Source organism: Globicephala melas, chromosome 19 (genome assembly GCF_963455315.2).
Source record: "Globicephala melas chromosome 19, mGloMel1.2, whole genome shotgun sequence".
Taxonomy (NCBI): Eukaryota; Metazoa; Chordata; class Mammalia; order Artiodactyla; family Delphinidae; genus Globicephala; species Globicephala melas.
This window is the reverse complement of record NC_083332.1, coordinates 3,296,801-3,408,681: the sequence shown is the minus strand read 5'-3', so window position 1 is coordinate 3,408,681 and position 111,881 is coordinate 3,296,801. Positions and strand designations below refer to the sequence as shown.

At 50.6% G+C, this 111,881-nt stretch overlaps 4 protein-coding genes and 1 long non-coding RNA gene across 20 annotated transcripts; 1 reads left to right on the top strand and 4 right to left on the bottom strand.

Annotated features, from left to right (window-relative positions):
• Positions 1 to 10,003: 10,003 nt before the first annotated feature.
• GP6 (glycoprotein VI platelet) lies at positions 10,004 to 37,495 on the bottom strand. The gene is made up of 11 exons (XM_030851359.2): positions 37,222 to 37,495; positions 31,869 to 32,006; positions 31,346 to 31,774; positions 24,274 to 24,362; positions 20,542 to 20,577; positions 20,169 to 20,426; positions 16,465 to 16,749; positions 13,430 to 13,483; positions 12,255 to 12,314; positions 11,038 to 11,088; positions 10,004 to 10,170 (listed from the first exon to the last, which is right to left on the bottom strand). The coding sequence occupies exons 3-11, from the start codon at positions 31,459 to 31,461 to the stop codon at positions 10,004 to 10,006; spliced, it is 1,116 nt and encodes a 371-aa protein (XP_030707219.2). The 5' UTR covers positions 31,462 to 31,774; positions 31,869 to 32,006; positions 37,222 to 37,495.
• A 19-nt stretch (positions 37,496 to 37,514) lies between these two features.
• On the bottom strand, positions 37,515 to 64,319 carry RDH13 (retinol dehydrogenase 13). Of its 6 annotated transcripts, none has more exons than XM_060289657.1 (7): positions 64,120 to 64,319; positions 61,234 to 61,352; positions 58,026 to 58,181; positions 55,000 to 55,176; positions 53,754 to 53,966; positions 52,892 to 52,993; positions 37,515 to 37,673 (listed from the first exon to the last, which is right to left on the bottom strand). In XM_060289657.1, the coding sequence occupies exons 1-7, from the start codon at positions 64,182 to 64,184 to the stop codon at positions 37,642 to 37,644; spliced, it is 864 nt and encodes a 287-aa protein (XP_060145640.1). In that variant the 5' UTR covers positions 64,185 to 64,319; the 3' UTR covers positions 37,515 to 37,641. The 6 variants fall into 6 exon arrangements, with proteins under 6 accessions (XP_060145640.1, XP_060145637.1, XP_030707208.1 ...); XM_060289654.2 differs by lacking the exon at positions 37,515 to 37,673 and adding an exon at positions 41,395 to 47,839; XM_030851348.3 differs by lacking the exon at positions 37,515 to 37,673 and adding an exon at positions 41,395 to 47,839 and having other exon boundaries at positions 55,072 to 55,176.
• Positions 64,320 to 67,309: 2,990 nt separating this feature from the next.
• On the bottom strand, positions 67,310 to 80,901 carry LOC132593911 (uncharacterized). Of its 6 annotated transcripts, none has more exons than XR_009559971.1 (4): positions 78,378 to 80,901; positions 77,274 to 77,535; positions 73,265 to 74,769; positions 67,310 to 70,064 (listed from the first exon to the last, which is right to left on the bottom strand). It is a non-coding gene; the product is annotated as an uncharacterized lncRNA (long non-coding RNA). The 6 variants fall into 6 exon arrangements; XR_009559974.1 differs by lacking the exon at positions 67,310 to 70,064 and adding an exon at positions 72,413 to 72,754; XR_009559973.1 differs by lacking the exon at positions 67,310 to 70,064 and having other exon boundaries at positions 72,413 to 74,769; positions 78,378 to 79,184; positions 80,532 to 80,901.
• EPS8L1 (EPS8 signaling adaptor L1) lies at positions 74,798 to 86,226 on the top strand. The gene is made up of 20 exons (XM_070044152.1): positions 74,798 to 74,827; positions 75,446 to 75,498; positions 76,958 to 76,998; positions 77,252 to 77,310; positions 77,869 to 78,030; positions 78,360 to 78,509; positions 79,081 to 79,163; positions 79,540 to 79,801; positions 80,062 to 80,188; positions 80,393 to 80,481; positions 80,577 to 80,651; positions 80,743 to 80,891; positions 81,933 to 82,074; positions 82,182 to 82,210; positions 84,128 to 84,257; positions 84,352 to 84,465; positions 84,672 to 84,981; positions 85,166 to 85,355; positions 85,772 to 85,904; positions 85,999 to 86,226. Exons 2-20 carry the CDS (start codon positions 75,482 to 75,484, stop codon positions 86,083 to 86,085), a joined length of 2,349 nt encoding a protein of 782 aa, XP_069900253.1. The 5' UTR covers positions 74,798 to 74,827; positions 75,446 to 75,481; the 3' UTR covers positions 86,086 to 86,226.
• A 2,599-nt stretch (positions 86,227 to 88,825) lies between these two features.
• On the bottom strand, positions 88,826 to 110,266 carry PPP1R12C (protein phosphatase 1 regulatory subunit 12C). 6 transcript variants are annotated; one of them, XM_060289003.2, is made up of 22 exons: positions 110,207 to 110,266; positions 105,222 to 105,352; positions 105,028 to 105,146; positions 98,790 to 98,949; positions 94,931 to 95,075; positions 94,767 to 94,841; positions 93,398 to 93,471; positions 93,190 to 93,317; positions 93,018 to 93,091; positions 92,597 to 92,755; positions 92,453 to 92,520; positions 91,698 to 91,835; positions 91,421 to 91,511; positions 91,218 to 91,301; positions 91,079 to 91,139; positions 90,839 to 90,924; positions 90,694 to 90,740; positions 90,519 to 90,612; positions 90,125 to 90,301; positions 89,795 to 89,845; positions 89,554 to 89,604; positions 88,826 to 89,461 (listed from the first exon to the last, which is right to left on the bottom strand). In XM_060289003.2, exons 3-22 carry the CDS (start codon positions 105,062 to 105,064, stop codon positions 89,375 to 89,377), a joined length of 1,887 nt encoding a protein of 628 aa, XP_060144986.1. In that variant the 5' UTR covers positions 105,065 to 105,146; positions 105,222 to 105,352; positions 110,207 to 110,266; the 3' UTR covers positions 88,826 to 89,374. The 6 variants fall into 6 exon arrangements, with proteins under 6 accessions (XP_060144986.1, XP_060144984.1, XP_030707196.1 ...); XM_060289001.1 differs by lacking the exon at positions 110,207 to 110,266 and adding an exon at positions 109,195 to 109,637; XM_030851336.2 differs by lacking the exon at positions 110,207 to 110,266 and adding an exon at positions 109,195 to 109,637 and having other exon boundaries at positions 90,197 to 90,301.
• Between the last annotated feature and the right edge of the window lie 1,615 nt (positions 110,267 to 111,881).

Genomic DNA, 111,881 nt, shown 5'->3' with positions numbered 1-111,881 from the left:
CTTAAGGTAAGGGTTTGGGCCGTTATGGCCAGTTATGCAGTCTCCCTGACTCTCTCCCATTTATACATATGGTGCTAAACAACTGTCAGATTTTTTTCTTGTTTATCAGTCCCAGGTCAATTCTTAGGCCAGCCAGAAGAACCTAGAAGGGTGGAGCAACAGTTCTTCCTCCCTGACATATTAAAACAAGATAAAACTCAATGGAAAGAAATCAAAAGATGTGGAAAAGGCACTTCAAAAAGGAACGGCCAAATAGCCAATAAGCATATTGAGACCTTCAACCTCGTTAGACTTCAGAGAAATGCAAATTAAGAACCTGATGAACAGAAAAAACGACACCCCCATCAGAATGGTTAAAATTAAAGACGGGCACAAGCACGTCACACAATGAAGGACAACACTTACATGCTGGCACGAGTTAAACGGAGAAAACAGGGACTTCCCTGGTGGCCCAGTGGTTGAGAATCCGCCTGCCAATGCAGGGGGCACGGGTTCGAGCCCTGGTCCGGGAAGACCCCACGTGCTGCGGAGCAACTGGGCCCGCGCGTCACAACTACTGAGCCTGCGCTCTACAGCCCGCGAGCCACAACTACTGACCCTGCACTCTAGGGTGCCCAAGCTCTGCAACGAGAGAGAAGCCTGCGCACCACAACGAAGAGTGGACCCCGCTCGCCGCAACTAGAGAAAGCCCACGCGCAGCAACGAAGACCCAACGCAGCCAAAAATAAATAAGTAGGTAAATTTAAATTGAGAAAACACCACTGCCAAACTTGCGGGTGGTTTTCGCTACAGTTAACTAAGCACATGTGCTCTATGACACAGCAATTTTACCTCCAGTTAGAAACCCCGCGATAATCAGTGCTTAGGTCTGCAAAAGACGCACGCACGTCTGTTCACAGAACCTTTATTCTTCATGTCCCCAAACTGTAGTTGTAAAAGAAACCATACAACGAGAACTCTGAGTTGATTCAATGTATATGAAGTTTACAACAAGCAAAACGAACGTGTGGTGGCAGTAGTCAGAAGAGAGGTTGCCTTTCCCAAACAGCTCAGAGAGAAGAGTAAACCTCCCCTGGAAAAGTGGTCTATTGACCTGGTAAGTGATTACATGGGAGTGTGACTATATACATGAACATACACTGATGTAATCGCTCATCAAGTATGATTAGCTAATTAAGTATGATAGTAAATATGTACAACCAGAGATTATATTTATACATCCACAAATGCACACACGAAAAAATGTTTCAAAAACTCAAGAGGAAGTTAGCATAGCTTTTTAACTGAGAAGTGACAGGATAAAAGACAAAATATGCCTACATACGATGTTCACTTTATAAACATACCCCCTTTATCTGGATAATCTCCTCTACGTTTTCTGTAATCCCTGTCTTTCTAAGGAGCCACTATGATAGTCAACATCTGAGTATTTACCATGTACAGGAACTATTATAAGCTCTTCTACAGATGATATTTTTTTCTTCCAACCATCTTACTAGGTAAATTCTATTATCTACGCTTCATATGAGGAATCTGAGGCTTAGGGAAGTGGTTCTCAAAGTATGGCCCGCAGACCACAGCATCATCTGGGAACTCATGAAAATGCTGATTCTTAAGCCCTATCCCCAGCCCTACAAAATCAAAAACTCTGGAGGTGGGCCCAGAAAACCGTGTTTTAACAAAGCTTCCAGGTGATTATGATAAATGCTAGTTTTAGAATCACGGGCATAGGGAAACAAAGGCCCAAGTACTCACATTTGCTCAAGTTGAAGCCAAGATTATACCCAGGAGTTTAACTCAAGAACCTGTGCTCTCAACCACTGACACTTCCTCAATGGAACAAAAAGCAAATAAATAAACAAAAATCCTTACATCCTCGGGCATTAAATGGGCAACACTGGGGAAGACTCACAAGAAGAAAAACACTGTTAAGTAAGCACGTGGGGGGAATTACACCCAATTAGAAGATTTACTGTGAAAAATGTTTCAAATCACAACATATAAGAGCTCACAAGTGTTATATTTAATATAAAAATGCTCATGCTAAAATGCTAAGTCATGGGCTTCCCTGGTGGCGCAGTGTTTGAGAGTCCGCCTGCCGATGCAGGGGACACGGGTTCGTGCCCCGGTCCGGGAAGATCCCACGTGCCACGGAGCGGCTGGGCCCGTGAGCCATGGTCGCTGAGCCTGCGCGTCCAGAGCCTGTGCTCCGCAACGGGAGAGGCCACAACAGTGAGAGGCCGGCGTACCGCAAAAAATAAAATAAAATAATTAACATAACTTAACATAAAATACAATAAAATAAAATAAAATGCTAAGTCAGAAGAGCACAATAACCAAAAAGCATCATCACACCTGTAACATGCCAACTGAAGCAAGACAACCACCTCCTCAGACAGAAAAGTGCTGGAAGCATATACACCCCCAAAACCCAAGGACTGTGTTTGAGTTTCCATGCCATGGATGATTTTATCCAGATATTTTCCCTTTTTTCAATGCTGCCTCTGGTGAACACGCATTTGGTTTGGGGAAGAAAAAATGTGAAAGGGAAATGAGTCACCCAGGTCACAGAAAGTCAAAGGGTAAACACGCCGCCTGTCATGTTTTCCAGTTGAGATGAGGAGGAAGAAGTTCCAGGAAGGTGGCGGGTGATGAGGTTAGAAGCCAGACTGAGTAGACGGGGACACACAGGAGTGATGGCGACTTGGAGCCACACAGAGCTCTTCTTAGAAACCTGACAGGGAGAGTGAAAACCTACATTTCGGGTTTAAGAGCCCACAGGTGAAGGGAGGGGTGAAGGTCCTCGACAAGCATAGGGAGGGGGACACGAAAGCTGCTGGAATTTTGGATCAGACAGTGACGAGGACAAAGGCTTGCATCCGAAGACGGAGCACACAGCAGCACAGCGTGAATGAAGCGGACCATTAAAGTAGGCAGAAAGTCACCATCTCGTTCCAGCCTGGGCGCTGCTTACACGTCAATAATGTGGTTCTCACGTAACTGAAGGACGACCAGTTAGGATTGCAGGTAACACCACGAACCGCTCGTTGACTAAAGGAGGTAGCCCAGTACAGCAAAACCGCATTAGAGCCACGTGGGAAAACAAGGAAGGTACATGCCCAAGACTAAAGGGTGCACAGAGGTAGTTAGCTCTCTGGACCCCCAGGAGACGGAGCATAATTCCTTGAAGGAGATATTGGGGGGAAACCCGAATGAAGTCAGAGAAGGAAACAAAAGTGGAATTTCTGGTTCCGTACGCATGGGTAAGGATGAACATGTACATGTGAGAACCCCCGGAGTGGAGAGTGACATAACCTCTGGCTTCCTACCCTAACCCTGCTCAAGTAGCTGGATAAGTCATTTAATTTCCAGTTCCCACTGCTAAGCCTGTTTGGCCAAGAGCCACACCTGAAACCATGCGATGCCAGGAATATAGAGGCTCCTTCCCTGAGTGAAGATGCCTTGTAATTACAGCAGCAGAGACACTCCCGCTTAGGTCATTCTCTCTGCTCTTGCCATCATGAAAGCGGATTGTTCCCACCCAGAATGAATGGGTGACGGGAAAAGGGGGGAGTCCGTGACTTGGGTATATTCATAGGCAGATAAAAGCAGGACCTGAGAGGTAGCCTTGAAAAATGAATAACAAAATGAGTTGATGGAGTCAAATAGACTACAGGTGAATAGCTTTACCCTTAGCGGAAAGCAGTTCTTTGTTTTGGTGGGTTTTTTTTTTTTTTTTGGCCGTGCCACGGGGCACGTGGGATCTTAGCTCGCAAACCAGGGATGGAAGCCGTGCCCCCTGCAGTGGAAGCTCAGAACCCTAACCACTGGAAGCCAGGGAAGTCCCAAGCAGTTCTTTACTTTAAATAGGTATGAGCAACTTAAGGGTGAAGACCAGTGCTGAGAAACTTAGGACCTGAGCTGGAACAAGCCTGAAAGACTCCGCTGTGACAGCAAGATAAAAGCAAAGACACTTGCTGAAAAGGAAGCGATATGCTGCCGCCTGGAACTACAAAATTGCTCAGGGCTCTGCATCTAATTAGCAGCAGTAGTTCCCCTTGATGCTCTGTCACCACAAGCATTTGGGGGGAAAAAAACACAAATTTATAAATTCATGACCACGTCGCTGTCCCCCACCCTTCATGACAGTGACACTTCCATCGGTCTTTTGAGATCAAGGAGTGATACCATCCCGAATTATAGATGCAAAACTGAGGCTCTGACACAGTAGTCCTCTGCTCGAAATTACAGTGGGAATGCAAAGATACCGCAGGTGGGCCTGAGGGATCTCTTTGGGGTGATGGAAACGTCCTGAAATTGGGTTATAGTTACGGTTGCACAACTCTGTTGTAAGTCTGCTAAAAGTCACTGTACACTTAAAATGGGTGGACTTTGCAAGATGGAAATCATACCTTAAAGAAACACTTAAAAATAGCATTGGGGGCTTCCCTGGTGGCGCAGTGGTTGAGAGTCCGCCAGCCGATGCAGGGGACACGGGTTCGTGCCCCGGTCCGGAAGGATCCCACATGCCGCGGAGCGGCTGGGCCCGTGAGCCATGGCCGCTGGGCCTGCGCGTCCGGAGCCTGTGCTCCGTGGCGGGAGAGGCCACGACAGTGAGAGGCCCGCGTGCCGCAAAAAAAAAAAAAAAAAATAGCATTGGAAGAAAAAAGTTACACATGAGGGGCTTCCCTGTGGCACAGTGGTTGAGAGTCCGCCTGCCGATGCAGGGGACACGGATTCATGCCCCGGTCCGGGAGGATCCCACATGCCGCGGAGCGGCTGGGCCCGTGAGCCATGGCCGCTGGGCCTGCGCGTCCGGAGCCTGTGCTCCGCGGCGGGAGAGGCCACAGCAGGGAGAGGCCCGCGTACCGCAAAAAAAAAAAAAAAAAGTTACACATGAAATCATTGGCAGCTGTCCCCCCCTCCACATCTCATCTCCTCCTTATAAAGAGAGAACTCACCTTGAGGCCTGCAAAAACCTTCTCGAAGTCTCACGCCGCCATTCAAGCTCGCAACATTCTGTGCAAAGGCTCCACCAATAATTGCCACTGAGTTAAGAGATCAGACAGAGAAACAGGTACAAGAGTAGGTACTCACCTCCCTTCGGCTACGACTCAGTTGCAACCTGTGGGTTACCTCACGCAAAGCAAAGCCTCCACCAAGAGAAAGTCTTCTACCAGCCCGCACTCTGTGATTGGCCCATGGGACCTGGCGGGAGGGCAGGACTTCCGGCGCAGGGTGAAATGGCTCTCCTTATAATGGTCAACCGGTGGTTCTCAATCTTTAAAGTGAGACTCACATTGAAATTACCCGGGTCCAATCCTTGGTCATCCTACTCGAATTGGTCTGGGGTGGGCTTTAAGAAGCCAGAAGCCTTCAAAAGCCCCCCAGGTGATTCTGCTACTGACCAGGGTTCTTGACCTTCCCCAATCAATAGAAATTGATCAGAGGCCAGACAAGAAATTCGTGCAAGGTTTTATTGGGGCACTCGCTGCAGCTGGGGGGAGAGAGAACAAACTTCAGGTTCCCTTGCTGGCTTGCTCCCCAAGGCAGGGGGAGGGGGGTGAGCTCTCTCCATATATGGGGAGAGAGTAGGGGTGTGTCCAGGGGGTCGGGCTGGAGGGGGGGCTTAGGTGGTTTGCCCACCCATGAGGTGGTGTTTTGTGCAGGGGGCATGCTCAGTACCCTGCTTTTGCTCCCAACCCCCCGCCCCCCCCCCCCCCCCCCGCTTTTGCTCCGGGCTCTTCAAAATTGTCAGTTGAGTTTTCTGGTCTCTTTGTATCTCTTGTCCAGAATTTGCCCCACCTGTAGGTAGGCACGCAGTTATTTTTAGTCCCATGTAGTTTCTTTGTATTTTGTTGCTCGAGGAGTCCAGGTGCAAGCATTGCAGCAAAGGGTCCCAGGTCCCAGCCCGTCTCAATTCTTGTATTTTTTTTAATTTTTAAAAATTGCTGTTTACTATATTTTATTTATTTATTTTTAATTTTTGGCCACACCACACAGCATGAGAGATCTTAGTTCCCCGACCAGGGATCGAATCCACGAATCCAATGCCCCCTGCATTGGAAGGCGGATTCTTAACCACTGTACCACCAGAGGATTCCCCAGCCTGTCTCAATTCTAATGTGCAATCTCTCTCCCAGACCAACTAGGTCAGGTTTTTCAACCTTGGCCCCTAGCAATATTTTGAGATGGATGATTCTTTGTTATGGGGAGCCGCCCTGTGCATGGTAGGATGTTTAGCAACATCCCTGGTCTCTACCCACTAGATGCCGGTAGCACCATCCAGTTCTGACAACCAAAAATGTCTCCGAACTTTGTCAAATGTCCGCTGGGGAACAAAAATCACCCCAGGTTGAGAACCACTGACACAGGTGCAATTAGCTGACTCCATCATACCAAGGGTATTGAAATGCATCCATATTCCATGTTAACTAAAATGTATCTATCACAATGGTCAAGTGCATTTGTTCTACAGTTGATGGTATTAGTTACTGTTGACATTTAAGTGTGCATCCATGTCACTTATTTTGTATCAATTCTTATAGGTATTAATTTTTAACTCATTTTGCCTCTTTGAGAGCCAATGTTTTTCAAGGAAAAAAAATTGAAAACCTGAGGACTCTCCAGGCTCTATGACTGGAAAATAGCCTGTGGCTTAATAACAATATTCAATATCTTGTAAGAACCTATAATGGAATATAATCAGAAAAAAATAACTGAATCACTATGCTGTACACCGGAAACTAACAATATTTTAAATCAACTCTACTTCAATTTTTTTTTTTTTTTTTTTTTTTTGCGGTACCTGGGCCTCTCACTGTTGTGGCCTCTCCCGTTGCGGAGCACAGGCTTCAGACGCGCAGGCTCAGTGGCCATGGCTCACGGGACCAGCCGCTCCGCGGCATGTGGGATCTTCCCGGACCGGGGCACGAACCCATGTCCCCTGCAACGGCAGGCAGACTCTCAACCACTGCGCCACCAGGGAAGCCCCTACTTCAGTTTTTTAAAACCATAAAATTTAGTGATAACATGTCACGTACATTCTAAGCCCATTGCATATATTATCTCATTCAATCCTCAAACAATGAGGCAGGTATTACTATTATCATAACTGTTTTGTACACCTGAGACAGAGAGTGTGAAAGGCAGTCAAAATCTAGAGCACATACTCTTTTTTTTTTCTTTTAATAAATTTATTTATTTATTTATTTTTGGCTGCGTTGGGTCTTTGCTGCTGCACACGGACTTTCTCTACTTGCCGCGAGTGGGGGCTACTCTTTGTTGAGGTGCGCGGGCTTCTTACTGCGGTGGCTTCTCTTGTTGCAGAGCATGGGCTCTAGGCACGTGGGCTTCGGTAGTTGCAGCACCTGGGCTCAGTAGTTGTGGCTCACGGGCTCTAGAGCTCAGGCTCAGTAGTTGTAGAGCACAGGGCTTAGTTGCTCTGCAGCATATGGGATCCTCCCGGACCAGGGATCCAATCTGTGTCCCCTGTATTGGCAGGCAGATTCTCAACCACTGCGCCACCAGGGAAGCCCTAGAGCACATACTCTTAACCAGGGGTCAGCAAACTTTTTCTGCAGAGCCAGATAGTAAATACTTTCAATTTTGCAGGAAATATATTATCTGTAGCAACTACTCAATTCTGCCATTGCAGAAAGAAAGCAGCCACAGACAATATATAGTGAATGGGCTGTGTTCCAATAAAACTTTATTGACAAAAACAAGTGGTGGGCCAGATTCAGCCACTGGCCACAGGTTGCTGGTCCTTGCTGTTGTCTGTTATTCTCAACTTTCTATTTTAAATTGGAGAAATAGAGGGAAAGGGTGAGGGAGAGAGATGGGGAGAGGAAAGGAGTTAAAGGAATAAAGAAGACAGAAATGAGAATTAACTAATGTCAAGGACATTCTCCAGGTCACAGTAGGTTCTCTACATAATTAAACATGTGAAATCTCCACCACACATATCTGTGAAAAGGACAGTATTTCAACTATACTATTGAGAATTGAAGTTCAAAGACATTGCAGAGCTTGACAAAAGTCTCAGAACTATCAGGGCAGATAAACCCAGAGCAGAAAGATATTAAAACCTCTCTCCAATAAAATTCTTCTCTAACAGTAGAAGGAGGTCATATCCTCCAATGCTGCACACCAGGATTCATCAGACATTAGGGGGATCTTGTAGCCTTGGCTGATATATAAGTGACAGATATAGCTGTGTGATTTTAATCCAATGTTTATTATAGTTATTCTCAGTGAGACATTTGGTCTGATACACCTGCGATAGCTAGAAGTGGGAGTTACTGAGGGAGATTTTAAATTTCTGATTTTATTTCTTTGGTTTCCCTAGAAATATTTACATTTTGCTTTATTACATGAGTCTTTTTTTCCGGCTTTATTGTGATATAATTGACAAAGAGAAATTTTATATATTTAAGGTGTACAGTGTGATATTTTGTTATACATTTACATTGTGAAATGACCACCGCCACCAAGCTAACACATCCATCACCTCACACAGTGTGTGTGTGTGTGTGTGTGTGTGTGTGTAAGAAGTGTTTTCTATTTTGCCCTGATTTGCTGAAACTGAAAGATCTTTGGCCAGAGACGTTCTGGATATTTTTACTCAAAACACAGGAGAAAAACCTTGATAACTGTCATCAACTTTTCTTTCTGTCTCCCTTGAAAATAAATTAAACTGTGTAATATTATGTTCGCCCTTATCAATCAGCCTAAGCCAGTGGCAACTGAAATCGCATCCTGCTATGTGTCAACTTACTGTTTATAAAAAGCATCCGGCACTTTGATGCTTCTATAAACACACGCACAACACAAACCCTGAAAATACACTTCTCCTTCACTGTGTAAAAAGTCACATCTCATCCTCTTTTCAAAACTCACACTTAGGGCTTCCCTGGTGGCGCAGTGGTTGAGAGTCCGCCTGCCGATGCCAGGGGACGCGGGTTCGTGCCCCGTCCGGGAAGATCCCACATGCCGCGGAGCGGCTGGTCCCGTGAGCCATGGCCGCTGAGCCTGCGCGTCCGGAGCCTGTGCTCCGCAACGGGAGAGGCCACAGCAGTGAGAGGCCCGCGTACCGCAGAAAAAAAAAAAAATACTGATTATGTAATTACTCCCATTCCTTTCTCCCCTCAACCCCTGTCAACCAACCACTGTTTTCTGTCTCTGTGGATTTACATATTCTAGCCTTCAGCACAAACTTAGTGAGGACTTTGGACTTTTTTTCTAATATAAAGGCGAGCCACTGGCATGTTGGTTATAATTATTATTATATTCTAAGGGGAAAGAACAGAATGCCCCAAAGCCTGAAAGAACCAGGCACATTTCGAGAAACAAAAGGAGATTTTCAGACTACAGCTTAAGATAGGGCTAGAGCAAGGGTTAGGTTTGGGGATAATCAGGAAAAAAAGCACAGAACTGATTCACTTTGCTGTACACCAGAAACTAACCCAACATTGTACATCAACTATACTCCAGTTAAAAAAAAAGAAAAGAAAAAAAAGCACGGGGTGTGCACGGGGGAAACGTGGGAGAGTTTTGTGCAAAGGATAGAACAGGTCAGCTGTGAGAGGTGGGAATATGAGAAGTCAATCTGGAACTCGTATTAGGGAAGGTTGGAGAAAGAGATAAGTGTGATGGCCCAAGTGAGGTGCCACAAGGTCCACAATGAGCAAGACATCAGTGAGGAGACTACGGCATCCACTAGATTCCTTCCATCCCAAACAAAGAGAGTCCTGGGACATACAGCCAAATAGACACTGACTCAACTCCCTGATGGGGCCCCAAGAAGAACACCCCCCTCCGCCGCCCTCCTTTTCCACAGCTGTAGGCTCTATCCTTTCACTCTCACACTCCACACCAAGTCCCCTCCCCACTCCCATGACCTATCTCTTAGATACAACCAAGCCTTGGGATTCTAACGATGGGATCCTCAGTTATGATCATCTGGTTGACCCCCAGCCTGACAACCGTGTGACTTCTGGGTCTAAGGGAGGGGTGGGAGTGGCCTGTGGACAGCTCTGACCCGGTGCATCAGGGGTTTCTTTCGGCTGTGCCAATCTTCTGCCAGAAGCCCCACCAGGAGTATCAGAATCACAGCCCCAAGGCATATCCGGACCAGATTGCTCCTAGTGTAATACTGGAAGGCAAGACCTGGAGGAACAAGAGAGACAGGAGCAGATGATAAACGCCCATCTCCACAGGGGGCCCAAGTTCCATCTCCAGTCAGGGAACTAAGATCCCACATGCCGTGGGGCAACTAAGCCCACGTGTCACGACTACAGAGCCCACACGCCCTGGAGCCCGAGTGACACAACTAGAGAGAGAAACCCCGCACGCCACAACTAGAGAGAAGCCCTCGCACCACAGTGAAAGAACCCGCATGCCTCAACAAAGACCCCGCGTGCCGCAGCTAAGACCTGACGCAACCAAAAAAAAAAAGAAAGAAAATAAATAAGTAAATAATCAATTTTTTAAAAAAGATCTCACATGCAGCACGGTGCAGCAAAACAAAAAAGCCCTTCTCCAAGACCCACATGCATATTGGGTTTCTCACAGCCGTATCCCTCATCTGAGACTCTGTCACTCCTGGCTAGCTAGGATGCCAGTCTCCTTTCTGGAAGGCTCCTCTCCTCCTCACCAAGGGTTAGGATTAGATAAGCCCAATTGTCTAAGTATCACCTCTTCCATACACCCCCTCGCAGGCCTCTGATACAGCCTCACCCCACACACAGACACTACCTGGTTATTCGGCTAATCGTGGATCAGGAGACGGTTGTAACGGGTGGGGAGAGAGATGAAACTTATCTTTCTTTCTCTGACCTTTGAGAAGGTCACCTTCACACCTGATCCCTGCCCAGTTCGGAGCTCCACACACTAACAGTCCCCCTCCACTTCATACTTTACACACCAGAACCCAACATCACAGAGCTGCAGCTCCTGTGTAGGGAAAGCAGCCAGCTTTGGGTAAAGACATGGGACGGGGAAAGGAAGTTGGTCCAGAGAAGGACACTTGCTCACCAGTTGGAGGGTCTGACTCCTTTGGAAGGATGGTGATATTCCTAGAAGTTTCTGGGAAACAAAAAGGATAAGTGTAAAGGGGTGGAACCATCTCTTCTCCTACCCCTGCTTCTACCGCTAACCTGAACACATGCACTTGGGAGCTGGAATTCCAGGGTTATAAGAAGAGCATGAACTGTAGAGTCAGCGTGTTCCAATGTGAACCCCAGACCCATCACTTATCAGATGCAGCGTCTCGGGCAAATGACTTCACATGTATGAGTCAGTTTTCCTATCTGTCCTGAGAGTGACTGGGAACCCAGAAAGGTTTTGAACAGAGGGTGAAGAGGAATCTCATCAGGGTCTTAGAAAGACCCTGCTGGCATCAGGAACCTAAAAAAAGCTAGAGCTGTGTGGACGCAGTGGAGATATCTAACCTGTTCTCTGGGGATCTGTCAAAGGTTTTCCATCTTGGGGGAAATGGAGACTTTTTTCTGGGGAAGCCAAGGGCAAAGAGAATGGCAACATAAAGGAAGCATATTTGCATTGGACTGGAGGAATAAGAAAAATGTACTGTGTCCAGGTAACTATGATCTATTTGGGGCTGAAGCATGGGCTCTGCCTGGAAGCAGTGGGAACGAGATTACACACATGGATCAGAGCCAAGTCAGAAGAGCAATGTGTAGGGACGAGCAATGGCCTTCCCATGATAGCCTTGGTGCCGCCATCTTGGAAAGAGCCACATTACCCAGAACACTCTGCTGCCCCCAAGCTCACAGCCCATCTCCATCCCATCCTCATCTTCAAACCCAGGACTTTCCTGGGAAGAATCAGGTGGTTTGAGAAGCAGATTAAAAGCCTACAGCCTGACACAGACGTAGAGAACAAATGTATGGACGCCAAGGTGGGAAGCGGGGGTGGGGTGCGATGAATTGGGAGAGGGGGATTGACATCTATATACTACTGATACTATGTATAAAATAGATCACTAATGAGAACCTACTGTAGAGCACAGGGAACTCTACTCAGTGCTCTGTGGTGACCTAAATGGGAAGGAAATCCAAAAAAGAGGGGATTATACGTATATGTATAGCTGATTCACTTTTCTGTACAGTAGAAACACAACATGGTAAAATTTTTAAAAATTTAAAAAAAAAAAAGCCTACAGCCTGAGCTGATGGAAGAGAGCCCAATCCTCCAACTCCTTTCTGCTGAGCAGTGAGCGCCTGGCTACTCACCAGTGGTGGCAACTTCGTTCACGAGCGAGTGGTTCAGTTTCTTGGAGGCTTCTGAGAATTCTAGGCAAGAAGATTATAAGGAACTGGGCAATGCCAGGTTTGCCCAGTAAGTCCCTACTCTCCATACCCCTTCTCAGATACCCAGTCTCCCTGGAACCCATTTCTCTAACACACACTGCCCAGACACAGAGGAAAGACAAACTCAAAAAGCCCAAAATGGCTTAATAAGAAATGAGGTGTCAGGGGTCATTTCGAGATGTCACAGCCTAGCGTACTATTTCTTTCTTTCTTTTTTTTAAATTTATTTTATGTATTTATTTTTGGCTGCACTGGGTCTTTGTTGCTATGGGCGGGCTCTCTCTAGCTGCGGCGAGCGGGGACTACCCTTCGTTGCTGTGCGCGGGCTTCTCATTGCGGGGGCTTCTCTTGTTGTGGAGCACGAGCTCTAGAGCGCAGGCTCAGCAGTTGTGGCGCACGGGCTTAGTTGCTCCGCGGCATGTGAGATCTTCCCGGACCAGGGCTCGAACCCATGTTCCCTGCATTGGCAGGTGGATTCTTAACCACTGCGCCACCAGGGAAGACCTAGCGTACTATTTCTTAAGACACAGGCTGACATCCGATACCGCCGGAAGCAGCTGAGATGCCATGAAAATTGGGAAGACCATGGCTCACACAAAAGATAGTGCAGTGGTTCTCAAAGGAGCATCCCCAGACCAGCAGCAGCAGCATCCCCTGGGAACTTGAAAATTATTGGACCCCACCCCAGACCCTCTGAATCAGAAACTCTACGGGTCTAGGAATCTGTCCTGTATAAGCTCTCTAGGTGATTCTCAAGCCCACTACAGTTTGAGAACCACTGATCAATGGAATCAGAGACTCAGAACTGGAGCCCAGGAATCTACAATTTTACAAGCCACCCTGCTTATTCTTCTACAGGTTAGACATCATAAACCATCCCCGAAAGGCTGGAGAGAGGTGGGGATGTGGCACAGGACAGTCATATCTATACATTTATTATACCTTCTTTACAAGCAGAAATAAGGAATTTTTAAAATAAAGCAAATCTGTGAAAGAGGCAAATGAAATAAACTGAGAAATCTAGACAAAGAGGAGAAAGAAAAGGGGGTCCATGTGCCTTATACCACGGAAACCAGGGTGAATCCTCCGGAACTTACCTGTCACAGAGGAAGGTGGTTCTGTAGGCAACCAGCTGGGGGTAAAAGAGGTCCCTGAGAAATCAGAAAAAGAAAAGAGAGAGAATTCTGTGCTCTGTTAGGTATGGAGCCTGAGCAAACCCAGTTTCCTCACCTGGAAAATAAAAATAAAGACGCTTCCATCATTGGACTGTTGTGGGTGTTAAATAGCATTTGAAAGGCACACCTAGCACATTCTGGGGCTGATTAATGACACTCCCTGCAGCTGCCTTCCCTGCTTTTCGAAGCTCAGTGCTTTCCTTTCTTCTGGATCTCTGTGACCTGCCGTCTTACTTATCTGCCTTCCCTGGGAACAAACCGGGCTCTTGCCTCCTGGGAAGCAGATGAGGAGACAGAAACTATGGGATACATCTGGGGAAGACAGGCATCCCATGTGGGGAGAAAAGGGAACTGCCTACGGAATAAAACACAGCCCCGCTTTCCCCTCCCACCACCCTCGCTGCTTGCTTCTGGGTTTTTTTTTTTTTTTTTACCTAGACAAGTCACAAGGCATTATTCATAGTATTAAAAGTTCTTTTTTTTACATCTTTATTGGAGTATAATTGCTTTACAATGGTGTGCTAGTTTCTGCTTTATAACAAAGTGAATCAGTTATACATATACATATGTTCCCATATCTTTTCCCTCTTGCGTCTCCCTCCCTCCCACCCTCCCTATCCCCTCTAGGTGGTCACAAAGCACAGAGCTGATCTCCCTGTGCTATGCGGCTGCTTCCCACTAGCTATCTATTTTACGTTTGGTAGTGTATATATGTCCATGCCACTCTCTCACTTTATCCCAGCTTACCCTTCCCCCTCCCATATCCTCAAGTCCATTCTCTAGTAGGTCTGTGTCTTTATTCCTGTCTTACCCCTAGGTTTTTCATGACATTTCTTTCCCTTAAATTCCATATATATGTGTTAGCATACGGTATTTGTCTTTCTCTTTCTGACTTACTTCACTCTGTATGACAGATTCTAGGTCCATCCACCTCATTACAAATACCTCAATTTCGTTTCTTTTTATGGCTGAGTAATATTCCATTGTATATATGTGCCACATCTTCTTTATCCATTCATCTGTCGATGGACACTTAAGTTGTTTCCATCTCCTGGCTATTGTAAATATAGCTGCAATGAACATTTTTTTCTTGGGAATTCCCTGGCGGTCCAGAGGTTAGGACTCCATGCTTTCACTGCTGAGGGCATGGGTTCAATCCCTGGTTGGGGAACTAAGATCCCACAAGCTGCACAGAATGACCAAAAAATTTTAAAAAATAAAATTTAGGGCTTCCCTGGTGGCGCAGTGGTTAGGAGTCCGCCTGCCGATGCAGGGGACGCGGGTTCGTGTCCCGGTCCGGGAAGATCCCACATGCCACGGAGCGGCTGGGCCCGTGAGCCATGGCCGCTGAGCCTGCGCGTCTGGAGCCTGTGCTCCGCAACGGGAGAGGCCACAACAGTGAGAGGCCCGTGTACCGCAAAAATAAATAAATAACTAAAATTTATTTTTCTTAGTGTGTATACCCAGAATAATGGCCTCCCAAATATGACAGTATCCTAATCCCCAGAACCGGTGACTATGGTACCTTCCATGGCAAAAGGGACTTTGCAGATATGATTCAGAATCTTGGGCTGATTCGCAGCAACATGGATGGATCTAGAGATTGTCATACTGAGCGAAGTAAGCAGGACAGAGAAAGACAAACATCACAAGATATCGCTCATATGTGGAATCTTAAAAAAAGGGTACAAAAGAACTTATTTACAAAACAGAAATAGAGTCACAGACATAGAACACAAACTTATGGTTACCGGGGGAAAGCGGGGGAGGGACAAATTGGGAGACTGGGATCGATGCCTACACCCTACTATGTAGAAAACAGACAACTAATAAGGACCTACTGTATAGCACAGGGAACTCTGCTCAATACTCTGTAATGTATGGGAAAAGAATCTTAAAAAGAGTGGATATACGTATATGTATACCTGAATCTCTTTGTCATACACCTGAAACAAACACAACATTGTTAATCAACTATACTCCAATATAAAATATAAAAAAAAATTTTAAATAAAAATAAGGGACCTCCCTGGTGGTCCAGTGGTTAAGACTCCACACTCCCAATGCAGGGGGCGCAGATTCGATCCCTGCTCGGAGAACTAAGATCCCACACGCTGCATGGCCCGGCCTAAAAATAAATAAATTAATTAATAAAATAAAGTAGGGAATTCCCTGGTGGTCCAGGGGTCCGTGTATCCACTGCAGGGGGCACAGGTTTGATCCCTGGTCGGGGAATTAAAGCTCCCGCATGCCACGCGGTACGGCCAAAAAAAAAAAAAAGGAAAAAGGAAGAAACAAAATTTTAAAAAATAAAAATAAAATAAATGAAAAGACTGCATATATGTATATGTATAACTGATTCACTTTGCCGTACACCTGAAACTAACACAACATTGTAAATCAACTATACTTCAATAAAATATTTTTTAAAAAGAATCTTGGGCTGGGGAGATTACCCTGGACTACCTGGGTGGGGCCAATCACAAGGGTCCTTAAAAGCATAAGAGAGAGGCAGGAAGGAGGAAGAGTCAGAGATAGATTAGAAGATGCTATGATGCTGACTTTGATGATGGAGCAATGGACCATGGAAGCCAAGAGATGTAGGCACCTCTAGAAGCTGGAAGAGGCACCAGAAACCTCCCCTTGAGCCTCCAGAAAGAAGGCTGGCTGACACCTTTGTTTTATCCCCGCAGGACCCCTTTTTTTTCTTTTTCCCCCCCCCGCAGGACCCCTTTTTGACCTCTGACCTCCAGAACTGTAAGGTAATAAAGTTGTGATATTTTAAACCAGTGAATCCATGGTGATTTGTTACAGCAGCACTCAGACACTCATACACCCTCCAAAGCCTCTGTCTTCTCCTGCCCTCCCACTTTCTTCATGCCTATTGCTCCCTCCCCTTGGAGCTTCCACCAGGGCCTGTGAAGGCTGGGGGAAAAGGTTTGGTCTGCACCCCTAACCTGTGACCACGAGCTCCAGGGGGTCGCTGGGGGCCGACCACAGGTATGGAGATCTGCTGGAAAAGCTGTAGCACTGGTAGGTCCCACTGTGGGCAGCAGTCACCGTGGTGATGGGAAAATCAGCCTGGTACCACCTTTCAGGTGTCTTGTAGGGCCCAGTGTCCCCCTCCTTGTACAGAGCAAATTGGTCAAAACCATACTGGCTGTGACACCGTAGAGTTACGTCCGCTCCTGGGGCCACTGCCGTGCTGGGCTGGGCTGAGAGCGAGGGCTTGGTGAAAACTCCTGGGAGAGAAGAAAACTCTGGTATTAAAGATGGTGGCCCCTGTGGAAAACAGTATGGAGGTTCCTTAGAAAACTAAAACTAGAATTACTATATGATCCATCAATCCCACGCCTGGGCATATAGCCGGACAAAACTCTAATTCAAAAAGATACATGCACCCCTATGTTCATAGCAGCATTACTCACAATAGCCAAAGCATGGAAACAACCTAAATGTCCATCAACAGATGAATGGATAAAGAAGATGTGGTACATATATACAATGGAGTACTACTCAGCCATAAAAAGCGATGAAATAATGCCATTTGCAGCAACCTGGATGTAACTAGAGATTATCATACTAAGTGAAGTAAGTCAGAAAGAGAAAGACAAATACCATATGATATCACTTATATGTGGAATCTAAAATATGACACAAATGAACATATCTATGAAACAAAAACAGACTCACAGACATAGAGAACAGACTGGTGGTTGCCAAGGGGGAAGGGGCTAGGGGAGGGATGGAGTAGGAGGTTGAGGTGAGCAGATGTAAGCTTTTATATACAGAATGGATAAACAACAAGGTCCTACTGTATAGCACAGGGAACTGTATTCAATATCCTATGATAAACCATAATGGAAAAGAATATTTTAAAAAATAGAATATATATATATATAACCAAATCACTTTGCTGTACAGTAGAAATTAACACACCATTGTAAACCAACTATACTTCCATTAAAAAAATATTAAAACTGAAAATAAATAAATAAATAAAGATGGTGGCCAGTGTCTCAGCTGTGGGGATGGGAAGGTTCCCCCACCTCTTTACAGGCTAGGGAACTTTCCAGCTGTATCCAGCCTAGAGAAGCTACTCTTCCCACCACCAGCTCACAAAGTGGTTAAGGGAGCACGACAGGAGTGACATGACGGTACCCAGGCTCAAATCCTGGTTTTGCAGCTTAGGGGCTGGACGAATCTCCCCCTATATCTGTGCCTCCGTGCTCTCTACTATAAAACGGGAATGACTGGATGAAACAATATGTGTTAAGCATTTAACAGAATACGGAGTGCATAGCAAGCACCCAAAATATAATGGTAGTAACAAGCTAGCTTAACCTGATACTATACCGTAAGCTTGTATTACAGTATACAATAGTTATATTGTAAACGTATTAGAGTGCCAGATTCCAGGTGCTGTTCCGAGACCATGCCATTTATCAATTCACTGAACCCTCACAAAGACCTATGCATTCACTCCTATAAATATCCCCACTTTATACATGAAACTAAAGTCCACAATGCTGAATCACTTGTCCGAGGTCACAAGATAGCATAAGTGGTGGAGCTGAAATTTGCAATCACGGAGGTTGGCTCCAGGCTGTCTGCTCCTAGAGGCGAACCTATCCTACTATGTAAGTTGATATTATTATTATCATCATGGAGCGTCACAAGCCACGCCTAGAAAGCCATACTCACAACAGCCAAAGTTGCCTGATAATTATGGCTCATTCTTTCATTCAACAATTTTTTCCTCTGAGCAACTATTATGTATTAGTCTCTAGAAATAAAAATCCCGTCAGGAAGAAAGAATAGCCAACAGCTAATAGATGAGTAGGGCTTCCCCGGTGGCGCAGTGGTTAAGAATCTGCCTGCCAATGCAGGAGACACGGGTTCCAGCCCTGGTCCGGGAAGATCCCACGTGCCACAGAGCAACTAAGCCTGTGCACCACAACTACTGAGCCTGTGCTCTAGAGCCCACGAGCCACAGCTACTGAGCCCACGTGCCACAACTACTGAAGCCCGCACGCCTAGAGCCCAGGCTCCGCAACAAGAGAACCCAGCGCACCAAGAAGCCCAGGCACCACAATGAAGAGTAGCCCCTGCTCGCGGCAACTCGAGAGCCCGTGCGCAGCAACGGTAGACCCAACACCGCCAAAAATAAATAAATAAAAATAAGTTAAGAAAAAAATAGATAAGTAAATGTGTGGCATACCAGATAACGATGAGTGCCATTTTAAATCGAGATGGAATTTTAAGTAGGGTGGTGAGGGAAATAATGAGAAGATAGTATTTGATGGGGGACTTCCCTAGCGGTGCAGGGGTTGAGACTCTGCACTTCCAGTGCAAGGGCACAGGTTTGATCCCTGGTGGGGGAGCTCAGATCCCCCATGCTGCGTGGTGAGGCCAATAAATAAACAAATAAATAAGCTATCTTCTTTTAAAAATAAAATTAAAAAAAGATAGTATTTGAGTCAGCCCCCAAGGCACACTGGTGGACCACTGTACCTCAAGTAGTCAGGAGTTAGGGTGAGGCAAGCTAGGCACTCTCTTCGGATGAAAAAAAAAAAAAAAACTTCAGTAATCAAGATAAATATTATTTTAATGCAAATTTTAAAATAAAAATGAATGCAAACACGTTTACAGGAAACAAAATATCAAGATTTTAAAAAAAGACAGAATCCACCTGTGCCCAGGGGAGCCATGTTGAAGTCTGAAACATGAACCTACCCTGCTATATAACTTGCTATTATTATCATCACAGAGGCTCCCAATCCACGCCTGGCACACAGTACTCACAACAGTGAAAGCTGCCTGATAATTGGAGGCAAAAGGCTCAAAACGTTCTTATGGCTTTTTACGGTTCATTTGTTCCACGTTATGAACATAGCTGCAAAAAGACTGAAAAGTTTAAAAGTAGGTTACTAAAACTTACATTATTTTAAGTTTAAATATTTTATTTATACAAAAAATAAACAGAATTCATTTTCATTTTACTCTCCTGGCTTTGATGGAAGCAAACTCAGTATTTTTTGAAGCCACTTCAGAAAATAATCATTTAAAAATGCATTAGCCAGAAAAGGATATGCTGAGAACATTTTATTCCATCGAAAAATAAATAAAAAGGCATAAACGTGGGACTTCCCTGGCGGTCCGGTGGTTAGGACTCCGTGCTCCCACTGCAGGGGGCACGGGCTGGCTCCCTAGTCAGGAAACTAAGCTCCCGCGTGCCGCACAGTGCAGCCAATAAAGAAACAAATTTATTTTTTCAATGCATAAATGTGGCTAGAGGGGTACGCATTTTTCCTCTTGTGTCAGGTCTGGATGTGGCTTGGAACGGCATTCCCGGAACTTGTCTTTACTTAAAATTGCGGTATTGTGTACATCGTGGATGTTTTTGCATTGATTTGGGTTTTGGGTTTTTTTTAAGATATTGCATTAACGTATTACTTATGTTGATTACTGAGTTTTTTGGCACCTAAATTTAGCACTTAAAGCCAATGCCTCGCTTGCCCCACCCTAAGCCCAACCCCTCTGGGACTCTGGATTGGGACTTCGGATTTACGGTCACCATAACCCCCACTGTCTGAGCCCAGAACTGAGGACCACAGCAGCCCTGCGGCTACAAATCCAGCCGCACCCCACGCCCAGTTACCAGTAGCAACCAGCTCCAGTTGGTTGCTGGGGGGAGACCAGCTGGTCCCGCTCTGATAGGAGCAGCGGTAGCGTCCGACGAAGCGTTGTTCCATGGCCGAGATGGAGAGCTCCGCCTGGTCCAAATACTTCCGGGATATCAGTTCCTCCAGGCGGTACAAGTCCGCGCCTGGAGGGCCCTGACAGCTGATGGTCACCGGCTTCCCCAGGGGCACAAGGGAGCCGGGCCGGGCCTGGAGGGAGGGCTTGGGCAGCAGGCCTGGAAGGGAAGCAGAGTCTAGCAGAGGTCAGCTTCCAACAGAGCCTCCTCCTGGGCTCTCCCACCCGCTTCTGCCCTCTCGCTGGCTGCACCCAGAAGAGGGATCTGGACTCACCTTTCTGAGCCTGTATCACCTGGCCCAGACACAGCCCTGAGGAAAGAAGCAAAGGGTCAGTCACCAGGACCTCAGCATGAATCCACACTTCCTGCGTGCTGGGCACCGGGATGAGAAACTTGCATGCACTGGCTTTCTTTTTTTAAAATTTTTATTTTATGTTGGGGTATAGTTGATTAACAACGTGTTAGTTTCAGGTGTTCGCTTTCTTTTGTCATAATTTTTTTTCAAAGACACACATGCACGTAATTGAAGTGAAAGAAGCCAGCCAGAAAAGGCCATGATTGTATGATTCCATTTCTATGAAACATCCAGAATGGATCAATCCGTCCAGAGACAGTAGATGGGGGAGGGGGGTGGCGGGTACCGGGAGGAGCGGGGATTGGGGAGTGATTGTAACGGGTATGAGGTTTCCTTTTGGAGTGGTGAAAAGGCCTTGGAACTAGAGAGACGTGTTGGTTGCACAACATTGTGCGTGGACTGCATGTCATCAATGGTAAATTTTATGTGAAGTGTATTATTTTACCACAATTTTAAAAAAGCTGAACAGGGATTCCTTGCCGCAACCCCCAGCTCCCTGCAGTACACTTCCCCATTCACACGGCTGGAAAGAGAAGGGAGCTGTGTGCTGGAAGGGGCTCTCACTTTTTTCCAGTTTCACAGAGATGTAATTGACATGTAACATGGTGTACCTGTAACAGTGTTGATTTGAGACATTTTTCTGTTGCAGGATGGTTACCACCATAGTACTAGCTGACACCTCTAGCCGGACACATAGTTGCTATTTCTTTTTAGTGGTGAGAACACTGAAGATCTAGTCTCTTAGCAACTTTCAAGTATATATTACAGTATTATTAGCTATAATCACCATGCCATATATTAGATCCCGATGTGGTGTCTTGCATTAAATCATTTGTCAAGAGCTCTCAGGGTGCATTGATACTGGATTCCTCCCTATTTTATGCTTTTGGGTTAAATCAATATTCTCCCTATTTTGTGCTTTTGGGTTAAGTCATTATTATGACTGTGCAAATATTATTCACACCTGAGCACTATAATGTACCTACATACTATTTTTCTATTTATTTTCCCTAGGATCAATAATTGTATGTTTTATTTCCATCCACATAGTGTTCCTTGAACCTATATCTAATGCTTTTCACAATTTTCAATAGCCTTTCCATGTAACTTTACACATCTATCAAACTGCATCATCTATACATTCCACTTTTATCCTTGGAGGTGCCTTCCCCCCATTTTCTCTTCTAACTGAACTAATTCTTCTCTAGGTTGAAAAACTGCCCTTTTTCTCTCAAACTAAGACTCTTTTTTTTTTTTTAACCGTTTTGCTGAGTTAGTAGCATTAACAATTTAAGTCTCCCTAGGGTTGCCAGATTTAGCAAATAAAAACATGGGACTCCCAGTGAAATTTGAATTTCAGGTAAACAACAATTAATATACAGCATATATTGCAGAGTAGGTCCCGTGAGGCCCACGACCAGGTAGATTCAAACACTAGCAGCATATTTTCATGGTAAAGAATGTGGATTTGGTGCAAACATTCCTTAGTTTGTATTCGAGCCATAGCTGTGTGACCTTAGACAAGTTACTTCATCCTTCCGGGCCTCAGTTTTCTCACCTGTAAAATGGGAATAATCGTAGGCCCTACTTCATCAGGCTGTTATGGGGATTAAATGAGTGAGTGTCCGTTCAAAAACACAGAATAATGTATCTGTAAGTGCTACATGAGTGTCTTTAAAGAACGAATAAGTGAATGAGAGGCAGTTTGTGTTCATAGTATACACGCTTATCCCCAGTAACACCAACTCTGTTTCCTTCCTTCTTAGCCGCTTGGAGCCTCTGTCCTTTTAGCGATAAAGTGCTTCTGAAGAAATAAGGAAATAATGCACACACGTGCCCAGAATAAAGCTTGATACGGAGAAGGCAGTAAAAACGCATCTGAGCCCACCCCCAGTCCTGTTAAGGGGGACTCTTACTAGAGCCTTAGTGAGGTTAATTGACAAACAGAAATCTTATGTATCTAAGGTTTACAGCATGATGACTTGTGAAATAATTACCACAATCAAGCTAATTAACACATCCATCACCTCACGTAATTATCTTTTTTTTTTGGTGAGAAATTTAAATGTACTCTCTTAGCAAATTTCGAGTATATGCTACAGTATTATTAGCTATGATTATCATTCTATAATTTGGATCTCCAGAAGTTCTTCATCTTATAGCTGGAAGTTTGTACCCTTTGACCAACATCTACCTCCCCATTTCCCCCACCCCCATGCCCCGGCCCCTGGCATCTACCAACCTACTCTCCGCTTTTGTGGGTTTTTGAGATTCCATGTATAAGTAAGATCCTGCAGTATTTGTTTTTCTCTATCTGGATTATATCACTCAGCATAGTACCCTCAAGGTCCGTCCACGTTGTCACAAATGGCAGAATTGTTTGCACCAGTACCATGAGGGATACTGACAAGCTAAATCTGTAATCTAGCCCTGATACCAAATCCACATTAAACAAAATTAAAAATTAAAACATAACAAGGACCAATTGTATAGCACAGGGAACTCTCCTCAATACTCCATACTGGCCTGTATGTGGAAAGAATCTTAAAAAAGGTGGATATATTCATATGTATAGCTGATTCACTTTGCTGTACGTCTGAAACTAACACAACATTGTAAATCAACTATACTCCAATAAAAATTAACAACAGGGCTTCCCTGGTGGCGCAGTGGTTGAGAGTCCGCCTGCCGATGCAGGGGACGCGGGTTCGTGCCCCGGTCCGGGAAGATCCCACATGCCGCGGAGCGGCTGGGCCCGTGAGCCATGGCCGCCGAGCCTGTGCGTCCGGAGCCTGTGCTCCGCAACAGGAGAGGCCGCGACGGTGAGAGGTCCGCGTACCGCAAAAAAAAAAAAAAATTAACAACAAAAAAAAGCGAAGAGCCAAGGAAATGTTTAAATACTGTGGAATAATATTCAGCTATTTAAAAGAATAAATTAAAAATTATACATGTCTACTGCTATGTGTCAAAAAGTAAGCTGCAGAACGTGTACCATATGTTCTTATTTTTATAAGAAAAAACTCTATGTACGTATGTGTACACATTTGTACTAAAAAATTAAGATAAATGTAGAAGGATAAACAAGTATTGGCTACTGTTGGTGACTTAAGGGGGGCTTAGAACAGAATTTATTGTTTTCTTATATGTTCTCTTACAACTTGTAAAAAGAAGCATAAACTTTTATAAAGAATCTAATAACAGTTTAATAAAAAAACACACAACAAGGACCTACTCTATAGCACAGGGAACTATACTCAATATTTTGTAATAACCTATAAGAAAAAGAATCTGAATAAGAACATATATATGTATATATCTCAGTCACTGTGCTGTACACCTGAAACTAACACCACATTGTGAATCAACTATATTTTAATTAATTAATTAAAATTAAAACAGCATGGAGTAGTGGGAACGTTGCAGTCAACACTGGGAAACCTGTATTTATTTTTTAACTCAGCCATGAATAAACTAGAGTAATTCAGACAAACACCATCTCCCAGTTTTCCCACCCAAAAAATAAATGCGGTGACCCTTGGTCACCTCCTGCCCTGAAAATTTTCTCTTGCCTCTTGTACTGATGCAATTTTTAAAAAATTCTTTGTCTCATAGCCCACTGCCTATCCCTCAGCATTTTGCAGATTGACTCACCAAGACAGAAGAAAGCAGCCATGGTTGGGGACATGGTTCCTCGGCCGGTCCTGAGCTGTATAGCCCGGGAGGGAAGCCCTGGGTGCGGGCTGGAGCAGAGATACAGGATGTGATGGGAATGAAGAATGCTCTCCTCCCTTCCCCCATCGGCCTGGCTTTTCCTAATTGAGAATCATCAAGCTGGAGGCGTCCCCTCAGTAGAATGACTTGCACACAAGCTCCAAGGAGCCTGGCTTATCTCCCGTCACCAGCCCAGTGTCCCAGCAGGTCTGCCTAGTGAGGCATCGTCTGCGTTCTGATACTCCCAGAAGCTCCCTGGCATTCATTAGGGACATGCAAGTCAAAACCACAATGAGATATCACTTCACACCCATGAGGATGGCTCTATCAAAAAGACAGATATTAACAAATGTTGGTGAGGAAATGGAGAAGTTGGAGTCCTCATGCTTTGCTGGTAGGTGTATAAAATGGTGCCTCCGCTGTGGACATTTCCTCAAAACGTCCAGCAGTGAATGCTTCAGCAACTCCACTTCCGGGTATACACCCAAAAGAACTGACAGCAGGAACCTGAACAGATATTTGTATACCTGTGTTCACAGCAGCATTATTCACAATCGCCAAAACATGGAAACAATGCAAATGTCCATTGATGGAAGGATCAATAAACTGTGGTGTACACATACCACAGTGGAACATTGTTCAGCCTTTAAAAGGAACGAAATTCTGACACAGGCTACGACCTGGATGAACCTTTATTAGGCTAAGTGAAATAATCCAGACCCAAAAGACCACACATTATACGATCCCATTTATATGAAATATCCGGAACAGGCAAATTCATAGAGACAGAAAGGGCTCTGACGTTATCAGGGGCTGCGGGAAGGGAGAATGGGAAGTTACAGCACCATTTTAGACCTCTACCGGGGTAAAATGCATGGAAACTTTGGTAAGTGTTTTGAGCAAGGTGCTGACACAGAATACTAGCTGACGGGTCTCTGTGATAGCGTGGTTTCAGGGAACTTCTCTTTGGAGCGGTGATGTTTTGAGGGCATGCCTGATGGTAAGAAATATTCATAGAGGAAAGGCAGCACGTTCAGCCTGCCCTAAAGTCTTGATGACATAAAGAGCTTGGCATTTTCATGTAAGCAGAAAATGAGTGGTGTAGCTGGACTTAAGTGAGCAGAAAACTAAGACTGAAGCGATTAAAAGGGTCAGATCAGGATGGCCCAACTTTCGCAGGTGATTCTTTTCCTTTTAATTATCTTTTATTTCTCTTAGTTGAAGGATAGTTAATTTACAATGTTGTATTAGCTTCACTTGTACACACAGCAATTGTTATACATACATACATATACACGTGTATTCTTACATGTATAAATACATGTATGTATGTATATATATGTAGGTATGTATATTCCTTTTCATATTCTTTTCCCTTATAGGTTATTACAAGATATTGAGTATAGTTCCCTGTGCTGTACAGTAGATCCTACCTATTTTATATATAAGTAGTGTGTATCTATTAACCCCAAACTCTTATCTCCCACCACCACCCGCTACTCCCTTTGGTAACCATGAGTTTTGTTTTCTCTGAGTCTATTTCTGTTTTGTTAATGAGTTCATTTGGACCAGGTGACTCTGCTGGAGTAGGGGAGGTCTGTCCTGTGTATTAATAGGGCTAGCAGCATCCCTGGTCTCCATCCACTAGATGTCACTAGCGCTATGCCCCCTCCAGCTGTGACAAGCGAAAACGTCTCCAGACATTGCCGGATGTCCCCTGGGGGGTGCAGAATCACCCCCAGTTGAGAACCGTTGGGTTACATCATTCAGGGACTTAGAGGGCAAGATAAATTTGGATGCACAGATATCCCTTTATAATACTCCTCACTTTTCAAGCATTCCGTCATTTGATCCTCATGCAAGCCTGAGAAACGGGTTCTGCTTTAGTCCCATTCTGGTGAGAAAACTTGAGCTTAGAAGAAAATGTGCTTTTTTAGGTGAAGCTTGGGTGCTGGGAGCCAAATAAATCATTTTCCTCTGGTTTAGCACATGTTCACATGGATCTAGGCAGAGTCTCTCCCTTGTTCACTTTACGTATGCCCTTTAGTTCTCATTTCTTTTCTCCATCTCCAAGGAACAACTCTACAATATCTCATGTGAATTAGTTCATTTCTGCAAACCGTGATTTCGTACCGTGCAAAATGTATACTGTATTGTAAATTGTGCAATGCCGTGGAAGTCATTCGTCTTTCCATTGCCCACAGAGATTTCATAGATCTGTAGAATACTGATTTGCTTCCGACACATTTATCCCTCCACTGTCCCAGTAACAGACAGCCACATCATATCCAAATATCTCCAAGATAAACAATTCTGAGCTAAATATCATTCTACATGTGCCTCTGTGGACATACGTGAAATGTCCTTGAAACATGCACCCAACAGCAAACGCCAGCTCTTAAGTGTATCTTTCATTTACTTACTGCCAAACTGAACTCTGCATTCGCCGCACCAGTTTCCTCCCCCCAACAGTGCAACAGGACCCCCATACCTCCCCAATACCCCCAACATGTGGGGCTACCCAGTTTGGGACTGACAGGTACCCACTGCTGTATTTAAAATGGATAACCAACAAGGACCTATGTACCGCACAGGGAACTCTGCTCAGTACTCTGTAACAACCTAAATAGGAAAAGAATTTGAAAAAGAATAGATACATGTCTGTGTATAACCGAATCACTTTGCTGTACGCCTGAAACTAACACAACATCGTTAATCAACTGTACTCCAATATAAAATAAAAAGTTTTTAAAAATGTGGGATTACCCAGCCTTCTAATCTTTGCCAGTCCGATGGTATATTAGCTTCCTAGGGCTGCCATAACAAAGTATCACAAACTGAGTTGCTTAAACAATAGAAATTTATTGTGCCATGGTTCTGGAATGTAGAAGTCTGAGATCAAGATACTGGCAGATTTCCTTCTGAGAACTGCGGAGTAGAGGTCGGGGCAGAGTGGGGGGACTTGGTGCGTGCCTCTCTCCTAGCTTCTAGCGACTTGCTGGCAATCTTTGGTGTCCCTTGTCTTATATTTTTTAATTTTTATCTTTTTATTAATTTTTAATGGAAGTATAGTTGATTGAAGATGTGTTAGTTTCTGGTGTACAGCAAAATGACTCTGTTATACATTCTTTTTTTTATATATTATTTTATTTATTTTTGGCTGTGTTGGGTCTTCGTTGCTGCGCGCAGGCTTTCTCTAGTTGCGGTGCGTGTTTCTCACTGTGGTGGTTTTTGTTGCAGAGCACAGGCTCTAGGCGCACGGGCTTCAGTAGTTGTGGCTCTCAGGCTCTGGAGCGCAGGCTCAGTAGTTGTGGTGCACAGGCTTAGTTGCTCTGCGGTATGTGGGACCTTCCTGGACCAGGGATCGAACCTATGTCCCCTGCCCTGGCGGGTGGATTCTAAACTACTGTGCCACCAGGGAAGTGCCTCGTACATATATTCTTTTTCATGTTCTTTTCCATTATGGATTATTACAGGATATTGAAGAGAATAATTTTTAAATGTGTACACGATCATTCAGCTAGTGGGTGCAGAAGAGAATGTGAACCCTAATTAGCCCATCTATTCTAGACTCTGAGCTCTTACTACTATGCTCTCCCACCAAATGTCACTCCCCAACATCGTCCACATTATTTTTCTCCCTGGGTCTACTTCCATCAATCAACACACATTCTCAATTCCCGTCTATTTCTTCTACTCTCCACTCCAAACCACTTGGCTGTATTTCACTGACCCTACCATTAACTTTCTTCTCTACTTCCTCTCATCAAAACTTATTGAACTATTATTATTATTATTTATTTATTTATTTTGCAGTATGTGGGCCTCTCACCGCTGTGGACTCTCCCGTCGCGGAGCACAGGCTCCAGATGCACAGGCCCAGCAGCCATGGCTCATGGGCCCAGCCGCCCCGCGACATGTGGGATCCTCCCGGACCGGGGCACGAACCCGTGTCCCCTGCATCGGCAGGCGGACTCTCAACCACTGCGCCACCAGGGAAGCCCCCTTATTGAATTATTTTTAATACCAACTCCAATTCCTCTCCTGTCATTCACATCTCTTTTTGATTTTGTTCTATTTTTTTTAACATCTTTATTGGAGTATAATCGCTTTACAATGGTTAGTTTCTGCTTTACAACAAAGTGAATCAGCTATACATGCATCCCCATATCTCCTCCCTCTTGCGTCTCCCTCCCACCCTCCCTATCCCACCCTTCTAGGTGATCACAAAGCACTGAGCTGATCTCCCTGTGCTATGTGGCTGCTTCCCTCTAGCTATCTATTTTACATTTGTTAGTGTATATATGTCCATGCCACTCTCTCACTTCGTCCCAGCTTACCCTTCCCCCTCCGCATGTCCTCAAGTCCATTCTCTACGTCTGCATCTTTATTCCTGTCCTGCCCCTGGGTTCTTCAGAACCTTTTTTTGTTGTTGTTAGATTCCATATATATGTGTTAGCATACGGTATTTGTTTTTCTCTTTCTGACTTACTTCACTCTGTATGACAGACTCCAGGTCCATCCACCTCATTACAAATAACTCAATTTCATTTCTTTTTATGGCTGAGTAATATTCCATTGTATATATGTGCCACATCTTCTTTATCCAGTCATCTGTCGATGGACACTTTGGTTGCTTCCACGTCCTGGCTATTGTAAATAGAGCTGCAATCAACATTGTGGTACATGACTCTTTGAATTATAGTTTTCTCAGGGTATATGCCCAGTAGTGGGATTGCTGGGTTGTATGGTAGTTCTATTTTTAGTTTTTTAAGGAACCTCCATACTGTTCTGTATAGTGGCTGTATCAATTTACATTCCCACCAACAGTGCAAGAGGGTTCCCTATTCTCCACACCCTCTCCACCATTTACTGTTTGTAGTTTTTTGAGTTTTTTTTGCAGTACGCGGGCCTCTCACTGTTGTGGCCTCTCCCGTTGTGGAGCACAGGCTCTGGACGCGCAGGTTCAGTGGCCATGGCTCACAGGCCCAGCCGCCCCGCGGCATGTGGGATCCTCCCGGACCAGGGCACGAACCCGTGTCCCCTGCATCGGCAGGCGGACTCTCAACCACTGCGCCACCAGGGAAGCCCTGTTTGTAGATTTTTTGATGATGGCCATTCTGAACAGTGTGAGGTGATATCTCATTGTAGTTTTGATTTGCATTTCTCTAATGATTAGTGATGTTGAGCATCCTTTCATGTGTTTGTTGGCAGTCTGTATATCTTCTTTGGAGAAATGTCTATTTAGTTCTTCTGTCCATTTTTGGATGGGGTTGTTTGTTTTTTTGATATTGAGCTGCATGAGCTGCTTGTAAATTTTGGAGATTAATCCTTTGTCAGTTGCTTCACTTGCAAATATTTTCTGCCATTCTGAGGGCTGTCTTTTTGTCTTGTTTACGTTTTCCTTTGCTGTGCAAAAGCTTTTAAGTTTGTGTTCTATTTATTTTAATTGCATAACTAAAGGGGGAAGTTCACCAAAACTAGGGAAAAACCGTAAATCCCCAGCCTAAACACCCTCTGCATCATTCCCTTCCCCAAGAGTAACCCTTCTGTAGTTGAATTATTGCAATTTGGTTCCTTTACAAAGAACATTTCCTTGTTTATTTTTTGCTGCTCCGAAGGCTTCAGCTCTCAGAAACTCCTAGAACGTTAGACTGAAACGCCATTAGGAACTGCCTCCTTGCCCAATTTTTTTGTCATGTGGCATGCAGGATCTTAGTTCCCCGACCAGGGATCCAACGCGTGCCCCCTGCAGTGGAAGTGCCAAGTCTTAACCACTGGACGCCAGGAAAGGCCCTCCTCCTTGCCCGATTTGACTTACTTCTTTTTATAAATTTATTTTATTTATTTATTTATTTTTGGCTGCGTTGGGTCTTTGTTTCTGCACACAAGCTTTCTCTAGTTGTGGCGAGTAGGGGGGCTACCCTTCCTTGCAGTGTGTGTGCTTCTCATTGCACTGGCTTCTCTTGTTGCAGAGCACGGGCTCTAGGCACGTGGGCTTCAGTAGTTATGGCACGTGGGCTCAGTAGTTGCAGCTCACAGGCTCTAGAGCGCAGGCTCAGTAGTTGTAGTGCACGGGTTTAGATGCTCCGTGGTATGTGGGCTCTTCCCTGACCAGGGCTCGAACCCAAGTCCCCTGCACTGGCAGGCGGATTCTTAACCACTGCGCCACCAGGGAAGCCCGACTCTTACTTCTTGGCTTCTCCTTGTATTTTGGTACCAGTGAGTTCTCCTTAAACATGCTTGGACAATTGTTCCTGCTCAGTGACCCAACTCATCCTTAATGCCTGCTCCCTCTTTGCTTTCTAAGGGCCAGATCATGTGATTTGCCTCTCTCAGTAGACCATGAGTTCCTTAAGACCAGAAGCTATGCCAAGTGAAGGGGAACTTGGAGTTTTTGTCCTATTTTTGCCATTGTTCTCTCTGACATTGATTTGAAATAAAAACCAATATGAAAAATAGAAGGAAAAAAAAAAAGACCAGAAGCTATATCTTACTAATATGTATATCATCAGCACAGGTCCAAAGAAAGAGTCAACTTCTGTGAACATTTGTTAAATAAGCAAATGAGTGGGTAACTACACAAGGAACCAGGAATCCGTTGAGAGATATGTGATGCGTCCCAGAATTTCTTTATGGTTGACAAGGCTTCTCTATTCTTGAGCCTTTGCGGGGGCTCCAAGATGATGAGTGGCGTGGGTACATGAGTAGGACAACTCACGAAGCCCCATTTTCCTTAAGGGGCACTTGAACCCTGGAGTCCACACAGCCAGTTCTGGCTCTGCTCTCTGGACAAGGTGAAGGTGGCATACACACAGGGCTATTTTATGGAATTCTCAGTGGTACAGGACGGAAGTGAATCCCCGCTCCCTGTAAGGGGGTCCTGGCGTAGCTGAGCAGGAGACTCAGAAGACTCCGGTGGGCCTTCCTCTGTGTGGACCTGCCCGCATGAAGATACACAGTGAGGGGAGAACACCTGGGGGAGGGAGCAGGGGAAGGAGGAAAGACTCACATGCATGTCCATTTGTCTGTTCTCCTTAGGCAGGATATCCACTGAGACATCATCTGCAAGAAAAGAGGAGAGGACAGGCTTCCAGGAAGAGCCTTCAGATTATCCAGTCTTGCCATCTATATTTCAGAGATGGATGACTGAAATCGGGGAAGGGCAGTGACATCACACCCAGTGAGGTTTGCCCCCAACCTTCTCGGCTTCTTCTAGGATGCCTTCTATCTTCCCCACCCTGGCTACCCCTACTTCTCACTCCTCTTACATTGATTTTCTTCCTGGAAGTCCATGTCTGGGCTGGAGCTAAGGGAAAGGAGATAGACGCATTCAGGTAGGTCTGAGAAATGAGACAGACACAGCATTCTCTATTGAGAGAGTCCAAATGTTCCTACCTGTTATCATTCACTTGGCCCTTGGTGTCATCCTCAGTGGCTCCTACAGAGAGTCAGTGATCAGAGTCCTGGTAGGGGACCCACAAAGCCCCTCCCCACACTCCTCCCAGGTTAACCCTTCCCCCTCCAGGACGTACTGTTTTTGGCTCGACACCAGCACAAGCAGAGGAGAAGGATAAGGAGGAAGAGGAAAGGTAGAATGCTGATGACTGAGGTCACAGTCACAGTGGGAAGGTAGTCATCTCCAGGAGGATTTAGGTAGACTTCAGGTAGATCTAGGAATTAGTAAACAGTGAAGATCTGTTATTGATCTCCTCTTGGATTAATTCATCCATTCAATAAATATTTATTGTGTGTCTTCCATATATGAGGCAAGTTATTGGATGTTTTGGAAACTGTAGTGAACCTACCCAATAACAGAGTCTAGACATGTGAACCAATACACAGAAGTTGCTACTCTTATTATATGATAAAACTATCTACCCTGCATTATAAGAGAGATTTCTTTGGGAGATGATCCCCGAAGGATAAGAAACACATAGATCTCCGAAGTGCAAGAAGAACTGCCTTCCAGGAAGAGGAAACAACATATGCAAACTCAGAGGTGAGAAGGAGTTTTGCGTGACCCACACACAGAAAGGACAAATGGTACATAATGTGAAAAATGGCTCTTGGTAAAGATAGAAACGTCAGGAGATATCAGCAAAGGTCCAAAACACTGGAAGCTGAGGAGAAGAGTCTGGATTTAAGTTTAAATGTAATAATGACCCACAAAGGGATTAACAAGCAGTGAGCTTGGAATTTTTTAAATTACTACATTTCTGGTGTGATAAATGGATTTAAGGGGCCAGGTGGAAAGTGGAGGGACAATTAGGGAACATGCTACAGGCAGCTACATGACAAATGATCATGTAATGACAATGTGGTGGTGATGAAAGAAAAAAGGGAATGGATTTGAGGAGTTTTTGAGGATAGAAATGATGAGCTTTGAGATTTAGAGATGCAGCAGATGGGCACTGAGAGCAAAAGAGGGGCATCATATATCATTCTCGATGAATTGATCATTGGAGAGGATGCATGGCATCTATTGAGATGGGAAGACCAATACAAGGAGGAGGTTCTGAGATGTGTTGGGAGTTCTGCCGAGATTCTCATTAGGTGTCTGAGCAGATGTCAAAGATTCCATTGGGTAAGAAATTCACGGGAGCATTTTTGACTGGAGTGAGTGATGAGTTTGATAGCCATCAGCAGATACTGGACAACTGAAGCAGATCATCTTTAATCTACCCATTTTAATCCAATGTTAGTCTTCCCTGTCAACTTAAGAACAAATATCATTGCTTGGCATGATAAAAACTCTCAGCAAAGTGGGCATAGAGGGAACATGTATACTTCAACATACAGACCATATAAGACAAACCTACAGCCAACATCATACTCAACAGTGAAAAGCCAAAAGCATTTCCTCTGAAGTCAGAAATAAAGACCCGGATGTCCATTCTCACCACCTTTATTCACATAGTATTGGAAGTCCTAGACACAGCAATCAGACAAGAAAAATAAGCAAAAGTCATTTGAATTGTAAAGGAGAAGTGAAGCTCCCTGTTTGCGGTTGACATGACACTATATATAAAAAAATATCCTAGACACCACCAAACTAATACTAGAGCTCATCAATGAACTTGGTAAAGTTGTAGGATATAAAATTAATATACAGAAATCTGCTGCATTTCTATACACTAACAACAAAACATCAGAAAGAGAAATTAAGGAAACAATCCCATTTACCATTACATCAAGAAGAATGAAATACCTAGGAATAAACCTACCTAAGGAGATAAAAGACCTGTACTCAGAAAACTATAAAACATTGATGAAAGAAATTGAAGATGACACAGAGACAAAGATACATCATGTCTATGGATTGGAAAAATTAACACTGTTAAAATAGCCATACTACCTGAGGCAATCCACAGATTCAATGCAATCCCTATTAAAATGCCAATGGCATTTTTCACAGAAATAGAACAAATAATTTAAAAATTCTTATGAAAACACAAAAGACCTCAAATAGTCAAAACAATCTTGAGAAAGAAGAATAGAGCTGGATTTATCACACGCCCCACTTCAGTCTATACTACAAAGCTACAATAATCAAAACAGTATGGTACTGGCATAAAAACAGACATATAGATCAATGGAACAGGACAGAAAGCCCAGAAATAAACCCACTTAATCTGCAACAAAGAAGGCAAGAACATACAATGAAGAAAAGACAGTCTTTTCAATAAGTGATGCTGGGAAAACCAGGCAGCTACATGTAAAAGAATGAAGTTACAACATTCTCTAACACCATATACAAAAATAAACTCAAAATGGATTAAAGACCTACATGTAAGCTTGGAAACCATAAAATTCCAAGAATAAAATATAGGCAGAACACTCTTTGACATAAATTGTAGCAATATTTTTTTAATCTATCTCCCTAAAGCAAAGGGAAAAAAACCAAAAATAAACAAATGGGACTTAATTAAACATAAAAGCTTTTGCACAGCAAAAGAAAACACTGACAAAATGAAAAGACAGGGATTTCCCTGGTGGTCCAGTGGTTAAGAATCTGCCTTCCAATGCAGGGGACTTGGGTTCGATCCCTGGTCGGGGAATTAAGATCCCGCATGCCGCGGGGCAACTAAGCCCTCATATCGCAACTACTGAGTCCGCGCACCACAACTAGAGAGCCCGCATGCCACAACTACAGAGCCCATGCGCTCTGGAGCCTGTGCACCACAACTGCACAGTCCACGTGTTCTGAAGCTTATGCACCACAACTAGAGAGAAGTCTGCATGCCACATCGAAGAGCCTGTGGGCCACAACAAGAGATCCTACGTGCCGCAACTAAGACCCGATGCAGCCAAAAATAAATAAATAAATAAAGATTTTTAAAAAATGAAAACACAACCTACTGAATAGGAGAAAATATATGCAAATGATACGACCAACAAGGAGTTAGTACCCAAAATATGTGAACAGCTTATACAAAGCACCAGCAAAAAACCCCAAACAACCTGATTTAAAATGAGCAGAAGAACTGAATAGACATTTTTCCAAAGAAGACACACAGATGGCCAACAGGCACATGAAAAGATGCTCAATATCATTAATCATCAGAGAAATGCAAATTAAAACCACAACGAGGGACTTCCCTGGTGGCGCAGTGGTTAAGAATCCGCCTGCTAATGCAGGGGACACTGGTTCGAGCCCTGGTCCGGGAAGATCCTACATGCCACGGAGCAACTAAGCCTGTGCACCACAACTACTGAGCCTGCGCTCTAGAACCCGTGAGCCACAGCTACTGAAGCCCACGTGCCTAGAGCCTGTGCTCCGCAACAAGGGAAGCCACTGCAGTGAGAAGCCCATGCACAGCAACAAAGAGAAGCCCTCGCTTGCCGCAAGTAGAGAAAGCCCACACACAGCAATGAAGACCCAACGCAGCCAAAAATAAATTAATTAATTAAAAAAAAAACACACACACACAACGAGACATTCTCTCACACCAGTCGGTATGGCTATCATCAAGAAGACCACAAATAACAAGTGTTGGCAAGGATGTGGAGAAAAGGGAACCCTCATACACTGCTGGTGGGAATGTAAACTGGAGCAGGCACTATGGAGAACAGTATGGAGACTTCTCAAAAAACTAAAAATAGAACTACCACTACTGGGTATACATTCGAAAAAAATGAAAACACAAATTCTAAAAGATACATGCACCCCAATGTTCACAGCAGTACTATTTACAATAGCCAAGACAGAATCAATCCTAATTGTCCATCAGTAAATGAATAGATAAAGAAGATGTGATATACAGGTATATACAATGGCATATTAATCATTAAAAAAAATCTTGCCGGTTTCCCTGGTGGCGCAGTGGTTGAGAGTCTGCCTGCCGATGCAGGGGACATGGGTTCGTGCCCTGGTCCGCGAGGATCCCACATGCCGCGGAGCGGCCGGGCCCGTGAGCCATGGCCGCTGAGCCTGCGCGTCCGGAGCCTGTGCTCCGCAACGGGAGAGGCCACAGCAGTGAGAGGCCCGCGTACCGGAAAAAAAAAAAAAAATCTTGCCATTTGTGACAACATGGGTGGATCTAGAGGGTATTCTGCTACGTGAAATAAGTCAGAGAAAAGACAAATACTATACGCTCTCACTTATATGCGGAATCTAAAGAACAAAACAAACAAAACAAACAAAACAAACAAAACGAAAAGAGAGTCACAGAACCAGAGAGAAATAAAAGGGTGGCTGCCAAAATAAGTGAAGGGGCTTAAGAAGTACAAACCTTAAGTCATCTAATGAATAAGTGACAGGGACGAAATATACAGCACAGGGACTGTGGTCAATAATAATGTGCCCTCGGCAATGGGAAAACCTCAATAAATGTTATCTAGCAATTGTTAACATTACACATTGACCCCTAATCTGAGCAAAATGTTGTTGTCTGAGCTTGACATGCATTGTATCTTAACTGACGCAACACCATTCTTCTTTTTTTTTTTTTTTTTGGCCATGCCCCCCGTGGCTTGTGGGATCTTAGTTCCCCAACCAGGGATTGAACCTGGGCCATGGCGGTGAAATCGCCAAGTCCTAACCACTGGACTCCCAGGGAACTCCCGTTATTTCATTTTAGAAAGAAGGAACTTGGGACCCAAATGCAGGAAACTGCTTGCAAAATGTCCCAGAACCAGTAAATGTTGAGGTTTTCATTTTAAATAACTTTTTTTTTTTTTTTAGTGGTACGCGGACCTCTCACTGCTGTGGCCTCTCCCGTTGCGGAGCACAGGCTCCAGACGCGCAGGCTCAGCGGCCATGGCTCACGGGCCCAGCCGCTCCGCGGCATGTGGGATCTTCCCGGACCGGGGCACGAACCCGCGTCCCCTGCATCGGCAGGCGGACTCTCAACCACTGCGCCACCAGGGAAGCCCGAGGTCTTCATTTTACTGCAAGTCTGCCTCCTGAGTAAGAGTACCTTCCTGTGAACAAACCTTCCATAGATGAGGGAGATGGAAGCAGTTGAGGTGATAGCAAATGGAAAGGACACACAACACACCCAATGGGTGATGGTCCCATACCCACAGGGGGGTCTGGTGCCCGTACAAATGTCCCCAGTTCTCTGTGTCTGCGTTGTGAATGTCGACCTCAACTGTGTTCCCTTTCTGCATTATTTGAAAACCTGGGCATTCCCTTCTTGACTCATCTGTGCTGATGGGGAATAGCAGGGGATCAGGAAGCTTTCCAGAGAAGGGGAGAGGTTTTCCACCAGAGATTGGCATAATGGTGAAGAATTAAAACATTAAAAACAAATAACACGACGAGTGGATGAAGAGATGGTGCAGGTTAAAGGCTGGGATGCTTTCAAGGCTACTCAAGCTCATCCCTCAGTCCACTCGGCCCATTTCAGAGTTCTCTAGGCAGAAAAGGGAGAAAACACTCACCCGTTTGTGCCCGAACCCTTTGATCCCAGCAAGACACTGAAACAGAGAAAGACTTGGTAAGAGATGTCTCCCGATAATACAGTGAGTGATTCCCAAACACCTGAGCTCAGGGCATCACGTCTAGACCAAACTGAAGAAAAGTGGCCCTATGGGTGATCTCTCTATAAGTCACTGACCCCAGGACTTCATAAAGGAAGAGTCCCACAAGAGGAACCCAGGTTATAAACCTCTTATCTACATCCTCTTCCCTCACCAGCCTCCCACACAATTTCCCTTGCCCCACTCACCAAGTCCGAGAAGAAAAATGACCCCCAGGGACATGGCAGCGCCTAAGTCCACAGCTCCGCACCAGGCAGCACAGCCAACTGGGCAGCAGATCTTCGCAGCAGGACACGCCCGTGGAGGGGACAGCCTGGGGCTTTAAACCCCTTGCCGAGGAGTGACAACATCCCCTGCTCAACATAAAGGGGAACCGCTCCTTGTGCAAGACTAGGGCTTTGCCTCTCAGCCCTCCACCATATCACCCCGCTGGGCATGAGTTACTCTGTGGGTTTCCTGCTGTGATCTTACAGCCACAGAGACGTGGGAGATTTGTGCCACGCTCTCCACAATGATTTGTTTATCTACCATCGAAGAACTGAAGGCAGCTTTACCCACCCGAAAAAAATGAGGTGAAATGTAGTTCGAAAAGACGGAATCTAATATATGAAACTACTAGGGATGGTGTTGCAGACCTAAAGCGAACTAGAGAATGTGGTGGAGAGCAACGTGGGCCCAGGGAAGGTGCCTGGAAGACCAGTTCTTTTGTTAGGATTTGGATTCTCTGTAGTAACAGTGGGTATGAAAAGGTTCAGCTAAGAGTAAATTTTTCCTGAATGGCTGCATTCCAAGGTTTATGTCCTGACCAAGAATCTCTGATGGGGGCATTAATATCAACTCACTAGAAATGAGTGTTTTAGTTTGCTTGGGATGATCAATGACCCTCCTTTAATCTGAGAAACATGTAAATCCCTGAGTATCTGATGTCTTATATAGGCTTTTTTTTAAAAAAATTAATTTATTTCTTTATTTTTGGCTGTGTTGGGTTGCTGCACGCAGGCTTTCTCTAGTTGCGGTGAGTGGGGGCTACTCTTCATTGCGGTGCGCGGGCTTCTCTTGTTGCGGAGCATGGGCTCTAGGTACACGGGCTTCAGTAGTTGTGGCACGCAGACTCAGCAGTTGTGGTGCACGGGCTTAGATGCTCCACGGCATGTGGGATCTTGCCGGACCGGGGCTCAAACCCATGTCCCCTGCTTTGGCAGGCGGATTCTTAACCACTGCGCCACCAGGGAAGTCCGGAACATCTTTTCTTACCCCTAGCATAGCAAGTAATTTTTCAAGCTTTATTGAGGTGTAATTGCTATGCAAATAAATTTTTACATATTTAATGTATACATCTTGATGGATTTAGACATATAGCAGGTAATTTTTTGAATGAATCCTGGACATCATGTATGAAAATGTGAGTATCTTATGACCTTCTTCCTCCATAAAATATATCATTTTCATTTGTCAGGAAATTATAGTAGGAGCATATTCCTGTTATTACATGTAACACTGAAATGAATTGCTTTGAGCATTTAGATATATAGATTCTATCAAATATTTGAGAGTTGTTGATGGCTTATGGTAAATGCCAGTTCCTCCTTATTTTCAGATGTGTACCCAGGTGCACTGTCACTCTTTGCCCAGCCATACCCTGTGGTGACTTTAGGAGAAACTGTAATTCAGGATCTACGTATGGTCTTTTAGATTCCACATCTCCCCAGTGACAGCAGCCCACAGTGGGATCTGCAGGTGTATGGCTCGTACAAGACTTTCCCCTATAAATGGAAAAGCTCCAGTAAACCACTGAAGCTCATAGTCACAGGTAAGGAATCTACGGCTCGGACACCCTCTCCATCCCTGTGAACTCCCTGGGCCCCTAAACGGACTCGCTCAGGCTATGGGAGAAGAAAAGGCAGCTCCCTGCAGAGGGATGTGTTATCCGCCTATGATCTTCCCAGTCCCTTTCCCAGACTGGGTCACCTCCATGTTGGTGTGTGATATAAAAGGGCAAGTGGAAGTCCAGATTCACTGCCTGTATCCAGTAAAAATTTCCTGAAGCCCTTAGGTGCCTGACCTGGGCCTGGGCAACCCTGGGGGCGCAGGGATGCCTTTGAGAAGATGGCAACACACAGGGGGATGCAGGCAGATTATTTTTCCACAAGTTTTTTTTTTTTTGGGGGGGCTGCATTGGGTCTTCGTTGCTGCACACGGGCTTTCTCTAGTTGAGGCGAGCGGGGGCTACCCTTCATTGCGGTGCGTGGGCTTCTCATTGCAGTGACTTCTCTTGTTGCAGAGCACGGGCTCTAGGCGCTCGGGCTTCAGTAGTTGTGGCATGCGGGCTCAATAGTTGTGGCTGTAGAGCGCCGGCTCAGTAGTTGTGGCGCATGGGCTTAGTTACTCCGCGGCATGTGGGATCTTCCCGGACCAGGGCTCGAACCCGTGTCCCCTGCATTGTCAGGCGGATTCTTAACCCACTGTGCCATCAGGGAAGCCCCCCTGTAGGACCTTTTGAGTCACAGTAAGGACTCCTGGGTGAGAGGAACAGTAATGGAGACTGAATGAATCAGGGAGAAAAAGAGACACAGAGGAAACAAGGACAGAATTGGAGAGGCCTCAAGCTCCTGACAGGTGTAGCAAGACAGGAAGCATGCTTTCTGGGCGTTAGGAAGATGTGCTCAGGTTAAATCGGGAGGGAGCGGGGGGCGGCGCCCGCCCACTCACCACCTTGCCTCTCTTCCTTCCCAGGTGTGGACAGAAAACCCTCCCTCTCGACTCACTGAGGCTCCTCCTCCAAGAAGACCCCCTCTAAGAAGCTCAGTCTGCGGTATCACTCAGAGACCTGGTGTGACACACTCGTTCTTTCCAGGAATGGAAGAGTAGAATTTGCCCAGAACCTAAGCTCCAAGTACAGAGCTGGGGCTTTTGAGGCCGACTTTCCTGTGAATGCCATATTCCTGATGCACCCGGGGACCTACGGATGCTACCACGGTCTACACAAGAACTTCCCCTACCTCTGGTCAGAACCCAGTGATGTCCTGATGCTCCCAGAGAGAGGTGAGGGGTCCCCACGCTTCCCACCTGCTCCCGGGACTCCCAGACTATGGCAGCAGCTAGCTAGAGGCAGTTCTTTTGCTTTCAGTTAATGAAAATTAAATAAAACTTAAAATTCACTTCCTCAGTTGCAATAGGCACGTGATGTGCCCTGCAGCCACTGAGTGCCTAACGGCTCCCATATGGGACAGCACAGCCCTAGAGAATCAGTAGTAAAACTCAAATGATAAAGGACATTTCCATCATTGTATGAGGGTCTGTGGGGCAGACCATTTTCAAATGTCAGCTTGTTGACCTGTGACCAAAGAGTCCCTGATGGGGATTGCAGACCCAGTGCTACTGGGGTTGAAAACATGGGGCAGAGATGGAGGGGATCTTAGCCCTGAAAGAGCAACAGTGAGGGACTTCCCTGGCTGTCCAGTGGTTAGGACTCCAAGCTTCCACTGCAGGGGACACAGGTTCCATCCCTGGTCAGGAAACTAAGATCCCACAAGTTTCAGCCAAAAAAAAGGTATTAAACCAAAAAACAAAAAACTTCATAAAACCCAAAACTAACCGAAAGCTGGCTTTTAAAAAATTAATTCCATTAATTAAAGCTTCCACCTTTAGGGACTTCCCTGGTGGTCCAGTGGTTAAGACTTCGCCTTCCAATGCAGGGGGTGCAGGGTCGATCCCTGGTCCAGGAGCTAAGATTCCCACATGCCTGACAGGAATGTGGCCTTCGCTGGTGGTGCAGTGGTTAAGAATCCACCTGCCAATGCAGGGGACACGGGTTCAAGCCCTGGTCTGGGAAGATCTCACATGCCATGGAGCAACTAAGCCCATGTGCCACAACTACTGAGCCTGCGAACTACTGAGCTCACGTGCCACGACCACTGAACCCCGCGCGCCTAGAGCCCATGCCCCGCAACAAGAGAAGCCACCAAAACGAGAAGCCCGCGCACTGCAATGAAGAGTAGCCCCCGCTCACCGCAACTAGAGAAAGCCTGCGCGCAGCAACGAAGACCCAACGCAGCCATAAATAAATAAGTTTATTTTAAAAAAGAAGCAACATTGTAACCGATTCAGTAAAGACTTTAAAAATGGTCCACATCAAAAAAAAATCTTAAAAAAAAATTCCACCTTAAAAAAAAAAAGAAATAAAAGCAACAGTGAGTAATATTGTTGGGGCATCCCCTGCTCCAGGTGAAGTTAGTCTGAGGTGAGGGAAATCGGGGCAGCCCCAGCTGTTGATCATAATTCTCATAATCCTTTTAGACCTTCACCTCCATACAGTATTGATAAGTTACTTGAAGAGCCCTGTAGTAGTTTCCTAGTGCTGTCCTACAAATTACCACAAAGTTGGTTGCTTGAAAGAACAGGAAATTGACATTATGCTAAGTGAAATAAGCCAGCCACAGAAAGATAAACACTGTATAATTCCACTTCTATGAGTGGTCAGAATCACAGAGACACAAAATAGAATGGTGGGTGCTGGGGCCTGAGGGGATGGGGACAAAGGAATGAGGAAATATTTAATGGATACAGGGTTTCAGTTTTGCAAGATGCAAAGAGTTCTGGAGATAGATGGTGGTGAGGGTCGCGCAACAGTGTGCCTGTCTTTAATACCACTGACCTGTACGTTAAAAAGGATTAAGATGGTAGATGTATGTTATGTGTATTTTATCCCAATAAAAAATTGGAATATTTTAAATAAATAAAAATTTTTAATTGTAAAAATGTACAATAAAAAAAACTATTCTCTCACAGTTCTGGAGGCCAAGTCCAAAATCAAGGGTCATCAGGGTTGGTTCCTTCTGGAGGCTTTGAAGGAAAATCCACTCCATGCCTCTATCCCCGCTGCTGGTGGACGCAACTCTTGGCCTCCCTTGGCTTATAGCTCCATCGCTGCAATCTCTGCCCTCCATTTTCTCCTTTTCTGCCTCTAATAAGCACGCTCATCACTGGATTTAGGACTCACCCTAATCCAGGACTGGAGGACTCAAGATCCTTCCCTTAATTACATCTTCAAGACCCTTATCTGTAATACCAAATAAGGTCGCATTCTGAGGCTCTGGACAGACACATCTTGGGAGGGGAGAGGGGCACTGTTCAACCCACTACAAGTCATTATCCCCTAAAATGTTGCTTCATTACTTGGAAGAAAAAAATCAGTCCTAAGGAATTCCTTGGCTGTCCAGTGGTTAGGACTCTGTACTCTCACTGCTGAGGGCCCAGGTTCGATCCCTGGTCGGGGAACTAAGATCCCACAAGCCGTGCAGCGTGGCCCAAAAAAAAATCAGTCCTAGAAGCAACCATTGCCTTCAGCTAGGGCTTGTGATCTGGCGAGAGAAGAGCAGAATAGTTATACTCCTATCCACCCACTGACCAACTGCTCTTATGCAGTTAACAACCTGAACAACGCCATGCCATGATTCTGGTACTCGGGAGTTCTCAGTTCAAACAGGGCTACCTGGCTGAGAATGATCAAACCGAGTGGATGAGAAAACAATTGTGATACTAGGCAGAGTAATTGTGCCCCAGAGATGTCCACACCCTCCTCCCCAGAACCTGGGAATCCGGTACCACAGAGAGGAATTATGGTTGATTTAAGGTTGCAAGTAAGTAGACCACCCTGGAGTAACCCAGCAGGCTGAGTGCATCACAGGGGTTTCTGAATGTAGAAGAAACAGTGTCAGAGTGATGTGATATAGGAATGACTCAACTCGTCATTGATAGATGTGAAGATGGAGGAAGGGGCCATGAGCAGACGAGGTCAGGCCGCCTCTGGACGCTGGGAAAGGCAAGAAAACAGATTCTTTCCCAGAACCTCCAAAGGGCAGCCCTGCCAACACCTTGATTTAAGCCCAGTGAGACCCATTTGGACTTCTGACCTCCAGAATCATAAGACATCAGTGTTGTTCTAAGCCACTACGTTTGTGGTAATTTGTTACCGCAGCTGTAGAAAACTATGATGACTTTCAAATCTGGGGCTTCTGTTTAGACTGTTAGGTATAAGGCACAAGGATATATTGTACAACATGGGGAATAGAGCCAACATTTTATAATAACTGTAAATGGAGTATAATCTTTTAAAATTGTGAATCACTATATTGTACACCTGTAACATATAATATCGTACAACTATACTTCAATTTTTAAAAACAATTTTTGGGAATTCCCTGGCCATCCAGTGGTTAGGACTCCACAATTTCACTGCCAAGAGCGTGGGTTCGATCCCTGGTTGGGCAACTAAGATCCTGCAAGCCGCGTGCCTCAGCCAAAAATAAATAAATCCGATTTTTTAAAAGTCTGGGGCTTCTGGGGACTTCCCTGGTGGTCCAGTGATTAAGACACCGTGCTTCCAATGCAGGGGGCGGGGTTCCATCCCTGGTCAGGGAACTAAGATCCCACATGCCCAGCAGTGAGGCCAAAAAAAAAAAAGAGTCTGGGGTTTCTGATGTGAGACTGGGCAAGTTTCCACATCAGGAATTTCTCTGTCTCTGTCCCCAGATGCTGCCCCTGGGAACCACGATGCAGAGAACGTCGTCCGCTTCGCTCCGGCTGCAATGTCTCTGGTGATCCTGGGGGTCTTCCTGGTTGATGCCTGGTTCAGCAGAAAGGATTTCAAGAGGAAGTCAAGAGCTCGTGAGCCTCAGCCGACCGCGGAAGAGCCCTCATAACTGTGAACCACACCCCAAGATTCTCCGCTGCACAATGCTTCATTCGAGTGCACAGCTCTGGCCACTGCTCGTGTTCCCTTTGGGGAGACCCTGGAGCGGAAGACGTCACGACAACGGTGGAGGCTGGCAAGGAGGAGTCATCAGCCCTTGGTTCAATCCACAACTTTTCTCCCCACGTCAGCTTCCCCGTGCTTCTCCACGCTCTCTGGCACTTGTGATCCTAGGCTCTTCCGAAATCTTCCATCCTCAGCTTCGGGGGTTCAAGACAAGTTTTCTCCTCTCTCTGACTCACCCCCCTCTGCTTTTTCTTCTTCTCAATTCCATTTCATCAGATCCACCAAATCTTCTCCGTCAACCTACACCTTCTCTTGCCACGCCGTCCAACCCCGGGAATATCCTCCTAGTGTGTCACCTCTAAGGAGATGACCCCACTCCTGAATTTCCAGCCCCAAAGGGCTCCTTGGAAGGACTCTCATTTTAAGCTCTCTCGGACACATGTTAATGATGGGTGGTCCTGGCCACATGGGGAAAATAGTGCCTACTCGTGAGGTACTGTGTTTATCTCCTGTCCCTCTCTCTACTATCTTGCTGCAGGTCTATGGTGTCCACGCTGGCCGGGGTCCAGGCACATAAGTCCCATCCACCCACATTTCACTATGCCCTCATTGAACACTTCTCCCATACAATGTGTTTTAAAATAACAGCAATAAAATAAAATAAAATAAAAATAACAGCAAAATAGTGTTGGTGCTTCCTAACAGCTGCAGAACGTTCCTTTTCTTGGATGCGCCATTATTTGCTTAAGATGACCCGCATTGCTGGCTTTTACGTTGTTTCCAGCCTTGCTGTATTAAAGAAATGCAATTGACATGCGTTTACAAATGTCATCAACACATCATGTTTCCCACATGCATGTATATTCATAGGCTACATTTTGAGGGAGGAATTGCTGAGTCTGCATCTGTAAATTGAACAGATACCAACAAGGAGATTCTGCCCTGAGGAAGTCCTTGATGGTGTGTGTAAGCGGGGGAGATAAATGGAAAAACTATCCCCAAGCCTGGTCACAGCTTTGGCTTCACTCCACGTTACGGGCTGGAGTGTGAAGGGCAAAACCCCCCAAAGATGCTATCTTTCACTGAAAATCTTAAGCTCCATGATGTATTTAGTTTAAGGCCACTCATTAAATTCTGAAGTTTTTCTCCTGCATATACCTTTTTTTTAAAACTGGATTCTTTTGCCTAGTGCAAGGATTTGCCCTCCTTAAATACAGAAAAGGCATTCCATAAGTATATTTCCAGGTGGCAATTCCACGTAGCATAATGTTTTCAAGGTTTATCTATGTTATGGCATGCGTCAGTGCTTCATTCCTTTTTTTTATTTTTTATTTTTTTTGCGCTACGCGGGCCTCTCACTGTTGTGGCCTCTCCCGTTGAAGAGCACAGGCTCCAGACGCGCAGGCTCAGTGGCCATGGCTCACGGGCCCAGCTGCTCCGCAGCATGTGGGATCTTCCCGGACCAGGGCACGAACCCGTGTCCCCTGCATCGGCAGGCGGACTCTCAACCACTGTGCCACCAGGGAAGCCCTCATTCCTTTTTTATGACTGAATAATATTCCATTGTATGGATAGACCACCATTCATCTGGTGATGGGCACTTGGGTTGCTTCCACTTTTTGGCTGTTGTGAATAATGTTTTTCCGAACTCGGGTGGAAAACAATCTGGCAGTTCCTCAAGTTGTTACCACATGACAGCAATTCTGCTCTTAGTTGTATATCAACTGAATTTTTGGATTCTCATTTTTGGAGGTGGGGGGGTGGCTTCTTTTGGTGGAAGTGTTTGATAATTCCTATTTGTGCCCATGCATTTCTATGTAGAGAGCTGGTGGCTTTGGGGTGATTTGCACATTTCTTGTTCAATGTATTCCTAAATATATATTTAACACTTGTGATTGCTACCATAAAGTTTTTAGTACAAGGGTGCCCTCTGCTGTCAGGGTAGTGAAGTACAGCTTTTTACTAGATGACTAGCAAATAGGGGGAGTTTTAAGTCCTTGATTTTTTTTTTTCCTTTTTTTCTTACAAAATCCTAATTTTTCTTTCTCTCTCCTTTTTCCCTTCACCATGCGGTATACAAAAGGTACCTCTCCCCTTTAATTTCAATTCTCTTTTCTCAAAGGAGGGTCACGTTTCCAAGACCGTAGTAGGCAGTGCCCTGATGTGTCTGAATGCTTTTTTACTATTTTCACACCTTTCTCTTTCTGGTGGTGGTTTTCACACAACTACTATGTATAAAATAAATAAGGTAAAATTATATATTGTACAACACAGGGAATGTAGCCAATATTTTATAATAACTATAAATGGAGTATAACCTTTAAAAATTATGAATCACAGGACTTCCGTGGTGGCGCAATGGTTAAGAATCCACCCGCCAATGCAGGGGACACAGGTTAGGAGCCCTGGTCCGGGAAAATCCCACATGCCACGGAGCAACTAAGCCCATGCGCCACAACTCCTGTACTCTAGAGCCAGTGAGTCACAACTACTGAGCCCACATGCCACAACTACTGAAGCCCACGCGCCTAGAGCCCGAGCTCCGCAACAAGAGAAGCCACCGCAATGAGAAGCCCAGGCACCACAAGGAAGAGTAGTCCCTGCTTGCCGCAACTAGAGAAAGCACGCACGCAGCGACAAAGACCCAATGCAGCCAAAAAATACATAATTTTTTTTAAAAAATTGTGAATCACTATGTTGTACGCCTGAAACTCATATAATATTGTAAATCAGCTATACTTTAATTTTAAGTCCAAAGGACTTTTACCTGAACCGTCTGAGACTAAGTTGCAGACCTGATGCCCCACCATCTAAATCCTGATGGGTTTTCCTGCAAAGACGTTCTCGTACGTAACCACAGTGCAATCAACGAAATCAGGACATTAATATAAGGCTGCACCGTCTTTAGAGGCTATGTGGGAGACACGTTCTCATGCAGTTGCCACAGTCTCCAGCTACCCAGAAAGCCTGAAATATTAAATAAAACCTTCATTCTAGATGAGTGACCCTCTGCCCATGGATTCTCCACAGCTGGTCTCATATTTCATCCCCAGTCTAACTCCCCCGAAATGCACTCCCAGGTATGGTCCCCAGGTTCATCTCAGCCAGACCCTGCAATGCACCAGCGTGTGAGCTGGGATTCGCCACAGGTGATGAGGCGGACCTCGAGACGATGAACATCATCTTGTGAGGCACCTGCTTGAGGAAGGACCACGACCGTCCCTCAAGGGGTGCTGGTCTCCAGCAACGGGGGTGTTCTCAGGGAAACTGAGCAGCTCAAGATCTTCAGGTTCGTCCACACCAATGACCCAATCCCAGGTCTCAGGTGGGTTCCAAGAATGCTTACTTCATTTCCTTGGAAGCTCTGCCACTGTGATAAGAAGACCCCTCGCCGGATTTTCAGCAGCGCCTGCCCTGCAGCTTCAGGAGGACCTCTGGATTTCGTGACATGTCTTCCATAGGAGATAGGCTGCCCTGAGTCAGTCACCTGTACTGTTTCCATTACGACCTGTTTCCCAGCACCTTGCCTGTCAGCTGCACTCCACCCCAATGAAGCCCAGGTGAGAATAAGCGAGGCCCCCGTGTGCTGGAGACTAGCTCCACCTGACCCCACCCTCGGCTCGCTCACAGACCCACAAACATACCCAGATCCGCCTCCATCCGTGGTTCTCGACCGAAGGCGAGTTTCCCTCCTCGGGGACGTGTGGCAATGTCTGCAGACAGTTCTGGGGGTCTCACCCGGCCGGTGGGGGCTACTGGCATCTGGTGGGTAGAGACCAGGACTGCTGCTCGACATCTTACAGCGCACAGGACAGACCCCTGCCCCACAGCAAAGAATTATCCGGCCCCAAGTGTTAGCAGCGCTGGTGTTGGGAAACCCTGCTTGAAGTCCGTTACCTTCTGCCTTTCCCTGGGGGGCTTTTGTGGGTTCTAAGATGAGCGCATGACCTCAGCCCAATTTGACAAATAAAAGAGAAATGCTTCTCTCCCCGTCACTGGGCAAAAAACAAGAAAACAAGTGGCCCAGATTGGCTCTGACAGTCATCTCGTGACCCACCCCCCAAAGAGACTGCACTAGTTTCTTCCTCCGGCTGCTGTAACAAACACCATCACCTTGGTGACTCAGAACACATAAATGTATTCTCTCACACTTCCAGAGGCTGGAAGTCCAAAGTCAAGGTGGCGGGGCTGGGCGGGGTGGGGAACACACCCTCCAGCAGCTCTGGGGGAGATTCTGTTCCTTGCCCTTTGCAGCTGCTGGGGGGTCCAGCCATTCCTCGATTTGAGGCTCCATCATCCGTCTCTGCCCTCAATCCCCTCATTGCTTCTTCCTCTGCTCTGTCTTCTAAGGACACTTGTTGGATTTAGGGTCCACCCAGATAATCTAGGACAATCTCACCTCGAGATCCCCAATTACATCGGCAAAGCAACTTTTTCCAAATTGGCTCCCGTTCACAGGTATTTGGAGTTAGGACTTGGACGTATCTTTTAGGGGGAGGCACCCCACCATTCAACCTGTTACAAACACCCAGCCTTGGAATGACGTTGCACTGGTAACTGTCAGACCGTCATCTTGCAGTAGGAATCTTGATGATGTCACTGAACTCAAAGCCTGCCACACCCCTGGGCTTCTACTTCTGTGAAATAGTGTTCCTTCCTGCTTTTGCCTGGGGTGAAAGTCAGCTCGGCTTACATCCTCTGAGTATGTCCTGTCATCAGCAGCCCAAGGCATCCTGACAGAATTCCCAAGCCCCAGAGTGAGGTGTGAGGATTTGACCCTGACTTGGTTTCCCTTTGTGAAGAACCCACCCCCTGAAGCATTGTCCTTTCACGTTGCATTCCCGGGTCTGTTTATTACTTTGCACCATCTCCTCTCTGGGCTTCTGTGGCTCTGGGTTTTGTTTTGCATTGTTTTGTTTGAGATTGGTTTCTATCATCTTTCATCAGTCTGAAGGTCGTAGCTAGGTTTGTGAATCACCTCAAAGCCTTCAGAGAAGTAGGCGGCGATTAGGTTGATGTGTGAGTTAACATTTGTGATCCTTGGGGTTTCCGTTTCAGAAAGGAAGCAGATATTGGTTGTGAAGGTTTGTGGTTAGCATTAGCCCTGAGGTGTGTTGCTCACACCTACGTAATAGACAAATCTCCCTGTGATTAGCTGTTCTCCTGGGCATTTAGGCCTCTAACGCTCCCCCCAAAAAGAAAGTGGGTTCTAGAATCAGACTTTGAATTCCAGCTCCTCTTCTTGCTAACACACTCCCAAGTGTTTTTCTTCTTTTTTAGCGGGTAGGGAGTTTGTGATTTTAAAAATCTGTTCTTCCCAGTCGATTTGCTTGCAAGCCACACTAGTGAAGCTGACTCCTTTTTTTTTTTTTTTTTTTTTTTTAAATTTCTTTTGGCCTCGCCATGTGGCATGTGGGATCTTAGTTCCCTGACCAGGGATCGAACCCATGCCCCCTGCAGTGGAAGCGCAGAGTCCTAACCCCTGGACTGCCAGGGAAGTCCCTGAAGCTTATTCCTCTTTATTTGAGCAGAAGGGAACGCATGGGAAGTACACTGGGGGTGCTAAGGAAGCAGATTTTGAAAGGGACAGAGCGGTAGGCAGAAAAGAGGGCCCTCCCAAACGTGTCCACATCCTAGTCCCCAGAACCCTGTTACTTTACAAGGCAAAGGGGGGATTAAGGTGGATGATGGGATTAAAGTTGCTAATCAGCTGACTTTAAAGGAGGAAGATGATCCTGGATTATCCGGATGGGCCAAGTGATATCACAAGAGTTCTTAAAAACAGGAGATGGAGGCAGAAGCGGGAGAAACAGAGAGACGGCAGCGTGAGAAGGACCTGGCCTGCCATTGTCTGCTCTGCAGATGAAGGGGCCACAGGCCAAGAAGTGCAGGCGCCTCTAGAAGCTGGAAAAACGTAAGGAAACAGGTTCTCCCTGGGAGCCTCCAGAAGGAACCATACCTGTTCACTCTTTTTTTTTTTTTTTACTTTTATTTGAGTATACTTGATTTACAATGTTGTGTTGGTTTCAGGTGTAGAGCAAAGTGATTCAGTTATACATACACACGTATTCATTCTTTGTCAGATTTTCTCATATAGGTTATCACAGAATACTGAGTAGAGTTCCCTGTGCCACACCGCAGGTCCTGGTTGGTTAGCTATCTTATATAGTAGTGTGTGTATGTCAATCCCAACCTCCTGATTTATCCCTCCCCATCACACACACGTTTCCCCTCTGGGAACCGTAAGTCTGTTTTCTGATATCTGTAAGTCTGTTTCTGTTCTGTAAATAAGTTCGTTTGTATCATTTTTTAATTAGATTCCACATACGATGATATCATATGGTATCTGTCTTTCTCTCAGAACTGTTCGCTCCTTGCGTTCAGCCCAGAGAGGCCCACTTCGGGTCCCTCCAAGGGCCGCCCACAGCATGGCAGCTGGCGAGTGGGGATGGGAGGGAAGGTCGTGATCCCAGGCATCCTGTTTCCGCAGTGGTTCCTCCGCACCATGCTGTCCCCAGCGTGACGCGGCGATAACAAGGCCAGGTCTGAGTCGGTCTGTTCCTGGAGGGCATCCCCAGCGCCTTGCCAGCGTCTGGCACACAGAAGGTCCTCAGTAAACGTCCAACGGCAAGGAATATGCAGCGGCCATTCTCCAAGCCCAGCGATAACTCACGGCCATCCAATGAGGTAGTCAGGTTATTCCGCACAGTTTACAGCTGGAGAAACCAAGGCTCAGAGAGGAGACTGGAGGTGTGCAAGGTCCAACGGGGGACCATGAACTCAAGCATCAGCCAGACAACTTGCCCATGGCCATCCAGTCCCCCACACGGCCCACACCAGAGGGAGCTGATGCCACACCCCAAAATTCCTGGTTTGGATTCCCAAGGGAGGCATCTGATGGCCCAGCTCACCTGTTGGCAGCAGGGCACACTGTACCAGCCAGCCCCTGGGTCAAGTGCTCACCTGCTGTCCAATCCACTGTGGCCAGAAAAGGGGCAATACTGCCACCTAGAGGACGCTGCAGGCATGGCAGCCAGCATTCTTTGGCCAAGACTGCTACCTAGAGGGTGCAGTGGCCGTGGCAGCCAGCATTCCTTGGCCAATACTGCCACCTAGAGGGTGCTTCGGGCATGGCCGCCAGCTTTGGTTGGTTGCTGTTCCACCTTGGTGACTGCCTCCCTGGTGGCTTTCATACCTGCTCCAAGAAGTTACTTGGGGAGGCGCTGTCCCCTCTCAGAGGATCCATAGGACATCTCCAAGCCCACAAGGCGGGCACTTTCAGCCCAAAGCCTCCCGGCTACCTCCTCATCCTCAGCTTCCGGGGCCGGAGCCTTCTCTTTGAGTCCCTCAAAGTACTTTCCAGTAACGCCCTCCAACTCCTCCGCCACAGCCAGGTAGGTGCTGGGCTGGGCCGCCAGCTGGGGGCTCTTGACCAGCAGCCAGAAGATGGGCCCTGCATCGGCCCAGAGAGTTCAGTCCAGAGAGGAAGATACAGAAAGCCCAGCATCACCCCAGGTGTCTCAGGGCCCACAAAGGCCAGAAGTTTCCCTGGAGTCCCACAGAGCTCTCCTCCAGGCCTTTACCCCTCTGTTTCCCAACACCAGGAGCTCCCTTCCCTGGCACTGCCCAGACAAATAATTCCAGATGCAGGGACCAGCTTGAAAGCTGCCTCCTCCAGGAAGCCCCCCTGGCTTTTCCCAGGCAAACAGAAGGTCCCCCTCCTCTATGTCAGCCCCAAGTCCTCATCCCACCTGATCTTTCTTTAAAGTAGCTTCTGTGTATTGAGTGTCTCCAGTGCCAGCTTCAGCTTAAGGTCCCTGATACCTAGCCCCCACCAACTAAATGTTTTTCAGGATTATAAACACCAGTTATAAAGCTCTAATTATTTATTCGGCCAGGAATTGTGCTGGCTCTTTTAGGGAGGTCTCATCTAATCCTCCCCACTGAGGCAGGTACTATTATGACCCTCATTTTGCAGATAAGGAAAGGGAGTTTCGGCAAGAAGTCACTTTGCTGGGTGGCCCAGCTAGTTTGGGATGAAACTGGAGTTAGCCCAAGCATGGCCGGACTCCAGAAAGTCAGCTCCATGACCTCCACCTCTGAAACAGTCTCATCAAACAGGCTCTGGCCTGTTTCCCGGGGCTATTCTGAGGCTGGCAGGCTGGGCAGACATATGAAAGTGACTCAGTACCAGGGAAGATACAGGGCAGGGGGCAGAGCAAAGCCCCCGAGATAGTCTCTGAGTGTGATGTTAATTTTATGTGTGAACTTGACAGGGCTAAGGGATGTCCAGAGAGCAGGTAACAGATTATTTCTGGGGTGTCTGTGAGGGTGTGAAGAGATTAGCATTTGAATCAACAGACTATGTAAAATCCACCCTCACCAATGTGGGTGGGCACCATGCAGTTAGTTGGGGGTGAAAACAGAACAAAAAGGTGGAGAAAGGACGAATTCTCTCTCTCTCCTTGAGCAGGGACATCCATTTCCTCCTGGCCTCAGACACTGGCGCTCCTGGCCTTCAACTTGGACTGGGACTTAAGCCATCGGTTCCCCTGGTCCTCAGGCCTTTGGGTTTGGACTGCAACTACAGCGTCAGCCTTCCTGGGCCTCTGGCATACAGATCAGATCCTGGGACTTCTCAGGCCCCACAGATGCATGAGCCAATCCCCCCCTAATAAATCTCTCTAAATATCTATGTACATCCTATTGGTTCTGTTTCTCAGGAAGACCCTAATACACTGAGGGAGGGTCCTGAGCCCCAAGCTAGGAGGACAGGGGTTCAGTTAAGGGACCCCAAACTGGGAGGGGACTTACCGAGCGTGAAGCTGGAGAAGGCGGAGCTGTGCATGCCCGTGTGTCTGCCCAGCTCTGTCCTGGCCACGCCAGGGTGCAAGGCATTGACAGTCACACCCGTGCCTGGGGAGAGAAGGAAAAAGTGAGGCAGGCAGACGTCAGGTTCACCCCAACCATCCCAGGGGGCTCCCCCTGAATCCATGTCGCCCTCTTGCTCTGAAACCTCCACATCCCCAGTTTCACTTGCAACGCAGCTCTGTCTCATGGCTGCCCAGGGCAGAGCCTCTGAACCTGAGTGTGTAAAAATCACTTGCAGGGCTTGAGAAGCCCAGACCGCCAGGCTCCACCCCACAGAGTCTGAAGCAGTGGGTCAGGGTGGGGTCTGAGACGCTGCAATTATGACAAACACCCAGGTGAGCTGACACTGCTGGTCTACTGCCTCTTTGAGAAGCAAAGGCAAAGGGCAGACTTTTCAACTGCAGCACTATGGACACTGAGGTCAGATGATTCTTTATCCTGTGCCTTGTAGGAAGCTGAGCAGCATCGCTGGCCTCTGCCGACCAGATGCCAGGAACATCACCCAACCTGCCCCTGCTCCGCAAACTGACAGCGAACATGTCTCCAGGTATTGCCGAAGCTTCACTGGTCTAGAGCACCAAAGGCTCAGGTGCCTGTCCGGGATGAGCAGAGAAGGATGCTGTGATTGGTTAGTGATGTCTGCTTCAGGCACCAGCGGGGAGCGTGGTGGTGAGCATGGCATATGTTTGCCTACTCGGTCCTGGAGTCAATGCTTGACCTCCTGTCCACCCAGAGTCACAGCAGGACTGTTTCAGGCTCGGAGCTAAAGGAAAGGGGAGACCAGCGAGGCTCGCCACACACACACCTTGCAGCCGCCGGCTCAGCTCCTTGGTGAAGAGGACAACGGCCAGCTTGCTCTGGCAGTAGGCTGCCTTAGTGTCATACTTCCTCTTCTCCCAGTTCAAGTCCTCGAAGTCTATGTGCCCAGCAACGTGGGCCAAGGACGAGAGGTTGATGATGCGCGAAGGAGCAGAGGCTTTCAGCTTGTCCAGCAGCAAGTTCGTCAAAAGGAAGTGACCTGGATGATGGAAAACGAAAAGATAACTTTCACTGAGTTCTTGTCCCGTGCATAGGACCATACTGAGAACATCACCTTATTTCATCCTCCCATAACCCATTTTTCTCAACAGGGTCCAACTTTGCGCCCCCCACCAGCAGGCATCTGGCACCACCTAGAGACAATTTTGATCATCACAATTGTGGACAGTAGAGGGAGTGCTACTGCCACCTAGTGGGTGGAGGCCAGGGATGCTGCTAAAAATCCTACAATGTGGGAGTTCCCTGGTGGCCAAATGGTTAGGATTCTGGGTTTTCACTGCTGCAGCCAGGGTTCAATCGCTGGTCAGTGAACTGAGATCCCACAAGCCGTGTGGCATGTCAAAAAAAAAAAAAAAAAAACCTACAATGTACAAGACATTCCCAATAACAAATTGTCACAAAGCCCTGTGATAACCCTCTATGAGGTCAGCTAGAGAAGAGATGCCTTCTGTCTCCCAAAATCCGTTCTCCATTTCTTCTTCAGTGATAGAATTTTGGGTTATGCATGAGACTGCCCAGTGAAAGACTACATTTCCCAGACTCCCTTGCAGCTCCATCAGGTCACATGACTGAGTCCCAGCCCAAAGGGGGTGAAGGGTAGTCACATGTGTTATGGGTGAATTGTGTCACCCTCCCCAACCCCCCTAAAAAAATATGCCCTACCCTCCAGTACCTCAGCATGTGACCTTATTTGGAGAGAGGGTCTTTAGAGAGGTGATCAAGGTAAAATGAGGCCATTAGGGTGGGCCTTAATCCTATATGATTGGTGTCCACCCAACGTCCATCACCCTTACTAACAGACTGCAGATGCATTCAGGGTGACAAAAGATAAATTGACACAGTGAGAGAAGGACAGACAGAGACTGGGGGACAGACAGACAAAGAGACGAATGGCCAAGAGGCTGATGGAAGGTCCGAAGGACTGAGGGTCCAGCGATGAACAGGCGATTCCCTGAGCTGCCAGGTGACCCTGCTCATGGCCGCCTGGCCACATGCAGAGAGGAAGACCCTACCCAGAGCTGTGTCTGGCCCATGGGGGCTCCTGCTCACGTCCCAGGCCGATGCCACACAGCCTGCAGCCTCACCCAGGTAGTTAACGCCAAGCTGCATCTCAAAGCCGTCCTCGGTGGTCCAGTGGGGGCACCGCATCACGGCTGCATTATTGATCAGGATGTGCACTCGCTCCTCCTCTGGAAGACAGGGGTGAGGACAAATGTGTGACTCAGTTTCCCCTTCTGTAATGGGGTGATAATACAACCTGCTGGGTAGAACAGCTTCGTTATTATCTATTTGACAAGTATTTTCTGCAACCTAAGTGTCCATTGACAGAGGAATGAATAAAGAAGATGTGGTACCTATATACAATGGAATATTACTCAGCCATAAAAAAGAATGAAATAATGCCATTTGCAGCTACGTGGATGGACCTAGAGGATTATCATACAAAGTGAAGTCAGTCAGAAAGAAAAAGACAAATACCATATGATATCACATGTGGAATCTAAAAAAATGATACAAATGACCTTATTTACAAAGCAGAAATAGACTCACAGGCATAGAAAACAAACTTATGGTTACCAAAGGAGAAGCGGGGGAGGGATAAATTAGGAGCTGGGGATTAAAATATACACATCATTATATATAAAATAGATAACCAACAAGGACCTACCTATTGTTTAGCACAGGGAACTATATTCAATATCTTGTACTAACCTATAATGGAAAAGGATCTAAAAAAGAATTTGTGTGTGTGTGTGTGAGCGTATGTGTATATAACTGAATCACTTTGCTGTACACCTGAAACTACAAAAACACTGTAAATCAACTGTATTTCAATAAAAATTTTAAAAATACACACACAGGAATACCCTGGCAGTCCAGGGGTCAGGACTCCATGCTTCTGCTGCAGGGGGCACAGGTTCCATCCCTGGTCAGGGAACTAAGATCCCACATGCCATGCAGTGGCCAAAAAAAAGACCAAAAAACCCCCAAAAAACACAAGCTAGCCACAAGAATAGAAGGGAAAAGTTCTGCCTGTAATGATCTCCAAGATAGAACCGGGGAGAAAAAACAAGGGGCAGCACCAGGTATGTAACAGGCTCCGCTTTGTACAAAAAAGCCAAGGGGAAGTGTTTCCCCGTTTGCTTTATAAATGCATAAATGGTCCCCAGGAGGACACACAAGAGGTAGAGCACTGAACACATCTGAGGACGGCATGCTGGGAGCTAATGGCAGGCATGGCGGGAAGATGTTTTGCTGTATCCCCATTTGCACTTTCTGAACGTTTAACCCTGCAAATGTTATTCCTGTTTGAAAAAAAATAAATTCTTAAGTGGTTCTGAGACCATGTGGTGGGGAGCAAAAGGAGTGAGTCAGGCATCAACGTGACGGAAGTGCAGAGAAATGCCAGCCTGATCCCTGGATTTGCAAAAAGAAACACCCAGGAAAGAATGTGGGAGCTCCAGACGCTCTGCACTAACACTTAGTTACCTATTGTCACAGCCACGTCCCCCAGCGGCCCGGGCGCTCCTCGGAAGCAGAGCCTGAATCTGACTCACGTCTGTGTCACCTGCGTCACCCAAGAGTCAGAGAGCCTCCGGAAATGTTGGCTGAATCAGTGTTTGTGCCCTTCTCCACCTAACTCTTCCTCCCTCCTTGGCCTCTGCTTCTTGTAGGATCCAAGCACACGTAGGACTTAGTTTTCCTAGACAGCAGTCAGTTAACTTCTTCTGTAAAGGACCAGGTAGTATATACTTCTGGCTTTGCAGGCAATATGGTCTGTCTCTACTAAACTCTGCCCTCCCAGGACCAAAGCAGCCACAGATAATACATAAACCAATGGGCATGGCTGCATGCCAATAAAACTTTATGGAAACTAAAATCTGAATTCTGGGAACTCCCCGGCGGTCCAGTGGTTAGGGCTCTGCGCTTTCACTGCCAAGGGCGCCAGTTCCATCCCTGGTCCAGGAACTGAGATTCCACAAGCTGGGGCTTCCCTGGTGGCGCAGTGGTTAAGAATCCGCCTACCAATGCAGGGGATGCGGGTTCGAGCCCTGGTCCGGGAAGATCCCACATGCTGCAGAGCAACTAAGCCTGTGTGCTACAGCTACTGAGCCTGTACTCTAGAGCCTACGCTCTAAAGCCCACGAGCCACAACTACTGAGCCCACACACCACAACTACTGAAGCCCGTGTGCCTAGAGCCCGTGCTCCACAATAACAGAAGCCACCGCAATGAGAAGCCCGAGCACTGCAACAAAGAGAAGCCCCCGCTTGCCACAACTAGAGACAGCCTGCGCGCAGCAACAAAGACCCAACACAGCCAAAAATAATAATAATAATAATTAATTAATTTTTTTTTAAAAAAAAAGAAATCCCAGGACTTCCCTGGTGGTGCAGTGGTTGGGCATCCGCCTGCCAATGCAGGGGACACAGGTTCGATTCCTGGTCCGGAAAGATCCCACATACTGTGGAGCAACTAAGCCCGTGCGCCACAACTACTGAGCCTGCACCCTAGAGCCCACAAGCCACAACTACTGAGCCCGCGTGCCACAACTACTGAGCCCGCATGCCACAACTACTGAGCCCACACGCCTAGAGCCCATGTTCCACAGCAAGAGAAGCCACCACGATGAGAAGCCAGCGCACCACAATGAAGATTAGCCCCCGCTTGCCACGACTAGAGAAAGTCTACGTGCAGCAACAAAGACCCAATGCAGCAAAAAATAAATAAATAAATTTATTAAAAAAAAAAAAATCCCACAATGTGGCACAGCCAAAATAAAATAAAATCTGAATTCCATACAATGGTCACATGTCGTGAAATGTTATTCTTTTAATTTTCTTTCCCCCATGTAAAAATGAAAAATATGTAAATGTGAAAATGTCAGAAGAGAAAAAAATGTAAAATCTTTACCCAAAGGCTGAACGAAAACAGGTGGCAACCAATACCTGGCTCTAGGACCTGCCTGGTATAATTCCCTCCTCACAGCCTGGCCGCCCAAGTCCTCGCCCCACAAGGCCAGTATCATCCCTCTTACCTTCAATGATCTTCGCTGCAAACTCTCGTATGGACTTAAGGGAGGCCAAGTCCAGGTGCCGGGCGTTGACGCGGTGATTAAGGGTCTCCCCTCGAATCTCCTTGGCTGCTGCCTCACACTTCTCCAAGTCTCGACAGGCCAGAATGATGGTACCTCCTGGAAGAGCCAGACCAAAAAAAAAAAAAAAAAAAACTTTTAAATGAAATTTTTAAAAAAACTTCCACTCCTGAAGCAACCTAAACGTCCATCAGCAGAGGAATGGATAAAGAAGATGTGGTACATATATACAATGGAATACTACTCGGCCATAAAAAAGAACAAAATAATGCCACCTGCAGCAACATGGATGGACCTAGAGATCGTCATACTGAGGGAAGTAAGTCAGACGGAGAAAGACAAATATCAGGTGATATCACTTATATGTGGAATCTAAAAAAAGCGTACAAATGAAGTAAGGTACAGAACAGAAGTAGAGTCAGTACGTAGAAAACAAACTTATGGTTACCAGGGGATGGGGGGATAAATTGGGAGACTGGGATTGACATATACACACTATTATACATAAAACAGGTAACTAATAAGAACCTGCTGTATAGCACAGGGCGCTCTACTCGATACTCTGTAATGACCTATATGGGAAAAGAATCTAAAAAAAAAAAAGAGTGGATATATGTATACGTATAACTGATTCACTTTGCTGTACACCTGAAACAACACTGTAAATCAACTATACTCCAATAAAAATTTTTTAAAAATTAAAAAAAAAAAGATCCACTCCTAAGTATAGATACCCAAGATAAATGAAAACATCAGTCCACACAAAAATGTGAACTCACATGTGCACAGCAGCACTGTGCAGAACAGCCAGAGATGGAAACAACCCAAATGCCCATCAAGGGATAAATGAATATTGGTGGGAGGGATAAACTGGGAGCTTGGGACTGACATGTGCACACTACTATACATAAAATAAACAACCAACAAGGACCTACTGTACAGCACAGGGAACTCTGCTCAACATTCTGTAACAACCTAAATGAGAACAGAACTTGAAAAAGAACAGATACGTGTATATGAATAACTGAATCACTTTGCTGTACACCTGAAACTAACACAACATTGTAAAGCAACTATAGTCCAATATAAAATTTAAAAAAAAATTTGTTAAGGGATGAATGAATAAGTGACATGTGGTTTGTCCATCAGTGGAATATTAGCCATGAAAAGGAAGGAAATTCCAACCTATCTACACCATGGACGAACCTCACAAACGTGATGTCAGTGAAAGCCAGACACAAAAGGACACAGAGTGCATGATTCATTTATCTGAAATGTCCAGAAGAGGCAAATCCACAGAAGGAAGATGAGTGGTTTCCTAGCTTTGGCGGGGAAGGGAAATTAGGGGATGATGGCTTAGAGGAGCCAGGTTTCGTTTTGGGGTGATGAAAAATGTTCTAAAATGGAGACCAGTGACGGGTGTACAGTTCTGTGAATGTACTAAAAATCATGGAAGTGTACACTTTAAATGTGTGAATTAAATCTTAATACAGCCTTTAAAAAGAAAACTTTTGGGGGACTTCCTGGCAGTCCGGCGGGTTAAGGCTCCGTGCTCCCACTGTAGGGGGCACAGGTTCCATCCCTGGTCGGGGAACTAAGTTCCCGCATGCCGGGGCGGCACAGCCAAAATTTAAAAAAAAAAAAAGGAAAAAATTTGATTTTTTTAAACTTTTGTTTTCAAATTAGAAAAGTGAGAAGAAACAGGGATTGAGAGGAGGACGGGCAGCAAGGATGCCGCGTGGGTCCACAGGGCTCATCCTCCACAGCTGGGCCAGCTGCCTCCTACACATCTGGCCCCCCCCCATCACACAGTCCAGAATGGACTCATCAAGTCCTGGATCTGTCTGTCCTCCCAGTGGCAGCCTGGCTCTCAAGGGACCACAGTGGGTGTGTTGGCCCAATTTCCCTTCTCACTTTTCTTTTTCTTTAAATAAATTAGCTGTCTTATTTTTTGTTTTCATTTTTTTAATTTCTTTTTTTTCAATTTGTCTATTTATTTATGTTTGGCTGCGTTGGGTCTTCGTTGCTGCGCATGAGCTTTCTCTAACTGCGGCAAGCAGGGGCTACTCTTTGCTGCGGTGCACGGGCTTCTCATTGTGGTGGCCTCTCTTGTTGCGGAGCACGGGCACTAGGTGCGTGGGCTTCAGCAGTTGTGGTGCGCAGGCGCAGTAGTTGTGGCGCACGGGCTTAGTGGCTCCGCGGCACATGGGATCTTCCCGGACCAGGACTCGAACCCACGTCCCCTGCGTTGGCAGGCGGATTCCTAACCACTGCGTCGCCAGGGAAGTCCCTCCCTTCTCGCTTTTTCCTGAAAGGAGCGCCTGTCCCTCCCTTGGGGAAACCCCATGTGGTGTGGGGGGCAGGGGGGCTGCCCTCATGGACCCCCACCACTCTCACCTCAGGGGTGAACAGGCAGCTCAGGCCTGGTCAGTCCGTCAGGGACCCATTCACTGGTCACCTCGACTCGACCAGCCCAAGGAGAGTTTCCAGTCTCCCCAGCCCTCACCCCTGCCCTGCCCTGGCCTCCCCGTCCCAGCCAAGGCAGCTTTGGTCTTCCAGCTGTTCAAACAAAACCTTAACTCCTCCCTTTCTCGTACCTGAACCCACAGGAAACCCCACTGATTCCAAGTTCAAAAGACATCTGCATGTGCTGAGAAGGGACTTCTCCATAAGCCCAGTCTGACCGTGAGAGAAACGTCAAACAGACCCAAATCTGACCCAAAAGAAGCGTGTTCTTTCTACAAAACGCCTGACCAGTAAGCTTGGGAGAGCCTGACCCCCAACCTCTGACCTAGGCCCCGACCCAGCCATTAGGACTGAGTCCAACTACCGCAGGAAAGAGCACAGCCGATGCAAAGAGAAAAACCCAAACCAATAACTGCTGAGCGCCCACGGCCTCCTCTGAGACCCTGAACCTGCCCTTCCCTCTTCCAGAGACACAAGCCTTTCGGGCTTAAGCCGGTGTGAGTTTGTTTCTGCCACTTGCAACCAAAAGAATCAGATGCCTTAACATCCCCCGGGAAATCAAACCAAACTATCAAATCAAACTATCAATCAAATCAAACTACCACAGGCTCAGTAGTTGTGGCTTGTGGGCCAGATCTCGCGTCCGAGCCCCAGGCAGAGAAGCAGGTGCCCACTGGGACTTCACCTCTTCTGGCCAGCTCCAAGGCCGTCTGTTTCCCGATGCCCGTGTTGGCGCCGGTCACAATGACGGTCTTCCCGGGAATGGTGGTCTTGCTGGGACAAGCCCCGCCGGCGACAAAGTCCCTGGAGATAAAAAACGGCAGGTCAGTTCGGTCTGTCTGTCCTCTCTCACCACAGGTGTCCCTGACTGTTGTGATCTCAGGGAAATGACCTCTCTGAGCTTGTGTTCCCCCAACGGAAAGATGGAAGCGACATCGCATAACTCCACGGGACCGGTGTCGTGGTACAGGTAAAGGACTCAGTATGGTCTGCTGCGGGGAGCGTGCACAGCGAGACAATCGTCATTTTAGAAAGACCCCCTGTGGCTGCTCTAACAGACCACCACAAGCTCACTGGGTTAAAACCATGCAACGGGGCTTCCCTGGTGGCGCAGTGGTTGAGAGTCTGCCTGCCGATGCAGGGGACACGGGTTCGTGCCCCGGTCCGGGAAGATCCCACATGAGCGGAGCGGCTGGGCCCGTGAGCCATGGCCGCTGAGCCTGAGCATCCGGGAGCCTGTGCTCCGCAACGGGAGAGGCCACAGCAGTGAGAGGCCCGCGTACCGCAAAAAAAACATGCAATGGTATTTCCTACAGTCTGCAGGTCAGAGTCTGAAACGGGTCTCAGTGGGCTAAAATCGAGGTGTCGGCAGAGCTGTGTGCCTTCTGGAGGCTCGAGGGAGAACTGAGAATCGTCCCCATACCTTTTCCAGTTTCTAGGGGCCGCCTGCATCCCTTGGCTCGTGGCCCCTTCCTTCACCTTCAAAGTCAGCGGCACAGCATCTTCAAGCCCCTGACTCTGATGCTTCTGCCTCCCTCTTATAAGGACCGTTGTGATGATGTTGGGCCACCTGGATAACCCAGATCATCTCCCATCTCAAGGCCCTTAACAAAGTGACATCTGAAAAGTCCCTTTTGACGAGTTCTGGGAATTAGGACATGCACATCGTTGGGGGCCCTTATTCTGCTACTATGCCCACATTCCAGAGGCTAAATACTGGAAACAACCAAATGTCACCAACAGGGAAATGGCCAAATAAACAATATTCTCTCCACACAAAAGAAGGGCAACGTACAACACGGTAGCCACCAGCCACCAGAGGCTATTATTTTTCTTTTTTTTAATTAATTAATTTACTTTTTATATTTATTTTTGGCTGCATTGGGTCTTCGTTGCTGCGCAAGGGCTTTCTCTAGTTGCGGCGAGCCGGGGCTACTCTTCGTTGCGGTGCACGGGCTTCTCATTGCAGTGGCTTCTCTTGTTGCAGAGCATAGGCTCTAGGCACCCGGGCTTCAGTAGTTGTGGCACACAGGCTCAGTAGTTGTGGCTTGTGGGCTCTGGAGCACAGGCTCAGTAGTTGTGGTGCACTGGCTTAGCTGCTCCGCGGCATGTGGGATCTTCCCGGACCAGGGCTCGAACCCGTGTCTCCTGCATTGGCAGGCGGATTCTTAACCCCTGCGCCACCAGGAAAGTCCCCTGAGGCTAATTTTTTAATTTAATTAAAAATAAAGAGTCTAAACTAACACAACATAGTAAAGCAACCATACTCCAATAAAATTGTTTTTAAAAATAAAATGTAAAAAAAAAACAAACAATAGTCATACTTTCCCCCCTAGGGCATTCAGTTTTCTTTTATTCTTCCCATGCTGGCCCTTTTTTATTTGTAAGCTTTTTCAGAACTGAAAGGCATCAGCATGAATAAAAATAACAGCAGCCGAGGGACTTCTCCAGTGGCGCAGTGGTTAAGAATCCGCCTGCCAATGCAGGGGACGTGGGTTCAAGCCCTGGTCGGGGAAGACCCCACATGCCGCGGAGCAAATAAGCCCGTGCGCCACAGCTACTGAGCCCGTGTTCTAGAGCCCGCGTGCCACAACTACTGAAGCCTGCACGCCTAGAGTCCGTGCTCCGCAACAAGAGAAACCACCGCAATGAGAAGCCCACGCACCGCAACGAAGAGTAGTCCCCGCTCGCCGCAACTAGAGAAAGTGCACGCGCAGCAACGAAGACCCAAGCAGCCAAAAATAAATAAATAAATAAAAAGTAGTCGCACGGTATGGCTCATAATGGACAGGGCAAATGTAAAACATTTCGATGATCACAGGAAGTTCTACTGACCGGTGCTCCTATAGAATATTTGGTAGCTGTTTTTTGGTTTGGGGGGATTTTTATATTGAAGTATATAGTTAATATACAATATTATATAAGGTACAGGTGTACAATATAGCGATTTACAATTTTTAAAGGTTATATTCCATTTATAACCTATTCCACTTATAACATAAAATATTTGCTATATTCCACGGGTTGTGCAATATATCCTTGCAGCTTATTTTATACCTAATAGTTTTTACTTCTTAGTCCCGTTTTGTCTTGTTTTTATTAAACGAATTAGCCTAGGAAAGAGAAGAAAGAACTACAGTATGTCTATATACCACGCAATACGATCTTTTCACTTACTGACTTGGACAATTCTAATTTGTTTCTCTCATTTCGGACAACGGGAGCTTAGGTGGTACACACTTTCCTTGCATCTGGGCCACGACTTGACATATGAGAAGTGCTCAATAAGTGTCCGCTGAATGAATGAATTAATCCATTAAAAGTCCAGAAGCAACTAAACCAAAATGTTTACCAGGGCCCGGATCCGCCCCTTTCTCTGGGTGACCTTGGGCCGTGACCTGCCCTCTCGGGGACCAAGCTTGCCCCCGCATTCTCTGGGAGCACTGCTGGACGGGTGAGCTGGAGGACTCCTGGGTGGGCCAAGGGTTGGCAATCTCCACTCGGCTTTCCCTCCCTCGTCCTTGCCCACCGGCCAACCGTTACCGCGCCTGCGGGACCCGCACGTACTTACTTGAGCAGCACGGCGCCACCCACCGCTGTGCCCAGCGCGGACAGCGGCAGAATGTAGCGATTCATTACGGGCCGGAGCCGGTGGGAGTGGGGGGAGGGGTCCCACTGCAGCCGCCCGCAGACCCGCGCCCGGGGTCAGTCCTAGGAGCGCGCTGCCTGGAACGCACGTGGGGAAGTGCAGGCCGGGCTGGAACCCTCGGCTTCCGGAAACGGGCGGGGCGGAACTTCCGGGAGAAGGACCTATAGGGAGCGGCCGTGAGCGCAGCTGCAGCTGGGCATGGTAGTTTCCGGAGCCGGGGACGAGGCCGTGGTCTCGGGGGCGGGGCCTACACGCAGTTCCAATAATGTCACACTCGTACAGCTGCTGGAGGGACCCCACGATCCCAACCCAGCAGCTGCTGCTTCCGGACTTCGGTCCTCTGTGTCTTTCAAATGTACCAGCATGTTTCCTCTTCTAAAAATATGTTCCTTACAAAGTACTATGTATAAAATAAGCTACAAGGATATACTGTACAGCACAGGGACTATAGCCAATATTTTATAAAAACTGTAAACGGAATATAATCTATAAAAATTTTGAATCACTATGTTGTACACCTGAAACTAATATAATATTGTAAATCAACTATACTGCAATAAAAATAAATAAGGAACATAAATATGTGTGTTCCTCGTAGACTTTCTGGGACAATTTGATAATTTCAATGCTCAGAATCCAAGACCTACTAGCCTGGGAGGTTCCCAAACTCCTGGGTCCTGAGGCAGGAGGACATGGGGGCATACACTCGGTCTGAAGGAGGAGGGGCTGGGGGCCTGGACCCCTGGGTCTGAGGGAGGAGAGGCTGGGGGTCTGGACCCCTGGGTCTGATGGGGGAAGGGCTAGGGACCGGGACTCCTGGGCCTGAGGAGAGGCTCACCCTAATTCAAAACGACCTCATCTTAATTAATTACATCTGCAAATACCCTATTTCCGAATAATGTCACATTCTGTGGTCTACTGCAGGTTAGGATTTCAACATATGAATTTGTGGGGGGAGAGGGGCAAGGCAATTCAACCCATCCCACTTATAATACCCAAAAGTTGGAAGCAACCCAATTTTGTAATTGATGTGTCCATCGACAGCTAAAGGAATAAGTTATTTATAATAACTTCATATAATGTACTCAATATAAAGGAATGAGGACTTCCCTGATGGTCTAGTGGTTAAGACTCAAAGCTCCCAATGCAGGGGGCATGGGTTCAAACCCTGGTCGGCAAAGATCCCACATGCCTGTGGTGTGGGTCCCTTCCCCCCCACACACAAAGAAGGAATGAAATACTGGTATTTACACAATATGTATGATTCCAGTTACATGACAATCTAGGAAAAACAAAACTATAGTGAGAGAATGAAGGTCAGTGGTTACCAAGGTCAGTGGTTACCAAGGGCAGAGGGGTTGGGGGAAGTGATTACTGCAAAGGGAACTTTCGGGGGGGTTGGAAAGAATCTCTAAACCGCACTGGTGTTTATGTACATGATGACATATTTGTCAAATCTCATCAGCATGTTCACCTAAAAATAGTGAATTTTAGGGCTTCCCTGGTGGCGCAGTGGTTGAGAGTCTGCCTGCCGATGCAGGGGACACGGGTTCGTGCCCCGGTCCGGGAGGATCAACACGTGCCGCGGAGCGGTTGGGCCTGTGAGCCATGGCCGCTGAGCCTGCGCGTCCGGAGCCTGTGCTCCGCAATGGGAGAGGCCACAACAGTGGGAGGCCGCGTATCGCAAAAAAAAAAAAAAAAAAAAGTGAATTTTATTGCATGTAAATTATAGTGCAATAAAGCTGAAAAAAAACACTGAAAAGATTTGCATAATTTTGTTTTGGAAATTATTTGACTCCAAGTAACTCATTTGATTTATGATTGGATCAGGTTTGACAACAATCCACAGGCATACTTCAGAATACTTATGAAATGACAGATATCTGACCCATAAATCGTTTCCACATGTCCCAAGAGATTTTTTTGGGTTTTGGTTTTTTAGCAAGACAAAACATGCTTATTTCGTTAAAACTGGTGAGTGGGGGCAGGACACGGAAGAAGTGTACAGAGCTGGAGATGAGAGGGTCAGGGGTCAGCACAGCACTCAGGATGGAGGATCCAGAAGTCTTGGAGGTGGGCAGTTCTTTGGAAACTTATCACCCACTTTCCTCGGAGCTACATGAGGCTCAAGAGCCCCAGGGGGCTCCAGAGTCCTGACCAGGAAGGGAAGCCTTGTCCCAACAAGTCTAGGGAGGCCCTGCCCCCAGCAACAGCAGGAACTCTTGGGGACAGCAAGCTCCAGGTTTGTCTCTAAGATGGGGATGTCCAGGGTAGAGAAATCTAGAAACTCTGAAGCTCCATCGTCCACAGATGAGGAACACCAGTAGCTGAGCCCAAGTGGGTTATCAAATGGATTAACCACACACACACAGACTTTGCAAACTAAAAAGCAAAAACAAGAGATAAAAACAACCCCAAAGCTGTCATGAATCACCATCTCATAGAGAACAAACAAGTGGCTACCAGTGGGGGGACGGGAGCAATATAGGGGTGGGCGAGTGGGAGGAACAAACTGCTGGGTGTTAGATGGCTACAGGGAAGTATTTATTGTACAACATGGGGAATATAGCCAATATTTTGTAATAACTGTAAATGGAACGTAGCCTTTAAAAATTGTATTTAAAAAATTGTATAAGGGGCTTCCCTTGTGGCGCAGTGGTTGAGAGTCCGCCTGCCGATGCAGGGCACACGGGTTCGTGCCCCGGTCTGGGAAGATCCCACATGCCGCGGAGCGGCTGGGCCCGTGAGCCATGGCCGCTGAGCCTGCGCGTCCGGAGCCTGTGCTCCGCAACGGGAGAGGCCAAAACAGTGAGAGGCCTGCATACCGCAAAAAAAATAAAATAAAAATAAAAAAATAAAATAAAAAGTACGGACGCTGACTCTCTCAACCTCGAATAAAGCATCCCCCTCTGAGCCTTTTTCTTCTCTTTTATAAACTGGTCTCCTAATACCTACCTCTAGGGCAGGAGTTAACAAATATTTTCTGCAAAGGACCAGATAGCAAATAATTTCAGCTTTTGGGGTCATCTGGTCCCTGTTGCAACTACTCTGCCATTACAGCAGGAAAGCAGCCGCAGACAGTATACAAACAAATGAGCAGACCTGTGTTCCAATAAAACTTTATTTACAAAAACAAGTGGAGGGACACAGTTTGCTGGCCCCTGTCACGAAGTTTGGAAGGAGGACAGAAAGTAATTCATGACAAAGATCTAACCCACAGTAAATGCCAGAGCATTGATGGCTGTACTGTTGTTACTATAAACAGAACAATGCATCCAAATTCCTTCCTCTGAGGACCTCCTACGTGATTCCCATATGCACCCAAGGTGTTTAGAATATCTCTTCCGGCTACCAGGTAAGCTATGCATCCCTTTATCATTGTTGAAGTTGTTAATAAATTCCTGATAAATGTTGGGTGCTGTTCCAGGTACTGAGAGGACTCTTCCCCCAGCAGAGGGCTTATCATACCCAAGTCATTCTCTCTCTCTCTCTCTCTCTCTCTCTCCATGCATTTTCAGAACCCTTAACTGACATGTAAGAAACACGTTTCTCTACCTTGAAGCTACCATGCTGGACAGACCACATAGAGAAAAGGTCAGATGGTGGAGGAGCCCTAATTGGTCCATGCTCCAGCTGTTTGAGCCTTTCCATCCAAGACACTGCCCCAGCTTCCAATCCACCCCCGTTGTCACCATGTAGAGCAGAGATGTGTCACCTCCACCAAGCCCTGTGCAGATGGCAGGTTCGTGAGCAAACTAAATGTGGCCGTTGTCTGAAGCCACTAGGTCTTGGAATGATTTGTCGCATGACCTTAGTAACTGGAAAAATTGATTCTTTGTTTAGTACAGGTGTTGAGTGCAGTGCTTTCATGCTCCATAACTGGGAGGACAGGAAGGCAAAAGGGAGGAGGGGCAGAGTGTGGACAGGAGGGAAGGGTGGTGAGAAGGAAGGACGACAGGAAAGGAAAGACTTAGTGAGTTTGCCTGGAGTAAAGCAGGCACCATACAAATAGCTGACCTCTCCGCTAGGATGGGGTGACGGGGACTCTGAGAGTTTGTGAGAGGCAGAGGGCCCCACTGTAAGGAGGCTGGGCAAGTTTCCTGCAGGATGTGGTGTTGATCACAGTGATACAAACAGAAAGGATTTCCTTAGGCCAGAAAGGATGCTGCAGACTGTGGGATCAGCTTAAGGAAAAGGTAGCACACAGGTACGTGCGGATATTGTGGGAGTGTAAGGTGTGGATGGGGTGGAAGGAATGAGGCTGGAGTGGTTGGAAGGTGGAGCCAGATTATGGCTCAAATGCCAGGCTGAGAAACTTGGCTTTAATTCAGAGGATACTGGAGGCCCATGAAAGAGTAATGAGCCATGGAAGGTCATGAGCAGATCTATGTTTTAGGAATTTTGTTTCCAGGTGAGATGTAGAATACGGACTGGAGAGGGACATAAGGGATGTAGGAAGAGCAGCATTCAGGACCCATTAGGGAAAGTTGACTAGTTGTTCCCCAAACATACATTCTTCCTTTCTTGCTCATAATACTAGAGCCACTGGTTCATAGCTGGGCACGTGAGCACATAGAACAAAGAATCATTTCCCAGCCTCCTCTGCACCTAGCTGTGGCCATGTGTCTAAGTTCTGACTTAGACGAGATGTGAGCAAAAAGGACATGTGTACTCAAAATGAAAAGACACGTGCCCTCTTTCTTCCTTTCTTCTGGCTGCAAGGCAGATCTGATGGCAGGACCTGAGGCAGCCATTTTGGACCATGAGGTGGAAACCTTATTTTGCCAGAGTAATGAGATGGAAAGAGCCTGGGTCCCTGATGATTATGGAGCTGCCAAACGGGCCCTGGATCAACTGCAATAAATAAACTTCAACCCGATTTAAGCCACTAATAGTCCAGGTCTTTCTGTTACAGCAGCAATCCCATCTCAGAAAATAGGAACTCCAGTCTTCCCATTGCCTAGAGCAAAACATGGAGTCATGCTTATCTCCTCTTTTTCTCTCAATGCCTGCCAGCTCTTCCTTGAAAATATATCCAAAAATCTGACCATGTCTCAGCATGTCCATTGCTACCATCTCTCACTGGATTAATATGAAAGCCTCCTAGCTGGTCTCCCTGCTTCCCCCTGTTCTCCACACAGAAATTAGGCAATCCTTTTGAAACTTAACTCAATTGCCGTTGGGGAACCATCTTGGTCATCCTCGATTCAGGCAGGAAGCATCCGTAGATGCCAAAACTAATGAGTTAAAAGTTTCATGACACAGAGGATATTTGCATAGTCTCAAAGTAGCTCTCCCCAAGATACTTATTTATTACAAAGGAAAAAATGTACAGAAACCCAGCAGAGGTTTTCTCTGTATGCTTTTGCAACTTTTCTACAAGTCTGAAATTATTTCAACACTGGACCAATACAACATAGACATACGGCTGATTCACTTTGTTATAAAGCAGAAACTAACACACCATTGTAGAGCAATTATACTCCGATAAAGATGTTAAAAAGAAAATAGATGAACTTCAAAAACACTATGAGGTCACATATTGTATGATTCCATTTATAGGCAACGTCCAGAACAGGCAAATCCACAGAGACAGAAAGCAAATGGTGGTTTTCAGGGGCTGTGGGGAGGAAGGAATAGGGAGTGACTTCTAATGGGTATGGACTTTATTTGGGGAGGGTGAAAATGTTTGGGAATTAGATGGATATGATGGTTGCATAACATTGTCAGTGTACTAAATGCTACTCAGTTCAATTTAAGATAGTTAATTTCAGGGACTTCCCTGGCAGTCCAGTGGTTAAGACTTCGCCTTCCAATGCAGTGGGTGCGGGTTCGATCCCTGATCGCGGAGCTAGGATCCCACATGCCTTGCGGCCAAAAAAACAAAACATAAAACAGAAGAAATATTGTAACTAATTCAATAAAGACTTTAAAAATGGTCCACGTCAAAAAATTAAAAAAAAAAAAAAAGATGGTTAATTTCAGGTCAATTTTTTAAAAAAATTTGATCAAAACACTTCTATAGTACCATCAATTTCTGATCCTTACGGTGACCCTGGGAACCCACAATCCACCCCCATCACCTTTCTGACTTCATGTCCTACCCCTCTGCCCTCAACACTCTGCTCCATAAACAGTAGCCTTGCTGTGTGAGCATTCACCTCAGGACCTTTGCACTGGCCCTTGCTTCAACCCAGGATCCAGACTCAAGTCTGTCTGGAGCCCTTTCCCCATCACTGCCTCCTGGATGCAGTCCCCCAACACGGAAGCCAAATGCCTTCAGCTTCAGGAGACACATCTGCCCTAGATCCCGCCCAGAGAATAAACAGCTCACCACCAGCCTCCCTCCTCTGGCCAGGCCAGTTTTTAGACTCACCCTCCTGGTGCTACTCCCCGCCCGCTCTCCAGGGCCAGCCAGTCTCAGAGGAATTTCAAGGAACAACCTTTCCTAACCCCTCAGGTCCCAGGAAGAACTCCTCCGAGCTTCTACGCTGCCGGAGCGACCTCTGTTTATGGCACGTTTCAGGCAACCCATGTTTAAGTCACCTCCCCACCCAGACAGGGAGCTTCTTGAGACTCAGGCTTGGGGCAAGTGCATTTGAGTTGAAGTTTGGCTACCCTATCCTTTGCAATTGTCATGGTCAACACCAATATCATGACCATCCTCATAGCTGTCTCCAGTCTCATCTCCTCTGGCCAGCCACACCCCCACCTGCCCAGCCTCCCCAAGGTGTTCCCTCAGCCTAAAACCCTCTCTGCATTCCTGGCTCCACCTTGAAATTCAGGTCAAGGCTCCCATGACACCTCGTCAGAGAGGTCATCCCTGACTACCTCACCAGAAGTGGCCACACCTGCCTGTCCCTCAGTGACTCCATTTCTTCACATTTATTTCCTCCACAGAGATTACCACAATCTGAAAGTCTTACTCATGTGTGTGTCCCTACCTGTTTATCTTCTGTCTTCCCACCACACCCGCTAGAATGACAACAACACAAGGGCAGGGGTTTTGTCTGCCTAGCACTTAGAACGTGCTTGGTACACAGTAGGTGCTTGAGTATTTGCTACTACATGACTTTGGGACTTTGCATACGCCACTCCCCAAGCTTAGAATATCATTCCTTGCCGCATCTTCCTCGGCGAACTCCTATTCATCCTTCAGAACCCCATCCAGTTATCACTTAACCTGGGTGGTCTTCTTTGACTGCCTCACATACCCACCACAAAGTTGGAATAAGTGTCTCCTCCGGGGACACTCAATGCCCTGTTGCCACCTCCAGCAGTGCACATGTCACTGTGAATTGCTACTGTGGGTGCTAGCAGGGTCTATTTCCCCAATCGACCTGACTTCTTGAGGGCAAAGGATGAGGCACAGTTAGGTCTCAGGGACCATTTATTGAATGAATGAATGAATGGACAAATATGTAAGTAACTATATCTCCCTGAGACCCAGCTCCCATCTTATTTATATGCCCTGCCAGACCTGTGAATTCGACCTCCCTCCTTGTCCTAGGAATTCATCAGCAAATCCTACAGTTGGGGGACAGGTGTGGGGGGCATGCCTTGGGCGAGGAGGATGAGGGAAGAGATGGGGTGGTTTCAGATATGACATACAGAGGATCCTGGCTTAACAAGCAGCAGTGAGAATTCTGTTTGGTTCCTGGGATCTCCCAACAGAGAGAATAAACAATCCAGTTCCCCAATAACAAAGCTATCCCAGTTCAGGGACAGAGGCAGATTCAGACCCACAGAGTCCTAAAGTTCACTCAGTAAAAGGCGCTCTACCGTCGGTGTTTTGGTGCCGGGTTCCCCGCCCCCCGGTGAGCACCTCCACCCAGGGCTTACTGAGGCAGACAGTGCAGGGGTGTGAGCCTCCACTGGTATTTGGGAACCACGTGCTACGGTTTGGAGAGAGGGAGGCGCCTCCTTTGTGGCAGGGAAGAAGGAAGGAGGCCCTGGGCTCTGAACGAGGGCAGGGCGGAGGCTGGGTTTTGGTCTCACCTGCTGCTCCGGAGCGCAAAGAAGCTGCTGTGGGTGGGGCCTGGGGGCGCCTGCGCTCCACCGCCCTCCTCCCTCAGACCCAGGGACCAGGTCCCCAGCCCCTCCCCACTCAGACCCAGGGACCAGACCCCCAGCCCCTCCCCCTCAGACCCAAGGTTCCGGGCCCCCAACCCCGCCCCCCTCAGACCCAGGGGTCCGGACCCCCAGCCCCTCCTCCCTCAGACCCAGGAGTCCAGGCCCCCGACTCCCACTGAATGCCTTTACAAGGACACTTCTCTCCACCTGCACGCGAAGAAAGGGCCTGGTCTCAGCCAGATCTGCATTTGTCATGGCCCGGAGCCACTGAGACTTGGCCAGATGGCCCTCCCCTCCGTGGCTCAGGCAGCTCCTGGCCTGGAACACTCCTCCCTCATCCTCCAGGCCACCTGGGGCTGCCAAACTTGCCCTTCAGGTTTAGCTCTGGCCACCCCACCCCTCCTCCTTCAGGAAGCCTGCCCTGACCCTCTGAGGAGCCGCTTCCAGGCTTCCGAGGCACCCTTAGCATCTGCCATTATAGGACCTGTGGAAAGAAAGACATCATCGATGTGGTTGCTAACACTTCTTCCCTAGGATCTTCTCTTCGTTGAGTACTGTACTAAGACCTCTCCGTAACCTCCTTTAATCTTCCCAGTGCTGTTATCCCCATTTTACAGATGGGGGACTGGGGCACAGAGAGGTTAAGTAATTTGCCCAGGGTCACACAGCTAGATAGGGGCCTGGACCATGAAGTGGTAGCACAGAGTAACAACCAAGATGCAGTGTCTGAACTGTATGGCCTGGGTTCAACCATCTCTACCACTCATTAGCTGTGTGATTATAGACACGTTACTTAACTTTAATATGTCTTGGTTTCTTCATGTATAAAATGGGGATCATTGAACCCATTTCTTAGGACGTTGTGAGGTTTATACACACACACACACACACACACACACACACACACACAAGGTGCTCAGAAGAGGATATGAGCACACAATAAGTATTACCAAAATTATTAAGTGGCAAAGCCAGGACTCGAACCCACACCCACCTGGGCTCTTTATGATCACACCACACAATAGGATTATCTCTCTTTCTGTCTGTTCTTTCTTCCCCATCAATCCAGGACAAGGATGTGCCTTCTCTGGTTTCCAGCCTCTCGTAGTAGAGACTGTGGGGTCAACATGTGTTCAGTGAAGCAAAAATGCACACAAGTGCACCAAATGCAAAAACTCAGTAATTCAACAAATGTCACTCCAGCACTTACTACGTGCAAGACCCTATTCTATATGCTGCAGGTACATTGGGGAACTGAACACACAATAGTCTTTGTTGTCCTGAAGCCTTACATTCTAATGGGGAGGACATAAAACAGACAAAATAAACAGGTAATATGTGAGTTACAGGGTGATAAATGATCTGGAGAGAAACTAAATGTTGGGGGAGGGGGAAGAGACTCTGAAGGAGGGACGGGTCAGAGGTGCTGCCATGTTAAACAAGGTTGCCAGCCAGGCCTCCCGAGGTGCTGCCATTCAAGCGAAGACCTGAAGAAGATGAGGGAGCAAGCCTCTTCTCATCGACGGATATGAGAAGAGCTTTCCAGGCAGCGGGTACAGCAAGTGCAAAGGCCCTGAGGCAGAATGGCATCTGGGTACTCAAGGAGCAAAGGAAGAGATGAGGTAGGGTACCATCACTTAAGGCCTTGTAGAAGGTCTTCTCTTTTATCCAGAGAAATGGGGAGCCACCGAAGCCTTTTGAGAGTGGAGTGACGTAAGCTGATTTAGGTTTCTATGGGGGTCCATGCATTGAGACCGGACTGGGGAGGAAGACGGCAGGGAGACCACTCACTGCATGTGTAACTCTGAGCAAGTCTCTGAGCCCTTGTGAGCCTCAGTTTCCTCATCTGCCAAATGGAGACACCCCAACACTCACTCCACTGGGTTCGGGGAAGAAGCGGTGTGTATAACTCAGTTAGCGAGGTCCATGGCACAGGGGAAGTTCTCGAAAGGAGATTTTCATGCCTGGGGAGCCTGTTCATTTTTGTGATGCCCTTGGAGCAGTGTTGGGCATTGAGTCTTAGCTGTCATCGTTATCGGGAATTACTGAGGGACATTTCCAAAGGAGGAGGGAAGGGGAGGGCTGGGGGCCGAGGGCACCGGTGGAGATAGGAACGCCAGAGAGGAGGTGTGCACAGAGCAGGGATGGACACCAGCCCTGGAGATGGAAAGGTGGCTCCGGGTTCAAAGCCCACCCTTCCACATTGACCATGAACAAGCGGCAGTCAACTTAGCAGAGATACCAGGAGAATCGCAGAGATACCAGGAGAATTCGAAGCGGGTATTTCTGACGCGTGAAGGAGTTTGACATCGAATTACTGTAGTTTCTCCTGTTGTGATGGAGACAATAAGCTTTCTGGCTCCCCTGAGGACATCCCAGCCGGCGCCCTGGGTCTGTCAGCCAGCCCCGCCCAGGGGCCACGCCAGCAGGCTGTACCAGGTGAGTGCTCAGGTATGTGGAGGAGGGAGGGCCCTGGGAGTGAGCAGGAAGGAGAGGCCCCTGTAGGGAAGGGAGAGAAGAGCTCAGAGCCTCCTGTCTGACACAGCTTGAGCAGCAGGTGAGGAGGGGGCCCAGGGAAGAGAGCTGGGTCCTAGCGAGGAGGGACGGGAGGTGGGGACTCCTGGGTCTGGGGGAGGGGAGCAGGGGGCCCAGACTCCTGGGTCCAGACACAGGAAAGGCTGGGGGAACTAAAGTCTAGTTCTGAAGAGCTGGGGGCTGGAGATCGGACCCGAACACCTAAGGGAAGACTATGGGGTCGTAGGGGCTGAGGAATTGGATGAATGTTCTCTGAGGAGACTTGGTGTCCAAACCCTTTAGTTCCAAGGGACAAGGAGCTCTGAGTTCTGGACTCCTGGGCCCCTGAGAAGGTAAAAGGCTAGAAGACAGGGAGACAGGATCCCTGGGTAGAGGAAGGAAAATGGGGTACACACAGGTTAGGGAGCTGAATGCATGGAGCCCTGAGGAACTGGGGGTGCGGCAGTGTACTAGGTGTGAGGGGGGAGGGCCTGCAGGTCTAGATTCCTGGTCTGAGGAACGACGGCCTGAGGGCCTGGACATCTGGGTCTGAGGAAGGAGGGGCTGGGGGCCCGGATTCCTGGTCTGAGCGGGGAGGTGCTGGGGCAGGAACCATAGGTCCTGCGATCAGGTCCAGCCTCACCTCTTTGCTGCCTCCCAGGGCTCCAGGTGGCAGGAGCTCCCCATTCTCGGCACCATGAGCTCCACCACTGGGTAAGTACCCCCGCCCACCGGGTCCCCCGGCCGCCCCGCCCTTCCCCCCGACCCTTTCATCCACACCCGCAGCCTGGACACTCTGAGGACCACCTGAGCTGCCTCCCTCCTGCTGCCAAGCAGACAGACCTGGGTCCAAATCCAGGCGCTAACTTTCAGCAGTGGTGTGGCCCTGGCCAAAGGACATCACCTCTTCAAGCCTCAGTCCCTCCTCCGTGAAACAGGGACAATTCCGATAGGCTAATGCACATACAGCACCTAGCAGAGCATCTGACCAACAGCAGGTGTTCAACTCATGAGAGCTGCTAGGCCATCGCTGTTACCTTTTTCCTTTTTCTTTTTTTGGCTGCGCTGCGTGGCATCTGGGATCTTAGTTCCCCAACCAGGGATGGAACCTGGGCCCACGGCACTGAAAGCACCGAGTCCTAACCACTGGACCTCCAGGGAATTCCCAGTTGTTATATCTTATTATTAAATATTGACCCTTTGCTAAAAGCTCAGGACTGTTTATAATGAAGGGTCAAGTCTCCTGGAGTAAGCAGGGAGAAGGATAAAGAGAGAAGTGTGGGAATAGCTGCATGGGAGATGGAAGGGAGTGAGTTCTCCAGCCCAGAGGTAAACAAATTGTGGGGAGATTTGACTGACAAGGGCAGGAAGAGGAGCAGAGGTTTGACTAAAAGAGTTTCTCATCCTTCATCTCTCATCTCCGACCCCAACCAAGCTCTGAGCTGTTATTTCTGTGGAAATGGGGACTCGAGAATTCTCAGAGAAAGATCTGGCTGAAAAGAACCTGGCCCGTGGGGGTAGGAGGGGAAGAAGATAACTTTCTATCTACTCCCAATACTAATGCTATTGTAAAAAATCCCATTTATTGGGAGTTCCCTGGTGGTCTAGTGGTTAGGATTTGGCGCTTTCAGTGCCATGGCCCAGGTTCAATCCCTGGTCGGGGAACTGAGATCCTGCAAGCCACGCAGCACAGCGCAGCCACAAAAAAAGAAAAAAAAAATCCCATTTATTGAGCAACTACTGTGTGTTAAGCCTTTTGCATCATCTTAATAATGATAATAACAGTTACTAAGGCTGCACAACATTCCAACTGCATCATCTCATTGAATTCGCCCAACAGACCTACCAGACACTATAGGGTAACTAACCCCTGTCTTATGGAAAGGGAAACTGAAGCAGGAGAGATCGTCTCCCACCCGGGGTCTTATGACAAAGCAGTAGCTGACAGGGGATTTGAACCCAGGTCTGGGTGACAGTAGAGACCACACTCGCCACCACGAGCCAGTACCACTGCCATACTTGTCTCGTTAAAGTCCAGCTCTGGCCCTGCCCTCCCCTGCTCAAAACCCTCCATGGCTCCCCACCGCCCTCACAAGCTCTGCTGGGCACTCAAAACTCCCATGATCTGCCCCCAATTCCCATGGCCCCTCTCACCCCTCTTTTCCTTCACTAGTCCAGAAGCTTCTCCCAAACGGAGTGCCAAGTCTATCTATGGTGAGTTGAGGGGCAAGGAAGCCCCGGGCCAAGAGAAACTAGGTCTGAGGGAGGAGGTAACTGAGGACCCGAACTCCTGGATCTGATGGGGGAAGGGTTTGGGGGTCTGGACTCCTTTTCTGAGAGAGGAGGGGCTGGGGGGCTGGACTCCTGGGTCTGGAGGGGAGGGGGCTGGGGGGCTGGACTCCTGGGTCTGAGGGGGAAGGGGCTGGGAGCTGGGTCTCCTGCAGCCATTCTCCTTCTCCCCCCACAGAACAGAGGAAGCGGTACTCCACCGAGGTTATGGCCGATGTTTCCCAATATCCAGTCAATGTGAGTCTGGGGTCTGTGTTGCCACGGGGAGTCTTGCAGGAGGCAAGGCAGGCCTGAGGAGGTGGGGGAGTTGAAAGCAGTTGGACCTCCAAGCAGCAAGAACTTGGGAAACTCAGTTTGCTCATCTGCAAAGTGGACTCCTGCCTTGCCTCAGATGTGGGTACTCAGTGGAGGAACTCAATTCCACTTGAATCTGCCAACTTTTCCTCTGGACCAGCGCCTGTGCTGGACAGTTGGACCACAGGGACAAGTCAGATGCAATCCTGGATGAGTAGGGGTCAGACAAGGTCCAGAGGCACCAGCAAAATTGCCAGGTGCTCTAACGGAGGTAGAGCTGCTTAGAAGGAACTAGATATAATCCAGACCATTCTCTGCCTTCAAGGGGTCTATCTGGAGAGCTAGACCCAGGGAAGACACACAAAGGGCAGTGGGAGGAGGTGGAGCAGGTGATCAGAGAAGGCTTCCCAGAGGAGGTGTGCGTAGTCGCAGGCTATAAGGCTGATGCCAGGGGCTTCTCAGCCCACCTGGCTTCATCCTGGGACTCACTGCTTTCTCCAGCACCTGGTGACCTTCTGCCTGGGTGAGGAGGATGGCGTGCACACGGTGGAGGACGCCTCGCGGAAGCTGGCCCTCATGGACAGCCAAGGCCGCGTCTGGGCCCAGGACATGCTGCTGCGCGTGTCTCCCACACACGTTGCGCTGCTGGACCCAGTCTCCAAGGTGCCACGGGGCACACGGGTGGAAGGAGCAGCTTGGACTGAGCCCACCAAGGCATGGAGAGCCCTAGGGACCTCAGGGATCTGAGTGCGAATCTTGATTCCTGCACGGTCTTCCTCTAGGAACTTTGGCAAGGGACCCCCGCCCCCTTTTTGAACCTCATTAGCCTCATCTATTAAACAGGGGTGTTATCCCTGGCCCCTCAACTTGGGGTGGAGGTTGCCCTGCGCAGTGCCTGTACGTGCTGGCACTGCTGGCACTGCTGGCACCACTTAGGAGTATCCTTGGCTCAGGGTCTCAGTTTACCCGCCGTCCCACCCTCCACCCCACAGGAGGAGCTGGAGTCTTACCCGCTGAGCGCCATCGTGCGTTGCGACACGGTGATACCGCCGGGCCAGAGCTGCTCACTGCTGCTGCTCGTGTGCCAGGAGCCCGAGCGCACGCAGCCCGACGTGCACTTCTTCCAGGGCCTGCGTCTGGCGGTGAGCGAGCGGGGGTCGGGGCCACAGACTGAGACCCTGCGGATTCCGGGCGCGGAGCTGAAACTGGGCGGAGTCCGGAGCCGGACCCCCAACGGGGCGGGGCCTCTAAGACGGGGGGCACGGTGTACGGCAAAGGCGGGGTCAGGGCCAGCGGAGGGGGCGTGACCTGTAAAGGAATTCTGGGAGGGAGGGGGATTTGAGAACAGATTGAACGTAGGGTCGAGAAGGAACGAGAGGGCCGAATGGAGACGGAGGCTAAGAGCTAAGAGCTCGGACAGAACGTGGACAGAACATGGAAGTGAGGGTCTGGGGGAGCAGCCAGAACTAGGATGGGAGTGAGTGTGGTCAGGGGCGAAGCGCCATGTGGACGGGGCCTCCGTGGTTGGGGGAGGGGCCTAAGGCAGGGACAGTTTAAGAGCCAGGGTGTGAGTTCAGGGCGTGGACGTGCGTGGGCGCAGTGCGTGAGCCATGACTGGACGTGGTCTGGGGCCGAGCTGAGGAATCGATTCGGAGAGCCGCCTGGGCGGGCAGTGGGTGGGTTGCGGTCGTGGCCTGACGGCGTGATTGACAGGCGGAGCTGATCCGAGAGGACATCCAGGGGGCTCTGCACAACTATCGCTCGGGCCGCGGGGAGCGCAGGGCGGCGGCGCTCAGGTAAGGGGGTCGGGCTGGAAGCTGGGGAGAAGAGACGACGGGGAGGTCTCTGGGGAGCCAGCTCCCCTCTTTGGGCCTTAGTTTCCCCAACTGAGAAATCGGTGGATACCACTAGCCTAGAGCAGAACGAGTTTTAAATGGAGTCAAACAAACCCTGTACCAAGTATACGCCCCTCCCCTCGGTTTCTCCTCCCTCTGCCTCAGTTTCCCTCCGGAGAGGTGCTCTCCCATCCCCCATATATCGGATTTCTCCCTACCACTGAGAGCCTAGGTTTGACCCCTTTGGGCCACAGTGTTTCAGATTGAAGCCCCGAATTTCTCCCCTCCCCGGACCCCTCGGTGTGCCCAGCCTTAGTTTCCCCTTCTTCCCCCGCAGGGCTACGCGAAAGGAGCTGCAGTGCCACCCCTCGCCCGCCGCCGAGACCCCGCCCCTGCAGCACCGCCCGACGGTCCGCGCCGCGATCAACACGGTGGAGCCGGCCACGGGCCGCGGGCGACCCCAGGCGGACCCCATCCCAGAGACTGCAGAGATGCGGAGGCCGGGCCGGGCGGAGGTCTGCAGCAGCGCTGACCCGACCTCTCGGGACCTGGGCCCCTGCGGCCCAGACCTGGCCAGTCTGCAGGCGGAGCGGGAAGTGGTGAGTGAGGCGGGGCTAGGGCCGGGGCGGGACTGGCTGCAGGTGTGAATCTTCTGTCAGGGGGTGGGGCTTGGTTCTGGGGACTTGGTCAGACTTCTGGGGGGGTGGCCGGAGGGGACAGAGTGGGGGCAGAGTCAAGCATCAGAGGGCGTGGCCCGGCCTAAATGTGCCTAAGCGCCCTTGGTTTGAGAGGGGCTTGGACAGGGGTGATGAGGGTCCAAGATTCAGGGGTCCCACGCATCCCCTGCTCTGCCCCCCAGGACATCCTGAACCACGTGTTCGACGACGTGGAGACCTTCGTATCAAGGCTGCAGAAGTCTGCCGAGGCGACCCGAGTGCTGGAGCACCGAGAGCGCAGCCGCAGGACCCGGCACCGGGAGGCCGGGGGTGAGGAGGCGCCACCGAGTGGCAATCCTGAACACCCCCTTCCTGGCCACTCCCAAATATCCACCCTCTCCCTTGGGTCTCCCCTTGCACCCCCTGCCAGTTTGACTCCCTATCGCGATCTCACTGGGTCTCTGCCTCTCTCTTCGACCCTGCCTGACGCTGTCTGCATGTGCCCCATCACCGCGCCTGCCTCTCTACCCACAGAGGGCCTCCTGACGCTGCGGGCCAAGCCGCCCTCAGAGGCCGAGTTCATTGATGTGCTTCAGAAAATCAAGTACGCCTTCAGCTTGCTGGTGAGGACGCGTTCATCCCGGGGCGTCAGGGGGCGAGGGGAATAACAAACCTGACCTGTCCGCGCACTAATACCAGCACCTCCCCGGCTCCACAGGCCCGGCTGCGCAGCAACATCGCCAACCCCTCCTCCCCAGAACTGCTGCACTTCCTGTTCGGACCTCTGCAAATGGTGAGACACCCCCGGCCTGAGGGCTGCCTGCAGCAGGAGGGTTCCACTTCAAGAAGGTCTGATAGCTTGCCCACTCTTGCGCCGCTGCCAGATTGTGGACGCCTCGGGCGGCCCCCAGTTCGCGAGCTGCGTGCGGCGGCCGCATCTGACTTCCGAGGCTGTGGCGCTGCTGTGGGACAACGTCACCCAACTTGAAAACACGCTCTGGACCTCGTTGGGGGACTCTTGGACCCGCCCGGGGTAAGAGGCGGGGGTGGGAGGCTGGAGGAGCGGCAATTTAGGGGCGGGGCTGGGAGGCTGGGGTCGTGGTGATTGGAGAGACAGGCCTGAAAGGCAGGAGGCGTGGTGATCCGGGGGCGGAGCGGGGCGGGGGGGGGGTGGGTGCTGGCTGGGAGCGTGGTGATTGGACGGACAGGGCTGGGAAGCAGGAGGCGTGGTAATTTAGGGGTGGGGTTGGGAGGAAGTGGCGGGACTGTTGGAAAGATGGGGCTAGGAGGGTAGGTTAGTTGTGGGGCTTAGCTAGAGGGTGTCGCCAAAGAAATTGAAGTTCAGGTGGGACTAGGTCAAATGCCACGATCCGATGAGGAAAGGCGAGCAGCTTTGCGTGGCGTATGAAACTGTCTGCTGAGCCTCAGACAGCAGCTACCCCCTTTGGTGGTGTGGCAGTGCCGGTGGTTCTCTCCTAGGCAGGCCTGTCAACTCCAGGCTCTGGTAGTAATTTGTACCCAGGACCTGTCCTCTTAGCCACTCACCTTTCCCCAAGGAGTGTGTTGTTTTCTCTGTTTAAAAAAGTTGCAAAAATAAATCTTAAAGTTAGGTTTTTCATAGCATGATTTAAAAAAAAAAAAAAACTCAAACCGGAATAAAAGGCAGGACTTAGAGGAATGGAGTGAGGCTATGCCGAAGAGGCGGGCTTAGGAAACGTTTGGTCTGTGGTTTTGGAAAGGGGGAGCAGTCTTTGCGCTTGGAGGCTGAGAGCTTTAAGGGAGTAGGTGCAGAGCTAGCTGCTGGACTTAGGGGAAAGGGACGGGATGTGTGTAGCTAGAAACACGGTTTGGAATCAGAGGCCAGGGCGGAGCATGAATGGAATCAGGGTATTTACAAATATAGTTGATGTCGTGGATGCAGCTTAGAGGCAAGGGCAGGGCTTGGCAAAAGGGGGCAGGATTAGACTTGTTGGAATAGAACGAGGCTTAAGGGGAGGGGGAGAACTTCATGAAGTTACTGACAGGGAGGTCATACCAGGATCCCTGAGGATCCCTTGCCCCTCCTTGGCTGCAGGATAGAGCTACCCTCAGAGGAGGGACCCCCATACAGACCTGAGTTCTACAGCGGCTGGGAGCCCACAGCCACGGACCCACAGGGCCGCGCCTGGGAAGACCCGGTAGAGAAACAGCTACAGCACGAGCGGCGCCGCCAGCAGGTGAGGCTAAGGCTTAAGCTGCCCCAGATGACACAGGGGGGGCCGTGACTGGGAATTCTGGGGCGCAGGCCGGGCCCCACCTGATCTACTGCTCTCATCTCCTGCAGCAAAGCACTCCTCAGGTCGCTGTCAATGGGTAAGTGTCAATGGGTGAGTCGGGTCAGGTGGGGTCCAGGAGGGGTGCGTCCTGGGGGGTCCCAGCGCTGACTCCGCTTCCCCTTTTTTCTTTTTCCTTTTGTCTTCCCGGCTCTTCGAAGGTGGGTGAGGTGGCGATGAGGCAGGGGCCTGGGCTGGGACGGGGGGAGGATCAACGAGGGAGGGAGTGGGGCCCAGACTTCTGGGTTCTAGGGAGGAGGGAACTGGAGGCCCAGATTCCAGGGTCTAAGGGAGGAGGGTGCTGGGAGTGGGTAAAGTCTGAGAGGGACCTCTAGATCCCCAAAGGTCTGGAAGAAGGCAGTTTGGTTTCCCAGGGCCTAGGAAGCTCCCTGCCTGGGTCCCTATAAGGACAGAGTCCTGGGTGTTGGAGAGAAGAGGCTGGGGAATTAGATATTGGGTTTTGAAGAAGAGCTCAAGTCTGGTGCTTGGGACCTTGGAGACCCAGGGAAGTAGGCTTGGGACTTAAAGGGCCAAGGGGCAAGTTTCTGGGCAAGTTAGGAAGTGGTAGTATCTCTGGGCTCCTGAGAGAGGTAAAGGCTGGGAGGCTGGACCCTTGCTTTCCCAAGGCTCTAGAGCAATTGTCTCAGTCCCTGCTGGGTGTCACACTGGGACCTTTTAAGCATTAAAAGGTCGAGGAAATTAAAGCTTGAGATCTGGACTCCTAGGTCTCTGGAGGAGGAAAGAACTGGGGGTGCAAATTCATAGCTCCAACAAGCAATGGTGGTGCAGACTCTTGGGTCCCGGGGGAGGAAGGGCCTAGAGGAGCTAGGATTCCTTGGGCAAGTCGGGGGGCAGATGGGAGGGAAGCTGCGTGGGATGAGAAGACAACAAAGCCGCAGGTCTCAGCAGAGACGGCGGCGTGCTGGGAGCTGCCGCCGGCCCCACACAGGGGGGGCCTCGGCCCTGAAGACTCCCCTCTCCCTTGCACAGGTAGGCCTGATCCGGGCTGAGGTGCCTTTTACTGGGTTGTCAGAGCTAAAAGTCTGCTCCCCTCCCCCCAGCTGCCTGGTCTAGCGGACCCCCCTCTCGGTGCGCTTCTGAACCTTGAGCTTGACACCCACAGCTTTTAACTCACCTTTTTTTTGCGCTTCAAGTTCTTTGCGGAGGGCAGGAGGGGAATGGAAATAATAATAATCCCTCCCTGAAAGAGGGAGAAGTCTGTGAGTTTGTACAGGCTAGCAGTCAGGAGCTCAGGGTCATGGGAGCACGCAGGTTCACATCCAGCTGTGTGCGAGTAGAATGGAATTACTCAGGACATGAGCTCTGGGGCCAGCCTGCCCGGGTCCCAGCCTGACTACACCTCTTTCTTGCTCTGTGACCTTTACATCACCGTGTCACTTGATATCACTGTTCCTTTCCTGTGAAATGGAGATAATAATTGGGTCTCTGGAGGGAGGAAGGAACTAGGGGGTCCAAACTCATGGTTCTACCAAGTGTTGTCTCTAGCATCAAATCAGCTAATACATGTAGCAGACTTTGAACAGTGTCTGGCATGTAATAAGTGCTATATAAGTGCTAACTATTGTTTTTATTATGTTTATGAGTTATCATTACGCATGAGTCAAGTACACAGTAGATGCTCAATAAACAGCAGCTGTTTCTAGCTGTGTAATCTGGGGAGAGTCATTCTATTTCTCTGAGCCTGAATGTTCTCATCTATAAAATGGAGCTGATGCTAGTACTCATATCATGTGCCTACTGCATGGTGCCAGGCACATAAGGAGCACAGTATATTCAAACCGGTATTACAATTTCAAACCTCTGTTAACAGTATTAACCGGCCTCCCCTGCCTCGACCCCTGCTTGGCGTTAACCCCAGCTCACACCAACACCCTACAGTCCAGAGCAGTGGAGCTGGCTACCTCCTTACCCCGCAACCCTTTCCCCTTCTCCTCAGTCACCAAGACCAGGAACCAGAAGCTGAGCCCCAGGGGCTGGAGCCGGCGGGAAAGTGGGTCCTATGTAATTATGACTTCCAGGCGCGCAATAGCAGCGAGCTGTCTGTCAAGCAGTGGGACATATTGGAGGTCAGAGGAGTGGGGGACGGGGTGTGGGGCTGGGGGGTTGGAGTCCACCCAGCCCTAGCTACAGACACAGCCTCTGAACCCTTCCCTCTTCCAGGTCCTGGATGACCAGCGCAAGTGGTGGAAGGTTCGGGACCAGAGGGGGCAGGAGGGATATGTACCCTATAATATCCTGACACCCCACCCGGGGCCGCGGGGGGGCCGCAGCCTGGTGAGCCAGGGCAGACTCCTGGGTCTTGAGGGAAGAGGGGCTGGGCTCAGATCCTGGGTCCTGGGAACAAGAGGCGTGAGGGATAAGGGGTCAAAGTCACTGGCAGAGGAAGTGGCTGAGGATTCGGAAATTCACCTCCAGGCTAAGGGGACTGGGACCCAGTCCTCTTTCCGATCCAGGTGCTCTCCTCTTTTTCCCCTCTCCAGGAGAACAGCACTCCCTCTCCCCCTCCACCACCAATGTCGGCCCCGGCTCCGGCTCCCCCTCCACCACCAGCGCCACCAGCGCCGGCCGTGGCTCCGGCTCCCCACCCCCCACCAGCGTCCGCCCTGGCTCCGGCTCCCCCTCCCCCGTCAGCCTCGGCCCCGGCTCCTACCCCCCCGCCCCCTCCCGCACCAGTGCCGACCCTGGCTCCAGCTCCCGGTGCCCGACCAGCGCGGACCCAGGCTCCGGCTCCGTCTCGGTCTCCCAGGGACAGCTGCGAGAGCCTCAACAACTTGGACTCCGGCAATAAGGGTGAGTGGTGGGGGCACCCCTTCGAAGGAGCGGTCCTTGTCCTCGCTTTCCAGGCAGAGAAACCGAGGCTCAGAAAGAGTAAACAGAGTCCCGACCCATCACGAGGACGCTGGAGGTCCCCGACCCTCTGAGCCCAGGGCCCTTCGCCCTGAGTCCGCCCTCCCTCCCGGTTTCCCGCCTGCAGAGAAATTCTCCCAGATGCTCAGTATCAACGAGGAGCTGCAGGCACGCCTGGCCCAGGGCCTCACGGGCCCCAGCCGCGCAGCCCCGGGGCCTCGCGCCCCGGAGCCCCGCGCCCCGGAGCCGCAGCTCAGCCCGCGCTCCAACGCTTCGGAGGTCCGCGCCTGGCTGCAGGGCAAGGGCTTTAGTTCAGGGTGAGTGTGGCAGGTGCCGGCTAGGGGACCCTGAGATACCGGCGCTAGGGGCGGAGCGCTCCGATTGGCCCAGAGGGGGCATGGCAGACCACGGGAGACCGGGATTGGTCCAAAACGGGGGTCTGTCTGATAGCAACTGTGACTGTCGGGCTGCGATTGCCATGTTTTTCCAGGCTCCGATTGGAGTCTCTAGGGAAGCCCCGCCTCCCTTGGAAGGCAGCCCCCCCCACGGCGCGCTATGATTGGTGGATGGGGATTCAGGCGCCATCAGCAGCGGCCGCCCCCCGGCTTGAGAGCTAGAATGCTGCTCAGATTGGACAAAGGGCTAAGCGGGCGTAAAGTGGTTGGTGGGGCTGAGGAGGCTTGAGCCGTGATTGGCCAACAGGCCTGACTGTGCCCTGGATGCCCCTGCTCAGGACCGTGGCCGCGCTAGGCGCACTGAGCGGCGCGCAGCTATTCTCGCTGCAGAAAGATAAGTTTCGGGCGCTGAGCCCCGAGGAGGGGGCGCGCGTGTACAGCCAGATCACAGTGCAGCGCTCGCTGCTGGAGGTGAGGCGGGCGCTCGTCCCCGAGCCCGGACTGGGGAGGGGGCTGAGGTCTCTGCCTGCAAGGTCCTGATTTTCCACCCCCACCCCCACTCCAGGACAAAGAGAAAGTGTCAGAGCTGGAGGCGGTAATGAAGAAGCAAAAGAAGAGGATGGAAGACGAGGTGGAAACGGAAGTCATTTGATCCTTCCCCGCCCCTCCACTAAGTTTCCAGGAAGCAGCCCCGCGGGAGAACGGACTCTGCAGACTGCCCCCACCAACGGAAGTAGATCCCTCCAGGGATCGCCGACCTGTTCCAGCCTTGGTCTTACCCCGTCCGGTTAGATAAATCGGCCCGTCCTTAATGGAGTCTCCTGAGAAGTGCTCTCTTATTGGCCGAGAACGGGCACTGAGACAATTTAGGGCAAGTGCTTGCGCTCGGGAGCCCTGTGTATTGTGATAATGCTACCCAGTCTATAAACAGCCTCCTCTTAGCAGGCGATGTCAACTGCTGTCCCTTTTCTACCCGGGTACCAGGGGCCAGGAACCTGCCCCTCACCCCAGCAACAGCCTCACAGGAAAGGAATCTAGCAGATGTCCCCACTCTCTTTAGTTTCTTTCTCTGAATCCTCCCAACTCAGGCTTCCTCCTGACCTCCCAGCCTCCAGTCTGTCCTCTAGTTCACTCCAGAGGGATCTTCTGAACACCCGAGGCCCCAGTCCACCCCTTGCTCAAAACCCTTTTCTGGCTCCCCGTCGCCGTCTTAGCCCCATAGCCTGGCATTCGAGGCCCTGAGTGGTTTGGTCCCTACATCTCCAACCTCGTCCTCACCTCCTCATCCCCAGTGCATTCTGGTCCTGCCCTTCTCCACACACTCCCCAAACCCCTTCAACCACTGGAGTTTTAACAATGGCTGGTTTCTGCTGGCTGGAACGATTCTCTGCCTGTTGAAATCCTATTCAGCTGTCCCGACCCAGCTCAAATACCCTCTTTGGAAAAGCCTGCCCTCATCCCCTAGGTTAGTCTCCCAGCATCCACTTTTACACCTTGTTCTCCACCTCCAGCCAGGGGTCCAGCTACGGAGAAGTGGCTGCCTCCTGAATGTGTCACAGGCTTCCTGGCCACTCTTCATCCTGTGAGAAGACGGCCTAACAGGAACTTCCTACCTCCTCAGCAACAGCTCCTTTTCCCTCTGGCCAGCCAGCAACTTTTTCCCGTCATCTGGGTGGCTGGCGAGGCTGGTTTGGGACTGGTTTTCTCTGGATCCCAACCTGGTTCAGCTTGGACGCTTCTGCTTCCCCAGAATGCCCCCTGACAAGCTCCCCTCCCCACCCCAACCAATTCCTGCTGGCCTCTCCCCCGGAGCTCAGTCAGCTTCCAGCCGAGCCACCAGATGGCGCCCTCCAAAACCAGATCGGAAGGGACCAGAGGCACAGCCCTAGGCAGGCAGGAGCTGGTCCTCAGCCCCTATTTGCTGCCCTCACGCCTCTGCTTCCTTCGGGAACCAGACACATCATCTCTCCAAGATCCCTTCCCATCTCAACCCCACCCTCTCCCCTGCTCACACACCTCCGCAGGCTCCCCATGTCCCACCAGATAAAATCCGCGATGCGGCTCGGCAGCTGAGGGCCTGTAGCCTGCCTAGCATACAAGCTTCTCGAGCACAGTGCTCTGCTTCCCTCTTCCTGTCTCCACGCCTCAGTTCATGCTGTTCGTTTCACCCGGAATACTCTCAGCCCTAGCAGGTGTCTAATCGTCTTTCAGCCTCTTGCCTGCTGCCCCAGCCCCTGTTTCTAACCAAAGAACCACAGAAGCGAGCAGTTCCCCAAAACAAAAGTTTTCCCCTGGGACTTCCCTGGGGGTCCAGTGGTCAGGACGCTGCGCTTCCACTGCAGGGGGCACAAATTCAACCTCTGGTCGGGGAGCTTAGATCCCGCAGGCCACGCAGCACAGCCAAAAAAAAAAAAAGTCCTTACCAGGGCCACACTCCTGCAAGGCCAGCCCTTACTTCTCCAACCTCATCCCCTGCTACTCTCCTACATTTCAGGCACGTTTTTATCCCTTTGCCCACGCTGTTCTCATCCGGAAGACTCCTCAAATACCCACATGGCTCGTTCCCAGACGCCTTCAAGTACCTGCCAGTGCCAGCTTTCCAGTAAGGTCTATTCTGACCACCCTGTGCGAAGTGTCGCAGCCTGACATTCGGTGTTGCAATCAGACACGCCCCAGTTTTGGACCAATCCTGGACCCCCGTGGTCTGCCACGCCCCCTCTGGGCCAATCAGAGTGTTCCGCCAGGCACGCACTCCTGCACACGCGCACACCAGCCTCCCCAACCCCTGCCGCCCCCTCTGCTTTCTCTCCGCAGCACTACCACTGGCAACGCATTTATTTTGTCACTGGGTGCCTCATGCCTCTCCTCCTGAAATGTATCGGATCTTTACCTGTCTCATGCACTACTGTACCACCAACACGTAGGACAGGGCCAGGCAAGGAGAACAGGACCATGAACGGGCGAGTGAATGAATGAATGCCCCAACTTGGAGGACAGCTCCTACTTGGCTCCAGCCAAGTGCTGCCGTGCAGGACTGAACAGCTCGCACTGTCAGAGTCCTGTTTATTCAGAAAAGTCAAAACCCCGGACTTTTATATGTGAACTACCCCAAGTTTTAAATGTTGGCAACTGACTCAAATTTGTTTCAAAAGCAGTGATGGCAAGACCCAAGCTCCCCAACCCAATATTCACAGCCCCTACCCCTCGCCCGGCTGACCCTTCCTGCTCTGTACCAAGCCAACTTGTGACCACGTGGGCCCTGGATTGGGACCTCTGTTCCAACTGACCGCTCTTCCTGAAGCCCTGTCCCACCCCGTGACGGGCAGGCACAGCCCCAGCACGGGAATGGGAAGCAGCGCCCCACCTCCAGCCAAGGACGCAGCCACTGAGTGGCAACTTCACGACTTTTATTTGTGGTGCCTGTGCTTTATCTCGAAAATACCTTCTCCCCCTGCCCCAGACAGTGGGCCGCGAGGGGGCAGCAAAAAATAGAAGACATCCCTCCCTATTGCACACGGACCCTATACACAGGCCCACCTGGCCGAGGCCAGAGGGACTATTGGCACATTCTCGGATCCCTGTTCACGAGTGGGAGGGGTGATGAGGGTGGCATCACACGTGAGGGGGGACCTCTGGGCGGCCACTCTGGTCCTGGCGCTTCTTGGTCCTCGGTTCCTTCCTGGTCCCGCCTCCAGCCCCAGTCCCCCCTCAGCGACGTCCCCCTACCTGGCTCGGCCTCCGCCTCCATCCTGGCCTCGGATGGCCCCCCTTGGCTCCTGGGGACTCTGTACTCCCCTCCCAGTCTGGAGGTCCCGAGGGGAGGTTATGGCTTCTCAGAGACTCCCCGGGAGCCCTGTCACTCGTGTTCACGCAAAGGAAGGGGTGCATGTGGCAGAAGCAGCTGTATAAATATGGGTGCGGGGGAAGGGCCTCCTCCAGAGTCACTTGGAGAGTTTGCTGATGACGCGAATCAGGGCTGCGTTCTCATCCTTGAGTCGCTGGTTGTCAGCCCGGAGGTCGGACAGGGCCTGCGAGGTGGGACGCGTCAGCCAGGTGGCCCTGGGCAGGCTGCACCCACTGCCCACCCTCGCTCTGCCCTCAGCTCCCCATTAGCATTCACCTTCAGCTCCTCCTCCAGCTCCGCTGCCTTCCGCTCCAGGGCCCTGCGCTCCTGGAATAAACGGGAAGGTGAGGACGAGGGACCGGGGGTCGGGGAGGGCCGGAGGTCAAGTATGGCTGAGAGAGGCGGGGAATGGGCAGAGGGGCACGTTAGAAGGTCAGTGTGGCCCTCTTCATCCAGACCCGCCTGAGCTTGTAAGGCTGGGGACACAGCTGGCCCCGCTCCAGCCACCCTTACTCACGAATCTCTCCAGCTCCAGAAGGGCGGGCCTCTCTGCAAATCGCTCCTGTCTCTGGTGAGGACACAAAAAGAGCAGGGCTCTGAGAAACGTCCAAACCGCAATGGTCAGAAGGGGGAAACCAGCAGTGAGAGGGGGAAAGGCAGACTCCTGGCTGGCCCAGACCTCCCCACCTACTGCTCAGGACCACAAGCCCAGTCCCTCTTGGACCAGGCTCCGCCTCCGAGATCTTAGCTCTGCCCCTCATTCGCCCCCTCATTGCCCACGCTTCTCCTCCCAAGGGTCCTAGTACCCCCACCACTCAGGTCCCTCCCCTCGACGCTCTGGCCCTACCTCCCAGGGATCCGGAGCCAGCACTGGCACGCCGGCCAATTCCCACCACCTCCAGGGCCGCGGCGTCCTCACCTGCGTGGCACGCTCCAGCTCCACCTTGAGCTGCGCCAGCTGCAGTGTGGTCTCGGTCAGGGCCTCGCGAAGTCGTTCGTTCTCACTGCGCAGCTCTGCATACAGCTGGGGGCCCCAGGAGGAGGGACACGGGGGTCAGGCTTGCCGGCTGAGATGCCGCATGTTTGCAGGGAAAGGGGGTGACTGTGGCTCAGGTGGGGCCGGAAAAGAGCAGGATGCCCGGATCGGTCAGGTAGAGCCACTAAGTAGGGGGCAGGAGGGCAGGTATATACAAGCCAGCAAGTGGGGGTTAATGGCACGATCGTGGGGTGGGATCGCGAACCTTCCTGAAGCCTCCATCAGGCTCTTCTGATTCTGGCTCTGGTTCTGGGTTGAGGTCCCGCTGCCTGCAGGAAGAGGGGCCGCCCTCGGGAGTGCTGGGGTGAGGGCAAGGAGGGCGTCATGGGGCGCGCCCACGGCCCCACAGACAGCCCAAACCCTTCCGGCCCACCCTGTACCTGGATCCTGGGCTGCGGTCTGCAGGCGCCGGCTCCGCCTCCTCCCCCTGTGGGCGGAGGTGGGGTTCAGCTTGGCTCCACCCCCAGCCCACCTCCAAGGCCGGCCCACAGCCCCAGCTCGGCCCGCCTGGGCCCCGCCCCGCACCTCGGCAGGTCCCCGCCACTCCTTGCTGACTCTGCGGTGCTCCTCGGCGGCCTGTGGTCCTTGCCCTTGGCCGTCAGGCGCCTCTGCTGGGGGAGGGGCAGGAGTCAGCCCAGTGATCTGTGGAGGGGTCCCCTCTGCAGGGTCAGGGTCTCTGGGCCCAACCCCCAGGAAAACAGTAAGACTGTAGCAGGAGGGAGCCGGTGGGCCCAGGTTGACCACCTCCCAGAGACCAGACCTCACCTCTCTGGGCAGGGCCATCAGAGTTCTCGACCCCGGGCACTCGGGGTCGCCGGGAAGGGTCCTGTGGGAGAGGGGCACGGGGGTCAGAGGACGAGGGCATCTTGTACCACCCCCTGCCCGGGCACCTGAACCCTCTCACCAGGCTTTGCAGGCACGACTTCTCTGGCTCCGGGGCCTTTCCTGCAGCCTTCTCTGCTTCTTTAAGGTCTGTCAGAGTCACACCCTGGCACGGAGAAGGGGGCAGTCAGGGGGTCCAGGACTCAGGGCCCAGCCCCTTCAGGACAGTCTAGGCCCCCAGGCCCTCCTCCCGCGGACCCAGGGGTCCAGGCCCCCATCCCACACCTGCGTGGACCTCCGAGACTGGCGCATGAGGCGAGAGCGAGCTTTCCGCTGAGATTCAGACTCCTCGTCCCGTACAGGCATCTGGTAGGACCTGAGCGAAGGGCCCCGACCTCAGAGAGGGTTCCTTTGGACCCTGTCCCATCCCATGGTTGACACTCTCTGGGGGAGTCAAGTTCGGCCAGAGGACCTCAGCGCCAACCCTGGGACTCCTGGGTAAGGCAGCTGTCTCCCAGCTGGGGAGACAGCTGCTTCCTGCCCCCAGGCCTCTTCACCTCACCTCCGGCGGTCGCGGGAGTCCGCTGGGGGCGCTGCAGAGGCTACGGGGACATTTGGCTTCACTGGGGATTCGGGCTCCGGAATCCTGGAGGCATGAGTGGAGTTACCCAAGGGAGGAGGAGGCCTGGAGATCTCAGACCTGTGTGAACGCATTCAATCAGCAAATGTTACTCAAGCTTGCGTTACATGGCAGGTACCACACATACAGCAAGAAGCACAAGAAAAAGAAACAAATCATCTCTGCCCCGATGAGTCAAATCTGAGCAGAAAAGATGCAAGCAAAAGAGAGGATAACCACAGAAAGCTCAGGACACCACATGGTACGTCAGAAGAATGAAGCACCCTGGGGAAGAAAAGACAGAGCAAGGACAGGAGACCGGAGGTGTGCGTGTCCGGAGGCTGGGGCAGTGAGTGCAGTGGGGCTGGTGGGCCTCCCTGAGAAGCTGACATTCAAACAAACCTGAGAGAGGGAGGAAGGAAGCCCTGTGGGGGTGAGTGGGGAGCCACAGTGAAGGGCCCGCGCAGGAGCGAGCCCGCGTCAGAAAGGAGGGCGGAGGGCTGGAGAGGGGGGTGGGGGCCGCCGGAGGCCGGATCACGGTGGCCTTGGAGTTTTACTGTGAGCTTTTACTTGATGCACCAAAAGGGAAACTGAGGCCAAGAGTGGGAGGCAGGGACCAGACCCCAGAGAGCAAAGGCCGACAAGACAGGGGCCCAGACCTGCCCCACTCCCGGCGGGACCCGGGCCGTCAGACTCACGGGGCAGAGGACTCCGGCACCTTCCGGGAGGGGGTGGGGGTAATTCTGGCAAGACGGGGCTCCCTGGCCTGCGGGGAGAGGAGAGGAGGGGGCTATTCTCCTTGACTAGGCAGGGTCTGGTCCCCTGCCCCTCACCCTGCTCACCTGAGTGTAGGTCCCTTCCAGCCGCGAGGAGGAGGCGGAGCGCTGCAGCCCAGCCCCCGAGGCACCCTCGGCGCCCCGCCTCTCCGCAGGGCCTAGGGCCCCAGAGCTCCCCGTCTTCTGGAGGCCAAAGCGCGTGGAGAAGGGGGCCTCGTCGGGGGTCTGGAGAAGGGAAGGGTATCAGTTACAGGGAGAGGGTCCTACTTCTCAAGAACTTCAAGTGTTACCCCCAAAAGGACCACCACAAACTACAACTGGGGGGTGGGGAGGACAGGCACAGTCAGGAAAAGGCAGTCAGTTGTCCCAGAGGATTCTGGGAACTGTAGTCTTCACCCCACCTGCCCTGACAGGAGGTTCACAGGCTTTACGGCTACGCCCCCCACAACCTCCCGGGCCAGCACGGCCTCCGGGAACCCAGACTCACCATGGGGCTCCTGGGGCTAGAGGGTGGCGGGGAGGAGACCCCGTTGAGCGTTCTGGATTCTGCAGGGGGTGGCTCTACAGTGTGGGAAGCAGGAGAGGTCTCTGAGCACCAGCCCTTCCTCCCGCAGACCCCTCCTCTCCAGATTCAGGACCCCAGCCCCCCAGCCCCTCACCTGAGGGGCCTTCTTCTCCCTCATCCTCGTCCCGGATTGGGGGTCCCCCTGCCCCACCAGGCCGGCGCTCCTTGGACAAGTCCTGGAGGGAGATCTTCTCACGGCTGCTCAGACGACATACAGAGCTCCTGGTGGGAAGGGGAGGGCGTTGGGGTCCAAGCCCTGGGGAACCTCCAGCCCACCCACCCTCCAGGCGCTTCTCCCCTACCTTCGGTGTTTGCTGCTGGAGGGCCCCTGGGGCTCCTGGCCCCTGCTCTGGGAAGCTTCCTTTTGGTTCCGAAGCTGAAAGGGGGAAGGGGGCCACTGGGGAGGGGCAGAACACGCAGACCCTCCTGGGTCCCACATACAACTGTGCCGGGGTGGAGGTGGTACAGGGGGGAATGAGATGATCTGTGCACTCGCTGAGTTTTCCTAGACATGGCGCCCTGGGTCTCAAATGAGTCGTCCAGTACTCAGGGGCCCCCAGGCTTCCTGGCCTCTACCTCCCAGGGGCGAGCTACCCAATCTTCTCCCCAACCCCTCAGCACACCGGACACGGGCTGCCAGGCCCGGCCTCCTCCCTTAAGGCTCGCTGTCAGGCCCAGCCCCCAAATGGCATCTCAGGGCGCAGTTCCCCGACTGCTGTGTCTTCACACCTCGGAGCCTGCACAGCAGTTCCCCCGCCCCTCCTAGCAAACCCCTTGTGCTGCAGGTCTCCCTTCCCAGACACCCCCAGGCCTCGTCTGTGCCCCCACCTCTCAGAGACCCTGCTTCACCCACTAAACGCCCTCCCAGAGCCCCCAGCCTCCTCACCTGGCATTCAAGGCCCTTCAGGGTCTGCCCCTCTCCAAATTCCGGGTACCATACGACTCCCCACCCCTGAGCCTCTGCACGTACTGCTCCCTCAACAGTGTGCGAGCCCTGGTCCCCAGGAAGCTGCCCAAGTCCGCCAAGCCGGAAACAGGACCGTCTCCCTCCGTGTTGCCACAGCCAAGCTGTAAACACGGGGTCTGGTCCTGTCTACCTGCCACTCGCCAGAAGCTCCAGGCAGAGGGCCTGGCCCCAGAAGGCCTCAGGAGATGTTTCTTGCCACCTAAGAGTGCTTACTGTGTGCCAGGCAGGGTTCTGAATGCTTTTGTTTAGTTACATACATACCACTCATAGCATAATACGTACTCCACGTAACAGAACATGTAACTCATAAAGTGCGCCGTGCTATCCCCATTTTACAGATGAGGTAACCGAGGCCCAAAGAGGTTAAGTGACTGGCCTGAGCTCACACAGCAAATCCATGGCAGAGCTGGGATTCAGACCCCGAGTCCGCACCGTTCACCCCTTCATTCTGCGTTTTTCCAGCAACAAGGCCTGGCCCAGTGCTGGCGGGGGGGCGTCCCAGGGGTGACGAGGCCCAGCCCAAGCCTGGATAGATGACTGCCATCTGCATCCCAAGGTCCCCCGGGGCCCAAGGCCCCGCCTCCCCCTAGTGCCCAGCTGTGCCCCTCCTCCTGGCTCCCCACTGGGCCCAGGTCACCGGCCAGGGAAGGGCAGGTCCCCAGGGACGTGGAGGCCCTCCCTCCTGGCTGTAGACAGACACTCACGTCCTCCTGCTTCCGGGCCAGCTCCTCCAGCAGGCTCAGCACCTCCTCATCCGCTAGATCACAGGGACGCTGCCCCTGGGTGGGGAGGGGAAAAGGCAGGTGAGGAGTTGGTGGACGGGCCCTCCCAGCCCCCACCGGTCCCCGGGCCCCGGACCGGCCCTCACCGCGTGCGTCAGCGAGTCCATGCCCCCGCCGTGCTCCGCCAGCAGGCGGCAGGCGTCCTCCACGCCCCAGTGGGCTGCGGCGTGCAGGGGCGTCCAGCCGTCCCCATCCCGCAGCTCCGGGTCGTAGCCGGCCTGAAGCAGCAGCCTGGGGGCCAAGGAGGCTCGGGTCAAGGACCAGGACAGGGGCTCGGGGCCAAGAGCTAAGGTCGGCCAGCTGTGCTGTGGTGGCAGTACCAGCTGTGACAGTACCGAAACCGGTCCTGGGCCAGGGGGTGAAGCGTCATGGCCCCAAGGCGCCCTCTCCCGGAAGTGACCCTCTCTGCCACCGCTTTGACTCCTCCCCTGGCCTAGCAGGTGGCCTCTGGAACCCTGCTTCTTGTACCTGCAATGCTCAACTCTTCTGAGCGTCACCCCTGGTTGTGAGACAGCTCCAGGGGAGGTGAGGGCAGGGGTTCCCCAGCACCCAAGCCTAGAGAAAGGATGAGACCCCAGAAGGGGCGGCCTGGGGGCAGCACTCTTCCAGGACCCCTCTGGCTCAGAGCAGCGGTTCTCAACCAGGACCACATAGACGCCTGGGGACGTCTGGCCGTGTCTGGAGATGATTCTGGATGTCACAACGTAGGGGTGGGCGCCAGAAGCATCAGTGGGTCGGCGCCAGGGATGCTGCTAAACAACCCACAGCACAGAGGATGGGCCCACAGCCAGGAACGATCTGGTCCAAATGCCACCAGTGCCGAGACAGAACCCCTGGCTTAGACGGTTCTTTCCCGTGAGATAATCACCACCTTAGACCACACGATCTGGTCCAGGGCAATTCTGCAAACTCAGCGTAGGGTAGACACGCGGGCTTTTAGAGAACTGCATTTAGGTTCCGTGTCAGTGAGAAAGAGCTGAAGCAAGGTGGGAAAGGCGGAGAGACGAGGTACCTTGTAAAGAGCCTTTAAACAAAAGCGCCTCTGCGGGCCCCCAGCTCATCTGCTCCAGCCGTGCGGGCGTCCGCTCCTGCCCCAAGCACGCGCCCACCTTGGGCTCCGCTGTTCTCTCTGCCCAGTGAACGTTCTCGAGGCATCAGTGCCTTTCACGCGGCCACCCTCTCGGTAGTCACAACCTCCTCCCCGAATCTCGAAGGGGACCTCCCCACCACACTCGCTCTCCCCCACTGCCCTGTTTATATCCCTCTGGACCAGTGGTTCTCAACTGGGGACGACGCTGACCCCCAAGGGACGCTGGGCAACGCCCAGAGATGTGCCTGGTTGTCGTGACTGCGGTGGGGTGTGGCTCCTGGCACCTAGTGGGTGGAGGTCAGTGTCCCACCCCCATGAACAGGACAGGCCCCCAGGGTTATCCAGCCCCACGTCACCAGGGTGGAGGCTGAGGACCCCTCCCTGAGCACTCAGGGCCATGTGATGTGACCGGCTTCCTCAGTCACTTCTCTGTCTGTCTCCTCGACAAGGCTGCGAAATGCACATGGGCCCAGATCTGTCTCGTTTGCTGCTATATCCCCAGTACCTAAAAGATGGTCTGGCATACAGCAGGTGCTCAGTAAGTGTTGAGTGAACAGCATCAAAGAAATGTACACCTTTACCCTGCCACTCATCTTTAACGAGGAGAATGTCAGCTACATTCTTCCAAAAATGCAGTCCATAGATAGACCTGGTTGTAAACCCATACTAAGGGGCGGAAATGAAATTACAGTCAGTGAGTATCTCTAAGGCCAAAGCGTTTCAGTTCTGTGGCAGAGAATGAGGCTGTCCATGAATATCCACTCTCCTTCCACCTTTAATCATGGCACCCAGGGACCTCCCCGGTGGTCCAGTGGTTAAGACACTGTGCTCCCAATGCAGGGGGCCCGGGTTGGGTTCAATCCCTGGTCAGGGAACTGGATCCTGTGTGCTGCATCTAAGACCTGGGGCAGCCAAATAAATAAATAAATAGGCGGGGAGCCACTGCAGAGCCCTGAATGAAGATGAGGCCCCCTGCCCTGGGAAGACGCTTCTAAAAAAAAAAACATGGCGCCCAGCTTTCAGGGGTTGCCTGCTGAGGCAGAATCTCCCAGTCTCCCTCACAGCTAGGAGCGGCCAGCCGAGAAGGGTCTGGCAAATGGGATGTCAGTATTCAGTGTGTACGCCGCTTCTGGACTGTCCTTTTGAAAGACATGGACATTTGCTCCTTTTGCCCCCTGCTTTTTCCTGCTGGCTGGGACACAGATTCAAGGGCAGGAGCTGAAGCAGCCACATGAGGCTCAGGGGTGGAAGCCACGGGTAGAAGAGGGCACAGCTTCCAGGGCTGGGCACAGCACCGGGCCTGACCGTCCCACCCTCCTTGCCACAGGGACCAGCCCTGGGATGAGCAGGTGTGCCAGGCAGCCCAGTGAGTATCAGACCCAGGACTTTCGCTGGAACTACGGAGGACGAGGCACTCTACCTCTGAATGAGGGGAAGCAGCCAGGACATGAGGCTGGAGCTGTTAGGCGTCATCTTAAGCTCCTCACTGAAAAGCTTCCTTTTTTTTTTTCTTCCCCAGCCCCACCGTGCAGCTTTCGGAATCTCAGTTTCCCGACCAGGTACTGAACCTGGGCCACAGCAATGAAAGCCCAGCATCCTAACCACTAGGCCACCAGGGAATTCCCCTGGAAGACCTTTCTAAAAATTCATTAACACAGAGGTGAGCAGAGATGGAGAGATTCATCTGCACTCCATTTATATACTAAATATAAAGTATAACATCACATGAGAGAGAGGGGAAAAAATAAAGAGAGAACAGGGGAGTCTGATGATAAGTAGAACCAACTACTGACAGGAAGGGGTGAGGCACTCAGAAATGGACAAGACCACGGTGAGGATGAGAAGCAGAGAGTACACGCTGCAACAATTTAAAATATAGATGCACCAAATAACCTGGCCTTGAAATATGCAGCACAAAACCTGACACAACTACAAGGAGAAACAGCAAAAATCCACAACCATCGTGTGACGTTTTACTGCACTTCTCACAGCAACTGAGAGAATAAGCAGATGGGGGAAAAAAATCACTACGGATACAGAAGATTTAAATAGCATGAGTACAAAGTGGACCTAATAACCTATATAGGACGCTGTACTTAACAACACAATTCTTTTCCAGCTTACGGACTGGGTTATGAAGCATTCCAGCTTACACAGACTGGGGTATGAAGCAAACCTCAATGAATTCCAGAAATCTGGAATCACAGAGAACCTGTTCTCTGACCACAGTGCAAGTGAGCCAGGAAGTGAGTACAGGCAGATCTCGGAGATATTGAGGATTTGGTTCCAGACCACCGAAACAAAGCAAATACTGAAATAAAGCGAGTCACATTGATTTTTTGGTTTGCCAGTGCATATAAAAGTTAAGTCTGTTATGTGTACAGCATTATGTCTTTAAAAAAATGTACATACATTAAAAAACACTTTATTGCTAAAAAACGTTCGCCTTCATCTGACAACGTAGGGTTGCCACAAATCTTCAATTTGTAAAAAAAAAAAACAAAAAAACACTATTGGCGAAGCACAATAAAATGAGGTATACGTGTAATTCAACTACGACTAGAAAATCCCATGTATTTGGAAATTAACGACATACTTCTAAATGATCCCTGGGTCAAGGAAGACTACAAGTTGGAAAACGTTTTAAACTGAAGGACAGGGAGAAGTCTGCACATCAAGACTTATGGATGCAGCTAAGGCTGTATTTAGAGGGAAGTGCACGGCCTTAGGTACATAAATTAGAAAAGGGAGGGAATGGACAAAATCCGCAAGAAGGTGTAAGACAGTGAGAAGCAACAGGCTGGCCCAGCGCAAGGGGCAGGGGAAGAGGGAGGGTCTACACCGGCCCAGCTCACCTCATCACCTCAATGTAGCCCTTGGCGGCGGCCACGTGCAGGGCAGAGGCCCCCGTGCGGGGGTGCCGGGCCTCTGGCATGGCGCCCCCGTTCAGCCAGCACCTTGTGTCGTGAAGCAGCAACTCCTCCTCGGCCCGTTTGGCTGCTTCAACATCCACACCTGGGAGGACGAGAAGGGGGGATAGGTGGGACTCCCACCCTGAGACCCAGGAAGCACAGAGTGGCACCTGGCCTGGTCCCTCTGCTCTGAGCCTCCTCTGGGAGGACTAGCTCTGAACTAGCTCTGTTACTTCCCAACCATGCTCCGTGAAGCCCTGGGGTCCACTAAGGGTCTCTGAGTCACTGCTGGGGGCTGGGAGGATGGAGGGCGCAGGAATCTTACATCTTACACTTCCTGTCACTACAGATACAGTCCTTAGTCCAGCATCTTTGTGTGTTTCGTCACCGTTATCACTCATGAGTAGGATAAACCAGGCAAAAAGCCACTGAACAGTGCCCGTACCTTGGGGCAGCGGCACCTTCCCACCAGCTGCTGTTCCCTGCTGTCACCTGCACAATCTGTGCGAGGCAAGCATGCTTCCTCACTCGCCAATTTCACTGTAGTCAACTGGTCTCATGGAAAACTGTACTGCATTTATGGATGCAAAAGGCACGTTATGACTTTAAGCATAAGTTGACTGTGGATCAAAACGGGCAGCCTTGTTGAGGCTGGAATACTACCTTTAGACTGTCACTGAGAATCCGTACTTTGCACGTTATGAACTATTGAGACGGGAGTCAAAAACAGTCTCTTCTAGGGAATGTGTACTCTCTCTCCTGGGAAGTGTATTACTGGCTGTTAGTTTTTCGATTGTGAAATTTCTCACTCACCCAAGCGCTGCACAGAGTTGAGCCGCCCTGCTCAACAGCCGTCAGCAACGTGCAGCTACGGAGCCCCTGAACTGTGGCTACTTCCCACTGAGACGCCTTGTAAATGTAAAATACACTGGATTTCGAAGCACAGGAAAAAAGTGTGCGGCAGCTCACGCGTAGTTTTTCATATTGATTACATATTGAAATGATGATGTCTCGGACGTACTGGATTTAATAACTATATTACTATAATTAGCTTCAACTGTTTTTGTTTTTCCGCGCACCTACTTGGAAATTCTCAGTTACGCTTGTGGCTGACTCTGGCTTTCCACTGGACAGCACTGGCGACGACGCGGTGTACGGCCGCCTGGCTTACAGCAGTACAAGGCGACAGAGGCCATGACAGGTGCCCCTCCCCGCAGCCCCAGAGGTAACCACCTTCATCAATCTGCTTTCCTGAACGGGAAACTGGTTACACCCTTACTGCAGGTTGGAAATGCTGCCCCGGGGCTACCCGGAGGATCCCAGAAACGCAATCCCCGCCGGGACCAAATCTGTCCGGGTCCAGCTGCGCACTGGCGCCACCCGGTGGCACCTGGGCCCTCGGACTAAACGCCAATGGATTACCTTAGGGTCCCCTGGCTGGCGGGGACTCCCAGGGGCAGCTATTCCAGGAATGTCTGGCTGGCTAGGGCCCATCCCGCAGGCCCAGGCTGGGGTGGAGGCCAGGAGAGTGCCAGGCACTCAGGGCCCCCCCCCTCTCCTCCCCGACCTCCTTAAAGGGAATCACCTACATTCAGTCCTATTATAGATGCAGGCGCCTTGCTGCGGGCAGGGAAGGGCAGAGTTTGCCAATCTTTTATTCAGCAACCACAGTTAGTATCCTGCGTGTTCAAACGCATCCTTCTGCAGCTTTGCTCTTTGCCGAGATTTGCCCATGTTTATTAACAGAGCTCCTCATGGGGGTTGGCAAACTACAGCCTGCACGTGCGGGCCACCAGTTTGGTTAACATAAAATTTACCAATTTCACTATTTTATTTATGTATTTATTTTATTTAATTTTGCTGTGTTGGGTCTTCGTTTCTGTGCGAGGGCTTTCTCTAGCTGCGGCAAGCGGGGGCCACTCTTCATCGCGGTATGCGGGCCTCTCACTATCGCAGCCTCTCTTGTTGCGGAGCACAGGCTCCAGAAGCGCAGGCTCAGTAGTTGTGGCTCATGGGCCTAGTTGCTCCGCGGCATGTGGGATCTTCCCAGACCAGGGCTCGAACCCGTGTCCCCTGCATCGGCAGGTAGATTCTCAACCACTGCGCCACCAGGGAAGCCCAATTTCACTATTTTAAAGCGTACTACTCAGTGGCTTTTAGGACTTTCACAACGTGCAACCACTGACCCTATCTGTACCTCAACTTTCTCATCACCCCAAATGGAAACCTCGTACCCCATTAAGCAGTCCCTCCCCAGCCCCTGGCAACCACCAATCCACTTCCTGTCACTGCGGACTTGCCTCTTCTGGACAGCCACCTGTGTTTGTAAGTAAAGTTTTATTGGAACACAGCCACACCCACTCATTTACATATCCTCCCTGGCTGTTTTCCCCACCACAGCAGCAGGGTAGAGTTGTTGCAACCTGACAGCATGTCCCGCAAAGCCTAAAATATTTACTGCCTACGGACTTCCCCAGTGGTCCAGTGGTTAAGACTCTGAGCTTCCATGGCAGGGGGCCTGGGTTCAATCCCTGGTCGGGGAAGTTCCACATGCCATGTAGTATGGCTTAAAAAAAGAAAAAAAAATTTACTGCCTAAAACGTTTGCCGACCACTGCTTGGATCACTCATTTATAGATTACTGACTGATCCGTTCGCCCTTGGGTGTCGGCCACATCCTCTCAACACTGAAGCCATCGGGTGGCCTAGGAGTGCTGGAACACTGGGAATGTGGATCTCCAGCTGTAATCCATGCTGTCCAGCTGGTTCCCACAGTGGCTGGAATCACCCGCACTCCTGCCGGCCAGAGATAAGAGTGCTCTGCCTTGCCATCACTGGAACTGACTGTCAGAGCTGCCCGTCTCTGAGAGTAACTGCCCCACGTCCACTGTCCTGATGTTAGGATTCCAAGTGATTGCTTCAAATGCTTCAGAAACACTTTACATGTCCTCCCTGCCCAGTTCTAAGTCCCTGTGGGTCCGACCATGGCCCTTCTGAGCAAACGGCCAGAGAGTCCTGCGCTTGGACTGTGTCCCTGTGGCCCGGGCCGTGGGAAGAGCATCTGCAGTGGAGCTGTTGCTTGGACCTGCAGGCATCCAGTCTCCCGCCTCCGTGAAGACTTCTGCCTTTTCCTGACCCCTGCTTTCAGCCGACGTGGCTGAGCCCACAGCCCGGCTCCGTGGGTGACCACTTCACCAGGCCTGACCATCCTCCTTGCCACCGTGACGGGCTCAGGGGCAAGCCTGTGACCAAGGTGGCCCTAAGAGCGTCAGGCAGAGGACTGTGGATGGGACTACGGAGGAGGTGAGTTCTAGCTCTGCTGGGGCATCAGCCTGCACTGCTAGCAGCCATGCTAAGAATCAATACCTCACGGAGAGAAGCTGTCTAAGAATGACAGAGTTCAGCAGTAATGGAGGGATTCTTTTGACTCTGTGCACCTCGATCAAACCACGCCTCAAGTCCATAAAACTCCTAGACCGCGGTTACCTAAGCCCATAAATTGTCTTCTTTTTTATTTTATTTTATTTATTTTTTTCCTTTTGCGGTACGCGGGCCTCTCACCGCTGTGGCCTCTCCCGTTGCGGAGCACAGGCTCCGGACACGCGGGCTCAGCGGCCATGGCTCATGAGCCCAGCCGCTCCACGGCATGTGGGATCTTCCCGGACCGGGGCACGAACCCGTGTCCCCTGCATCGGCAGGCGGACTCTTAACCACTGCGCCACCAGGGAAGCCCTTCTTTTTTAAACTGTGGTAAAATACAGAGACTCTGCCGACCACGCTCCGCTGAGGCTTCCGTGTGAAGGCAAGCATCGCGGAGCCGTGGGGCAGGAGCCACCCGACTCCGGAGGCGGTGGCTGCAGTGCTGTTGGCAGGTGCCTCCCACCCCCCGCAGTGCAGCAGAGCGTCCTCCCAGTAGGACCACAGGCCTTTGTGCCTGGTCGGCCCTACAAGCCAACATCCCCCAACCTTCGCCCCGCAGAAGGGGAACATGGGCTGCTGTGAGAAGGTGATGTGAGCTCTGGGCACTTCCTGCAGAAACACACAGGATGTCCGAGAGACCACCCACCCCCTGGTGGCCTCCACGCATTGCCCTGCAGACTACTTTTTTTTTTTAATTTTTAAATTTTATTTAATTTATTTTTTATACGGCAGGTTCTTATTAGTTATCTATTTTATACATATTAGTGTATTATGTGTCCATCCCCATCTCAGACTACTTTTTAACTACAAAGGGAGGAAGATGCCTCCACGGTAGAGTCACCTGGGCAACCCCCCGAACGAGGTTCAAGGTTAACATCACCAGTAACGGGGCAGAGAGACAGAGCCTGTCTCCCGGAGGGACTCGCTAAGAAGTTCCTGCCAAAACTGCAGAACTGAAGAAACAGCCAGGTCCAAGCTGAGGGACCTGTGTGTGAAACCAGGGAGGGTGAGGAGGGCGAAGGCTGATCCAGGTGGAGGGAGCTGGACGTGACATGAGAACCAGGTGCAGGGAGAGACCCAGGGAGGTCCACCCCTAGAGGAGAGGGAGGGAACACGGGCAATCATGCCAAAAAGTGAAAAACCCCTGAGTCCATACTTCACGATTCCACTTATACAAAACGTCCAGAATAGGCAAATCTAGAGACACAAAGCCAATGAGAGGGATGCAGGGCTGGGGATGACAGCTCTGGGGTGTGGGATTTCTCTTGGGGTGATCAAAATCATCTAAAATCCATGTGGGGACTTCCCTGGTGGCGCAGTGGTTAAGGATCTGCCTGCCAATGCAGGGGACATGGGTTCGGGCCCTGGTCCGGGAAGATCCCACATGCCGCGGAGCAACTAAGCCCGAGCGCCACAACTACTGAGCCTGCACTCTAGAGCCCACGTGCCACAACTACCGAGCCCGCGAGCTACAACTGCTGAAGCCCACGCAGCCAAAACTCAATAAATAAAATTTTAAAAAATAATAAAAATTTAAAAAATAAAATAAAATCGGTGTGGCGATGGATGCACAACATTGAGTGTGAATTGAATACACTAAAAACCACCGAACACCAGATCGCACACTTCCAAGGGGTGAACGGTACACACTGTGAACTGTGTCTCCACGAAGCTGCTGAAAAGCCCTGGTAGATCTCAGTGAAGGTCGTGTGGGCACTCAGCAGACTGCTATCAAAACCTGCCTCTGAGTTTGAAGTTTTTTGAGATAAAAAGGTGGAGAAGGGGAGGGAGAAAACCCCGGTTCTGTCTTTCCTTTGCTTCCCACTCCCCTCCACCTGAACCAAAGCAGGGCTCCTGGACCTCAGCTGCCCACCTCGGCTCGCCCACCAGCACCTCCATACCCTGCGTGGCTCTCACGACGACCGACACACAGCTGCCCAAGGGCCGGCCCTTGCCCCTCCCACCCAGAGCCAAGCCGGCAGTCTGGGCATCACCTCGGACGCCCCGGCATCTACTTTTCACCAGCCTGCCCGCACTTCCCGCGCAGCCCTCCAGACCTGCCAGGCCCACTGGCCCAGCGCTCACACCTTTCCACCCACTGAGCCCTGACCACCCGCGAGGCACTGCTGCTGCCACCCTTGCTCTGCGGATGAGACAGTCACCTCCACAGCTGGGCTGTGACCCAGGGCTCCGGCGGGAGACTGGGTGAAGCGGTGAAGCTGCTGGCCATCCCCCACCTGACCTGCCCCGTGTCCTCCGCCCCCAGCTCAGCCACGCACACTGCACAACAACTGGCCCCAGATGGCTATTTGTAGCGGGGCAGGGGGAAGGTGAGAACCTGCTAGAAGTAATACACACTCCCCCTAGAAAAATGAGCATGGCCAGACAGAGCTTTGAGGGGTCCTGGGCCCCATATTAAGGACCCTGGGGCTCAGTGATCCTGAGCACGGGACAGACCAGTTCCCCAGAAGCCTGTGCATTCCCCTACCCACACCCCAGCAGAATTCCTGAGATACCTGCAACCACGTAACGACCCCCTGGACAAGCCTCTACCTCACCTTCCTCAGTCACTCGAGGATAAGGTGACACTGCAGGCCAACAGTGGTTTGTGCTCTTATTCTGTGCCCAGCACTTCCTCCAATTACTCTGGATAACCCTGGGGGTAGGTACTCACACCCCACTTCCCATGTAGGGACTGAGGCCCAGAGAGTCAGGGTCCTCGGGAACGGAGGGCCCGCCCCGCAGCAGCCCCCGAGGCCCACCTCGGCGGGCAATCTCCACCTTCAGCAGCCCCTCCATGGCGTCAGACTCGGCCAGGTCCAGAGGCAGGTCCCCATCACTGTTCACCGCGGCGATGTTGGCCCCGTGGCTCAGTAGGTACCTGGGGGCAGGGCGAGGTCAGAGCGGAAGGGTCCGGCCCGTTCTCATCAGGCCCCGCCCACCCTCCCCGCCTCACCTGGCGATGTCCAGGTAACCACAGGAGGCGGCCACATGCAGGGGTGTCCAGCCCTCATTATCTGCCTGGTTCACCGTGGCACCCTGCTCCACCAGGAAGCGCACCACCTCCAGGTTCTCGTCGATGCAGGCCTGGGGGGCGGGACAGGCTGTCACCTTCACCTGGTCCAGACCCTGCATGCCCTGCCGGCAGGACCCATGGCAGGGACCGCTAGGCAGATGCAGGGCCAAGCGGCCCTGACAATCAAGGAGAAGACCCAGATGGCTCTGGAAAACACCAACCCTGTCCCCGGAGGCCCCTCCAGCCACCCAGCTGTTTAAAACCCCCCGGCTTCCCAGTGGTTAGGTCAGCCAGGCATCTGGGGCTTACTGGAGACCATGAGAGGAGGAACTGGACAGAGAAGAGAGGGGGGCTTCACACCCAGGTGTAGGAATCCTGCACGGTGCTTGTTAGATGAGACACACCCACAGTCACCACCGAAGGATGGGGCTTCCAGTGATGAACCAAAGGGAGGAGGCCCAGCCCCTCCTCCCTCAGACCCAGGGGTCCAGGGCCCCAGCCCCTCCCTCAGATCCAACAGATACTCTACAAGAACTGACCATGGCCCTGCCTTGTACCTGGAGGGGAGACTGCTGGACCCCTGGGGCCCAAGGCTGTGCAGAGCTGGTAAAGTCACCAGGTCCCTGGAAACCTGGGACAGAGTGAGGGTCCCGGGCAGGCCTCCTCCACTGGGAGACATGACTGAGTTAGCGTGTGCCCGGGACCTGGGGCCCGAGGAGAGGCAGCTCCCCTGCACCGAGGGTCTCCTAGGCACAGGGCACTGCACCAAGGGGCTTGCACGGGCATCTTCCCCAATCCTACGGCTGTCAGGGTCCTGTTTGATGGAGGAAGAATCAAAGCTCCAGGAGACAAGCACTCACACCAAGTGGGGGCCAGAGAAGGGATTCAGCCCTGGGCGCGTGTGGACACTGGGTGGGCACTGGGACCTGAGCAAGGCCTGAGGGACAGGAGTGGACCTGGACTCCCAGGTCCTCAGGGTAGGTTAACCTCCAGCTCCCTCACCTCTCCAAAACCATCCATCTGGAGAAGGGGGAGGGAGCTACAAGGGCCAAGAGCATGAAGTCATGGAAACTCAGGCTGTGAAAGGGGGGCCACACGTGCCCTGGGAACGGGATGAACTCTGGGCTCCGTTTATTTCCATTTGGTTGTCATGGTGATGGGGGAGGGGGGCAAGGAGGGAGATGGGCCTTTCCCTTTCAAGGACCTGGCCGGGCACAGGCATCCATATGAAAGATGCCTGCAGCCTGGGCACCAGGGATCCAAGAATCCAGGCCCCCAGCCCCCCCTCCCTCAGACTCAGGGGTCCAGACTCCCCCACCCCTCCCTGTTGAGAACTAAGAATCCTGGCTCACAGTCTTTCCTATTCCAGACCCCAGACCCCTGGCCACTAATTACAAGGTAATTTTAGGGAGGGGGTAGAATACCAGCCTCGTCTAGCAGTTGACAAACCAGCCTGAGGTTGGGGCTGAGGCTCGAGAACGCCTAGGGACCCGACCAGAGCAGGGAGCTGATGCCTGGGGACCTGCTCCATGCAGAAGAGAAACCACAGCCGCAGGACTCACCCAGATAATGTGGGCAACTGCTCCGGTTTGCCTGTCTGGGGGTTTCCTGGGACCTGGGACTTTCAGTGCTAAAACCAGGCCAGTCTTCGGCAAACCAACACGAGTTGGTCACCAGACGCCCAGACCTGACCCAAACCCCCGCACCCCTGCTTGCTGGCTGTGTGACCCTAGGCGGGGACTTCCCCTCTCTGAACCTCAGATGCCCTAATCCTTCATGCCTCCTGCAAAGTCCTGGCAAGGGAGTGTACCGAGTGCTCGCCTGTAGCGGGAGTGGGAGAGGGATCCCACCTAACAGGCCAGGCCGGGGTGGTCTTCTGCAGGGTCTGGGCCAAGGGAGAGGGCGGGGAATGGGGCTTGGCCTGCAACGCAGGGCCAAGAACCCCTTCGGGAAGGTCGAGGGGAGCCAGGGGCAGGGACGATGGCGGAGGAAGGGGGACAATGAAACCTGAGGCCCCTTTCCTGGGCGTGCCAAGCTCTGAGACCCTCCTCTAGATGGAGGAAAATGTCCCAGAAAGCACTAGGGCCTCTGCAGGGCACAGGTCTGGGGGTAGGGAAAGGGAAAGGGGGGAGGGGTAGTACTTGGACCAGGGGCTGCAACTCCCCAACTGGATGCCCACAGCCGCTTCCTGAAGGGTGTTTTTCCTCCTTTGCCAGAGCCCTGCCAGGGAGGGGCTGACTACTGGCCCCATTAACAGATAAGAAACCTGAGGCACAGAGAGAGAAGACACTAATTCGAGATCACAAAGTCGAGCAGCTGAGATCAGAACTCAGGACTACTCTGCTTTGCTGAGCCTCTCCTCTTCCTGGGAACCTGAGAAGTGGGCCTCTTCCTGCCTCCACCCCACTCCTCTGCCCCCTTCCAAGGTTTCCTTCCCAGGGTCCTCTCTGGGCCCCAAAGTAACCAAACTCTAGCGGTTCCGGCACAGAAGAGGGCTGGGGACTGGACCAATTCGAGGAGACCAGGAGGCAGACAGCCTCAGGGACAGAGGGAGGGGACAGAGCTCTTCTGTGGCTTGTGCCTGGTGGTCCCACTGGAGGGGGGTGGGAAGTGATAAAAGCACGCAGAACTAGAGAGAACTCTAGTTGTGGGACATTTGGGGGGCCCTGGTTCAGAGGAACCCTGGAGACAGCAATCAGAGTGTTTTGGAACGGCATGGGGGCCCCAGGGTGGACAGAGAGGAGAAACAGGGTGCTAGACCCCTTGGGAAGGTGATATGATGAGGGGCTGGGAGAAATGGCACATGCAACGGGAGAAAGAACCTGCCCAGATCCACAGGAGGGGATCCAGGCAGCGAAAGCAAGGTGACCAAAGGACAGAGAGGTGTCCCGAAGCCAGGAAGAGGTGGGTGCTTTGAGTGTTCCCAGAAAAAAAGGGTGATGATGCAGGTCTGGCCAAGGCAAGAGGAGAGGCAGAGAGGAGGTGCCTGGAGAAGAAGAAACATCTCCGAGGGAAGGCCTACAGTGGGAGACAAGAGGTGGCACAGCCCGCAGAAGGAGAATGAAGAGGCCATGAGGGTGAAGGGGGGCGGGCAGACAGCATGAGGTGACCCAGACCCGGGGAGCATCCCCTTCAAGAATACAGAGCTGCAATTCCCTGGGGGTCCAGTGGTTAGGACTCCACGCTTCCACTGCAGGGGGCATGGGTTCGATTCCTGGTCAGGGAACTGAGATCCCACGTGCTGCGAGCCACGGCCAAAAAAACAATACAGAGCCTTGAAGGCAGGGGCTCAGGAAAAAGCATCCTTAGACAGCAACAGATGGCACAGACCAAGGATGAAAGCAGTGGCGTGGAAGGCCCTGGGCCTAGCCAAAGAGGTGGCCCAGCCCAGAGACCAAGGGCGGAAGCAGCACAGGCCCAAGAAAGAGGAGGAGGATGCTCCAGGAAAGTGATACCTGCCTGGAAGGGGGAAACTGTGGGCAGCGGTAGAGCTGTAAGTGTCACCGACTCAGGAAAGAGGTCCAGCATTAGATGACAAAGTAGAGGTGGAACCAGTGGAGGTGGCACAGGCGAGACTAGTAGAGAGAGCTCAAGGTCGGGAAAGAGCAGCGCGAAGTGACGAGACTAGGAGGGACTGGACTGAGGCCGTCAACAATGGCTCGAGTCCAGGGAGAGGGCGGCGCAGGGTGGCAAAGACCAGGGTCAGTTCAAGTGTCTCAGGGTCGGAAGAAGGGAGCTCGAGGTGGGTGGGCGGAAAAGAGGGCCAGCACGGGATGGCAGGGACCGGAGCAGCAGCAACGGCGCAGACCAGGACTAGCAACGGTGACTTCGGACAAGGGAGGGAGGGTGCTCGAGGTGGCGCAGACCCAGGGCGACTCAGGTCCCCGGGACGGGCCCGGGCGGGGGCGCTGACCTGGTGCAGGGCGCTGATGCCGTCGGCGTTGGTGGAGTCCAGCACTGCGCGGGCGGGCGGCGGGGCAGCAGGGTCGAGCTCGGCGCCCGGGCCGGGGTCGGCCGCGCGCAGCATCAGGCGCGCCTCGTCCAGATCGCCGCCCGCGCAGGCCGCCAGGAACTCGGCGGCGCGCTCGAAGCGCACGGTGCGGGCGCGCCGCTCCCCGGGGCCCGGTTCGGCGCCCGCCCGCGCCCCCCACTGCCGCAGCTGCTCCCGCCGCCGCTCGCGGGCCGCTGCCGCCGCCGCCCCGGAGCCCGCCCCCGGGCCATCCTCGCCCGACATCGCACCGCCAGCCCGTGAGCGAACGAGCGAGCGAGCGAGCGCCGAGCTCCGAGCCCTGAGCTGCCGCCGCCCGCCCACGGGCCGCCGGGATCTACCGCCCGCCCAGCACCGTCCCGCGCCGCCCCGCGCCGCCCAAGGATCCACTGGCCCCCGCCCGGCGCGTGACGTCACCCCGCCGTCCCGGGGCGCTCTGGGAAATGGAGTCCTCAGCCTGGAGAGGCGAATGGCAACCGCCTCACGGAAGGCCGCGGGGAGCTCTGGGAAATGGAGTCCATAAGCGGAAATTGCTCTTGGCAACGCTCCGGCCTCGATCGGCCCCGAGGCACACTGGGAAGTTCGCGGCTCCGAGGTGTCGAAAGGAAACATGATTGAGAGGATTCTCCTGCGAGTGCTGGGAAATGGAGTCTAAAGGCTACAGGTGTGCCCCCCAGGGCATGCTGCGAAATGTAGTTCACAGCATCAAAAGGACGAAGAACTGTCCCCTGGGGACCTAGTAGGAAATGGACTTGACAGCCCGGGAGTCCTAAAAGGACTAAAAGTCCTAAAAGTCTGCTCGCTTCATCTAGAAATAAGCCCCAGGAGGACAGGAATTTTTGTCTTCCGTGTGCACTACTTGCTCCCAGTGCCAAGACCTGAGCCTAATAAAACGCGATCGGAAATAGTATTTTGGATGAATGAATGAATGGATTACCTAGGTCGTGGGAAACGTCAGGACACTACGGGAAATTTAGTCCGCAGCCCTTAGACCAAGACAATCCCTGGGTGACCTCCCGGGGCATGCTGGGAAGTAAAGATTGCGGTACAAAGGTCACGGCGATCGGCCGCTGGGCACGCTGGGAAACGTAGTCCTCGGGGCCACGTCCCTAAAGGCACAGTTGGTCCTAGGCAGAGTCCCAAAGCACCCCAAGTCCCTGATAGAACCCCTGGGTCACATCGGGAAAGGAACCGAAGAGACGGGGTCCACAATGACAGCTCCCCCAGAGCCTTCACTGGTCCTCCCCGCTACTGTCTCCTTGGGACGTGGAGCACGCTGGGAAATGTAGTCCGGGCTCTACATCCTCGCAAGCCATGCTGGGATTTGTAGTCCAGGGCGAGGAGCTCGAACAGATGTGGAGAGTGAATTGCCTCATACATAGCACCATAAAGCATGAAATAATCCTTATGTTAAGCACTCTGCACTTAAATCCTCATTGAGAAAGAGGCAGGCACTTTTAGACCGGAACAAAGACCCATAAAAAGCGCAAACGTTTCAGCATAACGGCGCTGAAATCCAAACAGAAGCAAGATTCTTTTTTCCCAAGGGATGTCAGAGCAGCCCTACCCACTCTGAAGTCCCGGGGCTTGTGCAAAAATAATAATAATTATAATTATAATAAACTACAAATCCCGTGAGGCCTGGAGACCGTCGGGATGGACACAAAGGGGATAGCAGTCCCGGAGCCAGAAATCATATTGTGACCCATCTGTGACCTCACAGACGACGCAGAACAGAAAGGCGGGTGGCATCCCGGTTCCCAACGGCAGGTTTTTTTTGTTTGTTTGTTTTTGTTGTTTTTTTCGATGGCAGTTTTTTTTTTTTTTTTTAGGTTTATCCACTTTTGGCTTTCTGTTTTTGTTTTGTTTTGTTTTCAAGAGCCACAGTGCCTTTATTTAAGCATTTTTAAAAATTGAAGTACAGTTAATTTACAATGTTGTGTTAGTTTCAGGTGTACAGCAAAGTGACTCAGTTATTTTTTATATATATATATTATTATTATTAAGATTCTTTTCTCCTATAGGTTATTACAATTGTTTTTTAGGCTACGCCCTGCAGCTTGTGGGATCTTAGTTCCCCAACCAGGGATCGAACCCAGGCCCCCGGCAGTGAAATCCTAACCACTGAACCACCCTATTACAAATTATTGAGTATAGTTCTCTGTGTTCTACAGTAGGTCCTTGTTGGTTATCTGTCTTATATATAGCAGTGTGATCAGTGGGTTTGTTTTTTTTTTTAGTCTATTGACAAGGTTGTGCAACCATCACTACTGTCTAATTCCAGAACACTCCCATCACCCCCAAAAAGAAACACCATTCCTTTTAGCCATAACCCCTCATTCCTTCCTTCCCCTGAGGCCCTGGAGACCACCACGACTGTACTCCCTGCCTCTATGGATTTGCCTTCTAGAAATTTCCTATCAGTGGCATCACACAGTGCGTGGCCTTTTGTGTCTGGCTTCTTTAGTTATGATTTGGACACTCATCTACATTGTAGCCTGTGTCAGAGCCTCATTCGTTTTTATGGCTGAAGGATATTCCCTTGTATCCTTTCACCAGTGGACAGACGTTTGGGTTGTTTCCACCTCTTGGCTATCATGAGTAATGCTGCC

Excerpts from the sequence above, each read along its gene's own strand:
- RDH13 (XM_060289654.2), bottom strand. The coding sequence starts at position 64,184 with ATGAATCGCTACATTCTGCCGCTGTCCGCGCTGGGCACAGCGGTGGGT. Across the intron at positions 58,182-61,233 it reads CTTGGAGCTGGCCAGAAGAG|GAGGTACCATCATTCTGGCC; the intron begins GTGAAGTCCCAG and ends TGGCTCTTCCAG. Across the intron at positions 53,967-54,999 it reads TGGGCCAGACACAGCTCTGG|GTCACTTCCTTTTGACGAAC; the intron begins GTAGGGTCTTCC and ends TCCATCATCCAG.
- GP6 (XM_030851359.2), bottom strand. The coding sequence starts at position 31,461 with ATGGCAAGACTGGATAATCTGAAGGCTCTTCCTGGAAGCCTGTCCTCT. Across the intron at positions 20,578-24,273 it reads GGCTGCTTTCTTCTGTCTTG|GGCTGTGTCTGGGCCAGGTG; the intron begins GTGAGTCAATCT and ends TTCTTTCCTCAG. Across the intron at positions 20,427-20,541 it reads GGTGATACAGGCTCAGAAAG|GCCTGCTGCCCAAGCCCTCC; the intron begins GTGAGTCCAGAT and ends CTTCCCTTCCAG.
- PPP1R12C (XM_060289001.1), bottom strand. The coding sequence starts at position 109,515 with ATGTCGGGCGAGGATGGCCCGGGGGCGGGCTCCGGGGCGGCGGCGGCA. Across the intron at positions 105,147-105,221 it reads GGTTACCTGGACATCGCCAG|GTACCTACTGAGCCACGGGG; the intron begins GTGAGGCGGGGA and ends CCCTGCCCCCAG. Across the intron at positions 91,302-91,420 it reads AGTCTCGGAGGTCCACGCAG|GGTGTGACTCTGACAGACCT; the intron begins GTGTGGGATGGG and ends TCTCCGTGCCAG.
- EPS8L1 (XM_070044152.1), top strand. Across the intron at positions 78,510-79,080 it reads TCCAGGGCCTGCGTCTGGCG|GCGGAGCTGATCCGAGAGGA; the intron begins GTGAGCGAGCGG and ends CGTGATTGACAG. Across the intron at positions 80,189-80,392 it reads CCGGCACCGGGAGGCCGGGG|AGGGCCTCCTGACGCTGCGG; the intron begins GTGAGGAGGCGC and ends CTCTACCCACAG.